Genomic DNA, 144,179 nt, shown 5'->3' with positions numbered 1-144,179 from the left:
TCACTGTGGATGTTTTACCGAAGTAACCTACTGCGATACCGGCTGTATACTTATTATATAGAATGTATCACAATTTATCACCACTACCACGTGGTACAGATAAAATAAAATGGGTATTAATCTATTTGTAACGAATTAATATGTTATGCGTAATACATATTACACCTTGTAGTATATAACTAGACTTTCTATACAAATTTTGTTATTTCATCAATTTTTGTTATCAACTCCAGTCGTCTTTTCAGTCGCTTTTTCGGTTTTAGAATTGCTCCTTTGGCTATTTTATTTTCAGTTTTCTCGGCCCTTTCTTGCGCATTTGGCACTGAACAGACCCTACTCGCTCCGTAGCTCAACAATCCTATGTGTGTTTGCCAAAAAAATTTTTACTAAAGCAAATACAGCCAGCTCTGCAGTGTATCCGCGTTTCAAGAGTTTGTATACTCGAAAGGGAAGGGTATATGAGTACCTTCGCCATTTTTTTTACCACTTTATAGTCCAGACACAGGCCTTGTTTCTTGCCTTGTGCAGATTTCATCGACTGATTGCACTGTGCATACACGCTATCTCGTTCGTTAGTCTAGTTTTCTATTCATCCAGATTACCCCTAGGCGCGCGTATTCCACGTCTGTAGCACGGCCCCTCTGCTTTGTTTTACATTTGGGACTCACCAACTGTACGCTACGTCACTTAGCCAGGACGCAGTGGTGCTCTCAACCAATTAAAATCTCACCATTACAGGTGCCCTTCACCTACCAATTATATTTACCCATAAAATCACGTGACTTAGTCTTCTTTAGCAACAAGACAGCACATTTTTCCCCTTTCCTGTTTCACTTCGCTAATAACCACACGGGATTTGTTATCGATCACTAACCAAATCTGTTAAGCATGGCCAACAAACAAATTGAGAAAGAATTATATAGAGGTAACCCTTTCGTTACAAACAGACCCTTCATAATGACCGACCGCTTACGCCGGGTCGGTTGGTTTTGATTCTATCATGGATCAATTTCACGGCCTGAGCAGAAAGCGGTATAAGAAACAAGACCTGTGCGTCTGATGAAGCTCTTCTTTCTTAGGTCATCCCTTTACCCACACAACATCCTCTCTCTACATATGATACTTCGAATCCTCCACTGGAGAGTAAGGAAACCCAATCAAAAAACCGGTTGCTCTTTCTCTTAAGAGCAAAACTATTTTATGTCTTAAAAGGTTTAATAGAAAAATGTTGATATCCAGAGCGGATTTAGGATTTTTTTCTAGTTAAGCAAAATTTAATAAATTTTTTGACAAAGTAATATCAAGGGTCGTGGTGTTGTACGAGATAAAGCGGGCGTTTTGTGTTTTTATTATAAAAGGCGCTAAAATCTTCCCAAAAGTACGGTTTTTAGGTATTCAAAACCCTTTCTAGATTAAAATGAAAGTGTCTTTATAGCCCTATAAATAAAAGTAACCTCCGTAGTCTAACATTTGTATCCTCGCTAAAACATGCGGATGGAATAAGCGTCCACTTACTAAATTAGACTCGAAACAGGGTTAGCGTTGCCATAATTCCTTTTAATGACGTACAACACTGGTATTAAGTATCGTCATCTAAGCATCTTTTTTACGTTTTGCGCATTTAACAAGTAATCGTCGAGTTACAAATTCGGTAAGTTGAGGAGTTACTTTAAAATATGCAATAAGTCTAATAGCTAATAATACAACAAAAATTACAACGTAGAATTATTGTTTGAAAAATTACAGCCTGTGTTAACAACATGCAAATGTAAAAAGAAAAGCAGCATATAAAAGTATAAAAGCTTTACAGTTAGACTTACAGCGTAAGATAGCAACATATAATAAACGTCTACAAAAAGTATATAGTAATTACCCCTTTATGAAGGTAATACAGTTTAATATTAAGGTTACTGGTGTGGTTTTGCACCAATTTCTATTAACCATTCATTTTAATGTTAGGAAATTCCCACAAAAGTAAGGCAGTTTATTAAGCCAGAAAAGAGTTAGAAATCAGAAAAATAACATCAAAACATTTAACATGTTTGCATATTATTTACTCTCACATGCCCCTGTCAACTATGTTTGAAAAATATTTTAATAATACTTTAAAATCTTTAAGAAAGTTTTAGTAACTAGGCCAATTCTGAAGATTCTCATATAAAAAGCAACATATATACACATTCTACTCATATGCATAAGTTAACATGACATTTTCATTGGTTTGCAGTATGTGACAGAACGTGCAATTCTTGTTGCGATATGTATCGTTTTAGGTGAAAATCACTCTATCAGTACAAGTTATTTTGATATAAATCCATCCATTTAATATAAAGATATATAACCATTGTTTACAATTTTCTAATATTATAAGGATTCATAACGAATCTCCTGTGTACTTTAATTGATGGTGATTTTCATTGTCAGAAGAATATTCATCACAAGTACCAGACTGACACCAATATATCTTATCCTAAAACAAAATTATATAATTGTATAATTGTATTGCTCAACCAAAAAGAAGGAATATCATACAACAAACTTTCATTCAATTTGAAGCAGTATGGTAAAGTTAAGGATCTCCTCGTGTTCTTAAAAGTTTTAAAATGAGCATTAGGAAGTTGTATATAAAGTGAACGGTTTAAAAGTTCCAAGAAAGTCAAAGTTCTTAGGGACACTCTCAATCAAAAAGTATATGCTAAACGTAAATGTGACGTTGGGAAGAGGTAGAATGTTTGCGTTGCTATAAAAATTGTCATTATTTTGTTCGAAATAGCAGATCGCATTTTTACGGGAATATTTTTGGTTTTCGGCTTTTTTTGGCACATTCTTGCTACTACTACCAGCCTCTTTGATTTCATATTCATCAATAACATGAGGAAAATTTCCAATAAACGTGATTGTAAAGTTAAAATCTTGTGATTGAGGTTCCTCTTTGCAAAAATAAGTTATGTAAAATAACAGCTTATAACAAACATCGTTTTTGTGTCCCGTGTATTTGCAGAATTAAAGCAAATATGTCGATAATTATATTCATGCCCAAGCAGGAGCAGACATATTGCGTAAGCATTTTTTATGTGGAATAATCTTAAAGTAACATTTTGATAAGTTGTTTTGTACGAAACAGGAGAGAGGGAAACACGTTAAGTAGAAAGGTTAGTAATAATTTTAAGAGTTTTTTTTTGTGAAGCGAGGTTCCTAATTGATATATGTTTTTTATAAGCAAACGGAAATTCGAAATCAAGCTGCGATATGCTGATGGGAAAACATGGGGAGCTTCTAGTATGCTTACGTTATGCTTTTATATTGGACAAAAAAATTAAAAACTTGAACTTCGCCATAGGACATATATGGGTAAGATGAAATGATCCTATTTTAAGTTTTAAAACAGCAACCACAAAACTTTTGGTAGAATTACACAAGGCTAAGTTCAGATGTTGTCGTCGTGATAGGTAATATGCGATTAACCTAGTTGCTAAGCAAAGAATGACTCAGCTTTTTTCCTTGGCGCAAGTCAGCTACAACGACGCAGTCAAGTTTCGTTTACTAAAACCTTTTATTTCCTCATTAGGAAGCTAGTTTTATATGCTGGTTAACGTTCTGTATCAACAGGTAACTTCGTAAAGTAATTTAAAATGGAAATATGTTTATATAAAGTATGGAGGTAGAAAGAGAAAAGGAGATTAAAACAATTCATAATTCTTCAACACGCCTTTTGTTTATATGTAAAAAAACGTGATTTTTAGACAAAGCACCACTACTTTGAAGATGTTGTCTTGTTTTCCTCCCTCAGGGGAAGAGTGACTTATCACGACAACATTTAATTATCTTCGTTTATTGGAAAAAAGCTTTTTTAACCTTTCGTATAAAGTAAAATATGCTTAAAGGTTTAATGACATTTAGGTGACAAAAAATCAAACATTTGTACCATCATCATTTTCAGCATACTTTATTTGTTAACTGTGCCAGATTTAGCCGAAAATGAAGTGGTTTTAATTTTTGGACCAATTTTGGCCTAAAATAGCATTTAGGTGATAAAAATTAAAATTTTGATGTCACTATTATGTTCAGCATACTTTTTTTGTTAACTTTGCCAATTTTTGTTGAAAATGAAGTAGTTTTAATTTTTGGACCAATTTTGGCGTAAAATGACATTTAAGGTGGCAAAAAACCAAAATGTTGATGTCACCATCATGTTCAGCATACTTTATTTGTTAACTGTGCCAATTTTTGTCGAAAATAAAGCAGTTTTAATTTTTGGATAAATTTTGGCCTGAAATGACATTTAGGTGACAAAAAATCAAACATTTGTACCATCATCATTTTCAGCATACTTTATTTGTTAACTGTGCCAGATTTAGCCGAAAATGAAGTGGTTTTTATTTTTGGACCAATTTTGGCCTAAAATAGCATTTAGGTGATAAAAATTAAAATTTTGATGTCACCATTATGTTCAGAAATACTTTTTTTGTTAACTTTGCCAATTTTTGTTGGAAATGAAGTAGTTTTAATTTTTGGACCAATTTTGGCCTAAAATGACATTTAAGGTGGCAAAAAACCAAAATGTTGATGTCACCATCATGTTCAACATACTTTATTTGTTAACTGTGCCAAATTTTGTTAAAAATAAAGTAGTTCTAATTTTTGGACCAATTTTGGCCTGAAATGACATTTAGGTGACAAAAAATCAAACTTTTGTACCATCATCATTTTCAGCACACTTTATTTGTTAACTGTGCCAGATTTAGCCGAAAATGAAGTGGTTTTAATTTTTGGACCAATTTTGGCCTAAAATAGCATTTAGGTGATAAAAATTAAAATTTTGATGTCACTATTATGTTCAGCATACTTTTTTTGTTAACTTTGCCAATTTTTGTTGAAAATGAAGTAGTTTTAATTTTTGGACCAATTTTGGCGTAAAATGACATTTAAGGTGGCAAAAAACCAAAATGTTGATGTCACCATCATGTTCAGCATACTTTATTTGTTAACTGTGCCAATTTTTGTCGAAAATAAAGCAGTTTTAATTTTTGGATAAATTTTGGCCTGAAATGATATTTAGGTGACAAAAAATCAAACATTTGTACCATCATCATTTTCAGCATACTTTATTTGTTAACTGTGCCAGATTTAGCCGAAAATGAAGTGGTTTTAATTTTTGGACCAATTTTGGCCTAAAATAGCATTTAGGTGATAAAAATTAAAATTTTGATGTCACCATTATGTTCAGAAATACTTTTTTTGTTAACTTTGCCAATTTTTGTTGAAAATGAAGTAGTTTTAATTTTTGGACCAATTTTGGCCTAAAATGACATTTAAGGTGGCAAAAAACCAAAATGTTGATGTCACCATCATGTTCAACATACTTTATTTGTTAACTGTGCCAAATTTTGTTAAAAATAAAGTAGTTCTAATTTTTGGACCAATTTTGGCCTGAAATGACATTTAGGTGACAAAAAATCAAACTTTTGTACCATCATCATTTTCAGCACAATTTATTTGTTAACTGTGCCAGATTTAGCCGAAAATGAAGTGGTTTTAATTTTTGGACCAATTTTGGCCTAAAATAGCATTTAGGTGACAAAAAATCAAACTTTTGTACCATCATCATTTTCAGCATACTTTATTTGTTAACTGTGCCAGATTTAGCCGAAAATGAAGTGGTTTTAATTTTTGGACCAACTTTGGCCTAAAATAGCATTTAGGTGATAAAAATTAAAATTTTGATGTCACCATTATGTTCAGCATACTTTTTTTGTTAACTTTGCCAATTTTTGTTGAAAATGAAGTAGTTTTAATTTTTGGACCAATTTTGGCCTAAAATGACATTTAAGGTGGCAAAAAACCAAAATGTTGATGTCACCATCATGTTCAGCATACTTTATTTGTTAACTGTGCCAATTTTTGTCGAAAATAAAGCAGTTTTAATTATTGGACAAATTTTGGCATGAAATGACATTTAGGTGACAAAAAATCAAACTTTTGTTTCATCATCATTTTCAGCATACTTTATTTGTTAACTGTGTCAGATTTAGCCGAAAATGAAGTGGTTTTAATTTTTGTACCAATTTTGGCCTAAAATAGCATTTAGGTGATAAAAATTAAAATTTTGATGTCACCATTATGTTCAGCATACTTTTTTTGTTAACTTTGCCAATTTTGTTGAAAATGAAGTAGTTTTAATTTTTGGACCAATTTCGGCCTAAAATGACATTTAAGGTTGCAAAAAACCAAAATGTTGATGTCACCATCATGTTCAGCATACTTTATTTGTTAACTGTGCCAAATTTTGTTAAAAATAAAGTAGTTCTAATTTTTGGACCAATTTTGGCCTAAAATGACATTTAGGTGACAAAAATCAAAATTATTCTGTCACCATTATGTTCAGCATACTTTTTTTGTTAACTGTGCCAAATCTTGTCGAAAACAAATACCAATTTTGGCCTGAAACGTCAATACGAGACTTCCCAGTAGTTAAGGAGCTTGGGTACGAAGTTTACATCTGTGACTAAGCAACGTGAAATCTCAGGGTCGATTTTCTCTCAAAAAATGCTCCGAAAGAAAAAAACGACGGTTTTAAAGAATTTCCTACGTCTTCGGGCGCGGAAATTCAATAAAAATTTTCGTTTTGGCTATTTCCATTACTTTGATTTCGCTGATACACAAAACACATATCAGCCATTTTGAAATGATCTATTGTTCGACCTGCTAATCAATTACGTTATATTACTAGTATATAGTTGCTACCACTCGCCGCCCTTGTTTACCGTGATGCGACAGTTGTTCTTTCAAAGTTGATACATATGCCCCCCCATGTTTCCAATGCGATAGCCCCAACACCAACATTGACCCCAGAACTAGTGTTCTCTTCTCTGGGGTCGAGGTTGCACCAAATGTGAAGTGCACAATGAAGGGATGCGCAATGCGTTTAATCTGATCACATGTGCACATCCTACCCCCGCAAGTTTCTATGCCATGTTTAAGTCTGCAAGTTACATGCACATTCGATTTTGTTTATAGTGGTATTTTTTAAGGGAAGCAAACAATCCATAATTATTAGAATCCGGAAAGAATAAAACAAAATATTTTCTGGTTGAAATGCGACTGAATTTTTTGCTAAATTCTACTTGGCTATAAATTGTATTATATTTATTCTGTTGTAATTCACAATTAATATTTTCAAAATGTTTAAAGCAGAGTATGCACCATTTAGAATAAAATTTTATAAATATATAATTCATTTAACAGTGGAATTAGAAAGTCCCAATCCAAAAATAAGACATAGGACAAAAATTATTTTGTTCACACATATGCATTAAAAATGTAAATGGCTTACACAGTATATATCATACAGCATAAGAATATAAAAAAATCAGGTCAACGGTTACTATAATGGTAGACCTGCAGCTATAACATTTTAAAATAAAATTTATAGGTTAGAAAATTTAAAGATATCTATACAATCTGCTAAAAAAAGCTACTAAATCTGCAAACACAAAATGTATAAGTAGATGTATCAGTTCATGTTAACGGTGGCACGTTTTTCTGCAACTTAAGCCAAAACATCTTGTAGTGAACTGGTCGCAATGCATCGTTAGGAATTTTTCTTTAATAATCTCCAAGTACGTCCTTTATTTTTCCAGTTAGGATCTTCACCAAATTTGTTATTTTTTGGCCCTAAGGATTATTATTATTAGAAAATCTTTAAAGAGGACATACAATTCACTTTTTTACTAAATATGACTGCTATCAATATGCGTCCTCTATAAGTGTATGTGCGTGCGTGATAACAAAAAAATTTAGACACAAAAACAAAAAACAAAAATGTGACGAAGTTGTAGAAAAACTCAAAAGAACTAAAGGACGGTACAGAAATATTGAAACTCAAAAAACTCAAATGAAAAACAAATTGTAAAAAATCTGATATCAAGAAAATCGAATTGCAAATAAGTCATTTAAAAGTGAAGTCATAGTTCAAGGATTAATCAGTCACATGGCGGTAAAACAGACAAAAATCATTCAACAACTACTTTAATGGGTTATTCAATCTTATACTCCCTTGTAAGCTTTGCTAATGACTTACCTCTTTCCCCAACGTACAGATCAACCTTTATGGAAAATCGACTTGATGAATAATAATTATACTTGAAAAAATGGACAATTGGTAACTACGGTAGGTGTAAGGTGTTGATTATTAAATATTGTCGTGTACATTTTTTAAAGTTTAGCCGAACTTCAATTAGATGTTTGAAAAAATGCGAGTGCTCTCTCTTTCCCAATTCAAAACTTACACTTTTTTGCACAGCTAAAATTGAGGGTTGATTACTGTACAGAACTTTACAGAATTTTACAGAAAGAAAAACAATTAAAATACTGGACAGTTTGCAGCTACTTATATCACATAGCTAGATATAGCTAGCTAACTTTACCAGGGTGTTAGCTATCAACATTATCAACAAAGTTTTCACAGCTATGTAATGCAAGAATCCATCATTAAAAGATTCTTCCAGATCACTGTCATCATCGCATCAGTGTCAGTCACACAGTGATACTCATGCAAACCTTTCTAGCTTTCTTTTAAACCCAGCTTTTAAATACAGCTTTTCTTCTGAAGTTCTATTCGTTTACTTTAAAGTATTTGCTACTTCGAAGCTGTACTGCTTAAGTAGTATGTTCACACGAAATTAATTTGCACAGCACGAAATGCAAGATTTGGCTTACCAAAAAAATCTTTTTATTCATCCCTGACGGACTAAGAGCCGCCCCTTAGTTTATGTGGCGGCAATGACTTATTAATATATCGACTAGTCGATAAAGCCCGTGGAAAAATCCACTTAGGCAGAAGGACAATGGAAAAATAGGTTGTTTTAGATTTTTTGCTGACGTCAACAGTGCAGGTACAAAATAAATTGGCCAAGTTTAGTTTATTCGTTGCCTATAACGTGTAAAGGTTAAAACGCTGATCACAATAATGTATAGGATCATATGTATCCGACAAAAGCCTAAGGAGATATAAGGTGTTAAAAATTTTGTTGACGTCAGCAATGGCCTGTCAAACCCAAAAAATTATTTTCAAGAAATTTGTGTACCTATTGCCTTCATCGTATAGATCTTGAAACGCTGATCAAGAAAATGTATAGGATCGTGTACTTGAGACAAACGGATGCAGAGATATTAGGGTTTAAAGGTTTTTTTATGACGTCATTTACCCGTCCATTCCGAAACGGATTCGAGGACACAGGTTAGGGAAAGTTACCCAAATTGGTCCTAGGTGGTCCCTAGTTACCCACGCGATGAAAAATTATTGACGTCACCACCTCGTTTCCAAGTTATTTGCCCTCAAAGTTTTAAGTGCTTAATTAACTTTCCTTTGACGTCAATACTATTTTACGGTAATGTTTGGTAAATTACAGAACAATTATATAGGTGATGTTTTAAAGACTTTATTGAAGAAAATTATGAAAAATATAATCGACTTTGCAAAAGTGACAGACAGACAGAACTGGCGTATTATTATATAGACTAGTCGATAAGGCCCGTGGAAAAATCCACTTAGGCAGGATAACAGAGAAAAACAACCGTCATTTAAATTTTATGATGTCAGCAGAGACCTGTCAGAACACAATTTTTTTTTTCTCAGAAATGTGAATGCTTGTTGCCTTCATCATATAGATCTTGAAACGCTGATCAAGAAAATGTATAGGATCGTGTAGTTGTGACAAACGGATGCAGAGATATTAGGGTTTAAAGGTTTTTTTATGACGTCATTAACCTGTCTATTCCGAAACGGATTCGGTGATCCAGGCTTGGAAAACTTACCCAAATTGGTCCCAGGTAGTCCCTAGTTACCCACGCAGGAGATGACGTCAGTTATTTCCACCCGTTTCCAAGTTATTTAGCCTTAAATTTAAAAGTGCAATGCAATGGCTTCACTAATCTTAATATACTTTCCTTTGACGTCAATATTGCTCTAACGTCAAAGTTTGCTAATTTACAGAACAAATTTATAGGCGATGTTTTATAATTTAATCCACTTTGCAAAAGTAACAGACAGAAGCTCCGTATTATTATAGAGACTAGTCGATAAGGCCCGTGGAGTAATCCACTTAGGCAGAGGGACAATGGAAAATAGGTTTTTATAAATATTTTGCTGACGTCAGCAGTGCAGGTGCAAAAAAATTGGCGAAGTTTAGTTTAATCGTTGCCTGTGATGTGTAGAGGTTAAAACGCTGATCAAATTAATGTATAGGATCATATGTTTTCGACAAACGCCTAAGGAGATATAAGGTTTTAAAAATTTTGCTGACGTCAGCAATGAACCGTCAAAACCCAAATTTTTTTTTAAGAAATTCGTATACCTGTTGCTTTCATCGTATAGATCTTGAAGCACTGATTAAGAGAATGTATAGGATCATGTACTTTTGGTAAACGGTTGCAGAGATATTAGGGTTTGAAGATTTTTGATGACGTAATTAATCCGTCCATTCCGAAACGGATTCGGGGACATAGGTTTGGAAAAATTACCCAAATTGGTCCTAGGTGGTCCCTAGTTACCCACGCGGTGAAAAATCATTGACGTCACCACCTCGTTTCCAAGTTATTTGCCCTCAAAGTTTTAGATGCACTGTAATGGCTTCATTATTTTAATATAGGATATTGACTTTAAAATAGTATTATTGACGTCGCGCTGTAACGTCAGAAAATTTGACGTAATAGACATGTATTTTTCGGCAACATCAAAGAAAAATGAACACATCCACTTTGCCTGTCACAGACACACGGAACTGGCGTATTATTATATAGACTAGTCGATAAGGCCCGTGGAGAAATCCACTTAGTCAGAAGGACAATGGAAAATAGGTTGTTTTAGATGTTTTTTGATGACGTCAGCAGTGCAGATACAAAAAAAATTGGTGAAGTTTAGTTTATTCGTTGCTTGTAATGTTTAAAGGTTAAAACGCTGATCAAAATAATGTGTAGGATCATATGTTTTCGACAAACGCCTAAGGAGATATAACGTTTAAAAATTTCGCTGACGTCAGCAATGGCCCGTCAAAACCCAAAAATTTTTATTTAGAAATTTCTATACCTGTTGCCTTCATCGTATAGATCTTGAAACGCTGATCAAGAAAATGTATAGGATCATGTACTTTTGATAAACGGTTGCAGAGATATTGGGGTTTGAAGGTTTTTTGATGACGTCATCAACCCGTCCATTCCAAAACAAATTCGGGGACCCAGGTTTGGGAAAATATCCCAAATTGATCCTAGGTGGTCCCTAGTTACCCACGCGGTGAAAAATCATTGACGTCAGCACCTCGTTTCCAAGTTATTTGGCCTCAAAATTTTAAGTGCACTGTAACGGCTTCATTAATTTAATATAGGATATTGACGTTAAGTAGTGTTATTGACCTCGCGCCGTAACGTCAGAAATTTAACATATTAGACATGCATTTTTCGGTTACTTCAAAGAAAATTTCGGTAAGATCAAAGGAAAAGGAACATAACCACTTTGCCTGTTACAGACACACGGAACTGGCGTATTATTATATAGACTAGTAGATTGGGCCCGTGGAAAAATCCACTTAGGCAGAAAAACAATTGAAAAGTTCTGTCATTTGAATTTTGATGACATCAGCAAATATTTCAGTATATTGAATATGCCTTTTACTAAAAAAAATAATCTGAAAATGCATAAAAAGAAAGTATATAAGTCATAATTTAACAAAAAAGTTCTTAAAATCTAACACAAAATATCAAATGTCAAATCGCATGAAATCCTCCCAACAAAACGTCAGACAAAATTTGAAAAACAACGGCGTGCAAGGTGTAAAATCTAGTTAGTAGAAAGTTACAACATTGACAGTCACAACCCAGACAGTTACGACAACAATAATAATAATGTCAGAAATAACACATCTCAAATATGTATACATCTTATTATGTGATTATGTTGAAAACCTTCAATATTTTAAATCTTTAAAATGTCGAAAAGAAAGGCTTGCAACAGTAAGCACAGATCTATGAAATAAGTTCTTTATGCATTTTAAACATTGTCTTTTTCCTAAATGCTTATACAACAATACAACCTGAACAACATAAAAAAGCCAAACTTAAACAAACCCAAAACACCGAAAAACAAAAAGTTAAACTTTGAAAAATCATTTATTCGGTTGCATACCATCCTCTCCCGCAAAAATATGCACAAAATGTAAAAATTAACCGGTTAACAAAACAATTTTTTTGTCTCGTGATCCGTACTGACTTTACCAAACATTTTAAACTGAAATGTCGAAAAAGCAATGAGCAAGGAGTAAATTTCAAATCAACAAAAATCATTATTTTGAAAACATTGTATATATATATATGGTCCTTCCTCACAAAAGTTTACAATAAATGTAGAACACAAAGGTTTATGAGGAGCAAATCAAAATATGAACAAAAATCAGTTCAATTGGCATGTTTTATATTGTTTTCACCCATAAAATCTTCCACAAATTGATATGAAACCCATCAAATTCAACTCAGAAAAGGCAGTCATTTAAGTGCATACAAAAATACAACTTGGAAAGTGTAAAATATCAAATTATTATTTTTAGTATATATACTTGCATATGGTCCTCCCTCACAAAAGTTAAACAGTTTCAGTCTGAACATTCAGTAATTTTTTATCATCACCAAATATTTATTCCCGTAATTACATTACTTACAGTTAGTTTAAAGCTTAAAAAAAGTTTATAAAACAAAATATAAAAAAAAATCCAACTTCAGCTCACAGTCTAATTGTACAAAAATTTGTTCTTTCAGTATTTTGCATGTGCTCTTTTTCCACAAAAGTTTCCACAACATTTAAAAAACAGCAGTTTGCAACACAAACAATATAATCGGCAACCATACTATTCTCTGCTGAGAAATTTTAACCACAAATGTAAAAAACCCAGGTAAATTTTCCAAAAAATGTCAACAAACTTTGTAAAAATATCAACCACTACCCTTGTAAAAATATATAACCTTGTAATTTACATGCGAGCTTACAGAAGTTTAACAGGATGTCAACAACAAAACAATAAAACTTACTCCAATTAACGCACACACTTTAGTTTTACAAAATCATTCCTCTTAAAGTAAAATTTTTCCTCACACTACCCTAAAAGTTCAATAAGTCTTTGAAAGATTTTGTGGCTTGTTACATCATAATTCGTGCTCAAATAAGATCCCTAAGTTTGACTACTAAGGTGGATATAAATAGCTAAAAGAGGAATAACAACATTAATCATCAGTTAGCTAGCTAGGTTTAGATATGGAGCTTGAAGGTAACATTAGATAAGACAGATACCCAGTTAAATATAGTTAAACTGGGAAGACGCCAGCTAGCTATTTATGCTTAGTAAAACACATATAAAGAGAAACAATGGCAATATAAAAATTATGACATTTGCAGTAAGTTCAAAAGAACCAAAAGTTTCGCTAGCACATTTGTTTGATAACATTATATAATTATGCAAAAAAGTGTAAAAAAAAACGCGGTAAAATATAAAGAATTTGAAGCTCTTAAGTGACTTTTTCCTGGCAAATGCGAGTCTGCCTGACACGTAACTCTAGCGATATAAAAACATAACGTCTAAAAATATCTAAAAAGTTCTTACTATTTGTGAATCCAAATCTACTTTAAACCCAAGCTTTCATTTTCTACTTCTAACTTTTCTTTACTACTTCTAGCTCCACTCTTCACTTTCGAATTAACTTCTTGTGGCTTCTAACTTTACTTGTGTACTTCTATGTTTACATAAAATATATATAAAAAAGAACAGAGTGTAAAACCAACTGGCAAATTTTTAGGCTAATTAGTCAAATTAGAAATGCAAAAACAAAGTTTGAGTCATAATTCATGTTAAAACAACAACAATCAATTTAACAGTTCATTTTACGTCAATTTTTGCACTAAATTTCCAACACAAAATACATATTCTAAATAATTCCTATGATTTTCCTCAAAAGTTTAATCAAAATATAAAAGATGAGAGGTGAACGACAAAATCAAAGTTTGCAGAATTTAATTATTTTGGTATATATATGTCTATTGATATATGCCCTTTATAACAATATTTCAATCCAAAATGTGAAAAAGAAAAACAGTTTGCAACAAAATCAGTTATTCTGATGATATTGCATACACTTTTTCTCCACAAAAGTGTAAAAAAAGAATGGTTCTAGGAAATACTTCTGATTCAACAAAAAATCAGTATTTGTATCTTGTACTCATTAAATATTACTCAAAATTTCAAAAAACTGCGATTTGGAACGCATCAAATTTATAAATAGAGAGGGATCAGTCATTTCGGTATGTTGTCCTGCCCGGTAAGAATTTATACAAAATATAAAAAAAACACAAGTCTTTTCGGTGTTGTACTCCCTCAAAAAAGTTGAAACTTTTTTTAATAAGACAAAATGTCATAAACAAAAACATTTTAGTCAGAAAATCTAGAACAACAAAAATCACTACACTTAAGGTACCAGAATTACTACATGTTAAATAAAAATTCGTCATATTGCATGTAACCGATGTATATAATTTTAGTTACACAAAATGTGAAAAATACATTATTTGCATACACAAATTGTGAAAAATACATTATTTGCTTAAAAACAGTCCTTAAACTCTTCTTAAATATTATGTAATACTTTTTTAAAAGTTGTTGTGGCTTGTTAATTTAAGCTTAAAATGTCAATTAAAATAAGTTACAGTCACATTCTTAGCAAAGACCACTAAGATTAGCTTACATGTAAAAAGCAACATAAAACTGAAGCTAAAATAAGGTAGCTACAGCAGCTAATAGCTGGTCACTTAAATATAAACTGGAGACTTTGCTAGGTATAAAGAACATGGCTACATATTTATAAAGTCCGAGCTAGCCAGCTATTAGGTTGTTGTTGGTGTGGTTGGTTTTATGATGCTAGCTAATAAAACATGTCTCGCATCAATAATATCACCAAAACTGAAAAAAACATAAACAAACCTTACAGAAACCTTTCTATACTTCATTTATATACCATGCCCCTTTTTAAATGCTTTTGTAAAGATTTATTTTGAAGGAAAGAGTAGAAATTGCTTAAAAAGAACAGCCATCTTTTTTGCAAACACAATTTCCGTTACTTTGTGCTAGAACTTCATTTAACAAACCACATAAAACTCGCGGCTTTTCTCGACAAAGAAGACATATTTTTTTCGGCAACATCAAAGATTTTTTTCGGCGACATCAAAGGAAAATGACGATATCAACTTTGCCTGTTACAGACACACGGAACTGGCTTATTAATATAGAGATTGAAACGCTGATCAAGAAAATGTATAGGATCGCGTATTTTTGACAAACGGTTGCAGAGATATTAGGATTTGAAGGTTTTTCGATGACGTCATCAACCCGTCCATTCCGAAACGGATTCGGGGACCCAGGTTTGGGAAAATTACCCAAATTGGTCCCAGTTGGTCCCTAGTTACCCACGCGGTGAAAAATCATTGACGTCACCACCTCGTTTCCAAGTATTTGGCCTCAAAGTTTTAGGTGCACTGTCATGGCTTCATTAATTTAATATAGGATATTGACGTTAAAGTAGTGTTATTTTCATCGCGCCGTAACGTCAGAAAATTTGACATATTAGAGATGCATTTTTCGGCAACATCAAAGGAAAATGAAGAAATCCACTTTGCCTGTCACAGACACACAGACAGACACACTTAGCGTATTGTTATATAGATTGCTTTCTCCACCACTAAAATTACTTAAACTGACATGCACTAGAATTTAAAAAGAAAGACAACATAAATAGGTTAGCGAATGATCGCATCATGGATGATTTTAATAGGTAGAAAAAAGTTCACTTCCCTTCTTTGATTTTACCTCCATAGTTAGCTGGCTACCTAACAAGACAAATATATTCCATTTTCACAGTCTTCTTTTCTTTCGCGAAATTGCGAACTTTGTGTCGGGATTTTATCATCTTTCTTCTAGCTCATCGTTTGTTTGCATCATGCCGCTATTTTAAAATTTTCAACCCCCTATATCAGATCACGTAATTGTGAGCATTGTTTGGTTGGGTGATCTCCGCTGTTGACGTCAACATGACTTTATCCCTATATATCGTCGAATATTATATTTAATGAAAGGTGAACAGAGATTTAGAAATTTTATATTTAATTTTTTGTGTAAAGACAGAGAACAACATTAGTAGTCATTATAAAAGGAATTTTCAAAAAATAATGTATATTTTGTAAAATATAAGTATTTAAAATTTCCTTTTTTTGAGTACAAAGTTCATTTTTTGACGTAACAGAAGCGTGTCCGTAGTGTCGTTTTAATGAAATCACATATCATTTGGAAGCTAAACGTGTTGTGTCTTTTCGTCTTCCTACTGTTTTATAATACAATTTCTTATGTATAAATATGCCTCAGGGTTAACCCTGAGGTCACAAAAGTTTCCCTGTGAACCTTCAGACACCAATGTGTTTTATGAACGCATGGAATAACATATCCTACTGCTATTGCTTTAGATGGCCGAAGGCTACGAAAATAACGAAGAAGAAGCTGACTTTGACACATTATTGCAAACAACGAAACGCTTTGTCAATGTTGTAAGAAGCTGCATTATGAAGAAAGAAGAAGGTGGCTCATACTCAGAAATCTTGCCTTGGTGTACTGGTGAAAGTAAGCAGAATTTCTCTTTGAAACAACCTGTTACATTTGTAAAATGCAAAGAAGGATCAAGCGAAGAAGGAAAAAGCGAATCTGATTTAGATCAATTAGAGGAAATTTTAACCAAAAAGAGGTCGTTGTTTACGAAGCCTGAAATCATGGGAGATGGAGCGAACAACTGTGCGGTGGAAACAGTTTCGTTTGATGATGACAAACATAATGTTGATCTCCTTGCCATGAATATGCTCGTTTTACAGAAAACTGAATTAGGTAAGTGTATTGCACCCAAAGGAAAGCCCTCATACAAAGTCATTGGAGAGCTACAAAATATTTTCTCAAAAAGCAAAACGCTGAAAGAGATGAAATCAAACTACATGAAAAAAGCAAAAAAAGTGCCAACCAAAAAAGATTGGTCAATCGTAGCGAAAGAATTGTTGAAAAAAAAACAATGCTTAGAAAAACTGGACAATGGTAACTTCCGTGTCCACAGCCCTTACATTACAAAGGACATGATAGAAGAAATTAAGTCAAAAAAACTTCCTGTTTGTCCTGTACGCCTAGTTCAATTTTTGCGAATGTACATACCTAAAGATGAGGGAGAGTATAACGAGTTATACCACTTATCAAACTGCAAGTGTCAGAAGTCTTCTTGGAAATATGTTGTGGGAGACAGAATACTTGATAAGAACAATCAATGGATTGAACTCTTTGATGTAATGGCGCTGTCTACAAAAAGAAAAGAAGCGTATTTCTTCCATGTGAAGAATGGATTCGGAGCAGAACAATCTCGAGCAGTTTGTTCTCAAGTAAGAGTATGTGGTAATGAAGTTTGGGAATCTATAACTGCCAATTTAATTAACAATAGTTTCAAGAAATATTTTTCTGTTGCCACAGAAGTAGAAGATGAAAATGATTTGCACAAAAGTCTAACAATAAAAGAAATTAAAAGTATCAGTAAGGACGGAGAGCAATTCTCGTCTTTCATGTGTGATGATGAAATGAAATTCTTCATTTGCTTATCGCCTTTATTTGAGAAGCCTGAATATCTTAAAAGTGCCGTTACTTGCAACTTTGATTTTACGTTCAAAGATTCCCACTTTTCAGAAATTGCAGGTGGCTTGAACAAACTTATCGGCGCAGGAGTGATTCATCCAAAGACAAAAGTAGTTACGTCAACGTTTTTTGCAACCAAAAACAAATTTTATGAGTTATTGCGAAAACAATCTTGCAAAAACAAAGAGGCAGACGATATGCATAAGACAATTAAGAACTTAACAGGTATATCGGGTATTATGGATGGGTCGTCATTTGTTGCGAAAGTATCCCTTATCGATGTTCATCGCATCTTTTCCGATTTCATTGTCGCCAATGGAAAAACAAAAGTCCATCTAAAAATATGGGAAATTAATGACATTCCTGAGTATAACGTTAGCACTGACAACAACATCCAAGATAAAGTGCAGTGTAAACCCAATGACATTGATGAAAATAACAGCAACAACAATGACAATAAGGGCGACAACAGCAGTAATAAAGACAAAAAAAGTAGCAGTAGCAGCAGCGTACATTTACCCAAAGAAAACTCTCCCAAGTGGAAAAGTGGTATGCATGACTCTATGAAAATTCAAGAAAGCAGCAAAAGAAAGAGAAACAAAAGTACCAATGCCTGCGGTGAAAGCAGTAAAAGATTTTCACATATGTGAGCTCTGTGAGTGTGAATTTCTTTTTTAGAAAACGAGTAAAGTTTGATGTTATCCAATCACTTTAACTTCTAAAAATACTTTAACCGCGGGAAATTTAAGATAGGGGTCGAATAAAATAGAAAACTCTTGGTAGATTGTATGTGAAATCCATACATTTTGGATTTCTTGATTTATTGTTACTTGACATATGTGAGATATTTAAAAGAATAAAAAGTAACTAAAAAGTACTGAAAAGTACCCTTAAATTGTACCTTATAAAATTAATAAAAAGATTACTATACTATACGTTACGTTTTGATTTTATTTTTTTTTATCAAGAAGACAATCCCAATAAGTGACACTGTCATTGGCAATAAGGTCAGCAACATCAGCAATAAAGACAAAAAAGACGACAAAAGCACCAATGTCCATGGCAGCAAAAGCAAGGTCTCCATTCCGAGGAAGCAAGGTAGTCCAAATAACCTTATGAACAGTCAAGAAGGCAGCAAAAAAAAAAGAAAGAAAAGTGCTGCAAAGCAGTAAAAAGTTGTGCCAAGAGAAATATGCTGTAAGTGTGAATTTCCGCGTTTGTCAAAGTGTATGTAATAACCTTTTATCGTGAAGGGGAACTAAAATGACTTTTAATGAGTTTAGAACAATTAACGAAATTCCTATACATTTGTGGCAGTTAATTATTCACCACTATAAAGTGGAGCTTTGAAGGAAATCGAAAATTTGAGGTAGATTTTATGAGAAGTCCATACATTTTGGATTTCTTGTGTCATTGTTACTTGACATACGTGAGAAATGTTAAAGAACGAAAGTTAAATAAAAAATAATGAAAAGTACCTTTAAGTTGTACCTTATAAAATTAATAAAAAAATTACAAACTATTCGCGTTATGTTTTTAATTTTTATAAAGAAGAATATGATAAATGTTTCTTAACAACCGGTGAATTTAAGCACAATGCAACAAATCTTATATGAAATTCCTACCGTATGAAAAGTTTTATTGAGATAAGTTCAAGATAAAGAAAGTCAATTGCCTTGAAACTTACTGAAAAGGGTGTGTTAGAGATAGGCAAAAAACTTTAGAGAAGTAATAGAGTTAACGTATATTAAGGAATTTTCTTATTTTAAGGTATATATCTTTATATTTTGCTAGATCAAACCGTCAGCTATCACCTAATGAAAGAAAAAGATTATCTTCAACAATTCCATTTTATTTGTTTATTTTAATATAACTTTTAGATAAATTTAGTCCAATTTCTTTCTTTTTTGTACAGTTTTTTGTTAATAGATATTTCCAACACAATTTTCAAGCTTGGATGTAATGCACGGTGGAATGATATCAAAATGAATTTTGTTGTTGTTGTTATGTAAAGGTATTTTTAACTTTTTTCTTTGCATCAAGTTTACAAAGAAGGTCAACCTACCTAATTTTTTAAATTTCAAAATTTATGAATTTTAAACAAATTGTGGAAGTTTCAAACTACGTGTCTTTCTCTGTCAAATGTATGAAATTTTTTTTTAACTTGAGGCCGAGATTGTTGGTAATTTTAACTGCTAAGTTGCAAAATATATTTATCTCTTGACTGAGTCTCTAAAATTTTTGGCAGGCAATCTTTCGTTTTTGCCATACAATCTTCTATCTCGAAATCTTAAAGTTAAGTGCTCATGAATTTTGACTAATGAAGAGCATGCCCGTATCAGGGTCTGGGTGCGACAATAACTCGATTTCCTTGGATTCTAAGGGTTAAGAGAAATAGAAAAATTAATTCATCGATTGATAGATAACAAGAGGGCTAAGTCTATAAACTTTTAGTGAATCTTCTTTAAAGCTAAGAAACATCCAGTTTGAAATCACAAAATGTGTTTCTTGTATGTGTAAACGTGATAAAAGGTTTGAAAAAGGCATGTTACTGAATATTTTTAATACGGTTTATAACTAATGGCACTATATAAACAAGTTATAATACTTCAAGATTATTTTAAACGTATATTTTTGTAAATAAACTTTTACTTAATTATTTTTAAAAATTCCGTATATATCATCTAAATCACAGGAGATATTTTTTTTCTTTTGAATTGAAAGCAAGGCAACAGGAGATATTGAAATACCTTGCAGAGCAATTTTTGGTCCTATTTTATCAATCTGAAGATCTGTTTTCATGATTTAGCTGTGAATCTTCAATTTGCTGTGTTCTGTTAATTTATTTACTTTATTATTTCTTATCAATTTAATTTTTAAGCTACACATGGAATATACCATAAAACATATAGAGATGGATTTTGCATGTTCCTTGCCATGTTTTTTACATAGTATTTACGAATAAGGCCAAATAACTTGCACGAGTTTTACGTTAAACGTCTTTTTATATTAAAGGAAGATGTTTCTTAACTTGAGGCTAAGTTTGTAGGTACTTTCAACTCCTAACTCACAAAATTATGAACCTTCGTCTCCGTAGTGTTTTGCTTAAAAACACGAAATTTGCGTTGTTTTTCGCAAAAAACATTTGTTTTGCATCCGATTCCCATTTCCACCTGCAGTCCCAGCGTTGATGCGTTGGAGATTAATTTCCTTTTTTATGTGGGCTTGTGTTTCAATACCTCGAAGTTGAGAGATAACCAGTTTCGCATTCTTTGAAGGGGTATTAAAAAAAAAGTGGAAAATAACCTAAAATTCATAATACATGTGCATCCTGTATTGCTGGTTTTAAAATATATTTACAAACAAGAGGTTTTTACGCAAGTTTCCTGTTTATAAAAGACTGAGGTTACAGATATGTTCTGCTGAGACGAAACGAAGTGACTTTAACAGGCTTAGTGAATGATGCAACAAGGGGTTAAGTCTTAAAGTTTCAGTGAAAGTCCTTTAAAGTTAAGAAACATCCAAACTAAACGCAAATGTTTTATGTATGTAGAAATAAGAATTTTAGGCGGATACACAACAACTACTGCCACGACGTGAATTGTATAACACAAAAGTAAATTCATACCTTAAGATAATAGTTTTTTTTTATGAAGGATTTTACTCGTACTATTTTTTGTAAATAAATGTTTTACTAATATTTTTAAAATTTTTATGCGGTACACATCATCTAAATCACAACAGATTAGAATTTTTTTGAATTAAAAGCAAGTCAACAGGATACTTTATCAAAATACCTTGCAGAGTATATTTTGGTCCTATTTTATCAATCTAAAGACCTTTTTTCATGATTTAGCTGTGAATCTTCAATTTGCTGTGTTCTGTTAATTTTTTAAATATTTTTTAGAAATTTAAATATTTTTTAAACTTAATTATCATCATTGTAACGTAGAAAAGTAATGACAAAAGAGATTAAACTACAATGTATGCTATGCTCTTTCCTATCCTTTCAAAATAATAATCTAAATTGTATTCTGGAGTAATCTTTCATAAGTTGTAATTAAATTTTAACTATATTGTCTTTAGAACATATATCTGAATATAATTTGTTTTCAATATTTATTTGTTTTGGTGTCAATCAGACCCTGGCAATGCTAAAAAACCATAATTTTTTACAAGTGGCCTTGCAAGGCCTTGAAAACTTTTTAAAGAACCCTGAAAATTTTTGTGATGACCAGTTTTCAAAAACTATTAAAATCAACTGTTTCTACTTCCAAGGTGCACAAAAAATATCGTAGAAAGAATTTGTAAAAAAAATTGTAATTCTACTGTTTCTATCAGAGGTCGTCATTAAGATATTTGATTGATAAATTAGTTAATTTATGATGGCAATTCATTATAGGATTTTATGACTTTTTAGGAGTAAATATCTTTTTTTAAGAACCTGAAAATAAAACCAAAATCCAGAAAAGTCACCATATTACTCAGTGAAGGATGCTGAATTGATTCAATTAATTCGCAGACAACCAGTAATTTTGTTACTTGTTTCGGATTGTAGATAAGATTACCATTATTTACTTTGAAAAACTTACCTGCTTTTTCTCTTTCATTAATTATAATTTGTGGAAGAATTAGATATTCCAAAATCAGTAATTTTTACAGTCAGGGTAAACTGCTAACTAAGCGTGTTCTGCTAATTAGGCGATTCTTTAAATCAGGGGGTAAGTTGGAAGACTAATTAAACGCCCGGCGTCTATGTAGGAGGAATCACATTTTGAAATTCTGCACAACCTCTTTACATATAAACCGAGCCAAAAAATTGATTATTATAAACTAGTCGATAAAGCCCGTGAAAAATCCATTGAGGCAGGATAAAAAGAAAAAGGAAAATGTGAATTTTGATGACGTCAGCAATCCATCCCCCCCCCAAAAAAAATAGAACCTTGTTTTCACGTCCTCTTTTGTGGAGATCAAGAAAATATATATGATCATGTGCTTTTGATGAGCCGATAATGAGATATAACGGTTTTAAAATTTTGCTGACGCCAGCAATGGTCCGGTAAAATCCAAAAAATATTTTTAGAAAATTGTATACCTGCTGCCTTCATTGTATAGATCTTGAAACACTGATCAAGAAAATGTATAGGATCGTGTACTTTCGACAAACGCTTACGGAAATATTGTGGTTTAGAGGTGTTTTGATGACGTCATCAGCTCGTCCATTCCGAAACGGATTTGGGGACCCAGGTTTGGGAAACTTACTTAAATTGGTCCCGGGTGGTCCTTAGTTACGCATGCGGTGAAAAATCATTGACGTTACCACCTCGTTTCCAAGTATTTGGCCTCAAAGTTTTAGTTGATGTTAAAGTAGTGCTATTGACGTCGCGCCGTAACGTCAGAAAATTTAACATATCAGACATACATTTTTCGGCAACATCAAAGGAAAATGACTGCATCCACTTTGCCTGTTACAGACACACACTCTTTGTAATATTATAGAGACTAGTCGATAAAGCCGGTGGAGAAATCCACTTAGGCAGAAGGAAAATGAAAAAATAGGTTTTTTTAATTTTTTTCCTGACGACAGCAGTGCAGACATAAAAAAAAATTGGCAAAATTTATTTTATTCGTTGCCTGTAATATGTAGAGATTAAACTGCTGATCAGGAAAATGTATATGATCATGTGCTTTTGATGAGCGATTAATGAGATGTAAGGGTTTAAAAATTTTGATGACGTCAGCAAAGAACTGCTAAGATACTAAAAAGTTTTTTTTTAGAAGTTTGTACACCTGTTGCCTTCAATGCATAGATCTTGAAACACTGATCAAGAAAATGTATCGTATCTTTGACAAACGGTTGCAGAGAAATTAGGGTTTGAAGGTTTTTTGATGACGTCATCAACCCGTCCATTCCGAAACGGATTTAGGGACCCAGGTTTAGGAGACTTACCTAAATTGGTCTCAGGTGGTCGCTAGTTACCTATTCAGTGGAAAATCATTGACGTCACCACCTTGTTTCGAAGTTATTTGGACTCTAAGTTTTAGGTGCACCGTAATGGCTTCATTAATTTAATATAGGATATTGATGTTAAAGCAGTGTGGCGACGTAACGTCAGAAAATTTAACATATTAGACATGCATTTTTGGCAACATCAAAGCAAAATGAAGAAATCCACTTTGCCTGTTACAGTCACACAAACACACAGACACAGTCTCTGTATTATTTTAAGAGACTAGTCGATAAAGACCCGTGGAAAAATCCACTTAGGCAATAGGAAATTGAAAAAGTTGGTTATTTAACCCTATTCGGTCCGGGGTTTTTCGAACATACTATGACCGGGGGGGGGGGGGGGGCGGATTCCGCCCCCCCTCAATAACTTTTCATAGGGTTGTTCAAATTGAATCAAACTTGGCACACTTATAGTACGTCATAAAAGGAACAAAATGGCGCCAAAAAAAATTTGCTTGCGTCAGCACATTTTCTGTGTCGTCATCAAAAGCTTGAAAATTGTTAAAAATGCCACTATCTGCTTAAAATATAATTACTTTTGTTCTACAGCGAATTTTTACATTCTGTTTGAAGTTTCTGAAAGCTAAATAAAAGTTATTTAACATATCTTCCGGTTTTTACATGGATCGGATGAAAAATTGCCAAAAATTGCCCGAAAATCCGTTTTTTTCCGATTTTCGGGTGAAATCCGACAAAATCGGGAAATCGGATTAGTCACGTGTTCAAATTATTCAAAATGATTCTTCTTGATGAAACAAAGTTGTGTTGCAAGTTTCAAGTTCTAAGGATAATCCTAACAGGAGTTATTATATTTTCCCCATTATAAGGATTTCATAGAGATTTTTAGGGGTAGTTTCGAGTAATGGCCAATATCAAAGCCTCTGAAAGGTATGGGACCTAAAAAATTAGCATGCAGGTGTCTAATAGATAAATGTTGAAACTCAGTAAGTATCATAGCCATATAACAAAGCAATCAGGAGTTATTAAAAAAAACCGTCAGGGGGGGCGGAATCCGCCCCCCCCGGACCGAATAGGGTTAAGACTTTTTGCTGACGTCAGCATTGCAAATCCAAAAAAATTTGGCGAAATTTAGTTCATTCATTGCCTGTAACGTGTAGAGGTTGAAACGCTGTAGGAACATATCTTTTCTACGGACGACTAAGGATATATAAGGGTTTAGATATTTTGCTGACGTCAGCAATGGCCCGTTATAATCTATGACGTAATGGGTTATCCTTTTCGCTAAATTTAACGTTTTTCTTATCTGTGTTTAAATCAGTATTGTTTTCGTAAGAGTTATTTGCTTGAAGTTGTTTTTAAAATAGTGTAAGTAATAACGATAGCCAACATTAGCACATATTTTTGCACTTTATGGTTGAAAACGAATGATTTGATTAATAAAAACCTGGAAACCAAAAGGGAGGTTACAAGGTCAAAAATCCCATAGTTAATGGGATTCAAACAAGTCATGGAAACAAAAAGTCCAAAGAAATAATTGCCAATATTATTCTAATACTCTAATACGAATGACCACGCCTCTTTAAAGATAAAAATGTCAAAAAGGCTTATGTGAGGAGAACTTAACAGTGATTGGTAACTAGTTAATCTAAAAAATAGAGTCTATAAATATTATGGTCTGTAAAATAGGTTTATTAAGAACGCACTCTAGGTATGTCTAAACTATAAATAAACGGTAATTACAACAAATACAGTAAGAATTGGAGTTTGAAGTATTAATAGAAGTTATAGATAATAATTTTAGATAATCTCCCTGTCAACGAATAGCTACTCCAGGAAAACTATGAAATGTTTTGGAAATTACTTTAACATGAAAAGGCTTCTAAAATTTTGGAAAAAATTAAAAAAAAATTTCTTCGATTGTGTGAAAATAATCAAATAAATATAAACTTCTTTAAAAGTTTTTCACTCTCACACACACACATGCGAACATATATAAGCAGCTAGGGTATTATTACATAAGGAAATATTTTAAAACAATCCAAGTACAACTGGTATAATGGATATTAAGATCAATTTATTGTCTTTCCTTAGTGTCTTAACCAGTTTTATCAAAAACCATACGTTTTTTATAATTAATTATAAAAGCATTGAAGAAATTATTTCAATTTCTATTGCTGTTAAACCAGATGCAAGTAAATATGTCTTACTCTTGCTTTTGTATCCCCTTTTGCAAAAAAAAGTCCTTTATTTTGTGAATTACGAGATGCACAATTAAGAACACTGGAGGATTGCATAAAATCTCCATGACGGTAAACACTGACAATACCATATCGATGTGATATTCCAACGAAAGGCCGTAGAAGTACACAAATGAACGAAACAAATTCACACCAACAAGAAAGCACAAACTCACTAAGGATGCTGTTTCCAGCCAATTTACAAGTTTATTCTTGTACGGTTGAACACGTAAGTGAACAACAAGCAGTACCAACATGACTGGTAGTATCAATGACAAGCGTTGAATCGGATTGATGAAGTAGGTTGTGAACACTGCGATAATGAAACGCTGAAAAAGGCGCCATGAATCCCAGAAAATTGGTTTCTTCTTTGCGTTTAAACGAAATGGTTCCTCAAACATATTCGTAAGGTTGTCAATCTCACTTATGTTGTTAATAACTCTCCGTGACAGACATCTTACTTTAAGGTAGTAAGGCAACGTAGCTAATGGGATAAACACACAAAGGAAAAACTCTTTTATCGACAAACGATGTTTCTTTAGCATTTGAACAGCTAACCATAAGGTAAATGGAAAGGGGATGATCCACAAGACAAGAAAGGAAATACTCAGTTTCTGCCACCACGTGAAACACGTGATATTTCCATTGATATACAAAACAGCTTTGCCATTTATTTTTTGACAGTTAATCATATTCAAAGCAAATCCTGCCCATATGGTGTATCCCAATAAACTAATTTGCAAGGCGCATTTTTGGAATCTGAAATAGACTGAGTTAAAACTCCCTTTACGAAAGGTAATCTTTCCGTGCAGCAGCATTGCTAGTTGACATATCATAACAAACATCAACATAAACAAAACAAACAGAAATTCTTTGATAAAGATTTTTGAAACAGCGTTAAGATATTGTGTGGGACATACTGCAGCAGTAATACTGAATAAAGGGATTTTTAAATTTAGAACTGACGATAACCATTCTTCAATTTCTTTGACACTGCTTTTCTTTGTATCGATAGATATATTTATTAATGCTTTGATTTGATAAAACAAAACCATAATTTTAAATATTCCAGAAAATCGACTGTTCTCTGTTATATACCGGATATTAACCGATTTTATTTGATCCACTTCTTTCTGATCAGGATATCCATCAATTACAATAAATTCATCGTTCATAAGAAGACTGGATTCACCCTGTTCGGTTAAGGGGAAACTTTCGACTTCCTGGGATTTTTTAAACTTTCCCACCAATTTAATAATGTAATATTTCGTAAAAAAACCAACCTCTTTCATAAATAGAAGGAGTAAGGTATACATGATCGCTGTTAGTATAAACATCATCCAGAAAGGGACTTGTGAATGACATGATGACTGGGCAGTACATAAATCTGTAAAATAATTGACGGAATACCCTTTTCTACAAGATCCACATAAAATTCCTTCTCGATGAAAATTACAGGTAGAATAACTTTTACATTTATTCGAAGTTTGAGAACAGCAATAGCCAAATGAGCATGGCAAAAATGATACCTGTTCTTTCCTCTTTGTGTGTGACTGAATGTATGCCCAAACATTATCTCTACTAATTACAGATCCTTCATTACAAATACCACCAGCCGGACATGAGTGACATTTAATAGTATGAGATGGCGCATAGATAGAGCTTTTTGTTGATTTCATCACAACATGCCTGTGTCCACTATCTAAAGAGTATGTGCCTTTTGCACAAGACTTGCAAGACAATGTGTTGAGATAATTTACTCTGTTGTGAACACCCAACTCCTCTTCAACTTCATGAACAGAGTTGTAACCAACTGGACACTTTATCACAAATGAAATATTGGTTGATAAAGGTATACCTGATAATAGAACTGATCTTATTCCACAACCTGCGGACAGCAAGATGATTCTGGTGTTATGTATATGTATGCTGAATCGATAATTAAATGGAGCAGATATCCAAACGCCACCAATAAGAGGAAACCTTGCAAATATCAATGTTGTGTCTTGCATCTCAAATTGCAACTTTCCAGTTACTTCCATAGAGTTAAAATAGATTAGGCTTGGCGATTTAACAGACGTGTTGTTTTTGAGATTAGATTTTACAACAGAAATCGAGCTTTGATAGACATAGAGCCCAGCGGTCAACGTAGCATTGTTGCTACTAATCGTGCTTTTGCAAATCCATACTCGACTTTTCATAGCTATACTTAAAGCACCACCAAATTTTGCTTGATTATGCTTAAAGGAGCAATTCTTGAGGTTTGTTTTACTCATGATTATTACCCCACCACCTCCTTCCATGGTAGCTGTGTTATGACTTACCGTTGAATTGACCACCTGAAGCAACGATTTAATTGCAAATATTCCTGCTCCGGTGTATCCAGTGTTTTTTACTAACTTTGTGTTGCTAAGAAACAAGGTAGAAAGAAAGCAATACATTCCTGATCCCTCAGGCGCGTTATTTTGACTGATAGTTGTCATTAAGTTTTTCAATTCAGGAAAACTTCGGTTGAATTGAGCGTTAATAACATTGGATGCATTTGCAGTTGCGAAATTGAGATCACCTGTTCTGTAGTCAACACTAACAGTGCTATGCACAAGGTATATTCCGCCACCCTTGCCTGCAAAATTATGCTTAATTGAGCAATTCCAAAAATATGCCACGCATTTGTTAAGATATACACCGCCACCTTCCATTCTGCATCTATTTTCTTCAAAGTAACTTGACCATACATGCAACATCCCTCCATTTACGAAGAAAGCTCCACCAGAGTTTGAAGCATTGTTATTTTTTACAAGGACGTATCGCAATGTTACATTACTAAACTCCGAGAATATTCCTCCTCCTTTTTCAGCTACATTGGAAGATATAATTGAGGATACGATATTAACGACACTTTTAGTGATCCTTAAAGCACCACCAATTTTTCCAACATTGTTCACAAGTAGCACTCGTCTTAAAGTAGCCTTGCTTGATTCTATTGAAAAAATATAATAATCTGGCCTTTGATTACCCAGGAAGGTACAGGACGTAATATTTGCAGTTCCATTCTCCATAATTATAACGCTTCCCGCTGTAGCAATGTGTGATGTATTCTTTAACATAACATTTGAGTTGATTAAACGCAAAGCTGGGTAGGCTGCTGTATTGTTTAAAAACTGTGAGTTTTCTATTGAGATGTAGGTCACATTATAAGCGTTTAGTACAGAACCAGTAGTATTTATGAAAACGCAATTTGCAATAGTAACATGTTTAGCTTTTTGAATGGATATTGCATAGTTCGTGCCAATAAATCTGGTATAACTAATATTGACTTGATGCAAGCAGGGATTAATATACAATGCGTAAGGTATTGTAGTAAAGAATGTTACGTTATAAATAAGAAGTGAGGAAAGAAAAGTGCTGCATGCCACATTGTGATGGCGCATGTAGGAGAAAACACTGACACTGGTTGTCACTGTTGTGTCAATGATCGAGATGGACAGGTTATTCCTTAGCATGAAGTCGGTAGAAATGAACATTCCTGGACTGCTAATGAAAAAATTAGTAATATGCACTTCCCCATGTGAATTAGTCTTATAATTTCCATGTGAATAAAAACGTAAGCATGCGTAATTTTTTGGAAATGTTGGATCGGTAACGGTAAAAGTGCAATAACTTAAATTGAAATATCCATTTTGAGGAACGTTAGCAATATTTATATTCATAAAATCTATAAACGAAACGTCAACCACTGTCTTCGGCGACACATCAAACCACGCAGCAGTGTAAATCTTCTGAGAACCAATTATGACTGGTTTATGTTTACTTGTTGGCGATTTGATAAAGGTGAGGGATTTAGTTATGCGTACCATCTCTGATGGAAAATATTCAACACGACGTGTTAAACCTCCGTCAAGATAAATGACGTCACCACTGTAAGCCTTAGTAACGGCATGTTTAATGGTCTTACACATATCGATGTTTGTACCACACGACGCCATGTCGGTACCATTTACGGCTGACACAAAGATATTTCCACATGAAGTAACTAAAGATAAAAGGAATATCAATATAAAACAACATCATTAGGTCATTTTTATAACACGCCCAATGTACTTCAAGTATAAATTGAAAACAATAGTATAATAAACTAATCATAAGCCCGTAGAAAAATCTACGAACGCCCGTTGTACATATTTTCCGCATTGCTACCCTGTGCATCCATGCCGGTCTGTAAGCATGAAATATTGAAATTTACTTTTACAGATATTATTACGATAACATCATACTAGTCGGTAGCCCGTAGATAAATCCATTGGTTCGCCCGTCCGTTATATATCGCATTACGTGTATTCCGTGACACGACTTTCTTTCGCGCACAAATAGACAGATGGAATACGGCTATTATTGAAAAGATTAGCCGGAAAACGCGGCGTCGAAACGCTGGGGTAAGCCACAAGTCAAGGTGTGACCCGGCCTTCAACACTCTGTGGAGCACTTAATAAGAGCCGTAAACTGTGGCAAATGATCACGTGGAACGCTTTAGTACGGGTATACAGTATGTCGTAAACCAAATGAAGTGCATACACCGTTATAGTGTTGCGACTGTAGCATATTTTTAAAAAAATAATTTTCCCGCAACTATTGCTGAACTAAAAACAGATTACAAACCGTTGTTACTCCATTGTAGCAAAAACAAACGGTCAATATTATCTTATTTTGCGGAATAAGTTTTTGTAAAAACTAAAAAATTAATTGTGACACTGAACTGAAGCGTACAGGCGTATATACCCTTTTAAAACACAAGAAGAATTCCATTGCTAACTTATGGCTAAGTCCAGGTACACAGTCCTGCGCATCCGTAAGGTGTGATACACTCTTCCAAGAATAATTGTCACAGCTTCTGTTTAAATAAAAACACAGAAAACGGTCTGTTGGGGGAAGCAGCTTCAAAACGCCAGGTTAAGCCATAACTAACTTTGTTACACGGCATTGAACGCCTAATAAAGCGATAATAAGAGTAATGTTCAGTTAAAAAAAAACTCAGCAATTTTATTTTGCAGCATAAGTTTTTATAACAGTAATAAAAGTGGTAGCTGCATTTATTTAGCATAAGAATTAAAAATAGTGTTCAGTCAAGCAATGCATTTGGCTTCTTTCACTTTTTAGCCAGAGGTAGCTAAAAGGAGCTAGCTAGGTAGACACAACTTCAACATAAAAATAAATAACAATATACTAAACTGAATAAAAACGTTACGATAGAAATAAATGAAGATAGCTATTGCTAGCTGTCTTAAGCAAGATGCTGTCTCAAAATCTACGTTTATAGCTAGCCAAAAACCTAAAATTGGTTTGTTTAAGATCGATACGTGGGTAAAAATGTGATGAAATATTCACCTTAACCCGCAAAAACAAACATAAACTATATAGGATAAAAAGTAGTCAAAAGAAAAAAGGATCCAAAGAAGACCTACAAATTTCACACCATCACTTTGAAACAAAAAGTGGCTTTCGTAAGCGTAGCATGTGTCCTCGGCGTGTTAAGGCCGTGAAGAACTTTGATTGGTTATTAGTAAAAAACGAGCCAAGTGATTGGTCAATTACGCGTGAGCAGTCAAAATGAAGCCGGTAAAAACGGGGTCTGCCGGGATCCGAAAAAAAGCTGCAGGGCCGCATGGATTTTTCGCTGGTCTCACTACTTGCGACGCCATGTTGCGCAGAGACAGACAAATAGACGGATTACAGCTATTACTAATTGTGCGATTATAATGACGCTTTTGGTTCAAAAAAACCACCGGTTTTCAAATTGGCTCGCAGACTTCGAGTATTATAATAGCTATAGACTAATCGTTAGCCCGTGGAAATCCACGGGAATTCGCGTCCTGGAACAAAGTCCATAAAAATATCGCATTTATTATTTGTGGCTTTAATATTTCCTGCGTTGTTTGACGTAACCTGTTTTTGAAAGAGAGACAGAAACCGGTCATTTTATGGAGATAACAATAAAATTATAACTTGTCTAATAGAATAATTGCAGGATTACTAATTACTGTCACTAATATGTAACATTTGAAACAACTCTATTCGGTTTTGAAAGTAAATAAGTTTATTTACTTTCTTTATTTGGAATTTGGTTTAATGTTTGCTACTATGGTTACATTTTAAGTACGGTTTTCCTTATCTGATCTCTTGCACAATTGAAAGTAGCTACACCAGCAGCGTTTATGTTATGTATGAATATAATGTCTTTTGTCTCATAATTCTTCTACCTATAACACTGCTAAATGTTTATAAACAGCATCAAATTTCCAGATAAAATTATGATAATTAAATTTTATTTTGTCATTTATCAAACCTAACTTAATTTTTTCAAAATATTTACACGCTTTTTTAATAAGAATATCAAAATTCAAACAAGACTGATCATTATTCTTACATCTCTATATTTTTAACCTGAAATCTCAGACTATGAGTTTTATAAAGCATATTCCTAAAAATATCTTATACATATATACATGAATGACATTATGAAAGTAGAGATACTGACAATAATTGATTCCATATTAATGCATCTTTTCATATCAGATTAGCTGCATTTTAACAGTCGCTGTCACCATTTTTCGTAGCAAGATTACTAACATCCCGATTTCCCTCCCTGTGTTTTGTTTTATTACTCACCTTTTACTAGATGCATGAATATTGCACAATACCACAGAGAATAAGACATATCTCAACGAACAACAATTTCACATTCCTACAGTATTCTTTTACTCGATTCTGGACTTTAATTTTTGTAAAATATGTCTTTAACAAAGTTTACATTAATCAAAAATATAATAAGTTATGTCCGTTTACAATTTAGTTGCTATGATTGTAATTGAATTAGCCTTTCTCCGTGGCAGACGATAAAACTCGACTATATCAGTAATTACGCATAAAATTTCTTTCTAAGCGTTTCTATAGTAATAACCGTATTAAAAATGGTTTCACTACAGCTTTCGGACCATCCTTCCCCTACGAGGAATTTCACTTCTTCATATTCACAGACGGATAAAAATTCAAGAAATACTAATGCAGTAAATATGAACGGCGGAGGCAAATCTGAAGGACAAGCAAACCCGTGGATTCCTCGTGTGTTCAAAATGGCTGCACGCAGCGTCTGTTATCTCAAAAAATAAATAATTTGCTGACGGGCGAACCAGTAGCTTTTTCCATTGAGCTAACGACTATTCTCTTTATTAACTACCGTCGTCCGTCTGTCTGTTTGTAATGGTATTAGCTGCGCACAAAGTAGCAGCCCGATAGCACAGGGACGAGTTCCCGCCGTTTTATAATAAAGGACCAATCAGTAGCGGATATTTTGCAGAAAAGTAGTCAAAACATGACAAAAGTTTATTGTTGCTACAATGAACAGTCAGGGTGAACTGATGATAGACCGGTAACAGAATATATAGTTAGCCGATTCAGGATAATTAGACGCTACGCATAGTATAATTAGCTTCTTTGTGTTCTTAACAGCTAACTGCGTCTTTTCCATTAGAATAGTGTTTAATAATACTGCTAGATGCACTAAAATTTACAACTTCTTTGCACAATCGTTTCTTGTTAATTTTTTTGGTTTTCATTGAAGCACAACTTTATGTGGGTCTTCATAGATATAGATGGCTATGGAGAGGTCGATAACGAAGAAAGTGTGGAAATTAAGGAGAAAAAAAATCTATCCTATAAGTAGCTGTATGAGCAGCTAATTATACTGTACGCGCCGTACATAATTAATAAATAGATTTAGCCTCACAAATATCGAGGGATATACCCTGTCTATTACTTCCAGGAGGGACCAAGGCCTAGATGGAGAGTCCTAAAGTATTTAATTCTCATTTTGCGCTACGCACACTCAATTAGGGTCCGCGCTGTGCAAGAAAACTCCCTGCAACATCCAACAGCCCACACAGTGGCTAATTATCCGTTCTCCTTGAGTGTCTATTTTGCTTGAAAATCTTTCTTGAACTCACCCAAAGTATCACAAAATATTTTTCTAAGATTTCTTAGAAAAGACTTGATTTTTAAAAATCTTACGAAAAAGACCATCGATTTATCAAATCCGCAAGTTTATTGTGTGTTTATCTTTTTTGTTTCATCTTGTTGAATTCAATTTGTCAATTTTAAATTTTAGAAGTAATTTCAGAAAAATGCAACTAATCAGACTCTCCGAAAATAAATTTAAATTTGAGAATTCGAATTGAAAAAGTTGTTGAATTTAATAAACTGATTTAGACCAAACAAATCCTGTATTGTCCACAGGTTTCAAAATCATGAATCACCTGCTTAATATGTTACTTGTTTAACAAAGATATCAAAAACCAGCTCAATTAAAATTATGCATCACATAGCATTCATGTGTATCTTTTTAATAAATTCCCTTTTCAAATCAAAGAGACAAAGAGAGGTTAAAGAGGCAATAATTAAACAACCTGGTGATAATTCAGTTTATGGTATCATTGTATTCTTTTTTCTTATTTTTAAAACATACTTTCTTTTTCAGATCAGCTGTTATCAAACCATGCAACATCAGCATTTAAACGAATCTTTAACATGAGAGTAAATTCTTAAGTTCTGAATACTGAAATATTTAAATGCTAATATGTATTTATTGCTGAATTAATTAACAATGAACTACTTCCTTCATTCAAATTGAGCTCGTTTAAAAGTTATTTTATTCGAATAGTCAAGTTAATATAAAACAAGATTTCTATTAAAAAGAAATATCCAGTTAAACTTTTAGGTGTTATTGAGTTGTATTTTAACATTGCAGGTTAGTTACAATAATAATTGAGGATTGGGATACTCATTGATTTGTTTACCCCATAATTCTCTGTTTTCAAGGTCCACTTCAATTTTCAATATCTTTTAGGCTAATGACGGCAATCTTCAAGCCGCAGGGCTTCTTGTTCAGTTTGATATAGGTAATCTTTATGTTAGCAACATTATTTTTTTTGTGTTATTTTCACCAATCTGATTTTTACTCACCTACAGCTTGGGTTGTGACAGTATATGAGCGCTCTACCTGGGTGTATGGCACAGTTTACGACAATTATAAACCCTCAACCTGGCGTGCAACGTTTACTTGTGGCTAACTCGGAGTTTTACCGGCTGGTCTCTATATTAGTAGTACCCGTAATACGTCTGTCTGTTTGCAACGCAAAGTAGTGTTAACCGCGCACGAAATCAGAAAAAAGATCCCTGAATCCTTGGATTTTTAACTTTCTCGCAAAGGGCTGACGACTGGAATAGTTTAAGTGGTGTGATGGATGGTGTTGAATTTATTACGATTTGCATGTCCCTTTCTGACCTTTGTATTTCTTATAAGCTTTTTATTTTTGAAATATTTCTTTTCTGCATGTTCAGATAAATATATTGTCACGTTTTCTAGCTATACATATATCTTAAAGAAAAGAATTTAAAGGTAATAAAAAATACAATTGTTAATACGGTATCGAAATAAAATAAAATGAAATAAAATTTGAACTAAACCTTTTTCCCTGCCAAATCAATTGCTTTGAGATATTATTTTCTAAGAGGTAAGGTTGTTAGACTGTTTTTAGACTGATTAAAATAGATTATCACAAAAAATAAAATGAAAAATAGCTCTAGTTTGTATAACTTAAACAAGGTATAACATCTCATAGACGACATTTACGGTGTCGGTTACCTAACTGCCGAATCCTTTTGCAGAAAACGTCATAACACGTCTCACGTCTCACTTTCGCTGGAAGACTATCCCATAACTGAGCAACATTATAAAAAGCAGATTGTAGACCATATTTTGTATACCTAACTCGGTTCCAATGTACCCTCTTTGCAAATTATTTGATAGGGTTTCTTTAAAAGCATTTAGCATGAAATCGTTTAAATAGATATTAAAAAGCAAAGGCCCATTAATTAAGCCCTGAGGCATACCAGTTAACAGTTCTATAAACAAACCAAATTTAACGATTAGCTCAAACGAACTAGTTAGCCTTACTTACTGCTTTTCCTTTAAGGTTTTTGATCAGTTTGGTATAAATCTTTTTATTCTGCATAACAGTACTTATTTTTTGCCTTATCTTTACCACTCTTGTTTTTACCCAGCTGCAACTGAGATTGTGGCTATCTGTTGGCTATCTCTGGCTCAAAGTAGCCAAATACAGTTGGTTGCAGCAAAACTTTTAAATAATCATTCTTAAGCTAAAGCTTTCTAATGCTGCAGTTGGAACTTGCAGTTACATCCTCTAATGTAATACCAACTATGGCAAAAGTCTAAAGTCTATTGATTCGATAAAACAATAGTCTGGATTACTTTTATCCATAATTACTTTCACAACGACACCTTATAGGATGTTTTTTTATTAATAAACTAACAATAAACTTTTTAAATTTCACGAGAACTGTTTCTGCAAAATAAACTTACTAAGTGATTGATTGATTGATTAATTGTTGATTGATGTCGCTCAACGGAGTAATGACGGGCTATTTCCTGTGTTTTTATTTAAACCGATGTTGCGATGAAGTCCCTTTTAAAAATGGTATATAGTATGTCTTCAGCGCGCATTCATGTTAGCACTCCAAACGGATGTGCGACATGGGTTACCTGAGCTAAGCGTTCTTTCCGGTGTCACTTAAGAAGTATTGTTGAGTGGATTCGCTCGTTTTGAAGTATTATTGAGTGGATTCGCCCGTTTTGAAGTATTATTGAGTGGATTCGCCCATTTTTAGTCATTAATGAGCGGATTCGCTCGTTTTGAAGTATTATTGAGTGGATTCGCCCGTTTTCAGTCATTAATAAGCGGATTCGCTCGTTTTGAAGTATTATTGAGTGGATTCGCCCGTTTTTAGTCAATAATGAGCGGATTCGCTCGTTTTGAAGTATTATTGAGTGGATTCGCCCGTTTTTAGTCAGTAATGAGCGAATTGGCTCGTTTTGAAGTATTATTGAGTGGATTCGCCCGTTTTTAGTCATTTATGAGAGGATTCGCTCGTTTTGAAGTATTATTGAGTGGATTCGCCCGTTTTTAGTCAGTAATGAGCGGATTCGCTCGTTTTGAAGTATTATTAAGCAGATTCGCTTGATTACAAAAAAAAAAACGGGCACGACTTTTTTTGGCAGATCATGCCACCGTATGACTGTTTTGGCTATTACTGGGTAACTGGGAAACCTATGACTTAAAGTTGTGGGAAAGTTATTTTTAAATAAATAAATAAATTACACCCGAAACGCTATCCCGCTGTGTGCACTACGCTGGATTTGCAACATACTATATACTTGTACTACATCGGTCCACCTGGTTGTGCGGTACGGTTTACCCTCATTTAAGCGTTTACCCGAACGTTCAACGTGGGGAACGCTCTATAACTGTAAGCGCTACCGGTATACTATATACCGGTACTAAAAGCCAGGCTTGGCTGTATGATACAGTTTACCTGCACTTAAGCGCTGTGTCACACATTTATTGGTAGTTTAATGAGACGCCGAATCTCTCTGCTAGTCTCTATAATATCTGTATTCTGTGTGTTGCAGATTGTTGTGTCGCAGATTTATTTCGGTCAACCGCAAAGTAATTGCATTGCTTCATGCTAAAAGCGGACAATAATGCACAAAAGCGGCACACATCTAGGACGGGCGAAAATCTGGGGATCTGCAAACACGTGAAAGAGTCTGTGGCCTAAGGACTAGCTCCCATACTTTTTTGTTAGGCTTTGATGAAATGTACATCAATAATTTTATAGCAGGAATATGGTAATGCAAGCAAGTTACTATACAATTCCCAAGCTTGCCGCATATGGATGGAGCTTTTGTGTATATACAGTCTCCAATGATATAACCTTCTATACCATATGCTTGATTCCTTGTTGTTTATGCTGGAAGTTTTTACTTTGTATTTCATTCACAATTTTGATTTGTAATAATTAGGTCAGAGGGTAAAATGTTAAATACCCACATCTCAGACAAATTTCATAATTTTTTCCGTATTTTGCCGGTTTATTGCTAACGTTATCAAAATTTCTTATCTGTAAGCATTATTTTTCTTGAATCAAGAGAACTTTACTACGGGTCATTGAACTAGTCATACCCGTATTTTGTTTATTTGTGACAATGTCATACCGCAGGTAAACAAAATGTTTATATATGCACGAAATGGCAAAGAGGGTTTTTTATTTTGTAATATTTTTTTTTTATATGTTTAGAATGTTTTGCAATTTTTAGCAATTTATAAATCTTAAACAAGCCAATTATAAGCTTTTGATTACAAACATACATCGGCTAACGACTAGTATATGCTAATACACTGTGTTTATCTGTACTAGGCAAAAAAAATAATATTTTCTACAAATAACTGTAAAAGCCCATTAAACATCCTCTAAAAACTATATTCTGTACTTTTTTGATTTGATTAACAGGAAATTGAATACGTATTTAAATTTCTCGAATGTAGTGGTTTTAATTCGTTGTAAGTGACTGAAATGCAACATTATTAAATCAGCCAAGGAAAATAAAAGGAGAATAACATTTGAGAAGCCAAGTATGTGCAACCATTTTGAAGTCACAAAATACGGCTAAATTTATGGAGATTAATCGTGACACCCGGCGTTAAGTGATCAAGCCTTAAGGTTCAAGTAGACTATATTGCATATCTGGGTTAGGGGCTTTAAATAAGGTATTTGTGGTGCCACAAATCCAGTGGAGCGCTTACAGCAACAAAACCTTTCCAACACCGAACGTTAGGTTGAGCGTTGAAGTGCAGGTAAACCATACAATTCAGTTTGAGAAATTTAGTACAGGTATGTGGTATGTGACAAATCCAATGTTCTGGGTTTAAAGTATTTCTCAAAAAATGACATTTCTGCATTATTAGCTTAAATGAAAACACAGGTTATAACCTATTGTTACTTTATCATTGCAAAGATATGCAAGCTCAAAAATTGATCGTGATACCGGGATGAGCGTTTACTACAGGTAAACCATATCGCAGATTCGTATGGAGGGCTTAAATCAGTGCGCCCAATAAGCACAATACCCTTTTCAAAAAAAATATAAAAACAACACAGAAAGCAGCCCATCGATACCCAGTCCAGCTAAAACAATCACTCACCAATTTTATTTTGTAAAATAAGTTTTTGTGAAATTTGCAAGATGTACTGTCAGTTTAAATAAAAAGCATCCTAAAGGCTGTTGTTACAAACAGGGGCGGCGCCATTTTATTGCTAAGTAATAATTTTTTATTTTCTGCCAATAAGTCTCTCTATCGCTGCATAAAAATTGATGTTATCCAACCAGAGAATCTGCAGGCTATCTTGCTAAATATAGCCGTTTTACGTATTTTAGTACTCTAAATATGCGTTGGCTTCCAGGCCCTTTGCCCCTGACCCCACCAGGGGGGTTACAGTGCCCCCTGGAACCCAGCTGTTTCGGCAACTCGCTTTGCTTATTGATTGTCATTAAAATCTCAAAATCTACCTTTATGCCTAAGCTCCGCACTTTGGAGATTGTGGCGCCGCCTCTGGCAAAATTAATTGGGGGTAAAAACCTTAGCTAAGTATCACAGGCAAATTTATACCAAACTAATTAAAAACATTAAAAAAATAGCTTAATAAATAAGGCTAGCTAGCTGGCTGGATCTCAAGTGCTAATTTGCTATTTAAAAAACCATTTTGAACAGAATACGGCTATTACCAAAGAGATATACAAAAAAACAAATATTACTAAATGAGCAAGCTTTTGAAGACAAAAAGGTCAACAAATGAAACCTTTGAACCTTCACACCACAGCTCCCAAAATAGCTTTCACTGCCGCTGCTGTGATAGTTCGGGTTCTTTTGTCAGCGTGCAGAGCGCAGCATAAAACTTTTTGATTAGTTATTCAAAATACAGCTATTATTGTGGCAAAGGGACGACTTAATGTTAATTCCGATTCAATTTATTTTGCAAAGAATTAAAGTTTTTATGCATTTCATAAGAGATGTGAACAATTAATTATACTATTCCCAAAGAACGAACATTTTGTGTAAACATAAGAGATGTAACTTTGAGTCTATTGAAAGAGCTGGTTTCCACTTCCCTTGATATTATACTTTACAAGAAGGGGGGGAATTTTTTTTACAGTTTTGCGTTTGTTGAATTGCACGTACGGGTATGTTATATGTTGGCTTGCCCTTCTATTGCGGCGACCGCAACAGCGAAATGCAGGACATTTTTATCAAACTTGATTCGCGTCGTTTTATTTCGCGTCTGTCACTGCACCTAGCATAGCCATATAAATAAACTGGGGGTAAAACACGTTTTCATCTATACTTCACAGGCAGTTTTAATACTATTACCCCCGGTTTGTTTACCAAACTCCGTCAATTTAGCTTTTCCTTTGGAAGTTACAGAAATATTGAAGTTGGAGCAGACGTTTTCTTCACATTCAGCTTGTTCTTGTTGCTTTGTCTTTTGCTTTTTGATTTTTGTCTTTTGTTTTCTATAGCTAGCTTTTGTATAACTAAATATACTTAGTAATTCTATATTTTTTTAACCCTATTTGGTATAGAGGGCAATTTCAAAGTCTCATAACTTTTTAATTATTGGATGAAATTTCCCAATATTTTATGACTTTTCCTATCTTTTATTGGGCTTTCGGAAAATAATAAAAAAAAATTCAAAAATTGTCTTGTCAATGCAACTTTGTCCTTTATTTAAAAGTGGTCATATCAACTTTTGCTGTAGTGCTAAAACTAAATGTTTTCTAAACTAACCATTTGTATGAATATGTGATTATGAATGTGATAGTGACAAAAAGTCAATACAATATTGACATGCATACTGTGTAAATTGCAGACCGGAATATTGGTAAAACGCATCCCGGGATATTTGTATTTTCCGGACCAAGTGATTGATAAATTCCAGACCGTGATTTATTGTGAAGAATTATTTTTCTACAAGTGGGACAAACCTTTTTCTTGTGTGAAGTAAATGAGTGTATAAAAGTATGATAATATCAAGAAAAATGTATTCATTTCGGAAACAGCAATTATATGTAATTACTGTTATAAAAGTTATAGAAGAAATCAGAAACAGAGCAATAAATTTCTAATTATCTTAATCATAAATTATTTTTTTGTACAACACAAGTCCATCTCAATCAGCAACCACTTCATTTGAATTTGGATGAAGCTATCAAAAGCTTTGTGTATTCTGTTCATACAACAGAGAAGCGTGAATGGTTTTTAAGTAAAATTTTACTGAAAATGGAGATGGAAAAAGCGAAGATTGTCGAATGAAACAGAAGAAAACAATGTAAAAAAGTAATGTCGAGAATGTATAAATAGCATATCGGGAGATGATGATGAGAGAAGAAAGGACATTCTTACAAAGATACAAAGTAAATGTAGCTTTTGTAGCGATGTTTATTGCAAAAATCATTTGTTATGAATTTACTCTGGTTGCAAGGAGGATAATGCTACATAAAATATACTCATGTATATATTTACCTTTTTTAGTTATAAAAAAGAATTTATAAATGAAAGCATTTTGGAGAGTAATTTCACATTTTTGTAGATATTTTCGATTTCTATTGTCATATGATGACGTTATAGGTCGTTTTTTCACATGTCAATCCAATTTGTCTGCATTAAGTAATTACTGACATAATGCGCATAGATATAGTAAGTTTTATTTCATTACAGCCAATAACACCAAGGTTCTCAAATATTGATTTTTCAAAAATATTATTTCTTGAGGATTTGAATTTTGATCGATTTCTATTTTCTCCCTAGAGATATCCTTTGTCTTCATAACATTTGTTAATGTTCCTAATAATATCTTACATTCTTATATAAGCGTTCTTACCTAAAAGTACTTCGTAGCGTCGATGTCATAATTGGAACTGAGATTATTTGTGTTCAATTTCTTATCTCTCTTTTAGATCATCTTGTTAACAAATATAGCTGAGACGAGTATTACCATGAAATACACGAATGTGTTATGATAAAGACTTTCCTTTATATACACACTATCCAGAAAAACTATCTGAGTTCGTCACATATTGCCGCACGTAGTGTAGTGAGTTCGTCTGCGGCCTCAAGTTCTGGGCACCGCGGATCGAATCCCGGTCACTGCCGGGTAGTAATTCTTCTTCGATATAAATAGCATGTTTACTTTGAAGCTGTTTCACCAGAAAATGTTTAGGCAGCACTGATATACTTAAGAAAAATAACCTTTTGTACCTAGGTATTGGTATAGATCAGATACCGGCCAATATGTTATCTCTAGCTAAACCTGTTGAAGTACCAATTAAAATACAATCAGAAAATCATGTTCCTGAAATTGTTGAAAATGTAATTGCAGATTATGATAACCCATCAGATAAGTTTAGGTTTGGTTCTTCATCTTTTCTTTTCAAATTTTTCAGAAAGCAGTAATTGTACCAGGACGCCTCTATCAGTTTTAATGGATGAAAAATGTGGGAACTTGTCTCACCCATTTCTCTTTCCTGCTGGACAATTTTGGTTACAGCTGACCGCAGTATTTAGGTAAGTCCAGTAAAGTATTTTAATCAAAGCTTGTTGAACTATAAACAAAAATTTGGTTCAGACTCTGATTATATTTTTTAATTAATTAATATAGCAATACAAAAAGTCAATACCAATATTTTAACAGCTGGTATGATATCCAATAATTTTTCAGACACAGTAGAATCATTTATTGCAAAAGACGAAGGTTTTAATTTCATGAATACTATTAAAAGAACTCCAGTTTAATGGAAAAAGTTTCTTTCTTTCTTCTCTTTCTTCGTATTTTTTTAGCCATAGTTAAGCAACTTAGTTTGCGCTTTTATTTATGACCTTAAGTGCAGCTTTCAGGTGGATTGAACTGATTACAATAATTTCAAAACTAAAAAAGGCAAAAATTTCAGAGTAAAACATCGATAAAGCGACCTATTTTAAGCAATGCAGTTATTCAAATTTTAATCCAGTGCTGCTTGCTATAAACTTTCATTACAGAGTCAAAGTAATTATGGTTGATGGTTCTTTTGGTAAAGTTAACTATTATGTGATTCGTGTTGAAGTTTAAGTTTGTGGTAGTCCTCATATCCATTATTTTTTATGGGTATGTAAATGCCCTAGTATTAAGTGAAACAAATAGTGAATATGTTGCGTTTGTTCATTCTGTCAATAAGGCGTATGTTCCAGGCAGTGATAAAAATCCTTAACCGGTAACTATATATCAAATACATTCCCATTCAAAGTCATGCCGAAAATATAAAAATCAAAGTTTTAGATACGATTTTAGACGTTTTTTCAGTATACTTATTGCTGCTCCACTATCAATAAGTATACCAGTAGATAAAAACATTCTAAAAAAGCGCAAGTTGCTGCTTGCCGTGGTTAAAGAATACATTGATAATAATCCAAACCATCAAAAAAACAAGCATCTTAATAAATGCATCAGATGATAATTTCTAATAAGTCCCAACAATAAAAGAGATTCTTCAAGAATCAGGGGTTTATGAAGATGACTATTATGGGGCACTTTCTACCTCCGATGACAGTGACTTTCAAATTCACTTAAGGCGACCTCCAATATTTTGCTTTGTTAGTAATTACTTTGAGGAAGGTTTAGTATGAATTTGCAACCAGTTTTTAATCATTATAAGGCTGTTATATACAATTAAGTCGTTAGCCCGTGGAAAAATCCACGGGTTCGCCTGTCCTTTATATTTACCTGTCGCAACAAAGTTGATAAAAATATATCGCATTTGACATTCGTGTTTCCGTAACATCGTTTTCTAACTCAGTGGGGGGTCCACGCAGAGACAGACAGACGACGGCTATTATTATAGAGACTAGCCGTTAACCCGTGGAAAAATCCACGGGGTCGCCCGTCCTTTATATACCGCATTTCGTGTTTCCGTAACAGGAAGCGGCTTTCGCGGACAGACAGACAAAATACAGCTATTATTAAAGAGACTAGTCGTTAGCCCGTGGAAAAATCCACGGGGTGCCCGTCGCGTTCGCTCGTCCTTTAAATTTACCCGTCGTAACAAGGTGCATAAAAATATATCGCATTTGATGTTCGTGCGCATTTTAAAAATTTCGTGTTTCCGTTACAAGACGCCGCTTTCGCGGACACACAGACAGACGGAATACGGCTATTATTAAAGAGATTTGCCTATTTTTTAAAAATCTATAGATGAGCCCCCTGAGGATATAAAGCACGCAGCACAAGAAGCTTTCATTTCAACTAATACAGATGTAAAGCAATTCCCAGAGCATATGCTAATAAAAGAGAATGTTTGGTTCAGGAAGCTGTTTGAGTTGTGGCTTGGAAAAACATTTCCATGTGTAATATTTGTTAATAGTCCCCTGCGGAAGCTTCAAAAAAAAATATTTTTTCTTCCTGCACATGTTGCGTCTATCTATTAAACTCGTTTAGAAAGATCGCATGTATGCCAGTATAGTTTACGTTTACATTATATAAAAATGAAGCTTTCATGTGTGATTGTGAACCGACACCGTTTTCTTATTTTTTGTTTTTAAAAAATAGTCATCAACCTGCGGCGTTTTTTTACTGAATCCAACGTGTCGAAAAAAATAGTTTAATTTTAAATTAGGAGATTTGCAAATTACATATAAGTAGTTAAGTGGTTCTTTGTTCTCTGTAATTGCATAAGTCATGAAATTAGCAATGGTCAAAGGTGCATCACGTTACATCCAAATTTGCGGCCCGGCGAAGCTTGAAACTTATATTTATTATTTATTTATTTATTTATTTATTAACCATAATCATTCTTTTAGAAAGTATAGACAGTCTAGCAAGGTATCGATATATCCACGGAGTATTTGTTTTAAAAACTGTGTCACGTGATTGTAAGATCACACAAAGGACCAAGCATGTAAATTACCGGCTTTTATACAGCGCAGTCTGGGCACTAGTAAAGCGCTTGTGGTAACAAATTTTTTCTTGTTTTTTGTTTGACTCGATAGCCAAATTCAGTTTTGGTGACTTTCTTAAAATAAATTGTTTGTGTAATACGAAAAGAGGCAGAAGTGTTTAACCTCGTCTGTTGTGTCTACTAATTTCCTGCTTGTGTGTTTGGAATTGACTATATCTTAATTGTTGTTGTTTTTTTCTATCTGCCGTTGAGAAAAGAAGCCTTGTCAACGGAGCAAGTTTGACTTACTTACTTTCTTCACATAATGGCAGCTCCTTTGCTTTTTTGTTATAACAACTGTATATAAAAATTAATATTGGACTACCGGAAACTTTTGTAAACAGGAAAAGATAAACAATAGTTTTTCAAAATTACTGGCATAGCATTAAAAATTCCTGCAATATTACCGCAAATTGGTGAATGTTTTTCCTGTTTTAACTTAGTTCTTTTACAGTGCTTAAAAATTTAAATCGACAATCACATACCTAATTTCCCAACTATTTTTTTCAAATTTAAATTACTTGAGGAAGCCATAAAAAACAACAAATAAACTTAACATTGCCGTGAATCAAAAACAGTTAATCTTTATACATTCTTGTGAGCCGCAATAGAAACCAGGTCACCCTTTTGTTGCATCGATTACCAAAGCACTCAACAAATTAACGCTCATTAGTACTATGGATGCGAGTGAACAGGAGGAGATCCGTAAGTGTTTCTCAAATGTTTAATTACCAGCAAAAGAACTTAGTTTATAATTTTAGAAACAGTTCTTGTATTTTATTAATTTTAATATTAAGATAACTCATGTATAAGATAATATAACAAATATATATATGTATGATATATGTAAGTATTCAAGTATAATAGTTGCCTGGCAGGACCAGGATATTAGAAGACAATGAGATACCAATGTTTGCCCTTCTCTCCTCTTAGCTCTTCTATGCCGCCAAATTTCTTACTCCCTCATTTGCTCTTTTAAAGATGTAAGTCTTCTCACTTGTTGATCAGGCAGTTTCTGCGTTCGTCTCCAGATCATCATTTTGATCCTCTCTTAACTGCGGAAGACAGTTTCTGAACATGCCAACGTGTCGTCCCGGATGGGACAATTTTCTAAACCATTTCAGGTTTTGTTTTGCTTATGCATGCGCAGTTGGTCAGGTTTATAGGACAGACGTCTTGCGTTGAAGAGATAAAATGAATGGCTGCATGATATTCTAAGTTTGTTTTTTTTACATTCTCCTTGCCATGGTTATTTTGCCTTAACTTTCTCCGTATAATAATTTCTTTTATTATCGTGGTATTTTTAAGTACTTTTAATAAAAAAATATGAATGTAGTTTTCGAAAAAATTAGACATGTTATTATTTTTTAAACGCGTCCTCTTCTAAATTTAAAATTTATATATTGATTCTGTATTAATTCTGCTATTGGAGACAGCTGCATTTTTATCAGTGGGTTTATATTATATTTATTCGGATAAAAGTAATTATTACGGATTTAGACGAATCAGGGAAAAAAAACTTTTAGAAAATTTTCTGTTTTTATTTTTTATCGTTTTCATGCTGAATTCGTATAAAGTTGTTATAATATAGTTGCTATTTTTAGTAAGTTGATTCCGGATTAATTTTGTCAAATGTAAACGCAGTATTAAAACCTCGGGGCACTATAAGTGGTGCAAGTAATTGATTACTATTGTTCGAAAGATGTCCCTTGTTGAAATATGAGCTGTTATAATTAAGCAAAATACAAAAGGGATTTCATATCATAGAGACGCATTTCTTTAACCTAAGTATGATAAGTTTTCTTAACCGATCTCACATTTCTTCTTTTTAAACGATTTTGCTATGTTTCTACAAGTAACTTGATACAGAATTTGCTTCGTTAGAACTGATCTGTTTTTAGATTCAAATAGCCTGGTTCCTATTTGCCTTTTTTTTTTTGAAGTAGCAAATTTTTTTTTTTTGTCTAGTAAATCCATATCTGAATTTAAATCTAAAATTCGCAATGGAATCATTTTGATCAAGACGGGCCAGCAATTAAAAAAAATGGTATCTCTAATATTATTTTAAAATCTAATATAATATTATCTAACTAGTCGTTAGCCGTGGTAAATCCACGGGTTCGCCCGTCCTTTTTATACCGCATTGCGTGCTTCTCGCTATTACGCAGCTAAGCTACCATTTTGCGTGACAGACAGACAGACGTACACGGGTATTATAATATAGACTAGTCGTTGCCCGTGGAAAAATCCACGGGTTCGCCCGTCCTTTATATTTGTCCGTCGCAACAAAGTCGATAAAAATATATCGCATTTGATATTCGTGTTTCCGTAACATCATTTTCTAACTCAGCGGGGGGTCCGCGCAGAGACAGGCAGACGGAATACGGCTATTATTAAAGAGATATAATGTTCGTATCGTTTAATTGATTTTATGGACAAGCAACTGAACGGAACTTTTTAACCAAGGCATTCTATATTCCCCTGTCCTCGTTGATTGAAATCACTGATGCACGTAAAAACTTGGTTTATATTTCCAAGCATTAAAACGATCACGAATTTATAAAAACGGTTTGTGTTGGAAGTATTTAAAGGTCTCTAATGATGACCTCTACCTGCCTACATTGCGATTTAAAAACGAAAGGAGTTATTAATACTAAAATATCGTAAATATTATTCTGCTCTTATTATTCCGAATATTTATACAGGACATAGCCACTTCACTGTTATCAATGTGGGTCCTGTGTTTGCAATGTAAACATTAAGTATACACCGGCACTACCTACCCAATTTCCCTCACATGGCATGGGTTGACCCGTAGCTGTGGTAAAGACACTTGCTAAACATGCCGAACCACAGACCTATTGATTACAAAGCGAACTCCATAACCACAAGGCCACGCGCCATAAACTATTAAAAAAAGTTTTTCATTTTTTATAGAACTGCTGTCACGAGCTTTTGAAGAAAACGAGAGACGTGATGAAACAGAAGAACAGGACAGTCTTATACAGCCAAACAATTCCACGTTGTTATCGGCGAATTGGGCATCGGTATTTATGTGTGGTGAAATGATTGGTGCTAGCTCTTTGTCGTTACCTAAAGCATTACAGAACACAGGTTTCTATACAGGCCTTGTGATATATGTAATCATAACTTGTATATCTGGTACATTTGCGTATATTTTATCTAAAACATACGCCACTTTAAGACGAGATGTAAAAGAGTATCTAAATGGAGCACACATAAGGGATCCCTATCCGCAGATTTCTCATTTCGTGTTGGGACGGAAAGTGCGTTTACTTGTTATCGGATGTATTTTTCTGAGTGATTTTCTAGGCACGGCAGCGTTGATTTTATTACCAGCTGATATGATAGTGAGATCATTTGAAATTAAAATTTTGCCCAATCATTCAGTGAAGCAAAACATGCGTTTATGGGTCACCATAGGAACCATTGTTATCACGCCATTCACTTGGAACGATCGACCAAAGGATAATAAGTTTGTCGGTATGTTAGCTTTGTGTTCAGCGTTGCTAGGTAACATTTTAATCGTTGTCTTGTTCATACTTGTCGGCGACTTGGGAACGGTGTCAGAACCCAGCAATAATCCGGAAAGCGCCACAAAATACATTTTAGCGATTGGATTGTTACTGACGACCGCAGATGGTTTTGATATTTTACCAAACATACAAGAAGACATGCAGAATGCGAACGAATATAAAAAGGTCATCATCCGGTCTTACCTGTTGTTTTCTGCGCTCACAATTCCTGTTATGGTCGGTGGATACCTGCTGTTTCATAAACACCACACAATGTCAGAAAACCTGATCATCGAATTGGTGCATGTCGGCAGCTACATAAAAAATCCTGCCAGATTTCTTGCATTTCGCGTCATAGCATATGCAACGTTAGTTCTGTATGTCGTTCACATCAAGATGTCCACCGTGTTGCAATTAAATCCAACCTTTCAATACATGGAGAGACTCTTTCCATGTAGAGAAGGTATGTGTAAGCTTTGTACTTGGTTATAATTGCTTGGCCAGTTCTTTTTCTTCTTGTTCTTTTTAACCTTAAGCGGGCGAAACAAGTAGATATACGGTCGAACATCAGACAACAAACAGCCCTGCAGTTGGAGTCCCGTAATTTCTAAAGAGTAGGTTGTTACGAAAAATGCCACTTCCATATTTCAAAAAGAGGAGAAACTCGGTCACTCAACGGTAACTTGAGTTTTTTAAAAAACATAGTATTCTTAGGCAAAGATGGTCTTTTCAAAACCAGGCGCTCATTTTAAAGGTTAATAGCTAAAAACAACTGTCGTTTTCATAACCTCTTTATGGTTCCCCCAATTATGAAAAGTATTTAAACCTTTTTGCGCATTCTCCACCATGTTTTCAAAAGAGGACGAACTTAGTTGCACAAAAGTACCAAAAGCGAAGCATCCAGGTATTTTCCTTAGCCGGCATTGGCAACTTAAGTTTTCAAAAACAGGCCACAGCACATTGCAAGGATTTTCTTTAAGTGACAATGTTTGCATAACTAAAAAAAGTTCCAAGTTAAAAATCTTTTGTACATTTTACTAAATTTTTTTACCAATAGTGATTACCAATAGTGATTTTTATTTGTTTCTGTTGTAGTGTAATGTAATATCTTTGCAAATTAATAAATTACAATTTTTGGCGTTAAATCCTCGATTCTCTGTTTGCCCAAAAGGTTCTTTATTATTATTGCAAGAGACTAACAGACGACATAAGGGTTAAGTTTTTATTTAATTTCTGAAAGATATGAATAACATTCGACCAAACTGAGAAATATTCGAGTACCTCACTGGTAAAAAAAAAGTCCGTAAAAACTGATTTTAGCAAGGTAACATATTTTAATACGATTTTTGCTTTATTTATCTGGCCAAACATTATTGCAGATTTTTTTTTTCGACCAAAGATTTTTGACTATTTTTTTATCCGACCGAAAATTTTTGTCCTTTTTTTTATCCAAATAAACATTTTTGCCAATTTTTACTGATTATTTTTCGCCAATTGTTTTATTTTTTAGCCATTTTTATTTTTTGCCTATAATTTAATTCAGTAGCTATCTATGATACCATAATGGTAATAAAGAGAATATAAGAAAACAAACATTAGTCTCTGCTAAACGTTTTAAGTGAGAGCAGTAAAGAAAACAGACATGACCTTTGGTTATTTCTTAAAATGGCCAAACAAATAAATCACCTTGCAACAAGCTAACAAGATGTATAGGCCAGATAAACAGCGTCAAAAAATCAACTACTGGCTATTCACTATCCACAACTGTATCTGCCATTCCATCCACCGAAATTGTAATAATAATCTCGCGCAACTTTTTGTTAATTCAATTCCAAAAGAATGTGCACTTCTAAGAAGCGTGTTTTGTTAAAATCTTGTTATGCGCAAAAAGGCCCAACAAGATTTAATTTTATTTCGCTTTCTTTGCTGTTGCCAGCAGCCTTTTTTTCCTGTTCCGTAATCAGGGTATAAGTTTACTTGTTTATGTTTTTTTTCCTCAAACAAATCCCACAATGCTAGGCTAATCCTCTATTTTTAGACCTGCAAACAAATGCTATTGTCACTATTTAAAAGGCTGTGCAAGTTCTTATTTTATGGCAAAAAGTTAGCCTCGACATGCTTCTAAACATGCTTTTTATAAAAAAATGGCTATTTTTCTAATAGCGTTTGTCACGTTTTTAGGCACAATTAATAATGGAAAAGGGCGGGGCGGTCTGCGGTAGCATTGGTTGGGCTTAATTTTATTCGGAATGTAATATGAAACAAAAATTTTTTGCACGTATTTTTTACGACGCAGGGGCATTGCAATTTTCGGACGGGGTCATTTCTGAAATAACTTTCAGCTGAATCGTTGAAATAAATGTTCATACAAAAATGACATCATTTTCGATTTCAGTGACGTTAAAAGTTAATATTCTTATATGAAATCTTTTTTTACTATTCAGTCGATAAGTCTACTAAGAATCAAGACAGTAGTATCAGTGTTGCTTGATAAAATCCAATTTATTCAAAAGTTGAAAAATGACCTAATATAGACATAAATGTCGTCATTTGTCTTCCCTATATTATTACCATTTACATATCTTTTTTTTCTTTTTCTTTTTTTAGGATTGTGCTGGCAGCGATGTTTACTACGAAGCACAATATTATTTTTGGTTTTAATTTTCGTTATCGCTGCGCCGGAGTTGTTGCCCATTCTTTCATTCAATGGAAGCATATTATATGTTATTCTAGGTGTGGTTATTCCAGGTCTTATGTACATTAGAGTATTTGATTATATAGCTATCGCCCGAAAGTCGATGATTTTAAGTATCATGTTAATTTTTGTCGTGTATTTAAGCATAAACTCGTATTGCAATATAAAAGAAATATTTGGGAAAATAACAATTTAAAACAGTCTCGTTTCTTCGTGTAATCAAATATACTAGTCGGTGGCCCGTGGAAAAATTCATGGGTTTGCATTGTGTGCGTATTGTTAATTGCTGTACCATTTTGCGTGGCAGACAGACTGATAGACGTATACGGGTATCATAATGTAAATTAAACGGTATCCCGTGGATAAATCTACACGTTCACCCGTCCTTTATATATAGCATTTCGTGTTTCCGTAACACGACTTTTTTCTCGCGCACAAACAGACAGACAGAATACGGTTGTTATTATTAACTAGTCGTTAACCCGTGAAAATTCCACGGGGTCGTCCGTTCTTTATATATCGCATAACGTGTTTCCGTAACAAAAAGACAAACAGACACAAGAACAGACAGACGGAATACGGCTATTATTAAAGAGACTAGACGGGAAACCAGGCGTCGAAACGCCGGGGTAAACCACAAGTCGTGAACACCTGTGGAGCGCTCAATAAGAGCCATAAACTGTGCTGCACGATCACGTAAAGCTCTTTAGCCGTTGTAACCCTGTCATAGCAAAAACAATTGGTCAATATTATTTTATTTTGTGTAATAAAATTTTTAAAAGTTTAAAAATTAATCGTAACACCGGGCTGAGCGCTTAGTACAGTTAAACGGTGTTGTACAGACAATAGGGATAATACTCTTTTGAAAGAAACTTTCTGGCAGACTCTGTGTAATAAAAACACAATAAACAATCCATTGCTAGCACAGGGCTGAGCAGTAAGTCCAGGTAAACAGTGTTGCACATCTGCACAGGGGCGACTACCGAGAAAGTTACGGTGGGCACATTGCTCATGCGCATAGGCGTAACAGTCTTTTTCTAAAAAACAATCTGTTGTTAACACTGGGCTAAGTACTTAGCACAGTTAAATATAGTTGAACAGGCGTATAGGCGTATTACCCTTTCCAAAAATCTTCAGTGCAGTTTCTGTTTAAATAAAAACACAGAGAACAGACTGTCGTTACCTGTCCAGCCAAAATCGCTCAGCCATTTCATTTGCAGAAAAATCTGCCGAAAAATAACAAAATATGTAGCTACCTAGCTAACTGCATTTAGCATTAAAAATTATTGCTTAAGAATATTGTTGTAGGCAAACTGCATTTTTATACTTTCACTTTTTAGCCAAAGATATAGCTAAGGAGGTAGCTAAATAGCAGGACACCAAAATAAATTTTGTCTAGGATAAAAAGCTCTTATACTATATGGAATAGTAATAAGTAAGGCTCTAGCTAGCTAGCTAGCCTTCAAAATCTTCGTTCCTAGCCAAGAAACCTAAAAATGGTGCGTTTAAGATTTGTACATGGCTAAAAAACGTGACAATATATTTATCTTAGCATTTGAAAACATATAAAAAACAAATATTACAAAAAAGTATCAGAAAGAAAATATGAAGCAAACAATTAAGAAACTTTTCTTTCTTCAGCAATGAGTTGGTCCAATCTGCTTGCCAAATTTCGGACCGATATTAGGGGAACGTAAAAATCGTTGCTAAGGAATATAAAGAGCTTTAGATTCTGATTGGTTATTTATATAAAACTCCGTTATACACCCCTTGATTCTTTTAAATTTTTCTTTTTTTTAATGTTTGTTTTGATTCAAAATAGTGAAACACATCTCATCAAGCAATGAAGCACCAAAAAAAACATTACCTTAAAAGGCATATTTTTTTATATTTTTCTTAATTGGCGTCAATAAGGATTTAAAAATCAAAAATATAAAAAATATGCCAAAAAAATAGATTTCCGAAACCTGGAACATCACGCGATCAGACCTTCATAAATCAAGGCTGAATTTTTCAAAAAGTCTTTGTTTCAAAACTGACATATTGTGCCATTTTGGATGAGCGTTAGATTTCCATAAATTTTATATTATATATATTTATATACTTGTTGTTCTTGTTTGATTTTTGTTCAATCGAAGCTGATAGAAAGAAACTGCGAGAGTTTGACGATGTATTTTCCCTCAATCAAAGATGGTACACGTAACATTTATTTATTATAAAAATGCTTTTTTAACCGCAAATATTAATTTTGTATTTTCACATGGCATCCCAATCACAAAAATGTTATACAAATTTTTTTTTGCAAATATTCTTTGCATATGACATTGGATCCAACTTTCAACATACAGTTTTTGTGAAATATCAAATGTAGGCTATCAATTCTGTCTATTGTGTATCACAAAAAAAGTTGTGTAAACACATCCAAAATCTTATCTTGTAAAAATTCATATTGTATTGGAAAAGTCAATCCAAGACATGATCTATACTATTCTTGGATTGAAAAAAATGTATCTATTTGTAGAAAAAATGGCATATCAAACGTGCTAGCAAACCAGCAAAATAAACTTATGATTATCCATGAGTATTTGGTTTATCTAGTTTGCTAATTCAAGTCCAACGAATACATGTAATACAGAAAATACTGATAAGACATTTAAAACATCAACATGATTGTTTCTCTTTTGTTTTAGCTCCCAATGTGCATTCTTTTGCTTTTTCAACATGGCACTGGTTTTCCAAATTGATATTAGCTATATCAATCTAGTCAGCTTACCTAATCAACTCATCCCGAGTTGGACAACGAACCAGCCTGCCTTAGAGGGTTGTTTCGCATCATATAACGCCAAAGAACTTTTTGATAGTGGTCTACCGTTATGTCAAGCAAATTAATTTAATCGTTCTGGGCTTGTGGCGAGCCACAAATAGGTAAATCCACTTTATATCAGGATTTAGGCTAGTTCAACAAAACAGTTCTCATAGAGATATCCATGTTTATGATGAGTTTTTCATTTTCGAAACTTTTCAGAAGTTTTTTTCAGAAGTATATTTTTGCAGTAGTAGTAACCACAAGTTCATGATTAAAAATATAAGCTCGTGATTAAAAACATAAAATGGCAATTTACTGGATAAATACTTATCTAGCTAGTGTGCTAAGTTTGGACGTATAATGAACACTTTCACTACTAGCTATAGCTAATACTAGCACTTAAGCTAAAAAAACTGACTATGTAAGCAAGTTTCTGATTTACGTGTGGCTTCAGCATTAAAAAAATTAAATAGGGATTTGCAATCATCATCAAATTTTCCAGGATCTATCACTGTACTGTCAGAACGCTTTCTCACGAATCTTTTAAAATCACGAATCCAATTCGGTCCCCACCAACGCTAAGTCAAACTGAAAACGACTAGTTTACAAACACAGCATCGAAAAATCGAGTCCCAAAATACCCTACATAGAGTGAGGGTATTCCATCACATGACCAGAAAGGTTCAGAGCTACTTTCGAGGTTTTATTGAAAAAGAGGTCTGCGAACAAGTATGCAGCGACGTTGCTTTTTTCGTCTGAAAAAAAAAACTTTTCCAGACCAAAATACGTGTTTTTTATGTAAAGAAATTGTTTTCTTTACCATAGTAGGATTATTGTATAAAAAAAATTTTGTGTGTTTTTTTATATAATAATTATATGAAGAACTTAGTTGATAAAAAATTAGTACTACTCACATTTTCAAATGCACAGAATCAAAAACGTTTTTAAAGACTAAATTTCTTTATATCCTTTAGCTTTATTTAATGCTGTCTGTTGTTTTTTTGTGTTGTCTTGTTCAGACGTGACTGAAATACAAACCATCATTATACCAGAAAGCATGCATGCATTCTTCGTGGGGCAACGATATTAAAAATATTATCTGTAGCGTTGGCGGGAATTAGAAAATAAATGAGGATGACTTATTTATTTATTTATATATATATATTATTTACCGTTTTAAATAGTAATATGATATAATAACATTTATTAGCACAATGCTCAACAATTAGGGGCTTGGTGATAAGGCTTATTGTTTTTACTTGCTACAGTTACTTTATTGTATCCAATTAGTGCATATGTAAGCTTTTTTATTATAGGCGATGTATCTATCTATCTACCTATCTGTCTAAAAAAGGTGTTTGAACAAATGAATGAACCGATACAATTTTTTCATTGAAAACTTATATAATATTTATCTATATTATAATACCCGTATCCGTCCGTCCGTCCGTCCGTCCGTCTGTTACGCAAAATGGTAGCTTAGCTGCGCAGGTAGCGAGACGCACGCAATGCCGCATAAAAAGGACGGGCGAACCCGTGGATTTTTTCACGGGCTAACGACTAGTATCTATCTGTTTAAAAAAGGTGTTTGAACAAATGAATGAACTGATACAACATTTTATTTAACTTCTACAAATGGCAATATTTATTACTTCTGGATTACGGATTAAGGACAAATAAAACACAATTCTTTTCATTTTTATTTCATTGAAAAGCTTTTTCATTGAAAATTTATATAATATTTATTTTAAATAAAAAAGATAAATTTTTAACAGGAAAATGATGAAAAAATATAAAATAAACATTTTTTCTCAGTTCTTTTAAATTTATTAATTTGCTTGCAAGGCTTAAATCTCGATGTCACAAAAACAATTTTTGCCTGATAACCCTATGTTTAGACTTAGAGGTACAAGCATTTATAAATATGGAGAGTACAATAAAATATTAACGTTCTGGGCATGGTTAGCTCTAAAACGGTGTCTGTTTTTTTTCTTAAATAAAATGTTAATATTTTATTATAGTGTGAAGGTGGAAAAGTACAACAGAGAAGCACGGAAAGCAACTTTTCGATATAAATTCAGAACTGGGCCTTAAAAAGCCAAACCGAGACATCGTTAATTAGATAAGGGGAGTAGATTTGAATATTGTGATTTTATGCAATCAGGTGTAAATGCCTGTACCTTTTAGGCTCGAGAGTCTGTAGCTCAAGAAAGGTGTTCGATAATTTTTTGCGTCTTTCCATATTATTATTTTATGACAAAAATAATACTATCCGATAGGAACTTTATCTAGCTTTCAGAAAATATATAGCTACTTTTATCTACTTTTATTTTGCAGTTTAGGGAATATAGACATTACTCTCAACATGGTACCTTATCGGTAAAAAAAAGACAGTAAAAAGTGATCAAATATTTTGCCGACCAACAATTTTTGCTTTTTTTTAATCTTTAAGATACCAAAAATTAAGAAGGCCTAAAATTCCTTAAGGTCCGACAAAAAGAGTGGGCGTAGAGAGAGAGGCATGCCTGCTAATTTTTTTTAAAAAACAACAACTTTATTCTTCATTTTAACACAGCAAAACGTTAGAATTTGAAAAGCGATTTAGCCAACCTGACGACATTACTATATTGAGTCCTTCATTTCTAAAATCCACCTCATCGGTTCTCCCTTCATGTAGCTACACCTTATTTTTTGTAAACCTTAGCAATTTGTTGTTGATAGTTCTTGGAGCAAATCACAGTTTTGTTTGCAAAATTCCAGCCAAAAGCAGCTATACATCTTCTTACTTTCCCAGCAGACGATGAGTATTTTTTGTTCACATGGCAGCTATGGAGTTGAATCTTGAAGAAATTTTCGATTTCTTGATTTAAACAGAAACATCGGTTTGTCTAGAAAACTATTGACTGTAGTTCCACCACCGTCTTTCTGTCACAGCTTGTTTACCATCTTATCTGTTATGTTAATGATTATATTTTTCGTAAGAAATCTTTTCCTCACTTCTTTTGGGTTTTAATCTAATTTTAAAAATAATCTAAAACAAGTAACGAATTACGTAAGTTCGTTAATATTTTTAAATTTTCCTTTTTTTCTGATAAAGCATGAAGCAAGTCGTGAATCAGCAAAAAAATTGGAGCTTTAATTTCAGATTAAAAAGACCTTAGTTTTCACAATTATGGCAAGTAATACGCGATGAGAATATCCAGCACATTGACAAATTGATAATTAATGACATTCCTATTTCCTTCACCAAGTCGTTAGACCAATTAGATAGTATCGCCTGGTTTCTATACACATATAACTTTCATACAGCTTTTCAATTACGAAAGAAGTAGTATTACTGATGTTATAGAAACCAACCCAGCATGGCAAGATTAATTAGGCGACATTACTACAACCATTTTTATACTTTGTGATTAGAAACAACGACGCGGCCATGCTGTTTACGAAACAAAACGCGTTGGTGACTGACCACTAATTATAAAGTTCATCAGATATAAAGTTGACGCAAAGGACTTTATTTCATTAACCAAAGATTCCTCGAGAACTTAAAATCTCAAGAAAGCAATTACGTTTCGCACATCCTACAAAAATGAAGATTGTTATCTTGCTTTTGGCATTTTTGGCTGTCTCTTTAGCAGCACCAATCACAACTGGTAAATAAGTTTGTCTTTTTACGTATACTACACATTTACACATTCATGTAATCTCTGAGTGTGACATAAAAACGGTTTAGGTTAGAAATAATTTCTCTTCCATTGGTAAAGATATCTCTAATTTCATTACTTTTAACTTTCAGAGGACAAGAAAGATGCTCCTGCAGTGGAAGTAGCCGCTGAGGAAAAGGTCGCTGACGTACCAGAACAAACCGCTGAACAAAAAACCGAAGATGCCCCAGAAGAAGAAACCGAAGATGCTACTGAGGAAGAAACCGAAGATGCTCCTGAGGAAGAAACCGAGGATGCTCCCGAGGAAGAAACCGAGGATGCTCCCGAGGAAGAAACCGAAGATGCTCCTGAGGAAGAAACCGAGGATGCTCCCGAGGAAGAAACCGAGGATGCTCCCGAGGAAGAAACCGAAGATGCTACCGACGAAGAAATAGAGGATGCTCCTGAGGAGGAAACCGAGGATGTTCCAGAAGAGATCGAGGATGCTCCCGAAGAGGAAGATGAATCCGAGGATATGGAATTTGCCGTCCCAGAAGATGAAGAATTTCCAGAATTCGAGGATGAAATAGAATCTGAGGAAGATGCTCCAGAAGAGGATGAGACCGAAGACGTCCCAGAAGAAGATGAAGAAGAGACCGAAGACGTCCCAGAAGAAGATGAAACCGAAGAGACCCCAGAAGAAGATGAAGAAGAGACCGAAGACGTCCCAGAGGAAGATGAAACAGAAGAGACCCCAGAAGAAGATGAAGAAGAGACCGAAGACGTCCCAGAGGAAGATGAAACCGAAGAGACCCCAGAAGAAGATGAAGAAGAGACCGAAGACGTCCCAGAGGAGGATGAAACCGAAGAGGTCCCAGAAGAAGATGAAGAAGAGACCGAAGACGTCCCAGAGGAGGATGAAACCGAAGAGGTCCCAGAAGAAGATGAAGAAGAGACCGAAGACGTCCCAGAGGAGGATGAAACCGAAGAGACCCCAGAAGAGGATGAAGAAGAGACTGAAGACGTCCCAGAGGAGGATGAAACCGAAGAGACCCCAGAAGAGGATGAAGAAGAGACTGAAGACGTCCCAGAGGAAGATGATGAAGAGACTGAAGACGTCCCAGAGGAAGATGAAGAAGAGACCGAAGACGTCCCAGAAGAAGAAGATGAGCAAGTTGAAGACGAGGAATAAACCTCTTTTTAAATGTGAACGAACTTCTGCCTAATATTTGTTTTTGAACGATTAAAATGAACTTTAAGGCGGGTTTTCAACCTTCTTCCGCTCAAATTTCTAGTTCTCTTGAAGCAAAGAATGTCCCAAATATCGTTTGCACTAAAAACTAGAGTTCATTTGATCTGTGTAATTTTTAGGTGTTTCTTCTTTTTATTGAATAATACAACGAGCATTAAAAAAAAACTGGCATTGTTTTTGTATGATTCTACCTTTCCTGCGTGACAATTAATGCGACTGCTCAGAACTGTTTTATTAGAAGTAAAGATATGCGAAAATGTAAGAGTTTACGCGAATCTAGTTTATAAAAAAGTTGAAGCTGAGATTTTGTACATCGTAAGAATGTATATACTCAGCCTAGATTTCTAACAACAAAGAAAATGCAGTCTAAAATTGCTAAAAACAATCATTTCCCGACAGTTTTTCTCTTCCTGTTAATATTTATGTGTCATCAAAAATTTGCATTTCAACGCCATCTATTTGAAATAAGTTGCGCAACTTTTTAAGAAGAAGACAAATAAAAACATTTAAAGTTAAACTGTTAAAAATTAAGAACGCCAAGCCTTGGCAAAACTGTAGACGTTTCTTATAAAAAATCTGTATTAATTCTAAGTTTTAGAGTATCCAGCTTAGTAAATACTTCTCATGTGTGCTTTCTAATTCCTTTACACAATAAATTTTATTAAAATTCAAATGACGCTTCTTTTTAAATTTTTCCTGCCTCAGTGGATTTTTCCATGGACTTCATCGACTAGTATCAAAATAAATGTGAAGTTGATAAACTTTAGGAAAGCTGGGAATAAGATTGCTGACGTTTTTGTGATAGGTGAGAGAGCCGTTAGGCTTCCTGTTTATATACTAGGCTTCTTGTCCTAGATGTTTTTTTATTCTCTCGATCGGAGTGTCACCTGGTATAATTTCGGTTCAAGGAAAACACGGAAATTTTACGGACACTCTCGCAGAAAAGTGTAGCTAAACGAGATGTCTTCCCTCAAGTCATAATGGCTAGCCTAGAAAATACGGGCTTGTAATTGGTTTAAAAGTATCATGTAACATTTGCCGATCGACAATTGTTAAATTTTGGTAAAGTCTTTCATAACTGGTCTATAATGGATCATTTTGATCATAAAGCTCAAACTCAGTTAAAAAGTTATCCCCCTTGATCTGTATTACTTCGCATCTAAACCCGCATGTTGGCACGCTCATATTGACACAGCACAGACCTAATTGTCAGGAAATCCATTAAAGCTACGTAATAAAATGCATTATGGGAATATATTTACAAAACATAAATTACAAAAAATAATAGACGTGTATCCCACCCTACCTTTATCACAAAAAGACCTAGGAACAACCAAATTAACAAAATGAGAATGAAAGACTAGAATTATTAAAAACAAAATAAGACGTCGTCGGGTATTTGCCGCCTTTCCACGACGACATCTTATGGCTGCCTTCATACAAATTCCTTCTTTAAAAAAAAAGTGGCCGGTAAAACCTCGCTAAAAACAAAAGAAAACTTATAAGCGAAAAAAGAAGAGAAGGGCTGCATTCTCAGGACAAGCATGTTATCAGGACTCAACTTTAGTTTGGCAAGATAACACAAGTTTCTGTGGCCGCCAATTCACAGATAAAATGTTATCACACCAAGAAATAAAGCGCTTCCGTCTAAGATACTTATTACAAGCATCTAATGCCCTGGTCATTTGTGCCTGACTAAAGCGTAGTTTGTGAAAGTGATTGTCAATAAAACTAACAAAAAAATCGGAAAAGGTTGAGAGAAAAACAAAATCAGGAAAAAAAATCAGGAAGAAAAACAGAAAACAATAAAAAAAAATCCAGGAAGACAAACTCAAAAAAAAATTCGGACAAAAAAACTGGAGAAAAAAAACAGGAAGGAAGACAAGAAAAAGTTTAGACAAAAAAGATAAAGGTAGGATGGGATAAGGGAATTAGAATTGTTGTATTTCTGCAGCATGCAACTGAAGCAGTTCTTCAACTTCCTCAATTGCAGCCACAGCTTTCAGTTTCTTTTTGGAAATCTTTCTTGGGAAAATTTTGCAAATAAAATTGCAACGCAAAATATTTGTAATGCCAGCACACTTGTTGCGAAGCATGGTGGTGAAGCTTTTTGTTTGTTGTTTACATCGGATGTACTTCTCATCCATCTCAGCAACTTTTCTTTTTAGTTCATCGATTGCATCCTTTTGATATGCGTTGATTACTTCTAATTCTTTGATTTTGCACTCCATATTAAATGAACAGCAATTCAAGTCATCATTTTCCTTCATCATAGCATCGCGTTCACCTTCTTTCTTCTTCAGTACGCCTTCAACCTCCATTCTTTTTACCTTTTCTTTTTCACATTTTTCAGCAGCTTCTGCAGCCAGCTTCATCACAGGTTTCATTGCTTCTTCAATAATCTCCGGTATGGCATTAACTTTAGCGCTTAACTGATCTAACTCTTTGTCACATTCCTTTATGTTACCAGTAATTTTCTCTTCCAGATGTTTTATCTTCGCTAGATGCGTTTTACTGGCCTCTTCGCTCTCCTGTCGAAGTTTTTTTTCATTTTCAATAGCTTGAGTTATGGATGTCAACTTATCTTCGTAAGCTTCCTTTTTTTCCTGAAAGTAAGGGTGAATAGATTTTAACGAATTGTAGCCAGACACAAAACATTTTTTGTGGGTCATTTTTCCTCTCTATTAGTTTATATTATAGTACGTATTGCACAAACTGACGAAAAAGTCAGGGACAAACTGGTTAGCACTTTTTTGAACCTCTTTACCTGTTTCACAGAATCCATACCAACAATATCATTAACATATTGGATTTCCATTCTAGCGAGATCTTTTCGTCACTGAGTATTTGCAAAGTATGATACATTATTTGACGTCAAATTTATTTGTATTATCTTGTCGTAAAATTTGAAGACAAAAAAATCTTGACGTAAGAGTTCAAAATGGCTACAAAGAGCATACGGAGAAGTTGCTCAGCTGAATGTTTTTAAGGAAGTCAAGAGCAAAATACATCTTGGCATGCGAAAAAAACTGCGCAGTAATATTTACTACAAGCAGAAGTAACACTGAGTTTTGATCAAACTCTCGTGTTGCTTATGAAAGAAACACAAAGCCATTGACACCCATTAAATTAAAGTTTCTTGTTTACGCCTTTTTTTTCGCTGTAATAATTTGAATAATGAATTTATTTTAACACGAAAACCTCTATAGCACCCACTGGGCGCTGATATACACCACTGACTGGAAAAGTACAGCGCTACAAAATCAGCATATTGTAGAATAAAAAACTTGAGGAATTGCCACTTAAATCCTCTCTTCTCTAAATAGCTTTTACAACATGAAAATTGGTCGTTCAGCATATATTTTTTTATGGTATACCATAAAAATATATATGCTGGAAGTTTACATATTTTTCGTCGTCATCCCTGAAAACAAGGAGGTTTTGATACAGCTGAAGAAATTATAAAACACTAAAAATGTAACAGCACGTGATCGCAGGACAAAATTCTTGGGATTTCTACAAGGATCACAAACCTCTCGGAAGGAGAGGCTTAGGACTCCTACATCATTGGGATTGCCACAAAAATTGCTTAGTTTTTCATTACTGGAGGAAATTTTACCAATACGTTTTACTTGCTGGGCCAAATTTTTTATCAGTCTTAATTTTTACGTTTCTGATATTCCAGTGAAATTACTATACGTTTTCCTTATAAGAACATTTAGATTTTAGCTGAGACTTGATATAGCCTTATTTTTATAATTTTTCGGCCTCAAATGTTAAGAACATTTAAGGCCGTGTTTTTCAGAAAATTGCAGAAATTATCGAGTTTGCCATGGAGGTATTTATACCTCCGTAAGATTACCGATTGCATTGTAAAAGTTAGTATTTTCAGGAACAGAAAAAAACGTTGTAAATCTAGACTTTAATTCCTTTAACATACTAGTCTCTAAAATAATACAGATAATGTGTTTGTGTGTACGTGTGTTTGTTCGCAGCTGAGAAACTTAGGCGTGTTTTGTGGAGAAATAAGGATAAATTATGACGATTTTTTCTTTGCGCGAAACTTGCTTAAAGTTTTTTTTTCTTTTGCGAAAAGGGGGCACATTTCACAAAGGACAAAAACAATCACGCTTTTTGACGCTTGCAGTTAGTATATTGCGAATGTTGCTGAGATATGCATAAAACTTTTTTTTAATAAAAAACAAGTTGCTTTATAAAATTAAAACTAACCGTCCGCATGTGAGAGGGTTTGTAAATCGAAAGAAACAAGAAAACTGGTCTAGTAAGCTGAGAAATTAAACTTGTATATGTTGTTATGTCAACAACACCAAGTGTTTTTCTGATATAATAATACAGTAATTGCGTTTGTCTGTCTATCTGTTCGCAGCAGGCAAAGTAGATGTGTTCATTTTTCTTTGAGGTAGCTCAAAATGTCTCTCTTGTTCATTTTCTAGACGTTACGGCACGACGTCTAAACTCACGCCAATACATTATTGAAGCCATTGCATTGGCTTTTAAGCTTAAAGAAGTCAACCCACCCGTTTCTTGGAACAGGCTGGTTAATAAACTAAAGCACATGCTCTCATACATTTTCTTGATCAGCGTTTCGTGACAACTGGTAAACAAATTCCTAAGCAAGAATTTTTTAGTGTATCAGCGGGTTCAATTTTTTGTAAGTAAATAAGAGGAAGTAACGGGAAGTTTTAATGTCCTTGGATTTCATCCTAATTTCTTGCTTTATCTTCCCTTCTACCTGTAACTATGTTACTCTACCGCCAGAGATGCGTATGGCATTGCCCTAACTAGCTTGCCTGCCAACGCAAGCCAATAAGCGGTCAGTAGATGACACCAAATGGGCTGACAACCTTACATTTAAAGTGCGCCAAAGTGGGGACTCCAAATTCAAACGTTATGATTACAAGTCGAATGCGCTACCAACTACACTATCTCCGCTAAGTATTTTTTCTTTGTTCAATCTACTAGTTATATAATAATTCACAATAATAGGTGATGTTGTTGATGCTATATTATTACGATTGCATCGATCATATTGTGCAGGAAGCAGATCAATCGATCTAACTTCAGAGGCCTTCTTTAAAAAACAACACAACATAATTTTGACTAACGATTACAGTCACATTTTTCGTTGTATGAAATTAACAAAACTCTGAACAAATGAGGTCTAAAAAAATGTTTTTTTATTTATCCATCCCAGGGTTTGAGGTTTTCTTACAAGCTGCTTCGTTTTTGAAGGATCCCGACCTATGTTGCCCATAAAAAACGTGATGTTTTTTTCATCTTAGGTATAAACTTGAAAAGCGCTGTCTATATCCTCATTGTTGCGCTGTGTGATATTGTCCGTGAGCCTTGCTAGGGAAAAAAGGCTTTGCGAAAAAACTTTTCTTGGTCCTACAAAGTTCTATAAAATTAGAAATTTTCGTGGTAAAACATTTGTGGTTGATCAAATCAAAACGAAATTCATTTTTCATCCAGTCTGACTAGTTTTTATAATAAGTTTTTATGATCTTTATAATAGCGAAACTCTCAGTGATCCGATGCGAGTAAAAGCTTTTTCCGTCACGAATGATCCTACTATTTACTGAAATAAACTTTTGCGAATTTTTCCAAACAGCTGCTTAAAAGCTTTTTCTGGACACACTTTCTCCCTTTAAAGTTAAACAATGCAGCTGTCCAATCAGATAAAGAGGAGTAAATGAAAACCTCAAATCCAGGGCCGATAGCGTTATTTTATGTTAGGACCGACAGCAATTACTGTTTTTAATTGACCTTTCTCCCAGGGTTCTTTGTCTTAACACCGTTGCGATTATTAACAATGGTGTTCTAAATGGCACATACAACAGTTACTTTAAGGGCAGCAATTTTCGCCTTTTTCACGTTTTTTGTGTTTGGAAATTAAAAAACAGAAAAACGCGAAAGTTCTTTCACGTGAATTTATGAGTATTTTTGAAGACGCGTTTAGTGTTTTCATTTGGTGTTTTCATTCTCCTATGGTGCTACGAAGATCTCTCGAATACCTTGAGAGAAAAGAAAAAGAAAAACAAGAGAATTTTCTGCCCGCAAATGAGTCTGTGCTTGAAGTTAATAAATAATAGAAATGTCCACTTTGTGCCTGTGTTTTGTGCATGGAGAATTGAGATTAAGCAGGAAGTTGAATTTTTGGTGTTTTGGTGGGCTTTTTAACAGACAAATTCATTCTTGTTCATGAAACTTTTTGAGAAAAATCCTGACTACTTACAAGACAAACCAGCGAATGTTTTAGAAACTGAATATAACAAAGAGATTTTATCAGTCAATAATATTGCTCTTGTGATCTTCGTGTGATCTATGCTTATAAATTAGTCATTTCATTTGATTCAACAGAAAAAGATCTAGAAACAAGGTTGGTTTGAGAACCTCTTTCAGGACACGGATACCATTTTAAATTTTTAGAACAAAAACACGTGTTTACGAAAACCAACTTCCAGCCTAGTTGATGTTGCTGACCTATGCAAGTTTTTATTCAACTGCGGGGGTTGGATTCTAGTGCTATGTAGACCAGGCCTCTTCGAATGTGTAATTCTTTTCTAGTGAGAAGTCTCATGCAAACATGACCGATGAATCAAATCAAAGGTATCTTGCCTTTCCTACGCTCTATAAAGTTTACTAAAATATGAAACTTACCAAAAATGATTTTAAATGTTCCTTCTAATGATTGGTTGAATTTTACTTGAACAATAAGGTAGCTAAAATGTGAAACACTAATAGGGCATTTTCTCTCATGTTGTTCTAAGATTGCTACACGGTTTGACCTTTATGTGTATAAATTCATATCATGTAACTCCAATGTGTTAACATTTTCAACTGTCTTACTGTGTTTTTAGCTAGCTAGCTTTAACTACAATATTTGTTGTTTGACACCCCTCCTATAAAACAGAAAGTATAGGGTCATGATCGATATAACTCAAAACTTGCCAGAAATTTTCCTGAAGTGTAAAACAGTGCTTTAAATTCTGTTAAATTACCTACATAAAAGTGATTTAGTGACTTATATTTCGAGTATCTAGAAGTTTTTGTCCATCTTCGTGTTGCCACTCAAAACGTCAAATACGAGGGTGCAGATAAGCGCCATAAAACGTAATAAGTGCAGGCGTTTTCAAGCGAGTTCAGCGTTTTGAAAATAAATCAAGTATTCACCCAAAAAAACTTGCATAGACCCTAACAAAAACACAGACACAAACCCCTTCAAGATTCACCACAAATGATTTAAAAAACTATAAAAATTAATAAACTTACTATGCGGTAGCGAAGGTCTTAAAAGAACTGTTTTTGATGGCTTTGATAAGATTTACTTGATAATAACTTATAGATAAACTTTATAAACTCCTTTCTCTTCAAGCGTGGTATAAGGAATTCATTTCAGGAATGTTTCGTTTGAGTTCGGGCGAATTCCTGGAAAGTGCGAGCAGTTTCGGAGGACAACCGCCAATGTAATTTGAAAAGACCATCAACTAATAATGACTTTCACAAGCAAAAAAAGGCTTCTGAAAATTCGGCAATGAACAACAACAGTGTAGCTATACGCAAAGTATAGAGCCTATAGCTACCAATTTCTTACCAATTCTAGCACACTGAAATGTTCATAGACCTGGAAATAAATTAACACCATTCAATGGCTATTTTACCTACAAGGCTTCAATGACATCTAGTTTTGCTGATAAAATAGATCCCTCTCAAAAGATGAAATTTTATTACATTGCCCAATACAAAACTTTGTATTCTTTACTATTTTGGTATATTTACTCAGGTTGACAAATCGTTGTATGTACACGGAAACATACGAAAGTCGTCAAATTTACACAAAAAACATTCCAAGTATGTTGATATATTCACAGTGTACACACATACACAGGAAATAAAGAATTTGCCTTCCTGTTTACTAATGAGAATTTAGCCAATCATAAGAAGCAACATAAAATCTAGCTGAAAATATAAGTACTAGTAATCTTTGTGCTCTAAATAAAATATCTATCTATCTATCTATCTGCCTGTGTCTTTTAGGCTTTCTTGGTGGCTGATATTTTCACAATTATTTACAGTGAAACCTGTGTTAGCATTCACCTGAAATAACCGATTTTAGTATTGTTTAAACCTGCCTGCAGCAGGTAACCTGTGTATGTGATTGTGTATTTAGTTGCATTAACATAGACGTTTAATTTGGTGGTCACTAGAGTAGAATTTTTCTGGGTAGAGGGTAACATGTTTTCTGAGGTTGTTAGCGAGACAAAACATCTTAGACCATGATTAATAATGCAATTTAATCTAAAAAACATTAGCTAAAACTGTCTTGAAGCCACCTTTCCCAAACAGCCAATATTTATGGCTCCTTTAAGTGACTGTTATAGACAGATTTTATTGAATTATAGTTCTAGCAGTTCACTTATTTTGTATCAATCTTGTATTCATTTTAGCCCAGACATGACAAGTGATGGGCCACAGGGCATGGAGCCTGTGAGTAGTGAGAATATTCAATCAACATGGACTGAAACTGTTGATAATTTTGATGATATGAACCTTCGGGAGAACTTGTTGAGGGGTATTTTTGCATATGGTTTTGAAAAGCCATCTGCAATCCAGCAGAGGGCGATCATGCCAGCAATAAAAGGTCAGTGTGTATTTGTAAACATTTATTTTATTTCTTACGTTTTTTTTTTGTTATTAAGGGTGTTTCTTATGTTCCTTGGCTAAAATATTTTGGTTTTTGTCACTCTAAATCTAATAGTTCTTTCTTTTTACTAATTCTTTTTGTCTAGGATATGACGTCATTGCCCAAGCGCAATCTGGTACTGGTAAAACTGCTACCTTCTCTATTGCTATTCTGCAACAAATAGATTTTAGCTTAACACAGTGTCAAGCTCTGGTGCTTGCACCAACAAGAGAGTTGGCCCAGCAGGTATAAGATTTTTTTGCCTTGCCTGAAAATGTTTAGTGAAGAAAAATGTTGTGAAATATTATTTTTTATAATTTATTTATTTTTTTATTTTATATCATTTTTGATTTTAGATACAAAAGGTTGTGTTAGCCCTTGGGGATTATCAAAAAGTGAAATGTCATGCATGTATTGGTGGGACTGCTGTTCGATCTGATTTGCAAATATTGAACGAAGGTGTTCACTGTGTTGTTGGAACACCTGGACGTGTATTTGATATGATCAGTCGTGGTGCTTTGTCTACAGAGTATATGAAAATGTTTGTGTTAGATGAGGCTGATGAAATGTTGTCTCGTGGATTTAAGGATCAGATTTATGATGTGTTCAGAAAATTACCAAGTAGTATTCAGGTGAGATTTTATTTTGTCATGTAATGCAAGAACACACGATTTTTATACCCAATGATGAGAAAGGATTCTCTTGTCTGGTATGTCAGAAACATAGAAATTTGTTATTGTAACCATAATGTGACATATCGTTGTGGGTTAATTTTTGAAATTTTCTAACTTGCTGAGCAGTAAAGTGACAAAAAATGTTAATTACCACTAGCAGAAACTCATCCAAATACTAAAATTGCCTTATTTTCCACAGAATAAACAAAAAGCATGACAAACATGAAAATTACAAAAAGAATCAACTGAAAATCAATATTGTAAATGCTTAAATGCCGTCCTATATAGGTGACCATTTTTACAGTACTGTATTTTTTTAATAATTAAAAGTGCAATTCGTAACACAGTCTGGAAGCTGGTTATTTTATTATTTTTTTATTATCCTGTTTTATAATCCTGACTTAGATAGGGAGTGTTTATTGTCTTTTTTTTCCACCACCATAACTCCATGATGCTCACTTCTTATGGATTTTTCAAAACGTCAGGAAACTTATTTGATTTTTAGGAATGTGTGGGGAATGTAGGTTTAATGTTCAATCAAACTATTTTCATTTTTAAAATATTGACAAGGATTTTATATATATATAGTTAAAGTGCTTACAGAATTAGCAATCATTTTTACAGTGTCTTATAATAATGTGCTGGAATTAAATTAATATATATTTTGTGTTAGAATGTCTGCACTAGCCCATAATACTAGAAAGTTGAAGGAAATAAGATTTTTAGCCAAAAAATGTTAGGAAAATTGGGGATTAACTTTGAATGGACACAGTTTACCGTATTTAGGTTATCTTGTTGTCAGCTACGATGCCTGATGATGTGTTGGAAGTAACAAAAAGATTTATGAGAGATCCAATTAATATCTTGGTGAAAAAAGAAGAATTGACCCTAGAGGGTATCAAACAATTCTTCATCAATGTTGAAAAGGAGGTGCGTTAATTTATACTCGGTTATAGCTCTGAATCCAACTTAAAACAAATCCGATAATTAACATATGTTCTGAACATTACAAAAACAACAACAGAAATATATAAAGCAATAGGCTTTTATAATTTTGTGCTCATACTATTTATTGTTTTAACTGTTTTTGATTAGGCTGCCCTTTTGTTTTCTGACAGACTTTCTTAATTTGTAAGGATCAGGTTTTTTCAATATTTTTCTATATTCCCAGTGTTTCGCTTACTGACTCAAAATATTTTTCTATACAAACAAATTCCTAAGCAAAAAAATAATCAATACAACAGATAGCACAATTTAAGCAGCTACTATATTGGTTTATATGTATTGGTACCATTATGTATTTACCCTGACATTTTTCAAGTTATTAAAGATTGCTTGTTTTTATTGATAAAAACAGAGGACAAACTTTACAAGATATATAAAATTCACATATCCAGATTTACTGCATTCTTGTTGGTCTAGGAACATTGGTCATCTTTTTTTTACATCAAATATGCTCAATACAAGGGATCCAAGAACAAACAACAAAACAATAAAACAACAGTTCTGAAGTTTAACGATTTTAATGTGCATGCTCCAGTGGTACAAAATAACATGCAGCAAATGTGCGACACTGCTAAGAACTTCAGTTTTTCTGTATTTTAAGGCTACCACTAAAAATACAATAAAAATGAATTTTTGAGTGTATTAAGAAAGATACAGAATTGTAATATTATATTTTCCTTTACAGGAATGGAAATTGGAAACGTTGACAGATCTATACGAGACAATGACCATCACCCAAGCTGTTATCTTTCTAAATACAAGAAGGAAGGTTGATTGGTTAAAAGAGAAACTTCATGAAAAAGATTTCACAGTATCATCTATGCATGGTGACATGGACCAAAGCGAGCGAGATATAATTATGAAAGAATTCAGATCAGGATCAAGTCGTGTTTTAATCACAACTGATTTACTTGTAAGTAATTTGTTATTGTTTTATTTTTTAGTTCAAACGTCCGTATGGTTGACACAGCCCCCAAAACGTCTCTTAAAAGGTCTAGTTAGGTTGCTTTTTTTTTTTTTTTAACAACATTTGTAAAAATAGTTTTTGGAGTCACTGATTTTTCAATGCTTGGGGAAGTATTCTCGGAAGGCGGAAAATTTAGGGAATAGATTTTCACTCTTTCTAAAAAATCATATGTCAAATTTGATTATGCAGGTTTTTCAGCAAATCCATACTTTGGAGCATCATTGTTAAACCTTAAATTGCAAGCTTTTTTTTAGAATAGAACTTAATATGTATTTTCATTTCATTTCGTTAAAAATGTGATAAATTACGAAGTATATTCTAAAAAATTTTGCAGCTAGCTTGTATTTAGGCTTTTGACCCAGGGAAAATCTGAAAATTTGAGTTTTTCTAGACATTGTGAATTCCTTCTGAAAGCCAACAAATAAATTCATTAATAAAAAATGAGATGATGAGTAAAGGCTATTGATGTTGGCTAACCTATTGTTTTAACCTCATAGGCACGTGGTATTGATGTTCAACAAGTTTCTTTGGTCATAAATTATGATTTACCAAATAACCGAGAAAATTATATTCACAGGTATGTCTGGTTGTTTTCTCAATCTTAATCTCTATTTTTTATTAAAGTAAGTACATCATTTTCACACATTTCTTAAGTTAAAATGTGGAGGCATAAATATCTGAGTTTTTTTCCTATGAGAACATTCAAATAGAACCTTTGTCCTAAAGGGGAGGGAGAGTCATGTAATGAACAAAAGGGGGTGTCCATTTGTTTTATGTACTTTTTGAAAAAGAATTCAATATATTTTAGGTTAAAAAAATAAGTTCTTACAGTAGCATTGATTGTTTAACTTTTATACTGGGTAAGGTGTTGGTAAATATTTAGTTGAGCGTATTTTTCGAATGCTGTGAAAAACGCTGTGATATCTCGTTACTGAAAGAAACTGGACTCTCAAAAGGAGTAAAGACAGCATGACCTGTAGTTTCTCATTCCCTGAAGTTAATACTGTTTTATTTAAATTATAAAGACTGCACAGCTGGCCTTAAAGATACTATCCGGTAGAAAATCAAGTACTCCTTGTATGATCATATTTTAAAAATAACCAAAATTTGCTCTCTTATACCTTCAGTATTCCCCAGTTCATGATACTCTGCATATGTTTATGTTTCCTTCGCTATGCTTACTTTCAATATGGCGTGCTCTTGTAATGCAGTTGAGGCCTGGACAAAAAATTTAGTTGCGCAATTATGCAACTGACGTAGTTACAGCTCCCGTTTTTGCACAGATTGAGCTCACCCCCTGGTTAGTTGTTACTTCGATCGGGCGATGTAAAATAATAAATGAAAAACAACTCTCTTTTTTTCGCGAGTAAGTATGACTTCTAATAGGTTTCCCACAGTAATTGGCTTTTAATATGAGCCGGAAATACAATTGGGTGAACGAAGAGTTCCATCTTACGATGACAATGAAAATGATTTTGTACCACCGCTAGAAACGCCCCTAATTAACTCAGCCGTGAAAAATTGGTGCTCATGTGAGAATTGTTGTGTGATGCCTACGGAAACAGAATGCTCATGTTGCGAAATTGTGGATGCAACTAAATAAAATGTGTTCACTCTGAGTTGCTACGTTTTTTATCGTAACATATTTATAATGTGTGGAACGCTCACAAGTCTGCGTTGTAGCAAGCAAAATCCATACTAAAATCCATTTTCAACAGTATCATGTTCAATGGCTTTTTGACAATCTAAAAGGTTGTAAATATGTCAATTTCACACAGTCGTAAGGATCCTGGTTACAAGGTCAAAGCTTACGCTTTGCAAAATAGGCATAACTCTTTCCTTTGTTTCTCCTCAATTCTGCATTTTAATGTTTCTCTTCCCTTTAATTTTTTTTTATGAGGAAATAGGGTAGGGATTGACTCTGGTATCAAAATTCTCTTTTTTGGCCTGTCTATATTAAAGATTATTTTGCGTTGCCTAAGAACTCTCGAAACAACTTTCCTCAAAATTATCAGAGCAAACATTAAAATATTTTGGCAGTTTATCTTCTCTATTTACAGCCTTAATCCAAGCAGTTGCTAATTTTCGATCTTTGAGCAATGTGAAAAAAAAAATTTCTCCGCTATCTTTTTTCCTTCCCCGGTATTATTTTCCGTTTGATTTTTTTCCTCCTTTTTTTCCCCTTTCTTTTTTTGTACTATTTAAACAACCTACTACACTGCAACAAGGCATTTTGATGGAATGGAGGAAGCTCGAAAAGAAAGAACACAAAGCAAATATCACTTATTATCTCTCGATTTAGGGCCTGTACAAACTAGCTAATTCATATCAGAGAGTGTTTGTGAGCTATGTAGACAGAGAAGAAAAAGTACGCGCTAGCATTGTGCACGATTTGTAAATAATATTTTACAATCAATCCCAGGGGGTGGGGCAATGTAGTTAAATTAAAATATATTTCAAAATGAAGTTTAAAAGTTCATGCATTCAGAACAGACATCCCGCTTCTTGAATTCTGTGAGCTGTAACTACGTCAGAGGAAAAATATTGTTTCAGCCTCGTTTTCGACATACACAACATGCCATAGTGAATGTTAACGCGAAGGGAAGCATATTTTTGTAAACCAGAAACAGATATTGTGAGAACAAGAATATCATTTTCTTTTTAAACAAGGTATTATAAATATCTTTTTCACGTTTATGCTAAGATGGATTTCTACCGGATAGTCCCTTTAGTTTGTAAATTCGTTCTTGCTGCCCATGTTTATTTACAATGACATCTTGCCTATTTCTCTAGAATTGGCCGTGGTGGTCGATTTGGTAGGAAGGGTGTTGCCATCAACTTCACAACGCAAGAGGATGCTCGTGTACTGAAAGATATTGAGCAGTTCTATAATACAACTATCGATGAGATGCCAATGAACGTTGCCGATCTGATTTAATCGAGACAAAACCGAGACAGAGTAATCGTGATTAAAAAAAAGCTGCAATTTATAGAAAGAATTTATCAAGAGGTTATTCTGTTTTGTTTTATTGTCTAGGTTTTGATGGGAGGGTGCGTAATTGGTATTTTCACGAGGTTTTTACTAAAAAATTGTAAACAAAAAAATAGTAAAACTTCGAAAAAATTCATAAAGTGTGAACTGTATACACTTACTATACTGGCTTTAGTCGATATAAATCATAAAAAACAATTGTGTTTTTATTTTGTTTCGTTTCTTTTTTGTATTTATATATATATATTGGCACATTCCCCCACCGTGGGATGGGTGTCTGTAACAAATGATATTAATAAATCCTGTTTCTTCAATTTTTAAACTTAGAATATTTAAAGAATGCTGTTCTTATTTATTGAGTTTTCGGGTCTTGAAGCGTCTTTTCTATGCATATTTGTATCGATTATCCAAAAAATACAGGTGTTGACAGACTCTTATGTAAGCTCTTCTTGATTTTTAAGAATACGATTGGTAACACATTCTGGAAATTTTACAGTATTCTTTATACTTTTTTCGGTTATTACAACAAAGTTATTAAGGTGAATAGCATCCTACGAAGGAAAAGAAATTGTCTAAAATCTATGCACTTGATCCGCATTTAATTTTACTGTCTGACATGATCTAGTCAGAAGTAAACGTAAACTAGTTAAATAGCTGAGACAGAACATAGCGCCTCTGATAATAAAAGAACTTAATTAGGGTTCGTGTCGTCTGAAAGGTCATAGAAAGGATTTTGGTGATGTGTGCTGTTAAATTTTTTCTTTCCATTACTAACAATTTTCATTGAATGACTCTCAGTACAGACACTAACCTGTAGCAGACAAAAGGTGATCATATCGGTAAAATTACACGAGTAGAATTTTTTAACATTTTGTGGATCCAACATCGTCGCGAAATGCCTTTCCCGCATAATTCTTCACGCTGTTTCGAAAACATATCGTAGATATGATGAAACATAAAGACCCAGGTTTAAATTATTAATGGCCGATACAGAGGACGAGCTTGGATACTTAGTTATTATCACATCAGGTAGATACACCTTTTCTTTTTCAGGTCGGTCAAAGAAGAAGTTTCATCCCGCCTACATGTAAACGTAGTCTAGATCTATTCGCCTTTGGATTAGGGTTCCCAACGATTCACAGCACAGTTCTCGCACAAAATTTATAAGCTCTACACCTAAGCACGCTCCTAGGCAGGACCTATGGAGAAGTTTAAAGGAGAGGCGAACAAGAAACTATTTTGTGGCAGCCAGCCATAATATCTTACGTACTTTAGTAGTAACAGCTTTTTATAACCTTCGTTTAAACTTCTCTGAACTAAGAAATATCTGTCATAACCAACAACAATATTTTTTCATGTTTTGAGTCCCTTTTCAACAACATACTACCAACTTCGAACGATAAAGTTTGTTAACATGAGATGGCGCCAAATTTGAATAAAAATACAAACCGGAAACCTTCAAAACAAATCGAACGTGCAATATGGTGGCTTCACCTTTTCCTTTTTTTTTACTTTATTTATTTTTACTCGCTATTTTATTCGCAAGTTAAGTAGAAAAAAATAATAAAAATATTTTCTTTACATGGTATTCAACATTTTTGCCATTTTGATCTTCAACTTTTTCTTATTTAAATCACTTTGTGTAGATTGACCCCATGACCATCACAATAAAGAGAGAAATATATCCCATTGTTTTTTTAATTTAGCCACCCGTTTGACAACTGCGTAAAAATATTCAATTATTAACAATTTAGCACTCACAAAAATGTAAACAAAATGATGTATGGTTTATAGTTACAAGCTCGTGAGCTTGTATTAAAACGCAAATGTGTCCTACAAGAATGGAAATTTTTGCCTCTCTGAGCACCGACACGGGAGTCGTCGTGTGTTCGAATCTCATCTTGGTAACTATTTTTACTTTTTTTTTTTTTTCTTTTTTAAAAAGATAAGACAAGTGTTCAAAACACATGTTTAACTAACTAGTAAATAAAGGTGTTTCCACCAAACTTTTAAGTGAATGTAGGCAGAATTAACTGAATTAATGAATTTCGCAAATTTTGGGGTTTGTGGGTTTGTGGTCTTTCTTCTTCCTGTCAGTCGGTTCACCCAACATACACTTGATACGGCAATTTGATACCACATAAAATAGCTATAATTAGAACAAAATATTACATCATACAATCAAAATGGTAGCATAAAATGTAAACAACAGTGGCCGCAACTGCTAGCTGGCTGGAACAAAACAACAAGAACGAAGAATGGATGTTACACAAAGCTAAGTATTTTAAGCTAGAGGTTGGATTTAGTCCTTCAGGAAACACTGTAGTCCTACGTCCCATAGATACCACAAAATACCACATATTTTTGTTTGCAATATCTGTAAATGCCAAAGAAACTTTCCCACCACCCACCACGTAAACTCTTTCTTCTTGCCTATTATGTCTTTACTGATTAGAAAATTATACAACTATCGAGGGTCTAGGAGTTTTTGGTCTGGCAGTTCACTTATCTTATTTAGCTCGCCCTAGACCCCTAAACCACATGGTAGTTAAAAAGGAAAAGAAGAAACACAAACCTAGCTAATTTTTCTAAATTGTAGCATTGTTTGTTTTAGCTTTTTATATCTAGCCAGATGGATAATCTTCAAACTTCCCCACCCCCATGTGATCTTGGAGCAGAAGTAGTAGTACAATCCACAACATCACTAACAGTATGTCACTTTTCTTATACATGGTCGCCTTTTTTATGCATTTGCTCATTGACCCTTTCTGTCTTTTTCCATCCTTATTGGTCATCGAGTTTATCCTTTGTCATACTTTGTAGTAACTAATGGTACATTTTCCTAATTTCAGGTCAGTGTTAATGCTGAAAATACAAGCAATATGATTTCATTAGAAAATGAACAGGTTTGTGGCTAAAAATTTAATTTTTTTATTTTATGTATAGCTAGTTGCAGTATCACATTGAGTACATCTAATATTCTTACAAAATAGAATACTATATTGAATCATGAAAGTGCTGAGCAATCAAATATTGAGGATGAAACAATGGATATGACTTCAAAGCAAAGTATGATTTATAAATGATGTCTGATTATCTTTTCATATTTTATCTTATACTCATACTCACTATAACTATTGATATTGTATTATAATTGTACTTATTGTTTGAGCTATATTACAGGGGTTAATTCAGATGCTTACGTACTGTCATGTTGGCATTCAGGAATTTCATCAAAATATATAACTGCTTAATATTTCGTTATATTCCTATACTTTAGGCGATGAGTACATAAATAATGCTTTAAATTGTCTCAAAAAATGCCAAGATGGTATTGCTTTGGAAATTGACTTTACACAAAAAATGAGAAATGGATATTTCAAGTCATTTTGCAGTATGTTAGCTGCTGAAGACACACTTCTTTCTTTGGCTACAGATGATGATGTGGATGGCATATTCCTTTGCAGTATTGTCCATGCAGATGCAGAACAAACAATGGCAAGATATTTTGAATTTGGAGCATTTTCAGGATTTTACCTAAATGTCATGGGCAGTATGATTAAGGAAAGATATGCATGGAATGTTTTTCCATACAATATTTATACAGAAAAAGACGTTATTGTGGAAAAACAACGTGCTTGTGGCCTATACGCAAGTCGACGAATAGGTATAAGATTAGTATATAGTTCTAAATATTATGTTTTATTATGTATTTTAGCCTTTGTTTGTTATTCCAACAATAAATCTACACATTTTATTTGTATTCAGAGAAGCCAAAGAAGGAATACAAAAACTTCTCTCGAAAAATTTATAAACGTACTTCTACTGGTATTGCTCAATGTATGTCGAACTTACTCCAAGAAAAAAGTGAAGGAAAAGTGGATTGTGATTTGGTTGTGTGTATGGTGTTACAAAAAAGACAAAATTGGGAAGATAAATTGGATTCTTGTGGGCATAGTAAACAAAGGTAAGTAGCTTGCAATAGTTATATATATAATTTTATTTGCAAAATAATTTTTTCTTTTAAAAGTTCTGGTGTAATACACTGAGATGAATTATAATTGTATGCACAGGTATTTTATTTCAACTGATAGCATCACAGACTGGGAATCGCAGTTGAAACTATATAGATCTAATCCTCAAGAAGCATTTGCTATACCAAACTTTAATTTATTTACTTCAACTGATGATAGAGTTTTATCGTTGGAAGAACAACTAATGTTTTTGTCTTCGATCCCTAATTTTCATAAATGGATTTGGTATGGTAAAAATAACAACGCCATAAAATTTGAACAGCGTTTTTCAATTAGCTCACGTTGGTTTCCTGGCTCACCTAGAAGCCGTATAATTCAAGCAATGTATAATGGCCAAGACAACGTTGTCATTGCATGTCTTAAAACCATTCTTGGTGAAAAAGTATGTTTTGATTACAAAACAAAAACAAGGTGTCAGAGTACTGGTATAAAAAGACCTAACTCTGATAGTGCATTGTGTGAGGCCCTTGGATACTCTGCAGAAGAGGTAAAATGTTGTACAATTATTTATTCTGTAATTTTTTATTTTTAATATTTACCCAGCATAGCTTATTAATACCCTATTGCTGCTGTTGTCAAGTAGGCTCCTGTTAAAGGATCTCTAATGCATTCAAAGAATTTGACCTTAGTCCTATATTTATAGTTAAGTTATTGTTTGTTTTTAATGTTTTTAAGTGCAGGCAACTTTAAATAGTATTTTGCAGGAAATGGGTGGAGAAATTGTTGAATTGCCTTGCAAGGTTAGTGGGACAAAAATTAAAAAAATGACATTATATCATTTGTTTTGTTTTTTGATTTAAAGTTAATAAATGTAGTTATGTCTACGCAGATAAATACTTTCTATTTTTAAATTAGGCTATGGCAAAGGAGACACAAAGCGAAGGCAGAACTGTAACCGTAAATTCAGTTAGTGTTTTATTTAATTTAGTTGACTTAAACTTATGATTATTTGTGTCCAAGAAAGGTTTACAAGCAATGAATTGAAATGCTAGCGATTATTAATAATATTTCTATATGATGTTATTACTCAATTTTTATATTATTTTTTTGAATCATTAGTTTGAAGACGATACTGACACTCAAATCAGTGATTGTGATGATGATAGTCAGGTATGTATTATATCCCTTTCAATCTTTTAGCTGTGCCAAAAATGTTCTTTCAATTATTTCCAAAATTCAGTACTGCTGATTATGCTATATTGTTTATAGCTAGATGTACCTACACATTTACCTTCTCAAGATTTAAATAACAAGATTTTGTCTGAGTCAAGCAGTGAAAAAGAGGTAAGTACAAAAATATTTACTGTTACAGTAAAGTCTCCTAGGGACATGGAAATTTGTTCCAAATACATAAAGTTCGAGAGAGAGAAAATTATTATTGTAGATAGGAAAATGTTAGAAATAGAGAGCTTTTGTAATATAGAGAGTCCTTTGATATATAAGTTGAATAATACTTAAGTATTCTTTTTCTGTAATTTAGATTGCATTTGGTACAGTTGTTCAGACGAAACCGTCACTGTACTCGTATTTTTGTGGGGAATTATTTAGGCAAGGAACAATCGCTTGGCGTGTGCTAACACAAACTGAGTCAACCGTTACCATGAATGCATATCATTGCGAATCTGGCGACTTTTTGGTAAATACATGTCATGTTTTATCATGTAGACATATGCTTGTAAATATGCTTGCACATATGCTTGTACAATTGCGAAAAATTAAATTTAATTTGAAATTTTGTTTAGCCAACTGTGTTTGTTCACACATCTGTCAAAGTAATAGCACAAGAATGCACTTTTAGTTGTACGTGCCTAACATTTTCAACAAATCTCTCGCCAAACGAAAATGCTACAACATCTACCTGCTGTCATTGCCGATTATTGAAGGAATTGCATGTCGACGAAGTTTCAACATCCTTCGTCAATATGTCAAAAGTAAAAGAAGCGAAACAATTGCATCAAGTTAAAGTGTTAAAACTTCCCTCAAAGGACGGCACTGACAAGTTCTCTGTAGCGGTTGATGGTGTTCAAACTGAATTCGTGACATTGTTTCATGTATCTCGAACCGGAAAGACTATCGTAAGGTGTCATTCGTCAAGATGTCAACGGGAGCAAGGTTCTTGTAGAGATATCAAGCGACTCTCGAGCAATGCTGCACTTTGTCCTCATTTGTCTGCGTTTCGGTCGTTTTATACTCAACAAGTACGTCTCTCTTGCGAAGAGCTTGATGTAAATAGTGAAGAGGAGGATAATTTACATGAAGATGTCGAAGAGGACTACACACTCATGGAGGCCGATGTAAGACATCTTGTTGAACATAAGTTTGTAAATTAAATTAACCAAATGAATTGTTTTTTATTCAGTTATTTTGCAACTATACAGTTACATCACTCTGTTTTCCTGTCATAAATCAGTCTAATTTTTCTATTTATTTGCAGTGGGGAAAGGTATTTGATGTTGACACTGGACTGTGGAATTTTGCACCGTCTTCTCCGAGTCAAGAAACAGTCGACGTAAATCGTTATAGCGAAAAATACATATACGACGTAAGAAAACGATGGAGTACAGGTTTGACAGAACTGGTGTTTGTTCCTGACATAGGTTCAAACAAATGTGACTGTGAAGTAAGTATTTTTTCTGATGTGCTAAGTATTCATGTGTTCATTTGTGTGCTGATATGTTACTACTTATGTGTTTATTCCATTTCTCTAGGAAATAATAATCATTTTACTGGTAGCGTTTTAATTTTCTTATATAGGCTGGTTGGACTTCCTCTGAAAATGAAAACGGTGTTGTTGTATTTTCACACTATAGCAATCTATTTACAGACAGAGGTGTGCGAAAATGTAAAATTTACCGTCGGACTTGTTTACTCAACAATTGTTCAAAGCGATGGGATGGTGCGAGTGATTCGATATTTCAATTGTCACATGCTACCTGTGCTGGGTATGAGTTAGGTACAAAGTAGCATTCATATTTTTGTATTTGTTTTGCGAGCATTTGTGTATAAAAGAAATTTCTATTTTATTTTACAAGTTATTTCATAGAGCTTTTTTTTTCTTTGCGTGTAGGTTGGCAGTTTGTTGACAGTGTTGTCAATTCAAAAATGACATTTAGCGGTTTTGTTTCCTGCTGTCAAGAAAAATGTAAAATACTTGACTCATACTTCATGAATGTTAACACATTTATTAATTGGTTTTTTGGCTGGGCATCCAGAATGCGTATCGATTTTCGTCAACTTTGTCCTGGATGTGATGGGCCTTCCCCGTTTCTAGCATGTGATGGCACTAAGATTGGTTTGACATTCAAAAATTTATGTGTCGAACCGATTGAAAAGGCAACAAAGGAAGCACCAACAAATGTAAAAAAAAGTCGTTTGGACAGGTGCTTTTTACGTAGCGAAGAAAAGTCACCATCTTCCAAGAAACAGTTTGCAGCAGCCAGGCTTTTTTTGCGAAATTTGTGCTGTGATGTATTGTCTGGAAAGCTTGATTGTTTACAAAAATATGATCAGCTACAGTCTTTGCTCACTTACATTCCTAATAGCTGTGTTCCATCCTTCGTTACTATGGTCCAAGCGAAAATATCGATTGGATTACGTCAAGCGTATGCGGCAGTATTTAAACTGTTATCCTACGATTCATGCATCGATGCCTTAATCCCGTTAAAAATTTGTGACGAATTTATGGCATTTCTAGAATTATGTGAACTAAATTCTAGTACGGACGAATTAAAAATCAGTTTTATACATAAAATGCGCCATTACAACTGCGAAATCGCTACGTTGCTGTCTGTGACTGAACCGGGAACAGATGTTATCCAACTTTTCTTTTATTGCTGCACCCTAGTAAAAAAAGTACACGAAGACAATATTGACGCGGTTGCTGCTGCTCCATTGGAAAATACTTATAATCCACCTCGGTTTGGACGTGCTTACTATTTCACAGAGCATGGTAAGCAGCTGCGAGAAGTACGAAGTTTCCCAGTGGACACTAAAGATCAGCAAAATTTTGACGACACGCCAGATGAAATCTGTCAAAAACGATTTCCACAAGTTAGCAAAAAGGGTACTTCGTATCTCTTTTTGTGGTTTTGCCCAAAACATGGACATTGCCTTGGTTTTCATATTATTCCTGGATCTGAAGGGCGCAAAGATCCGGCAGCATCATTGTATGCTTATTGCGAACATCCCCCGGAAGTTGTTCTGTACGACTTCACTTGCAGTTTGTCTGAGTATGTGCACAACAGGGAGTCTGGCTACTTCAAAGACACAAGATTCTTTCATGACGTGTTTCATGGCTACACGCATAGTTGCTCATCAGCATTCCGTTACAATGGATTACTTGGATTTGAAGCCGTTAACTCTTCTATCTGTGAACAGTTTAACTCGTTTATGCAGAAGATTAAGACATCTGCGAAACTGATGTCACAAACGCATTTTACTTTTTATTTACAGTTTTTTATATATATTTGGAATAAAAAGAAAGAGTTTCTTTCCTTAAGAAGAAAAATATTGCATTAGCTGGCGATAACTGAGGAAATGCATGTTTTAAAAAAATGTTTTCTCTTTATTGTCTACATTACCCTATTTTAAATGCTGTGCAATAACCTGGAGCGTTTAACTAATAATGCCATAAACAAGTGCCGAATTTGTTGACTTTTGTTCTGAAATTTTATTTTCCGGCCAAAATTTAGCGAAACGAGAGAAAGTTGGAGCGTTTAACTAATAATGCCATAAACAAGTGCCGAATTTGTTGACTTTTGTTCTGAAATTTTATTTTCCAGCCAAAATTTAGCGAAACGTTAGAAACCTGGAGCGTTTAACTAATAATGCCATAAACAAGTGCCGAATTTGTTGACTTTTGTTCTGAAATTTTATTTTCCGGCCAAAATTTAGCGAAACGAGAGAAAGTTGGAGCGCTTAACTGATAATGCTATGGACAAGTGCCGAATTTGGTGATTTTTTTTTAGAAATTCCATTTTTCTCTCAAAATTGAACGAAACGAGAGAAATATGAAGCGCTTAACTGATAATGCTATGGACAAGTGCCGAATTTGGTGATTTTTGTTCTGAAATTTCATTTTTCTGTCAAAATTGAACGAAACGAGAGAAATATGAAGCGTTTAACTGATACTGTCATAGACAAGTGCCGAATTTGTTGACTTTTGTTCTGAAATTTTATTATCCAGCCAAAATTTAGCGAAACGTTAGAAACCTGGAGCGTTTAACTGATAATGCTATAAACAAGTACCGAATTTGTTGACTTTTGTTCTGAAATTTTATTTTCTGGCCAAAATTTAGCGAAACGAGAGAAAGTTGGAGCGTTTAACTGATACTGTCATAGACAAGTGCCGAATTTGTTGACTTTTGTTCTGAAATTTTATTTTCCAGCCAAAATTTAGCGAAACGTTAGAAACCTGGAGCGTTTAACTGATAATGCTATAAACAAGTACCGAATTTGTTGACTTTTGTTCTGAAATTTTATTTTCCGGCCAAAATTTAGCGAAACGAGAGAAAGTTGGAGCGCTTAACTGATAATGCTATGGACAAGTGCCGAATTTGGTGATTTTTGTTCTGAAATTTCATTTTTCTGTCAAAATTGAACGAAACGAGAGAAATATGAAGCGTTTAACTGATACTGTCATAGACAAGTGCCGAATTTGTTGACTTTTGTTCTGAAATTTTATTTTTCTGTCAAAATTGAACGAAACGAGAGAAATATGAAGCGCTTAACTGATAATGCTATGGACAAGTGCCGAATTTGGTGATTTTTGTTCTGAAATTTCATTTTTCTGTCAAAATTGAACGAAACGAGAGAAATATGAGGCGTTTAACTGATACTGTCATAGACAAGTGCCGAGTTTGTTGACTTTTGTTCTGAAATTTTATTTTCCGGCCAAAATTTAGCGAAACGAGAGAAAGTTGGAGCGCTTAACTGATAATGCTATGGACAAGTGCCGAATTTGGTGATTTTTTTTCTGAAATTTCATTTTTCTGTCAAAATTGAACGAAACGAGAGAAATATGAAGCGCTTAACTGATAATGCTATGGACAAGTGCCGAATTTGGTGATTTTTGTTCTGAAATTTTATTTTCCTGTCAATATTGAACGCGACAAAAGCATTATCTAAACTTTTATCAAAGGCCTAATTTACCGAAACAACCGTACGTCTTATGTATGATTGCTTCTAAAAGCAGGACGCTTTTCCCGAATGTTTATCAAAAGTCTAATTAACGAAACACCCGTACGTCTTGTGGATGGATTGCTTCTAGATACAGGACCCTTTTCCCGAATGTTTATCAAAATTCACCGAAACAATCGTATCTTTTACGTATGGAGTACTTTATGAAACAGGTGCTCTTTTTTCTAAATGTTTATCAGAGACCCGCTTTACCGAAATAACCGAATCTCTTATGTATGGATTGCTTCTAAAATCGAGAATTCTCACCTGAATACTTTGGTAAGGTACTTTCGCAAATGTTAGCTAATTTTATGTGTATGGATTGCTCCTGACCTGCCAATTCTTAATGTTTTGTAAAAGCCACAGATATAAATTTCTACTGCCTCTTAATGAAATAAAAATCTGATATTAAAGTACCACATCAAATGCGATTAACAATTTATCTCGAAAATCAAATAAAAGAATAATTTTAACAAAAGATCTTTGGCTTTCCTGAAATAAAGGCAGTCTAGGAGGGGATTAAACACAAGACAACGATAAACATTTGCGTAGATATTTACGTTCCATCTTATAATACATATATAAGTATATCTTATAAGTATACTACACCAAATGTCAATAAGAAAACTAATTAAGCAAGAACATATTTGTTAATCTTGTTCTGCTTGTGCTAACGCATTCGCCTATTGTTTATCTTAATGTCAATAAAGTTTGCTGCAATCTTTGTTCATATAAACAATAACAATAACAGCCAGTGGATTTCATTCTTCACTAAAAAACAAAATAAAGAATACAAAGCAATAAAAGATTAAAGCAATTCTCCGGAACTTGCATACAACACATAAAGGTCTAATAGTAATCTAAAAAGATGTGTGTCCACATATTTCTATTTGAGAAAGCTAAAATAATAAAAAATCAAGGACTTACATTCACGTTGTAGGGATCTCCGTTTGATATTGTTCTTACGATTTCTCATATCAGTAATTGGCTGTTCGTCCTATATAATCAAAAATACAATTTAGCAAAGCAAAACAGAAAATCCATGTCAAGATTTAACCTAAATATAACGTAAATATTTCTTAATAAGCCTGCTTCATGTAAAATGAATGTATAAAGTAAATAAACATTTTCCTTTAGTTCAAAATGAGTCTGTATAACTTTTTAAATAATTGTGTGAAAGTTTAACAAACAGTTAAGAAGTTTCCTCAAATAATTATTTCTAAATGTTGGAAAAAAGAGGAAGTATAAAAACATTTACTACAAATAGTAATAAATGGAAACATTTGGGAAGTTTCCTCAAATAATTATTTTTTAATGCTAGAAATATATAAATAAAAAAAAAACATCTATATATGCATGCAGATAGTAATGAATGGAAATTCGTTTTACTTAATTGAACAAATTTCTTTATACAGAAAAGTCTTTGTTGGTACACATTGCATTTTCATTGCTGTTTTTTAGGCCGAATCAAAGAAAAAGATTTATGTGGAGTATTTGTTTCACTAGTACTAGTGGCTTTATACCATAGATTACAACTATGTGCAGTTTTCATGAATACAAATAGGTCTGATATCAATTTTTAATAGCCAATTGCTTTTCAAGTACACATTTCAGGAAAATGACTGTATTTTTTGAGCTTGGTGATTTGTTGTTAATAATTTTGCCTGCAGACATATGTATTGGTTTTGACACATAATCAAAACACTTGCAAACACTGTGGCAAAAAAGTAGCGATGTATGTCACTCACTAACTGCACATGCTTGTTGATTCTTTGTTCTTTTTTGCTTTATAATGCAACGCATATCTTAAAGATCCAAACAATGCTTTCAATTCTGTTGACATGGTCACAAAAAAGACAACCAGAAATAAACAGACTTGTAGACTACACATCTATTGAGAAAATTGTATTACATCCAGTCTATTGGAGAACTCCATTCCAATTAAATTTAAAAAAAAGTTTTGCGGCATCAGTACCTTGGCCTATATGATTTTCATCAAGTAATATGCAGGAATATTGGAATACCATGCTTGACTCTGTACAGTTAATCAGTTAATACTAAGATATTAATGGAATAACAATACAGAATCACTGAATTGTTTCACATGGATTAAATTCCATGTGGACTAATTTTTGTGGATGTGGAATCGCCTGTAGTTAGTTTGCAGGTGACATTTTAATGGTATATTTTGAGCTGACTAATTAATGTGGATAACAGTTTTATTGCAGACAGACTTACTGCAAATATCTCAAGTGGACTTAATTTGACCTTTTTTTTTTAAACAACAATACCATGAATTTTAAACTGATGCTAAATATAATCAGTAGGAAGGGCATGTTTGGCCAATGCAGTTTTGATACACAAAGAAATATTGACATAAATTCTGTATTTTTTCTTAAAAAAACAAAAAATATGTTTCCTGTTTTTTAAAATGGATGTTGGATTTTATGAGGCAACATTTGTTTTTTTAAAACATCAAACTAACCTAAAAACGTTGGCATTTTGGTATATATATGATATGTTACTTTTTTAAGACAAATTTCAAAGTTCAATCTATGCTTAATCATTCTAAGCTCACTCATCTAGATAATGAAAAAACATGTTACCACCCTAATAACTCCTCCTACAAGGGTGCCAATAAACCGCATCACACCGTTAAAAGTGCAGGCGTTTTTGGGCGAGTTAGGCGTTTTAAATAAAAATCAAGTGTTCGCCCGAAAAACATGCATAGACCCGAACAAAAACACAAAAACAATCAAAGATCAACCACAAATGATTCAAAAAACTATAAAAATTAAAATAAACTTACTATGTGGTTGTGAAGTTCTTAAATGAACTGTTTTTGATGGTTTTGATAAGATTTACTTGATAAATAACTTATATATGAAATTCATTAACTCCTTTCTCTTCAAGCGCCTTCTTCCAACTGTCGTCTGCATGGTATGTTACAAGGAATTGCATTGCATTTCAGGAATGCTTCGGGCTAGTTCAAAAAAGTGCGGCCGGTTTGGAGGACAACTGCCAATTTAATTCGAAAAGTCGCCAGAACTCTCCCTTATTTTGCGGCTTATCGGCACCCTCTTGTACTCCTCCAAGGTTATAAAATGTTTTACCCCTTGTTTGCTATCAAATTTCTAAGGATTTCCAATCCCCTGGCAGGAGTGCTTATTCCTTTCTCCCTATCTATACTACTTCTTTTATATAGCTATTAACAATTTCAAGGACTTAGAAGTTCACCCCCTCCCCCCCTCTTATTTGACTCTTTAAGATAAGGTTGTTTGTTCTTAGCTATACATTTGTCTCATTGACAATCATTAATTTTTGTAACCCTGGACTATAGCTTGTTATTATATAGCTAGCTATATTTTAGCTACGTAGAGGCTAGCTAACTACACAAAAAGTTGACAAGCTGTCAGCATAAAAGCTAACTGTGGCTGAGAAATATTCAAACGTAAACAGTGCCTTTTAGAATGCCGTCTTGACCACTGTACTGTTGTCTGTATGTAAAGTCATCTCCCTATCCATCTCTCCCCTGCCTACACCAACCGGAGCTTGCATCCAGCTCGTCGCAGTCAGGGCTGCAATCTTTTAAATACCCTGCCATGTGACCCACATTGGCCAATTAAATAGTTCCATTACGTCATTTTTGTGTGGTCTCAGATTGACCGATAATCCCCCTCCCAAGACGGACCCATCGAAAATTAAAAGTTCGAGGAATTTTCCGTTCAGGAAGGTCTCACAAATCAATTTTGAAAAATAAGTGTGTAACAAATATTATTGCGTATCTGAATAGTAAAATATGTCGTGTCCAACTTCGTAACAAAAATCCCAATTTGATAGACAGCTTTTTGTAAACTTTATTCGCGAGGTTGTTTGAGTATATCATACGTGGCGCCGTAGATTAGTGGTTACAGCTCTCGTACTCTGTGCGGGAGACCGGGGTTCGATTCCTCTTGACGGCGATTCAACATGGGTGAGTGAATGTTACCATAGCCCCGGGTTAACCCAAGCCATGTGAGGGAAATTGGGAAGATGGCACACTGTGTGGGCCGTTGGATGTTGCCGGGAGTTGTCTAGTAGAGCGCGGGCTCTAATTGGGTCTGCGTAGCTCAAAATGAGCATTAAATACTCTAGGACTCTCCATCTACGCCATGGCCCCTCCTGGAAATAATAGACAGGGTATATCCCTCGATATTTGTGAGGCTAGCCATGCAAAATATGCACATCTATCTACGTCTTGTTGTAGTTTATTGAGCAGGCGAGCAAGCCAATCAGTCTGGTCTTTAAAATCAACACTTATCATAACTTTTATTCAGCAGCCGTGCCGCAGAGCAGTTCGACTCTTCTTTAAATATGATGTTAATCACATTCCTAAAAATATCACATTCCTTACGGAGAGGGTGGTAATTATTGGCAAGCGAGTATGGAGGCAAGGGGTATATAATGACGGCTCAGATGTTTTTTGCACAAAAAAGAAACATTTTCTTATCACTCTTTTCATAAACAATCCTGAAATTTTGCGCTAGACCTGCTTTTGCAATAGGAATAATATAAAGTACCCAACTTTTAAGCTTGGAGGGTCGCGCGCGGCCTCTACCCGACCACACAATAGGTTTGAGTTTGGTTTAATATGTTTGGGGGTCATAACTTTAAATACCAAAACAACGAGTTGAAGTCCTTGCTGAAATTCCTTATGCGAATTAGGGTAAATTTCTATTTTGTGTATATACGTTTATTCGAGTTAATGCGACTAGGTGCGAGAAGAATTCATTTCAATTACTCAGCAAATTCTTACAGAAAACAATTCGAATTCAATGAAAGAGCTCTCCCCAGGATTGATTTGATTTGTCCATTAACAAATAGCATCCCCATCATATCCCCCACCACCACCCTATAAGTGGATTTTTTTCTTACCAACTTCTTTATGTTTGCCTGCGCTGGACACAATTTTGTGTTTATGAGACTCTATGGAAGCTGAAAAGACAAACATTTTTAGGCAGATGTCAGTGGTTTTCGGTGTTAGAGTCATTTGAGCACCAAAAATTCTCGGATCCGGGCTGACGTCACACCGCTGAAGATTGGCCAATCTTCGCGCATGCGCGAGTAACTGCAGTGAAAACAAACGTTTTGCGCTAGCTGTGGAAAGCTTTTTTCACTGCAGTTTACTGTAAGAGAAGGTCTATGACACAATGAGTTACAACATTGAAGAAATAAGTGTCGAAGCGAAAACAAGATATTTTAATAAGCTAAAAATTGTTAATTTGGATACTTGTCCATACCAATTGCCAGCAGATGCTTGGATTAACGATCCTTCGAAGTGGCCAAACTTGGAGTACCCTGAGGTTTATGATTACTTGGTAAACACCCCTGGCGTTTTTACAAGAGAAGCTATGAAGAGTCGAAAAAGTTTGGAAGCCCACAATCAATTTGTTAGTGGATGGGTTAGAACTGTGTTTTTCTTTAAGAAAGACAAAACATGGCCATATATTTTACTGAAGGCAGAAGTTATGCCTTCTCAAAGAGTAAATGAGGATCCTCACATACCCTGGATCATTGTGGACATAAAAAATGTTAATGTTCTTTCTGCCCACTGCACATGTATGGCTGGGCTTGGTGAGTCATGTAGTCACATAGGGGCTTTGTTATTTAAAATCGAGGCTGCTGTTCGTGCTGGATTCACTAAGAAAGCATGTACTGAAGAAGCATGTAAGTGGAATGTCGATTTTGTCAAAAAAGTTGCACCGAAGAAGATTTCTGACATTAAATTTTATTCAGAGAAGGCTGTTAAGAACTTTAAGAAAAACAATCGTAGCAGTAATAAATTTCCTGGTAGTAATGTTCCACCAACTGATGAAGAAAAGGCAAGGTTTTTATCAAAACTGTCTAAATTGGACAAAAAATCCATTGTTTTGCATACATTCTCTGATTTTTATAAACCATTCGTGCCAATATATGAACCACCTAGAAGAGCCAAGTTACCAAAGTCATTGAGAACGCTATTTAACAGTAACAACATTGATAAAGATGGTGACGAGTTACAACAAATGTCAAGAGATATTTATAATAACATGACTTTGTCAGCAGAGGTTGTTGATTACATTTACAACTCAAGTACGAAACAATCGAAAAGTTTTATTTGGCATGAGATACGTGTTGGCAGAATTACTGCATCAAAAGTATATGATGTTCTCCACACTAACTTGGAAACTCCATCAGAGTCCCTAATCAAAAGGATTTGTAAAATTTCATCTGTTGTATCCACCACTGTATCCTCTTTACGTTGGGGCCTTGACCATGAGAAACATGCTGTCGCTGATTTTTTAAAACGTAGTAACCATTTAAATGCAAAGATTGTTGATTGTGGGTTGAAACTTGTACCAGAACGGACGTATATTGGGGCTACACCTGATGGAATATTCACGTGATTGTCAAAAGGAAGAAAAGTTAATTGAAATCAAGTGCCCGTACAGTTATCGCAACATTGTTTCCTTCGCTGCTGCTGTATCTGACAACAAATTTGTTATGAATTCTGAAGGAAAGTTGAAAAAAGAGCACAGGTATTACTATCAAGTACAGTTTCAAATGTTTGTTTTCAATTGCAAAAGCTGTTTTTTATTGTGTGGACTCCACATTGGTTACATGCTGTTGAGGTTTTGTTTGATGTGAACTTCATCAATTTGAATATGGACAAAGTTGAACAGTTTTATCTCCGACACATTATACCAGAGTTATTGACAAGAAGACTAGAGCGTAAAGTTGTTAAAGCTCCACCTCCTCCTCCTCAAGCAAATGCAAGTGAAAAATTGTATTGTCTCTGTCAGTCTGAATACAATCCTAATGACGAAACATTTATTGGTTGTGACTCTACATCTTGCAAGTATGAATGGTTTCATTTGAGCTGTGTTAAATTGAAAAGAGTCCCAAAAGGTTCATGGTATTGTCCCTTGTGTCGAAAGGCCAGAAAACAAAAGGTATCTCAACACAGTCAGTGACATGACTTTAAACGTCAAACCGGCTATTTTTATAGCCACATCTGTCTTGATCGTCCAGTGGTAGGACACCTCACTGTTTTAAACAGTAGACTTTTTCAATTGTATTGCTTATGATAAAAAATTTTTTACAGTTCCCAATATTGCAATTATAAAGGTCTTGACCAGGAATCGAACCTGGGTTTCCTACTGTTTAAAACAACCAAAAGCAGCACAACTATTTGGCATTTTAAAAACTTCTATGTGTTCACTCCAGCTTCGCTAGGTTAAAATGACTGCTCCAGGAGAGTTTGTTTTCACTGCAGTAAATCGCGCATGCGCAGAAAATTACCGTCAGTGATTAACCCGGATCCGAGAATAGAGTTGGGGGCCTTCTTCAAAAATTTTTTGGGCTCCATTAGTGGTATATCGCCGCTAAGGGGGGAGGGGGTCTAAAGTTTAAAAAGAAAATCCGCTAAGGATTGGGAAATTTCAAAAATTTGTTTGTGGCCTGAAAATTCTTTGTCGTTCGTGAGCATAATTCCTCTTGTCATCAATTCCGATAACTTTTATCTACAAAACACGCCCCTGAGCCTTCCATGATTTATCCGAATGTGTATAATTTACGGACGGAAATCCACTAAAAGAGGGGGGAGGGGTCCGAATCTTAGCGGTGATATCCCGCTAACAGGGCCCGAAAAAAATTTTTGGCCCCTTGGTCAGTCAGCCAATTATAACTCAAAAATTCGAAAAATTGTATCCAACCATCAACGCGAGCCATTAAACCGCCAATATTTAATGTTTTAAATGGAGTTCCTGCATTCCGTTTTCGCATTAACTTTTTTGCACACTATTAACCAAAATGGAATGATTGCTTCATGCAGTTTTTAATTAAGGCAAAAAAGTCATCTTTGATTGCACAGCATTCTATGCAAGCCCAAAATGGTGGAAAGGCGATTAAAGCAAAACCATTAGTTGAAACAAGCGAAAACCGTAGAAAGTGCTTTATTCAGAGAAACTTTCGCGAAAAAAACTTAAGCTAGTCCAAAAATCGCGAAATTTTTTGAAATATTGATTGAAATATTTCTAAAGATAAACTTTCACAAAATCCGAAATTGGAAAGTTTGATGAGATAAACTTTCTCGATTCGTGATTATGAACTTGTTTTTTATTTTCTTATAAAAAAGGTGGCCTGCCGTAATGCTTCGAATAAACTTTTCAGTCATTTTTAAAATAAACGCCCCCTCGAATAGAATCCCCTCGAATAGAAGCCCCCTCGAATAGACACCCCTCCCTCATAAGGGGCGTTTATGTGAGGCGATAGTAAAAGTATACTTTCCTAAGTACTTTTTTCCTAAATCTTAGGTTTAAGGTTGAAAATTTAGCTTTTCGCTTTTGAAGTTCATTCTCTAAAACATGTGAATATCTTTTATTTTCTGTTGTGAAGATATTTATTATAGGTATCCTTAAAACTGCAAAAGAGATGAAGTGTAAAAAACAATAAAAGCCCCCCTCTTTTAAACGCCCCTTCGAATAGAAGCCCCTCCGCCAAAATGTCAAAGAATTTAATAAACGCCCTGGGCCTTTATTCGAAGCGTTACGGTATATTTCTTATGATAGGAAAAGGAAGAAGTGTTTTTTAACAATGTAATTTTCTTTCTAATGGTATGTTAAAACATCTTTTTACAAATTGCGTTCATCGTCGAAATCACAAAGCTTATTAAACACATTTCTAAGTTTGTCTTCTTCTGGCTACCACGCATTGTTGTCATTGTCTTCTTCGCCAGTAACTCGATTATAAGCTTTCTGCTCCTTTTTATCAATTCTGAGAAGAGTGTCTAGATTCAAAGCTAAGTAGGGTCTTTGTCGACCAAGGGATCAATATCATGGAAAGGATATATTGTCGGTAGCTTACTTAATCCAAGTACAATAAGCTCCTATATTCAAGCGGCTTTCCATCCATTAATGATGATATCTTTACCATCAGCTGATGGTATGTAGTTGTAAAAGGCAATCACCCGACCATCATGCAAAGGCTTCAACGTTGTCTTTTTTTATACCGGTAGGGCGAGCCAAGTGAGGAAGAATCAAGAAATAACTTTCAAAAACAGCAGATTTTTTTTAAATTTTAGTGGATAAACTTTCGTGAATGAACAATTTAGAAAGTTTGTACTGAATAAGCTTTCGCGAATGGCCATTTTTGAATGTTTTGCTGGATAATGCTGTGCGAAAAAGGCCAAAAAACGTGAAATTCGCAAAAGTTCCTCTCGCAAAAGTTTCTCCGAAAAAAAGTACATTGATTTTTTTGATTTTTTTTAATGAGGCTTAAAATGGAACTTAATATAGCTGTGACTTTGCTCTAAAATTCATGTCAAGTAAAAATTAAACCCAGTAAAAAAAGTTGCAGGCACTTTGTGCTCCCTCTGGTGCTAGTAGATTTAAAGGCTGCAAGAAGATATAATTTTTCAATGCTATATCAATGGGTGCAACTGTTTTATGTTTTCCTGGATTTTGTATTGCCTCATACTTTTCTCAAAAAGAAATAGAAGAAAGGTTCAGAAGAAATTTTAGATTTTAGATAGACTTGAAGGCTCTATATAGTTAAAATTTTAAATATATATTGTTGCAAAAATTGAACTGCATAGAGATACTAGCCAGCCAGTCACAACCCTTTCCGTTATACATAAAAATAAAATGTTATAGATAAAAAGCCACCAAGGAGCCAATGAGTTTGAAACACAAACATCATTTCAGCCCTGGCCCTGTCTCTTATAGTCCCTATCCATAGTTTTGCCATTCTTTTTTTTGGCAATCTAAGTATTTGTTGTTGGCTAAGTTAGGTGTGCTCATTGGTCTGTTGGCTCATTGGCTATGTTGCCTCCTTGGTTATATTGGTGTGTTGGCTTGTTCGCCAAATTTTGTTAAAACTACAACAGTATTTTAAAGTTGCTCTAAATAGGGTTGGTCGGTCAGTGAATGGAAAAAAAATATCCAGTCATTCAGGTGCACAAATAATACCAATATATATTTATTAATAACTTGTGCACCTTGTTTTATGAATCTTCCACGTACCATTTTAAACTAGTTCTCAGGATACTTGACACTCGTGAGCAAGTAAAGCAAAATAATAATAATGAGCAAAGACTGTGGGGAGACAACCAGTACATATATAAATTTTTTGTTCTAGTTCTTCTGACTCTCTAATAGATGTCAAAGTTGCAATCAAAAGGTAGGGTCAGTCAGGTGGCATTAACACCAAATATTTTTTATGTCTGGCCTACCTTAATGAAATAAATTTTAGTGATTTTGCAAATTTTCATGCTTTTTAGAAATGTTTTAAATGCCCTTGTTGCTTTTCCCGAAAATAATGTTCTTGTGAATTCATTTTTTAAAACCATTCTTTTCATTTTTTAAAAGCAAAATTTTGGTATAGTAACTTATCAATTTTTGACACTGCTCGTACTTTGCTCAAATATCTTTCTTAATAACAGAAATATTTTTTCTTTTATTGAAGCATTGTCTACTAAACTATCCACAATATTATAAATACTAAACAGACGAACCGAAATAATACCTTTACCCAAAATATTTAAACTCTGCATCCAGTTTATGCATAAAATCCTCTTCTAGAGTCTCCTAAATATCCTAACTAATAAAAAATAATAGTTGCAAAATAAGTGGAAACCCCTTTTAAAATAATTAGCTTATCATGGTTATTGTTAGTGGTAATATTTTTAAAGTGGTTATTGTTGTTTTGTAAACAAATGATATACCGGTAGGTTTGTTTATTTATACTTCAATATAATTAAATTTTAAATGTTTAAAAATTAACATTTATATTCGTCTCTCTTGATCAGTCTGTTGATCGATTCTAAAGATTTTTGACTTTGATGATTAATGCTAATTAATGCATGACGTCATGTATTTGATATAAACGAGGTACTGTTTTAAGGTTTTAAGGTATGTTGATGTAAATATGTTTTACTTATCAAGTTTGATATTTTGAACATATTTAAATAAATATTAATCTTTAGTTATCCTGATTATCATTCAAACCAGCAATTGTTCCTCAGCATCATCAACTTATGATGTCATAATTCCGATTAGTGGGATAAACTTCGGGAGCCTAAAAAACTAGTTCACTAAACTAACATTGTCACTTAAAAGTTACCATGCAAACAAACCCACAAATTTCATTTTTTCAGATACAGGCACGTACTAGCTACGGTATATTAATTCTAAGGACCGTGTCTGTATTATATTATTTTTCTATGTTTTTTTTAGCAATGGCGTCATCACGAACTCGACATTCCAGTGCATTAAGCAACCCACTTTCTGAAAGCAGTACTACTGGTTCTCTTCATCCTGAAGATGACAATAACTGTTTGCTGCAATCCACAGACACATGTGGCTCACTATGGTTGCAGTATTCGCTGATAGCACAGGAATATAGTGCAAAAAATAAATCTAACTCCTCGTGCTGTCATGATAGTCGCATACGTCCATGGCTGTTAAAGCTAACCTTCTTGATTGTAGTAGGACTTGGCTTGTTTATTTGTTCTCTCGAAATGAAGTTTTCAACATACGGTCCGAAAAGATTAAGCCTCAACGGTGGAGATCAACGATTGCTGCCGGTCTCCACGTATTTTAATGGGGAACTTCGCGTGACAACTGCAAAAGTGGAAGACCTGCAAAGCTTGAAGCTACATGTGTTTTCCGAGATGCCAAATGTCAAGAACGAGACCGTCTCTTATAACAGTGGAGTCAGGTTTCACATGAGTTCGTGGACGTATCAATATTGGGGCTTGTATTTATTGGAAGGAACCATTGTTAAAATCTCCATCTGTGCCGATCTCCACTTGCAGTTCTATATTTTAAGAGGAGACAAAAAGTTGAAGCAATGGACTCAAACAATACTCTACAATAACTATGATTATCACACTAGTATTCATCCGCAGCCGTCGTGTGACCACGTCACTAAATTTAAATCGCATTTGTTGACTGTGACCAAGTCGGATGTTTACTACATGTCGTTTTCGAGTTCAGTCGGTTGGCGTTTTATCACGCAAGTGTCGGTGCTCATGGATTTTAATCGCACCTATTTTGAATCGTCAAAACTTAAGTATTCCTGCATGTTGTCAAATACGTCTTGTTACGCAAAGCTTCAATATGGGTCGAACGAGATAACCATGCTTGAAGCCGTCCAAACCACAAATGCATCGTCAAGTTGTTTTCATGTGATAGCGTTTCGTTACGAAATGTCATCGAGACGGTCTTTTTATTTGCGTCTTTTCGGCAATATCTATCTCATCGCGGTTGTAGCGACTGTTCTTTATACCATATGGAGACTTTGTGTGAGGGGTCGTAGCGGAACAGCCGAAGAAAAAGAAGCTCTTGTAACTCCTGTTAGACGCTATGCACATTCTTTAAAAAGTCCGCTTGGTGAAGAGGGCGCAGATGGAAGGGCATGGGTAGTCGTCACTCCTCTTTCCAGCGCCTCAACAGAGCAATTGTACGAAGTTGCAGAGAGAGACAATGTTTCTATTTTGCGAAGTTTCGAGGAAGAGCAAGAACGTCGCACTAGTTTGTCGAATATATCACGTGACTCATTGTTTATGAGAAACCGTAATGATTCGACTTTGAACGATATGTATCGAGCAGTACAGTACCAGAACGAGCAGCAGTTGCTTGATTCATGCATGACTTCTGCTGGTGTCAGCGCAATATGATGATTGATTAATAAAATTTAGTTAAAAGGCTTACCTCCCCCCCAAACAAACAAGTTAGTTTAATGGCAGTTTAACCATGGAGGTATCCATGGTTTAACTAATTATGTAGAATCATGACATCTTACATTAAGAACTAAAATTTTCGGCGGAGAAACTTTCGGACACAATTTGTTATTTTAACTGAAAAATTTGCGGACAAGATTTATAAAGTAAAAAATGTATGGGTAAGTCTTTTGAACGAATTTTAACCAAATTTCAAAAGTAATGATTAGGTGAAAAGACACAAAATAAAGGCTAGAATCATTTATAGTGTACATATATTCAATCAAGATCTAAAAAAGGGTCTTCAGGATCGAACCCTCGGCTTCTTTTTTTAAGAAAATGAGAAGAACCAAAATTTCCTGACAAAAAAGCTTTTGGCAGTCACAAATTTTAGACGGAAAAATTTTCGGACAAAAAAAATCCGAAAGTTTTTCCGTCCGAAAATTTTCGTTCCTTAAGTTAGATCCTGAATAAAATTGCTGGTAAAATCGATAATCATGATAACTAAGTATTAATATCCATGTAAATATGTTCAAATATACTGGAAAGGTAAAAACATGTTTACTATACCAATACTTTTATAAACTTTAGAATATAGCACTTCATTTACATCAAATACATGAAAACCGATCGAAACAAATAAAAAGATTCATAGACAACTTTTCAATCTCTGTCATATGAAAACAACTTGCCTTTTCACGGGAGGTAAGCTTTAAGTTTTGAAATTTAAAAAAAGTGTTTCGAAAAGCAATGTTTTTGCCAGATTCCACGATAAAGATATCGTTACCAAAGAACTTTTCGAATGTATCATTGGTACAAAAAGTCCGCATTAACGTTTTTTGCAAGTTTATTTCCCAGATTTCACGAGTATTTTTAACGCGCGAATGTTTTTTAAATTTTTTCCATTTAACGCGGAAATTCAGCATTTTTGTAAGTTTGTAAATAGTAAAAATATATTATACAAAATAAAATTCTCTTATACGCTTATTTTTATAAAATATCAAAGTTCTAACCTGCCTGATCATTATTCTTATAATTCTTTTGTTTTAGATATTCGTTTAAAGCATATTTTCAGAAGCATATTTTTATAAAAGAAATTTTATGTAAGAAAATGGCTCCACGTAACAAGAGGTTTAATATTTTACAGGTTTTGCTTAAATGGTGTGGGTTCTTTTAATTAAGAAACTATTAACGAATGCTTTGAAGATTGAGGAATAGCTATATTTAAGATGGTATTTAACATAATAAAGTATTTGCGAGACTATTTATTTTCGAAGGACAAAAAATATTTATGCGCCTCGGGTGTGACAAAAGCACATCATCGTTTGCAAAGATTTTTCGCGGATACATGTTTTTATAAGCAATATTATTAAAATTTAACTTCAAACTCAAAATTGTAGCAGTTTGTAGTAATAAAGCTGAGAACAGGCGACAAAAGGGGAGAAAGCTTTGTATTTTGCGAGTGAGGCGCGTTTAGATAAAAACAGGAAATATACCGTACGTACGAAACAGGAAACCACCACAATTTCTCTTAGGAACCAACAACGACCTACGAGTGTAGCGTTTGAAGAGAATCTTATGCGTTTTGAACATATTTGAGCATAAATTTCGAGCAAAAAAAAATCCCTTGGGCATTTTTTTTTTCTTAAGCTTTAAACAACTAGGGGATGTTAAAATTAAGAAGTCGTTGATATATGAAGTCTACGGTTATGTTTAAACCCACGGTCACTTCGATTCGTTACGGGGCAACAAAAGGAAAAGGAAATTCCTTATACCCAGGTAAATGTCTTTTAAAAAAACACGTCTTCACAGCCTCGTTAGGGAAGCTGGTAGCTGTGGCATTAAGCAACGAGGTCTAAGGACGAGGTTGGTATGAGAAACTGTTGGATTAACCAGGTACATCTAATGGCCTGTGGATATCTCTTCAAACTTCTCTACTTTATGGCTGTCTACTCACCTACTCAATTAGTAAACAAAATAAATAAATAAACTGTATAACCACTGCATTTTGTTTTTGCAGCTTCCTTCTTTTTACAGAGCAAATAATTGCTAACCAGATATAAATATTGTATTTTAGATACAAATGGGGGTTGTTACAACAGCATTCAGTTGTTCCAACAAAAAAAAGAGAACGGGGGTACTTTACTTGACCTTTTGGCTAATTTGTTTTACGATCTTCCCCCTGAGCATAACATATATGGTCAGCTACTAAAGGCGAGCTGCACAATGTGGAATCTTATTCTCTTTTTATCGTTTGGACATTGTGAAAGACTCTCAAAATGAAGACTGTTGTTATCTTAGCTGTGGTGTGTGTTGCATTTTTCATCCAAGCTGCATCGGCTGTAAGTACTTCTTCTTAAAACAACAACAAAGAACACAAGGGCGGCACTAAAGTGGAAGAACGTTAAAGGGCGCTAACTCCCACGCTTTTTCTCGGCCTTTTTTATAAGAAACTTTTCTCATTTTTAAAAATTTCTCGTAAGGTTTTTGTTTTAACTCCTGTGTCAATATTGAATATTTAATTACCTCCAGGGACGTTGTAAGACCAACAGTGACTGTGGAGCCAACGAATGTTGTTATGGAAAACTCGTTAGACACTGCAGAACGTACGCTCTCGAAGGAGAAAAATGCTCTTTCTCGGTAAGTAAACGCAAGTTCTGTAGTTAAAGTTATTTTTCTTAAATTTTTTTTGATAATTTTTAGTGCTTGATACAGCTTCTTGAAGCTACACTGTGGTTAAAAAAAATCAGTCACTTTTAGTTGAAATTGTTATCAGACAAGGAGAATTTGTTAAACTTCCTGGCGTGTGGTTTCGTTTTCCAATACTTTTTAACCAAAAATTAGTCAGCAGAAAGTACCATTGGTAAAATTTAGTTAATAAAAATTACTAAACTTTGCAGGTGACCGGGGAATAGTGGAAGAAGGGAGGTTGAAGTAATTTCTAATTAATGACTTTAAAACAAAACCTAAAGCTTGGTTTTCCATGAAGTCCATGATTGTTCTGCACTTGTTGTTATGCAAATGTAGCAGAGATCGGAAAAATTCTATCTCTACAACATTTGTTGTACAACATCTCTTGTTTTGTTTTCTTTGCTCAACATGTGTTTCCAAAAAAGTTGTAACGTTGACTGTTGTGCAACAAAATTATTGGAAAAGTTATTGGAAATTAAGCTTAAAGCTTTGTTTTATTTATTTATTTATTTATTTATTTATTTATTTATTTATTTATTTATTTATTTATTTATTTATTTATTTATTTATTTATTTATTTATTTATTTATTTATTTATTTATTTATTTATTTATTTATTTATTTATTTATTTATTTATTTATTTATTTATTTATTTATTTATTTATTTATTTATTTTAGAGATGCGGTTGCGCACCTGACTTAGATTGTGAAGGAAGTTTTCTCAGAAAGACATGCAAAGATAACACCCCAGGAAGTGGTTCTTTCTTTTAAATAGAACAAAACGCTATATTTACATTGATGTGTCCTCCTTTGTGTTTACTGACCAATCTCCTTAAAGTACCTTTGTAGACCTTTCATACCAAGCATAGGGAGGAGCGTTTTTGTGTGACAAATTACTGCAACTTAGTTAGTTATTATGTAGGCTTTTTCACGTTTTCCGTTTTCGATGAAGCGATACATTTTACCCTCAAGGCACGAAACCTCGTTCCCAGGACTTTTAATGCATGTAGTTTCAGAGTGTTCAGCGCAATTTGGGGTGCAAAAATAGAAGAGTGAGTTATTTTTTAACGTCTCTTAAGCCTGCGATTTTTTCATTCCCTCAAAACCGGGTGACCAGTTAAAATGAGTCTTCAGGGAGCTTTCCTTGTAATAGAAAATATTACGTATTAAGTGGCTGGCTAGGACTAATTATTTTACGATGCCTTTCTATTAAGTGATAAAAGAACTAAATTTTCCTAGGAAATCTTAAATACGTAGCGAATAACCAACTATTTAGAATAAAAGACGATCACCTACCTTAATTTAACTCCTTATCTATGACACTTGACTGACTGGAAAATAACTCTCCTTTGCGCTTAACGGCGAGGTAAAAAAACATATCATGTGTTCGTATGTTGTTCAGTCAGAGAGATTGTAACAATTATTCACAGCGCTTATATTCTATGCATACATGTGTAAACACAACAATATTTACTAACAGAAATACTTGACGTGCTCTTTGATTTAGTATGTTATAAAATCGATTTAACCAAAGTTGGTTTGTGACCTGAAAATGGTATTGACTCTCATGGCCTTAAGGTAACTCAGTGATTAATTAGTAATGCCTGATTGACTTAGGGCTTGTGCTACCAGTATCAAGATAAAGCTAAAAAATCTTAGTCAATTTGCAAAGATTCGTGGGAAATTTAGGAAAAAGCTTAAACTAAATTTTCGCAATGTTTGCGTTATGCGATTCGAACAAGGAAATTAAAAAATTCGGGAAATTGGTCGTCAGCAAACATTTGTACTGTTTGAGATTTTCCATCCACGAAAAAGAGCCTAAGACCGCCATGTTTAAGAAAAACGAAGTTTGCGACTTCGAAATAGCGCTCATAACTGGTTGGTTACGCAATCCATCAGTAGCCTGTGTGTGTGCTTCTTTACGCAACTCAGTCACATTTGAGAGGGGCTTTTGGTAGAGGGAGAACGCTTTAAAAAGAGACTGGGAATCTGTTGGAGAGGATTTTGTTCCGTTTTCTTATTCCGATCGTCCGTTAAATTAATGTAGCGCGTTCACGAAATTTAAAAACAAGAAATCACAGCAAAACATTCTAAATGAGCAGGAAACGCGAGGCAAGTTGATTAAATATTAAACGAATTCATTTGTGTCTTTTCTTATTTCTAAAACTGTATTCATTATATTTAGCTTGTTTACAGGCTGTATAAATTTAAGAGTTGGTGAGAGCTAATATTCATTAAAATTTGCAGCTGCTTTCGTTTCAAGGCTAGCTATGTAGCAGCTAGCTAAAAGGTGGTTGAAAACAAGAGGGTAAAATTGCTAGCTAGCTATCTTTGCTCTTAAGCTAGCAAAATAGGTAGTTGCTTTCTATATTTTTTCAGTGTTTTTTCAGGTTGTAGCTACTTTTCATAACTCTATGGTTCCAATGTGGTTATATAGCTAACGTAACGTGAATGCTACAATAGTGAATGCCTCCAGGTTAACCCAAGCCATGACGGCGAAATTGGGGAGAAGGCACATGTGTGGGTCATTGGACGCTGGACGCTGCATCATTTTACGTTTTGTCACTCTGATAAAAAACTGACAATTGCAACCCTGCATGTGCTTTATAGGCATTATATAGTTGCAGGCTATGGGACTTGTTTTTATTTCTCTACTTGGCCAAGCAAGACAATGTAAGACTGCAGATGTTATGCAAGGGGGGGGGGGGGTTTAAAAATAACCTCTCAACAGTGTTTTTGCATAGTAACACCAATATGAGAGGCCTATAGGTGCAGTTTAAAATAATGAATAATAAAAATTTCCTGCATGGTGCTTCTCAGTGAACGAGGTACTGGAGGTACTAAGGCAAAAGAAACTTCAACACACTTTGTGGAATTTTCCATTAAGCCTACCCACATACACATCTTTCCATTGCAGAAAAATCTGTAAAGTGTGGCAGAAGTTACTTGTCAAAAATAAAAATAAAAAATAGTTTTGTCATAAACTTTTTACTGTTAGGTTTCAAGTATTTCAACTATTTTGAAGAAAGATTGATCTTAGTCAATTTTTTATGATGTTATCACTAATTTAGTTTTAAAAGTTGCAAGAGTGAAACCTTAAAAAACAAAAGTTGATTTTAAAAAATGTGTAAAATGTAGGCCAAATCAAAATAGAGCCATCCTTAAAAAATGTTATATAGCTCACACTGCAGAATGTCTCACTTTTAAATGCAAGATTTTATCTTTGCAATGAAATATAAATTTTCCATGCATACCTTACACCCATTATTAAACTAAGCAGTTCCGAGCCAAAGTTATTAATACTAGGCATGCCTTGCTTTGGCTCAGCTTGGCACAGTTTTTATAAGAGCGGGGTCAAGTGTAATGAGGACACAAAAATTTCCACACTGGTAGCTGTCTTTCAGAACAATGTTCTGCTACTTAAGCAGTTTTAAAATGTTATGTACATGCTTTGGCATGGCTTGGCTTAGCATTTAGTTTTACACAGTCAAGGTTTGGTACAGATATAGATATTGCTTTTATAAGCTCAGTAAATATTTGTGGGTTTGACTCGTCATGGCGCAGCTTTTATAATGGACTTGAACATTACATGGTTGGATTAGGTTTCGGTATTGTTAATTTTGTTAATTTTGTCATACTAGGAACCTGGATTTTTTTAAGAGAACACCTTGAAATTGGCCCTAAAGGTGGTGATCCAACGATCAACAATTAATCGAAAGGTTTTTAGTCAATCAAAATGCTTAAAATCTGTACATCAAATGCGCGTTTAGAAAAATGTGAGTTTCTATGTGAAAAATAAACATTACTAGATGACGTTTAAAAACAAAAAAAAAGATAAAAAAGAAGTTAACGAGATTTTTATCAAAGAAAATTAAAATAATCTTCTTCCTCTAACTGAAATTCGTTTAGTAACAAATAACACAATCCGTTTCTAAAGTTTTCTTAAATTTTTAGTTGTTTTGATAATAACTGTAACAGCAGCAAGTTCAACCCTGTCTTCGCTCTCTAAAGACAATTTATGGAAAGGAAATTATCAAAAATTTGTTCAATTTTATATTAATGCTCAATATAATTTGATAAATCGAATTCAATTAATTGGATCATGTATCGTCACCTTGTCACCTGTTAAATTTCGATTTTATTTTAATGCTCAATATAATTCTGACAAATCGAATTCGATTAATCAGATTGTGTATTACCGGATTAAAGCTATAAAAAAGCCAGGAATATCAACATATACTAGTTATTAAATGCCTTTGGTATTTCGAAAGAAAATATATTGTATGTCCTCCAATGTTCTCTTATCTATTAGTAAAATCATGCATCACAGTTTTCTGCAGTAATGATAAAGAAGAACAACTGTTTTCCAGACTGTTAACATAGTTGTCTCTACAAAGAATCCAGTTTAACATATACATTGTTAATAAAACTTTTTTAATGTGTTTCCAAAATGTACAAATGTTAAACAAAATAATTGCCGAGATCCTTAACATCGTTAAGGATCTAGGCATTAACAATAACAAACATTAAAAAAAATAAAACAATGTTGACTTTATTTTTATTTTCAGCAAAGCATTGTAAGTCAGATTATGGGTATACTGTGTCAATCATTTTTGCTCTTTGCTGGTTTTATTACTGGTTTATACTGTCAGCTGGACATTGTAACTGATGACACACCATTGGCATTGAGAGGTGCATGCATCAGCAATCCTTGCCTACATAATGGTTTGTGTACCATTACACCAAGTGGATTTATATGCACCTGTATGAATGGTTTCATTGGTGTTCGTTGCGAACGAAGAGCTGATGATTGTCCACGTGACAATGCCATGAACTGTGTGCATGGTGTTTGCAAACTGGATATGAATGGAAATCCACGCTGTTTATGTAATGAAGGTTATGAAGGTCCCGCATGTTCTATTGCCACTGATGACTGTGCTTCCCAACCATGCCTAAATGGTGGTACATGTACCGATAAAAACAATGGCTTTGAGTGTAAATGTATTTCTGGTGTGTCTGGAAGTCATTGTCAGATAAAAGAAACATATATACAGAAATGTATTTCCCATTGCAATGTTTATAGTAATGGTGGCAAATGCTGGCATCATGGAACGGAAAACATCACTGTTGGGTGGGGTTACGGCGAACTCATTTGCAACTCAATGCAAACTTGTTATAACATGTCTAGGCGTGATGACCAGTCTTATGAATACATCAATGTACAATTAAAACCGATCCACATGCAAGACACTGATGACCTGGTGTTTATCACAGATCGCGATGCTGTTCTATACGATTACAATTTTATACCACACATCTTACCCATGGAAGCTGACTCAGCAGATTCTTTTTCTTCCTGTAACACCACAAATGCAATACCTTTAACTAACAACCCAGAGATATCTCGATTAAACGTCAATGATTCTTTATTAAAACTTGGTACACAGTATTTTATTGCTGACACAAACACACTTCACCGTTGTCTGTTCGGCTTACGGTTAAATGTGACTGTAAAAGATATGGATTGTGTAAACCCTGTTGACACTGCAAGTGGTGTGTTTTGTTCCGGGCACGGCAAATGCTTCAGTGATTTTAATAGAATGAGATATGAGTGCTTATGTTGTGATGGATTTACTGGAAATTATTGTCAGTACGAGGATCCCTGCTACGTAAAGCCTTGTTCAAACAGTGCAAAATGCGAAATCATAGGTAAAATGTTCTTTAAAATTTTTATTCTGTTGTTATGGATGCGTTATAGACCATTAGTGTATTATTTTGTGTATCTGTTTTTTTTTACAGTAGAAGAGAAATTGGTAATACAATATTGATGTGTGATTTTTTGTAGATTATGGTAATGGGGTGCTTAAACATAAATGTGTTTGTGCGAATGGTTTCCATGGTAAAACTTGTAACCGAATCATTGACTTCTGTTCAAGTAATCCTTGCCAAAATGGCGCCGCGTGTTACTCGGAACTAAATGGTTACAAGTGTCAATGCAGGGTAGGTTTTTCTGGGAAGAAATGCGAAGTGAATAACGATGAATGTGCAGTGTCGCCGTGTAGGAATAATGGGACATGTGTTGATGGTTTGAACGCATTTCGTTGCAATTGCCCACCTGGATTTAGAGGTATGCTTTTTGCAGTTTGTTGTTTCTAGTTTTAAATATTTTTAAATCTTGCAAACACGAAGTATTTCTCAGAGTATGTGTGTGCACAAAGTTTCTACGTTTGAAAACCAGGGGAGAATCTATAGTAGAAAATTGATGCTTGTCGTAATAAATCGGGGAAAACCTGGAGAATCGGGATGTTCTCTGTAAGTTTTAGGATAACATAGCTGAATAATCAAAAGAAAAAAATAATGTCCAAGGAAATGTCATTTCAATATTCCACCAGTCCTTTTTTTATCTTACATTTTTCATATATTATTCTGCTCCTAGGAACTCTATGTGAAGTCAACACGAACGAGTGTAAGCATCAGCCATGCATCAATGGAACTTGTTTGGATATGGTGAATAACTACACGTGTGCTTGTCCAGCAGGTTTTGAAGGAAGGAATTGCGAAATTCAATTGGATGAATGCAAATCTCAGCCATGCATGCATGGAAAGTGCATCAAAGAAAAGAATGGCTTTTCTTGCAGTTGTGGAATAGGTCAGCTTGTTAAGATTACGTTTTTGTTTCGTCAATAAGGTATGCGCTTACCTTCGGATAAGAATATGTAGTTTCAAGGGAAAGTGTATACGAAATCCCAGTTATTTAACCTTCGAACGAAATCGCAAATTTGTTCAAATAGCCGGGATTTTTTTAAAAAAAACACCAAAAAAAAACAACCAAGTTGCTACAGGCTGTGACTGAGATTTCACTCAAAAATTTATAAAAGCCACCAATAAATAATTGGCCAGGATGAAATTTCGGAGAGTTAAGCAATGGTGGCTAAAATCTTGTGAAATCTAAATCTTACGCATAGCGACTTCTTCAAGGCTAAAATCAAAACTTTGCCCTTTGCAACTAAGGTTGAAATGAAAAATGACGTTGCTCATCAAAGAACGAGTAAAGTTTGTGAAACAGTCATGACACTGTCGTTTCCTTCTATTGATTCTCTTTAGCACTATCGACATCTATCTGATTTCCAAAGGTTAAAGATTTCTTTTAAATATCTCTCATTTCCAAAGGGTTATGGCTGCGAACGTATAGTGTACTAGTCGTTTGCCTGTGAAAATTTTAACTCGGAATTGCCCGTCCTACATATTTCTCGCATCGCTATTTCGCACATCATTTCCCGCCTGTTGGCATTAAGTAATAAAATTTATTTGGACGGAGGTTATAGCTATGAACATACGTGCAATTATGGTAGCGTTTTCAATTGCAAAAGCCCTGGTTTTTAAATTGAATCACAGACAGACACCATGTATTATTTATATAGATTTTTGACATTTTTTTTTTTAACATTCGGTTTTTGACTAACGTATGCGTTACCTTGCGTTCAATTTAAACTCAGGTTACACTGGCATGTTATGTGAGTTAAAGGTTAACCTTTGCGAACATTCTCAATACTGCGTGTTTCAACACCAAAAAACGTGCGTCGACCATGGTAACAATGTGACTTGTGTGTGTCTGGATGGGTGGAGTGGCACCAATTGCGCGGTCAACATCGACGATTGCACCGAACATAAATGTATCAGTGGAGGAAAGTGCGTGGATAAAGTGAACGGGTATGAATGCCAATGCAAGAAGGGTTTCTCCGGGCTGTATTGTGAAGGTAAATTGTTAATGCTTGTCATTGATATTCCTATAGATACCCGTAGTGGTTTCTAGCGCTTGTTCTTGTGTATGTTTAGTATCACCACCGAAGAATGTTCCTGACATAGAGATCGATTTTATGACTGACAATTGTGGAAAATTCCAGGTAATGTTTTGATTTTTATACTGATATAAATGATTGTGCCTACACCTTCACTGACCAGCGGCCATTTTTCCTCTTCAAGGATTTGCGGGAAGTACATCAATTGGAGCAAAATATCGTTGCCCTTCTCCGCAGTGCTTGTAAATGTTCTCTCACTGTGAAGTCTCTCCAGTTTGGTAGCACGAAGGTAGTTTGCAAAGATGACATGGCGGGGAAGTTTATGACTGATCTTTCAACAGATGATGTTGAGTTTCAGCGGAAAGTTGTGTGTGGAATGCAGAATACAATACGAAATGAAAACACTCCTAACATTTGTAAGTTTTTTTTCTTAATTTTAACATCCTTTTTATTACTATAAGGAAATTTATTTTCGCGAGCATTAAATTTTGCGAGTTTTGGTCAATTTCGCTAAAATTAGTTTCCGCGAGAACAATTAGTAAATCCGCAAAAATTAATTACCCCGCAATTTTTTTATTTTTTTTTTTATTATTAAAAAAACGATCTACACTTTTTTCTTTTCAGATTTGCCTAGAACAAGATAATTTATATGCAAATTTTAACTTCAGTAGTCTTTATTAAAGTTTTCTACATAAAAGCACTTAAGAAAAACGATACAAATTGAGAAACAAAAAAATCAGTCTTTTTTCGCCAAAATTTGCAAAATACCAGGACTTGTAAATTTAATCTGGAAGGTACTTTGTGAATGTTACTGCAGAACTACAATTATTACTAAAGAGCGCAATTGTTGTTCATCATGTGTTTCCGAGAAAGTTGATAAATGTTGTACAACTGTTGCTCAACAATTTTTTTGGTTATTACAAACCAAGCTTAACCCCACTAAGTTTTGCACAATTTTTCGTAATAAGTTGTTCTGACTTTTATATATTTATAGATCATAACACTTACCTGGTTTCTATCGTCGATAACAAGGAGATCTGCAAGATAACGGAGAAGCGCACTGTTCCTACGGCACCAACTGACACCTCCTCCACTGCGGGTAAAGAAACCACTCTTTTAATTTACTATTTATATACTAGTCGTTACTACAGAAATTCGCCCGCCGCAGCAAAGTCGATAAAAATATATCGCATTTGTTATTTGTAGCTTGAAGCTTTCGTGCATGATTAGCATGACCCGCTTTTGGCCGAAAGACAAAATACGGCTATTATTATTAGAGAGATATTAGAAGTACGTGTATAATTTATGCTCATGATTTCTTTTCAAGGTGTGGCAGTCGGAGTGATTGTGTCTTTTCTGGTTCTCATCCTCGTCCTGGTTTTTATCACCATCAGAGTTCGAAATTCGCGACGAAAGAAAGTCGGCGTTGTTTATGAATTTCAAAAGTTAGTATCTCGTAATAATTTTGACGGATAAGTTTTTCTAAATGCGTGCGTTGTTCTTATCTTCGCTTTGTTTTTAGAGAACCAATCACATTTGATAATCCAGCGTTTAACAAGAAACTAACACAGGAGGAGCCATCATTGGATGAAACGAGTTTCATGTCAGCCAATGACACTTTAGACGATTCAAAATGGGCGCATAGTTACGACAGAGCGCGACAAATGTACGACCGAGCGGGAAATGTACCGGTTGGTCGACTTTTTGATATTCACAATCCTGCGGGCCCCTCGACAGAACTATAACTTTGATACAGCATCGATGATTACTGACAATTAAGTTGCCTGTATACAGCATTCGATCGATGTGTCAGCGGACTGCCTGTGGGTAGTATTTACCGCGGAGACAAATTTTGTGGGTAAAATGGGGGATATCAGAATTATTAGACTTTATAGCGAAACTTAGAAATTGTTTGCAATCAATTTTTTTTTTCTTTTTTTTTCTTTTTAAGTGTATATTAAGGATTTTTAATTGTAATTTATAAGTTTTTTAACGGTATTTTTAGTGTATATAAAATTTGATGAATTCATGTACATTAAAATTAATTTTTTAATTTGTTTTGATACATAAAATGACAGCAAAATGTGAGCTAGCTCACGTTTCCACAGTATATCTGCAGTTAGAAGAAAAGGAAATGTTTTCAAATTTCCTGGTACGCTTCTACGATGGCCCCTATGGCTCACTTCTCTTCTAAATCAAAAAGACTTCTCTTCTATATAACGAAACACTTCTCTTCTGTATTTTGACACTTCCCTTCAGTATTTTGACACTTCTCTTCTGCACTTAACACTTCTCTGCATGTGGCTCTTTACAACTTGAATTCTAAAATCTGGTCCGCAATTTTACATCATTGGTCCGTAGTTTTAACCTTTTGTGAGGTTTATTACACGGGACCAGTCCCCTCGCCATGTGTCATATTTTTCAACCGTCGTCAAGCAAGCATGAGCATGAAGTCTGTGGTACGTGAAATTTTTAAAGAGGAGCTTGAAAATCTAATGTCCTGCTCGTCCCTGACAGCAACTACAATAACACCATCAGCCACAAGGTCTTCGCTATCTTGTGTAGCTAACACAAGTCATGCTAGCAGTAGTGATAGAACAAGTAACGTATCAAGTAGGTTGACCACCCTACTAACCACCATCAATAAGAAAAAGAGTGGAAAATAATTAAATCATATGGAGTTGCTGTAAATAGAACAACTGTGATGGAAATTCTGAGAGAATTAGACCCTGAAGGTGTTTCTTCAATAAAAAAGAAAAGATTAAGAAGAAGAAATTATTGCGTTCCTGGGCCAGATTTTTTGTGGCATCTTTGACGGGCACGACAAACTTAAGCCGTTTGGTTTTAGTATCCATGGTTGTATAGACGGTTTCTCCTGTCGGCTTATTTGGTTAGAAGTTAGTAGAACGAACAAAAAGCCTGAAGTTATTACAAACTTTTTTATAAAATCTATTAAGCAGTTAAATCGTCTTCCAGCAAGAATAAGGTCTGATGATGGTACTGAAAACTGTAATTTGGAAGCTGTTCAGATTGCATTAAGATCTCAGCATAATGATGAATATGCTGGCACTGGCAGTTTTATTGTTGGTACATCAACAGCTAATCAAAGAATCGAATTTTTTTGGTCACAACTTTCAAAAGACAGACCAAGTTGGTGGAGGTTATTTTTTAGAGAACTTGCAGACTTAGGATTTTTAGATGCCGGTGATGCACTCATTGCTGAATGTGTACGCTACTGCTTTATGGATTTGATCAGAAAGGACCTTAATGAATTTGCGATTCATTGGAATCAACATCTGTTAGCACCAAGCAAAGGTGCTACTGCTCCCCTTTGTTCCAGAATTTTATGGTTGCGAGTCTTTTAAAAAAACTTTAGATCTTAATGAGCTAGAAGGGTTTAGCGAACTATCTGTACCAGATCACGATAATGAGTCTGAATTTATTGAATTTGCGGAAACAGTTCTTCCAATGGAGGGTTTCTCCAAACTTTATAATCCCCAATTTTATTTGAAGTACTTACTTTTTTCTATATCCTTATTCGTTCGTTACATTAGTTACATTATAAGCCATATACTAGTTTCCTGTAAAGATTTCATATACATATATAGGGCGTTCCATTGGGCATTTTTTCCAATTTTATATAAATACAGTAGCTTGTATTCCTTTTAGCTCATATCAGTCCTTTTCTCGTGAATTTTTTCTGCACTTAATGTTAAAAACTATGGCACTACAGTTTTTTCATACGTTGTTAACTGTGCTTTAGTGCCAAATTTGCCCACATTTTCTTCTCTTCCAATTGATGCTATCTCTTGTACCATGTTATTTAGTTTTGCTGTATCCGGCGATGTAACGTTTATTCTGATGTTATCCAGTTTACAAGATAATTGTACTCTTTGGTTCTTTCTACTATACCATTCTTTAGACTATTTTTCTTCTGTTTCCTTCTTCTACGTTCAAGTTTTTATTTTTACATGCTTTGCCTTTTTTATTAGTAAAGTTGAACTTTTTTTTCTTTTTCATTTTCTTATATTTCATGCCTCTTCCACCACTTTTTTTCCACCAACCGCCCGATGTCATCTACATCTACATCTGCAGGGGGGGGGGGGGGGGCTCTATTTCCATTATTGCCACTGGTCTTCCTCCAATTTCATTTACTTGGTTTGCACTTAACATAGTTAAGGGCCATACTGTACCCTGATTTACAATTTCCTCCGGCTGTATAGTTCTTCTTTACCATGTGATATGTTTATCATCATTTTTGCTTTCTTGTTCATATTATATAGGGTCTCTACCTCTCTTTCCCTCGTTTCTGCTGTACGTAGATCTACCAGACAATCCTTTAACCTTAATTCTTTGAAACATTTCTCTGCATCTGCAAATAATGTATGCACCTTTTTTCACCATCTTTAATACTCATCAAGCCAGCTGATTAGTCTTCGTCGATCTTCCTTTCATTTCCCCATTCATTTTGATAAGTCCATTATTACCTTTCCATATAGTTCACTGACTCCACTGGTAAGAAATATTCCTCTTCTGTTTTTGGTGTCCGCTTTGACCTCTTTATTTTTAAATATCGATTTTATTTACATGCTCTCCCATTATTTTAGTACCGTATTTCCTCCAATAAGCGCCGCCCTCTATTAAGCGCCGCCCTCTAATAAGCGCCGCACCTAAAATTCGAATTTCGAAATAAGCGCCGCCCTCTAATAAGCGCCGCACCCTCAAATGTGAAATCTTTTAAAACATGCGGTTTAAGCCTTCCAGTCGATGGTAGTGAAGATGACAAGATCCACTGTTTTAAAAAGGAGGGAGCTTGTCCTGATGGGGCATCACGGCTAAGAGAATCCCTGAATATCTTGCAAGAGGAAGAGAGTCAAATAAATCCTTTTGAGAACATAACAGATTCGGATGTTGAGGATGCATGCGGGCCGTTTCATTTGATTGACTCTGATCAAGAAAGCGACGAAGAAATTGATGTTTGAAATTATCTTTGTTATATTTGATAGAAAGAGAACAGGAAAAGACACGATAATTCACCCGTTATTTCTTTCTCGTACGTTACTTACCCCTCTATAGAACCCCAAATCTATCAAAAAAACTTTTACTAAGGATAGCATTCAACCAACGGATTGAATTTGAAGAATAGGCAAAAACTTCAGAAACTTGAAATCTGAAATTTCGAAATAAGCGCCGCCCTCTATTAAGCGCCGCCCTCTAATAAGCGCCGCACCTAAAATCACAAAAATTAAATAAGCGCCGCGGCGCTTATTAGAGGAAATACGGTATTTTGTTTTCTTTAGACAGAATATTGAGCATAATTGTTTTAGATTTAACTCTTTCCTTTCCACCATCCATCATCAACTTATCCTTCCATCTGATACAATCCTGTATTTTATTTCTCTTCATTGTTTCCTTTACTTTTCTTCTCTGTATATTTCGGTGATTTCTTGCTTTTGTCCTGATTTGATTTTCTTTTCTAACTTTGCCTCCACTTTCTTTTTATTCCTCTTCCGTAGTCAGTACGTCTTTCCTGAAAACATCTTCTTAAGATTGTTCAAAGATCTGTATTATTTCTTTTCGGTCTTCTTGCTTGTTTCTATCCTTATCTTTCATAGCAACTGCTCTTTCTGCTTGTTTTCCTTTCAGTTTACTTCGAAATTTCCAAAAGATATCTTCCATTCGTCCACCATTCCCTCTTAGCTGTTCTATTGTGCCTTTTTATCTTCTTCATGCTGCTTTTTCGCTAATTCGTCATTGATATTTTTTGTCAGTAATGGCAATGCTTCTTGCCTTTATGATCTCATTGTCTTTTCCCTTCCTATTTTCTTTAGCCTTCTTTTTTGTCTTTATAAACATTCTCTGTTTCGTATTCACTTGTCTTTCAAATTCATCAAATACTTGTTGTATCTTGTCTTCTTTCGTCACTATATGCGATATTATTTTCTTAATACGTCAAGTTTGTATGTTTCACATCCCTTTTTTGTCATTATTTCGTTGGGTTTCTTTCTTCTTTCTTTGTTACATACCATTTAGTATCCATTATAATTTCCCTATAATCTGTATATATCTATATATTTTTCTTCACTGTTTTCTTTATCTTCTATTGTAAATTTGCTCAACTTATCTTTAATTCCAGTTCTTTCTCTACAATAATCAATAACTGTCAGATTTTTTCGAGTTTTTGTTAATTATTCAATTATTTTTTTTTTCTGTTATTTACTTCGTCATAATCAGAAACAAATCTTTTTTATCTTGTTTCTACTAATTCTTCTTGTTGCACTCTGTTTTCCTGTTGTAGCCCTAAAATTTCAGTGGCTATTTTTCCTTTTTTATTCTTTTAGATCATTTTTTCTTCTATTTCCCCTCTCTCTAAATGTTTTTCACATTCTGTTCTTTTTTCTTTCACTACACTTTCATTTTTTTGATGATCATCTTGTTCTATTGATTCAATTTCACATCATCTCTCTTGTTTATCTTCTTCTCTCTCCCTCTCTTCATCTACTTCACTTTCCTTGTATCTACATATTGAACATGTGTACTCACTGTCCTTGAATTTTGCATGTAACCATCCTGTTGGTTTTGACATCATAATGCGACTATCTTCCACAATTTATGCAACTCCCATTCTGCTTCTTTCGTATCTTTCTGACCTTTTGTCGTTCAAAACGTCGTCAACACGCTATTTTTACCAATGCCGCTTTGACAGGAAATGTGACACCGTCGCATTGGCAGAAATTAAAATTACAACATGTGTTAGAAAAAATATATTTTTTCAAAATATTTCAACATATTCTCGATTTATATACAAAAGTAAAATCTTTATATTTACACGTACTGTTACAATACCTCCGATATATACAAATAGACCAAAAACTCTACAAAAACCAATTACATTACTGGTACTAATTATCTCTGTGTCAATAAAATCGCGCTCTTTTTTAATATTTCGCGAATTTGAAGAAAAGCGCGAAAATGAACATCAGCAAAAATTAGTACAGCCAAAGTAAGAGTAAACCCTCAAAATGGTTTCCCGAATTTTTTAATGTCAAAAAAATTATACTATGCCACAGTGTTCGATTATCGCATGAACACCGTCGTGACGTCCAGCAAACAGCTAAAATGTTTCATCATCGTCGTTACTGTCTCCGTCGTTTACAGCCGACACGATGGACCATCTTGGTCCGAGGTCATCAAGCGACGTATTAATAGGTTGAAGCACGTCATCTGACAGCAAGTCATCTTCGCCTTCGAAATCGTCCTCATACTCGCTGAAAAAAGGAAAGAGAATTTTAAAACCATGAGTACATCCTCTCGAAAGAAAAAGGACAGACAAGGCAAAACCACTACAGAGCTAAATTAAACTTTTGAGAAACAGTTCCACGACGAAAGGAATTAAAAACGATAGCATGCAAGCAACTTACACATCGAGACCGCCACCTTCTTCAGCAACAAGAAGTTCGTATTCCTCTGCGATGTATCGATCCCATACACTCTGTTCCTGCTCTAAATCATCCTGGCAAAAAAAACAAAAATAATTTCAACTTTTCCGCATAGCAAATAGTGTTACTTCAAAACCAAGCAGGTTACAACACATACTATTGAAAAGCATGCAAAGGGGAACCAAGATACATACCCTAGAAGCTTGAAACGGATCCTTCTGCTCGTGTTCCAACCATTTATCAAGATTGAAGAACGTGTCGAAATAAACCGGAGCTAGTTTGCAACGTTTAATATCTCGCAAAGTAATTATGTTTGCTGTTTGCGGTTTTACAAGGTCGAACATCTACGAAGAAACGTTAAGTAACAAAAATGTTAGAGTTACCAACCATTACTTTTACCATGAATATACGCTTTTACTCAGAAATAAAGAAAAGCTCAGTGAGAACAATCGGTGTCACTCTATTCGAGGTGTGGGGGAGGGAGAGGGTGTGTTTAGAAAATCTTTAGTTTTTTATAATAATTTCTAAAGCACACCGTTTCACGCATTAAGATTTGGTGACATCTCATCATTTATTAGTCAGCTTCAAAACAGTCAAAAAAAATAAATTAATATTACTTGACTTATTGCTTACCAGGTGTAATATAATAAAATCGGTCAAAAACTTATTTTTCTTCAAATATCCTTATTAGCAGTTCAAAGTCAAATTTCAGCATTTTTCAATTTTTCTTTTCTATCAAGTACACATCCAAACGTTTATGTTCCACCGTCTTAGTCAATTTCTAGGCTACAAATATTATGATGACGTCATCTTGGAATGAACGATGTTGTCTAATTTTTTTATCTTAACTTTCCTCATATTGCTAACAAACATTTATGTCAAGCTTTTTGCCAATACAACATCTCCTTTGACACTTTCAGAATAAGAGAATTTTTGTCGCCCACCCCTCCCCCGCCTTTGACCTGAATAGGATAAATATCATAATGCTTCCATCATCAGAGTTTTTAGTATTCTCACCTGGCACAAGCAGTCTTCAAAAGCTAAAGTCTCCATCCCCAGGTCTTCCATCTTTCTTATCTGCTCTTCATAAAAATATTGCATCTCGTACATCGTGATCACACCATTGCCGTCCAAATCCATACAACGAAACCAATACTCGATCCTGAAACGAGAACACAAAACTGTTATCCTCGTGGAGGAGTTAACCACATCAACTTTTTTATGAAGTGCTCACTCTCTGCGATCGTTGTCATTAGAAAGTGCACTTGACAATGACGTCACTGTCCAATTACGTTATTCGATTATCACTGGCATTTGTCTCTTTTGTAACTATTAAAACTTACTTTTTTTATACGCTACACACTTTGTTTTATAAAATTATATTTAGGCCTTTTATGTTCTTATATGTTAATTATCATCTATATGTTCGCCCCATGCAAGTTGTTTAGCAATTGTTGAAAATTTTCAAAATTTGTTTGATATTGGCATTGTATATAAAAAAAAGAGAAGAGGATAAAAAGTTGCAAAAATCTCTTTTCGATAATCAGCTTCAAAGAATACCATATGACTTTACGACATTATCGTTGTTGATGTAATAAGTTAGTCCGCATAAATTTATTTTTAGATATCTTGCAAATTACACAAACTTAAAACTTTTGCGTGGACATCTACTACGAAGGAAACGGAAAATCATAAATTGGGTCAAAAATCATAAAACGGGCCAAAAATTAATAAACCGGACGAGAAATCATAAACCGGTCTAAAAATCAACAAACCGGACAAAAAATTCATTAACCGGACGAAAAATTAACAAACCGGACGCAAAATAAAAAAAAACAACCTACCCTGTAGGCGTAGTCTTGTCTACCTCAGAGAGTATAAACCAGGTGAAATCTACATATGACATTGTGCCTTCACTGATACTATTTCCCCTGAAATAAAAACAAGAAGAATAAACAGATCACGGTAACCTTTGCTTATCTGGTACAAAGCCAACAGATCTCAGACGACATGGTTTACCTGGTAACACAACCGGTGAATAAGCGATCCAACATGATTCCGGATAAAGCTGAAACATAGTGATAACAGGTGATATATAATTTTCTTTTTTGTTCGTCTTGAGAACAAAACTAATATTCTCACGAGGACGATAATTTTCTCCTACTATGACTATGAAACGGTCATGAAAATAAAACCAAAAAAATAAGGTTACCTCCATTCGAATATCTTGATAAATCCTGTTTGTTTATTATCATATCATGATCAGTGTCCAGTTCCCAAAACTTGCAATATATGACGTAGAAATGTTCATAAGAAAAATATTCCACAATCTAAAATTAACAAACAGGAAATACAAAAATGGAAACGACGCACGTGGTAACCTCGATGTTTGAACAAGCGAGACAACCTTACCTGATTGATATCCTCTTCTTCTTCCAAACGACGTAATACCTGCGCAAAAAAAAATGCGAAGATATAGAAAATTAAATTCAGGCATGCGACACTTTAGGTAGACGTTCAATTCTGTTAGCTATACCGTTAAATTCGGCTACACAGGCCGTCAAATTCCGTTAAGCATGTCACTGACTAATATATGTAATATATGTCGTTAAATTTTTACATACGCCGTTAAATATTATTAACAAATTACCGCTAAAAAATTGCTTCTTCGAAATTCAGGCAGCGTTATACGCCCGTTCCACGAACGATTGATGCAGTAAAATATCCGCGCAATCACCTGTGAAAAACAAACAAAAAACTTGTTATAACGGAGTCTGTCTTAATATCCTGTAGGAAGCCTTCTCTCGTTCAGTAGACATTCTTAAACTTCCCGTGTGACATATTAGAGTAATTAATTCGGTTTTAATGAGATGCAAAGTACCCTGTCATACTACGTACCGTTATAATATATCTTGAATGAAATTCCGGGGCTTCCACTAAAAAATGCAACCCTGGGTGTGTGTTTATAATGTCCTAAAAAACAGAAAAGAAGATGTTACATCGCTACACGAATTATAAAGTGGTACTAGACACAACATTTACTTTCAAAATTCCCACACAAAATATCTTTCCTAATCTTTCTGTAATTTTTAACAAAAATTGATAGATGGAATTCCTTAAAAAAGGGATTCGAAAGAAGTGCTGATGGACTAAATTGAAAATTTTAAAAATTTATTACAAAAAAAAAAATTAACGCGATTACAATTCACCTCCAGCACGTGACTCTTCTTAAATACCTCACTTTCGTGAAAATGAATTTCTCAGGGATTTTTCTCGATATTAAACACAAGTTGGCAAATAAGGTAGATTTTATAAAGGGTTATTATGGTGTGGTGTCACTCCTAAACACAGTGTGTTTTCGCGCATACCTGCAGTAAACTTTCGAAATCATCGAACTCTAAATATCCTTTTTTATCTTTGTCGAGTAAATAAAAAAATTTCGACGCTTCGTCGTGGTACGTTGAAAGCATTCTAAAAAAACAAATTTAACGATAAAACCAAGGACTCTTTAGGACATAAACCTCCTCCCATAAAGCTACAGTTACATTGTAAATATTTCATACTTCAACCAAGTCTTCGAAAAAGCTGTAAACGACACTGGCTTGTCTTTGGTTCCTCCACAAGCGTTAAATACAGGTTGTTTCCAGTACATAGGATAATTGCAGGCCTAAAACAGTATTTATTTAAAATAGTATACATTCTATTGATGAACATACAAAAAATTTCATCGAACATGCAAAAAAAAGTTCTTCATACCTTTATGATGTTTATAAAGTCTTGTAAAGAAGCAGAAGAATTTTTTAGTCCATCAAACACCGTCTCCACAGACTTCATATTATCACTTTCATTGACTGGCTCACCAAAAGGGAAATAAAACGGTTTGATATTCTTTGCACAGCCTGCGTATATTTTCTCTTGCTTCTCTTTATAGTTACTTTGACGTAAGTTTTTTCTCGAGCCTCGTTTAGATTTAGTCGAATTGGTGCGTCTTCTTGGACTACGTGGGGTGGCAGTAGGACTACCTGGTGGTATAGGAGGGGAACTTGGTCGTGCGTTGATATTGATACCAATTTGTGATAGGCCTGTAGGTGACGAGGGTCGAGGATGGGTATCAATGGAGAAAGTGTCGCCGCAAATATGAGCAAGGTCCTTGCGTAGCTGTGCTTGTGTCTCCACTTCTGAGAACCAGTGCAGGAAAAGCTCGTCAACTTTTTGTTTTAACAAAGGCGTTAGCTGCGTCATCTTGGTCATTTCATTGAAGTATCTTTTCTAATGTAATATTATATACCTAGGAAAACAAAAAATTAGTTTGGATTTCTTGCTTTAAACATTCCCATCGCAATCAACAACAAGAACGACGACAAAATAACAACAACGACGAAGTATATAACAACAACGACTACGACGACAACAAGGACTACGACGACGACGACGACAACAACAACAACGACGATGAAAATAAACACACGGCAATAACGACGACGAAGTAAATAACAAGAACAACTACGACTACTACAACGACACCAAAAACAACAAGAACGACGACGACAAGAAAGACGACAACAGCAACAGAAACGACGACAAAAAAATAACAACAACAAAAATAACAACGACGACGACAGCCAAAGCAGCAGATTGTTTCATGGAATTTAAAACAGGATTACAACAACAAAAAATTCGACTGACAATACAAGCACAGTAGATCACACAAATACGACAGGAGATTGCTTTAGTAAAATTATGAGAAAGGATTGTTGTAAACAAGATATAACAACCGTAGTATTCAACAATAGAAAGGAAACTTCGTAAGAGAAAGTACTTCTGACAACACAAATTAATTGAGTAAAAAGTGAATGTCATCTTTCGAGGTCTCTACTTTATTACAGAGTTCAAAAGTCTTTCTAATTTCTATCTGACTAATATACTTAATTTAGTCCTGAACTATGTAAGTAAAAAAATGCCAACACAACTGCAAACAATACTAATTAAATTCTTTCTCGAAAGTTTTAAAACATACACCTCATACCCATACCCGATTCTATCCTTACCTAAGATTTCTGACATGCTCTGCAAAAAATAGCTATAGCTTTCTAAAAGTTTTAAAATTCACAATCCGATCTCCCCTTTTCAACATGATCTATAAATGATATCTTTAAAACCATGATAGCTGAAAAAAAATTTCCCAAAGCTTACAACATTGCTACGTTTATTTTGAAGTATAAAATTTATAACAACTATTAGTGAAAATGTTCAAACCTCCACTCTTCTCTCTTTCTGCAACACCTTTCACATGTCTTTATAGAAAGAACTCATCTAAATACTTACAAGCTAATTAAGTTTAACTGACTTAGGAATTAAGTAATCATCTCGATAATCGCACAGTAATAAGCTTAAACTTTAGAAGTTACCTCATCGAAAATAAAAACACACATATCATTGTTGTGTAAGTTTTCAACTTCAGATAAAAATAAACCTGAGGAAATTAACAATTCCTGCCCCCTTAAATTACACAGACAGTGATTAAATAATAATAAACACAGACAAATATATATAAATAAATAAAACAGAGAAAGAAATAAAAATTCGTAAAAAAATAAATTTTTATACGAAGTTAAAAAGAAATAATAATTTTTATATAAAATATTGAACCTGTCTATGAGCATTTCTTCTGAAAGACGAAATCTTTTAAACAGAACTTACCATTTTAAAGTGGTTTCAAAATATGTCAAAAATTTGAAATGCAAATAAAATATTTGAGTGTGAAATCGTAAACATAACAATGCTGTCATCAAATGAACATTTTTTGTAATTTCATGACTAATAAGTCATTTTCAAAACAAAGACAGAAACTAATTCATCTCTCTGATATCGACCATAACCATATATTGATGGAGCAGACTGAAGCACGTTTATTCACACCAAATAATGATACCAATTATATAACCATGATAAATTCACACACAAAAGTTTGTGGTCAACTTATATAGTCAGAGACAAATTTATTTTAACAAAATTAATTTATGTAACATCTGTTATCTATTTATTGACAGTTGTGAGAGAATATTTTTTACGTGGTATAATATACACTCTCAGAAGCAAAAAGAACAATGAACTTTTTTTGTTCGGTTAAAAGTTTTTATCGACATAAAAACCAAACACTAATATAGTTTTCAATCATTATTATAGTTTGACTTGCCAACTAGGATGGTATGAAAGGTGTATAAAAATGGAACCAGTTACAGCACAATGTAAAAAAAACTAAAATAAATTCATGCTTTTTTAGGCCTTTAACTGCAGCATATACTCTTCATTGATGAAGTTATGAAATAAAAAAACGAAAATTTAAAAAATTGTGCTCTCCGACGGTTAAACTTAAAAAAAAAATAGCAAAAACTTCGCTAATTTCAATATCAGGTTGCATGTAGGCACTAAATAAGCTATTTTAGATCCCAGCCCTCAGGGCATGACTTTGTAATAGTGTGCACTAGGGTTCGGACCCGACACTAAAAAATTGACCCCCGCCTACATTACTAACCCCTACATAATAATTTTGATGGTAAACCCCCACCTTTCTCCACAAAACCCTCATTAAAACTGATACTGATCCCAACCCAATCAAAACTTTTTTTGGACTACAAAATTACAACATCTCAACAAAACTATTAGCTATATGTTAAAACTTTTAAAAAAGGTTTTATGATGATAATGAAAGTTTCTCTTGTTAGTCTCTTATTTTCCACCCATTTTGTCTAGTTTTTGTAGGTTTAAAAGGGACTGTCTCAAAAAATTGATAGCAATGGTGCACTTATTTTTTATACATAACAACCATTTTGGGGAATCCCCCCCTCCTCTATGATAATACTCCCACTCTAACTTTCTCCATACATTATATACTTCACAGATTCTCAAGACAATTTGTATAGATTAAAAATAAACAGAAAGAAAACTGTAAGAAGTACATGTATGGAAAAATAATCAATAGTAAATTGTTCTTCCCAATAAACCAACTTTTATTTTTTTTAGAAGTTGTAAGCTCTCAGGTAGTTACATCACATGTAAATACTTACTTTTAAAAAAAAAGTATTCAAAGGATTGTGAAAAATTGATTGCACAAATAAAACAATTACAACTGGTGCAAGTGGGAGGTACGTGTTCTTCTTATGGATAAAAATTTAGAAACAAAAATATCAAAAGAACTACTATAGGATAAAGCAAAAAAAATCAAGTTTGTAATTGGTTTTGATTAGTTATCCAAGGCACAGAATTAAAGTTCATGTGGAAAAAATAAAAATAATTCTCTCTCCACTTTTGTGCACACACTGTTAATTATTACTTTCTTGTATTATGCGAAAGTTTTTTTAAGAGGCTTCTGGACAAGAAATGTTTTATTTGGCAGGAATGGATTCTATTTAAGTAGCAGTTACTCACGTTCACTCAACAAAGACAACACAAGCATGGCACTAAAATTATTTTTTTTTTTACATATTTGGTTGTTATACACACAGTAGCTGCTAATTTTAAAAAAAAAATTGCTTGGCATCAAAAGGATGTTATTAAATGCCTTAATTTATGACCACAGTGTATAAGAAAGTACATGCCCTAAAGAGTGAGACTAAATATTTCTAATTTTCTTGCAATTATATAAGTTGGTCCTGCAGGGTTTTTGTTGCAGTTCCATCTATTTTCATTCGTTTCATATCCCTAAATTTACAATATCGTTTACATGGAATAAAATTTATACAAAAAAGAATTATATAAAAAAAAATGGGCAGGGATGTCTATATATCAACTGTTATTTTTTAATCATGTAGATGCATCCTAAACAACTTAAATTTAAAAAAGTTTGGTAAATGTAAAATAAGCGTTAATAAGTTTGACATATGCGTGGACTACAATCATTGTGCATGGAAATCAGCCAGAGTACAACATCAAGGTGATTGCATTAGTCAACAGTTTTAAGTTGATAATCTCATCAAATGACTAAGTCTATAACACCAATCTTGAACTTAAAGAATCCATGTAAAGCCAAAAGAAGCACAAAAAGAAATCTGTGCTTTTACAAACGCAATCCATCAAAAGAAGTCATTCCGTTAAGATTTTTAAGTAATATACAAGATGGCAGAAATCATTTTGAAATCAGAAGAAAAAAATTCACATAATGAGTTACTACTAGTCGATTAGCCCGTGGAAAAATCCACCTAGGCAGAAGAACAATGAGAAAAAACAGTTATTTTAATTTTATTGACAATAGCAACGGTCTTGTTGATACATATTTTTTTGATTTTTGATTTTTTTACCATATGCCTATGCTGTGCAGAGCTAAAATGCTGATCAAGAAAATGTTTATAATCATGTGCTCATCACAAACAGTCATTTGTCCATTTTGGAATGTCTATAATAAAATCGGTGGGTTTACCCAACTTTGAGAAATTAGTCCTATATTGGGCGTCTCAGGTGGTCAACAGCTATTTCCGTTTCCCAGTAATTTGGCCTGAAAGTGCACTGCAATGGCTTCACTAACTATATTATCAATGTCAATCTTTGTCATTACGTAATGTTTAAAAAGCTGATAAACAAATTAGACTTATTTGTGCATTCTTTAGATGGAAAAAATTATCTTCTTCAGATGTCTAACTTTGGCATGCTTCAATATTTTCAGTCACTGACAAACTTTTGGTATTAAATAACAGAGATGGGTCTAAATTCGTAATATAACAATGAAATAAAATTTGTATACTAAAAACTGAGTTAATAGTGCAGCTGTTTCACCTTAATATAGTAAACAAAAAATTCCTCAAGTAACCAGTTGAAACATCGTAAGTTGAAACATCGTAAGAAAAGTTTAGAGCTATAAATGCAGCATTGTCGCATTCCTTGAAAAAGAATTTTTATCATGTATGTTAACATTTTTTTTAAAACTCTGAAAATAATGATTCGTCTGATATTTATCTGGTAACTTTTACTGGAGATAGCTATGTTTACCAGACCCTTTATTGAAGACACACTTAAACACCCAATAAAGCTAGCAGAAATATCGCACATGTTTTATATTGGTGTTTCACGTTTTTATCATTAGAAAGCAAATAACTCATTCAAATAATATTTTTTTTAAAGAAAACGAGAAAAACCGTTCTGGTTTTAACACTTATCCTAAGTATAATCTGGAAATCTAAAAACATGAATGAAGGCAAATGTTTATGGTTATAAAAACAGAAAGTAAACAAGAGAGTCAGACAAGTAAAAAACTGCAGAGCAAATATATACTAACATTGTCACTCTTAAAAAAAAACTAATGAAAAACAAGGAAATTTAAAAACCCATTATAGGGAATTAACTAGATTTTTTTTAGTAGAAATATGTGTGTTTAAAAATTGTGACTGTTTTCAGTGCTGAAAAGCTTGAAACTAGTGGTCAAAAATATTTTACAATTTCTACTTCTTTGTACTACAGTCCTGATTGCAGTTGAGTTGAATATAACGCAAATCAGTTTAGACTGGTATAGCTCTTCGGAGTGTCAGGTCCCTGTGGCATGGTTCCAAATAGGACTGCTGATTCGATCGTAAATCAACAAAACGCCCTGGGGCTTATTTCTCTCTTCATTTTAGATTTTTAAATAACCAACAGGTCAATGATATATAGTTTAATATATATTCAAATTATTTAAAAATTATTTTTTTGAAAGAGAAGATGAATATTTTTAATAGGATGATGTATTTCAACTTATTATATATAACTGAACCTTGTGCTTTGATAACTCTCAGCAAAATCTTTTCCCACCAGTAGCATATGGTCAAACTGTTTTTATTCAGATCTCCATCACAACACTTTTTTAAAAATATAACTTTTTTTTGTCCAAGTTTGTAAAAAATTATTGGGTGTCTCTTTATATATATATTTGCTGCATAAAATCATAAAATACTTTTCTTAGCATGAGAAAAATCAGTCTTCTATAGGTACAGGTATCAGTGACACAACACACTTTATTGCTTCAAGTGTCAACAAAATGTTATAAAAAAATTTCAAGGTATTATGCTAAAAAATTACCTTACAAGAAAAAGCATTTTTAAAGTGCTAAAAGACTCACATTGGTACGTAAAAGTGTGAAACTTTGATTTACTTGTGTGTAATTTCTTTCAATTGTCTTTCTATAACTTCTGAATAAGAAATGTGAGAAAAAAAATCCAAAATTTGTGAACATGATAAACTAATATTTTAAAAGAAATGATATGTTTTCATTACATTACCCTACTTATTGGTTTATTATTAAAATTTTACTTAAAACAGTTATACAAAACATTTTACAGAAAAGATTTTTGAAAAAATTATTTTTCGAACAAAATGGATAAATTAACCATTTCTGAATCAACATTTTGCTGTCTTGTTCCTCTGTTTTCATGCGTGTTAGTGGCCTATTAATTTTTTTATTTTTTTTTTATTTTTTGTTTTTAATATAATATGAATTTGTTGAATGTTAAGATTAAACATGGTGTCTCCAGTAGTGCTCCCCTCATATTATTCATTTTTGGAAATTTCTTCAGACAGAAAATTCTTATTCCACACCCCACTACTACTACTACTATTTGAAGGTTTGTCAATCATGAAAATTGCAGACTCTTTAAAATTATTTACTTAATTCTGTTTTCTTGCATATAAATATAAAGTAGAAAATTCAGGGTTTGACATTTTACTTTGTTTATTCTAACAAAGTAAAATTATTACTTCTAAACTATTATGATCTCTTTAAATTAAAAGAATTAGCAAATTTATATAACTATGTGTTTTTTAACTATGCGTTTTTTAACTATGCGATGCAAAGATTGAAATTAACAATAATGGTTGCAAAGCCTTCTTAAATCATTCTCTGACTTCATATTTCGCTTTTTTTGTAATTTCGATAATTTGGAAAATCTTTCACAGACATAAGAAAAAAAAGATTTGCACGTGTGAAACATATTCTACTTTCGAAAGGTTCTTAGGTTCGTCCTATGACAGTTAAAAACACTAGCCTCAAGATCACAAAACTCCGGGTTAAGTTGTAGAGCAGCGAAACCTAGTGATGTTGGCATGAAGTTATTAAGTTTAAAGTAAAATAAAAAGGTCTTTCTTGCTTAAAATATACAACAAAACAAAGTTAGGTAAATATATAACTAAAAAAGGCAAAATAAAAAATCCTGAAAAAATCTAAATAGCTAAGTTCCATTTTAAACTTTTAACTTTAACCCAAGTCTTTTGGTCGGATTTCAAGCCCTGAAATTGGTGAATGAATTGCAAAACAATTCCTGCTATACTGTAGGAATTAATAAGACAATATAAATAAATAAACAAATTGTAACAAACAAAAAAGGAGAATTAGCAAAACAAATACATATGTTTTTTGGGGGATAAAAACATCATGAAATAAAAGCACCTGTTGTTTTGTAAGATGTTTTAATACAAAAATAACATAAATACACTATATTCTTATAAATAAAATAATTTCATAATAAATTCAATTCCACATAATTTTAAGTGATAAATCATGTCTGAAACTATTTTTAACAGGGAAACATTTTTTTTCTGGAAAGATATTTATTTCAAAACATTATAATTAGAATCACAAGAGAGTTTATTTGCCAGCATTCCTTTGCCTGGCCCATTGAGAATGTATTTCTTTACACACCTAAATATCTCCAAAACAAAGCTTACAAATATAAAATAATTCACACGGTGCATATTCACACTATTTTAAGCTCAACTTGTCACTACTCATTAGTTCTCCTTTAAATACTTTTATCACATACAGTACAGACGCCTAACTTACATTGTGCAATCACACAACAAACCAATCATAATAGTGTGCAGTTTAGATTCGACTGTAGGAGAATTATGACAAAACTCCTTATGCCAGGTCAAATACTCCTGTTCAAGCATTTGATGCCAGTCTTTGTCATATAAATATTGAAGGCGAGTGACGAGCCATGCGCCTAAGCTTTAATTTATGAAGGCAAGGCGTGTGATTTACAGCATGTCTAAATTATCAAGGCGTGCGATCTCAAAGAAGATAATGCAGCTGAAGATAAATTGTTCATCTTCTTTTATTGGCCGTGTAGATAACTGGGAGGACACAACAAGGCTGTTAAATCCACTTTTGTTTTACTGATGGCTTACCCATGCATTGAATTAAAATGGGAAATTCACTTGCCCTTTTCAAAATTAATGGAAAATACCAAACAAAAAAAATCAAAAAAAGTTTTTTAAAAGTTTTTAAAGTTAAAAGTTATTTTTTTCATAAAAACTGATGATACACTTTCTTCACAGCCCTTTAAATTAAAATTTTTTTACGTTGGCAATAAAACTGATTTACGTTAGCAATATTTTTATGTAGTAAAATTTTTAAGCTGGCAATATTTACAGCTGTCTTCTTTCTTAAACCTTTAAAACGCGATCTAAAACAGCATTTCTATCGCTGCTTTTCGTTTTTAAACTTTTAAAATGCCATCTAAGATAGCATTTCTATCGCCACAGACAAGCAAAAACTACGAATATGTTTTTTTAACTTGATAAAAGCTGAAACAAACAAATTAACTTTAATGAAAGACTTTTTTGAAAGGAATCAAAAAAACTATACTGGCTATAAAAATCGAGGAGCTCGCGAAAATAATCATTTACAAAAAATAATATTTAAAAAAAATAATATTTAACTAAGAACATTTCAAGAGAAAATTAAATGATTAACTCAGGCATGCTTTCTTTCGCTCGTCTACGATAAAAATCAACACTTTAGAAGTGTGATATTTTGCACGTCTAAAGTATATAAACCAGGGGTGTGCGGAGACGTGTGCGTGCGATCGCACGCCTTATATGACAAAGCCTGTGATGCCTGTAAAATGGGATCCTTGGGATCCAATGCCTGGATCACCAAATTTCTGGTTCTAGGTTAAGATTAACTATAGAAGAAGAATCTACTGACTACATTTTTGTCTTTTTGAGATCAATAGATGTGTGGAAATGACCAGGTAAGGTAAAGAGACTCTGATAAGACAAATGAAAGATGAAAAGACACTCTTTGGTTTTTGCCTTTCAAAGAAACTTTTAATGGATGTGAGAGAAAACTGCTAAACAGGATCCCGCAATACATGGAATCACAGTCCTGATATATATATATGATTATGTAATGCCCTATGCGCGTGCAGAAATGGAGGTAAAAATGTAAACAAACCAAGCAGACAAGGGGGAAAACATTCAAAACAAACAAAATCCACAATAAAAATGTGGGGGAAATTTAGATTTCAACTTTTATTTATACAATATGTTTTAACCAGGCTGTACTGGCACAATTTTATTTTAATATTTACACAAATAAAACATGCATTAACAGCTTCGCTTCTTTCGCGTACCACCCTGAGCAAAGCATCTATGCGTAATCTTTGTTGTCACTTTCATGCTTTTTTAGCAAAGTAATTTTTAGAAACAATTACACAAAGTATACATCTAATCTATGCTTTAAGAAAGCGATTTTTTAACTATAATTTTAACCATAACATGTGCCTTAGCGAGCAATGCTATGCACAAGCACAAATGATGACATAAACCCTCGTTAATTGAACATTTAGTCTATTTTCATTTTTCCAAGGAGTATTGGCTGTTCGTGCATCCTATCCAGAGATTCTGTACAGCTTTGTTACCATAGTGATTGACATTTTGCTTAATTGGCAAATCACTTTTGTGCTACATCCACCCTTTTTAAAATTTCTCAGGGTGAAAACAAACCTATTTCGTAGGGGGGGGGACGATAAAAAATGTGGAAATAGAAAAATAATTAGCTAACGAAACGTAACCGCAATAAAAATCTGTCTGGAAATGATGCTTAGCTATCTAGATTTTGCTCCAAAAATTTATCTGTGTTTAAACTTCTTAACATTTTTCTTAAAACTTCAAAATGTGTCTAGCTCTCCACTCTCTTTACCTAAAATACGGAAACTTTTTACCTCCAAAAAAATTGTTGTGACGTCAAACCGAATGGTCTAATAACACAGCAGTTTTGGTTGATCTTTTTCTTTTTTTCACTCTGCTAGCTATGTTTTTTCTGCACTAATGTTTTCGTTACTTCCATTTCTGCACATGCATCTTTTTGGGATAGCATTATGTAATGTTATATGATGCACGTGCAGGAAAAACACAGCACTATGATTGAGTGTGTATTGCAGTTACAACAATTGACGTGGAGGAATCAGAAATAAGGTCTTTAGTTTCGTGTTTCATGTCAAAGGACAGTGTTTAACTTGATTCTGTATAAAACCCCTTGCAGAACAAATTTATCCATACCTAATACTACATTTACCATACTACTACTTCACTAAAAAATATTTTAATTTGAACCAGAAAAAACCAGAAGAGATCTGGATCAAAAAAGATCTGTTGCCTGCAATGTTGCGTCCAACGGACATGGCAACAATAAAACGTTTTCAGTGCAAATATCTAGATACGGATTGATAAAAAAATTCTGTCGCACATTTTTAAAATTCAAGTGTGTGATAATTAGAAGCCAGCCGAATCGACTTACTGTTTGTGTGTTGGCAAACAGCCACCTTGCACACCATTTTTGGAATATAAACATTAAATAGACGGGGCGCCTAAATCCACCACATAGCACGCCGAAACGTCAAAATTATCCGGGCTCGTCCTCGGGGGCACAAAAAAAGATCGTAAAAAGATCGTAAGGGCCTTTTTATATGAGAACCGGGAAGCTCGCCCATCAAGTTTCCCGGTAGAGCGGGCTAATATCAACTCGGGTTTATATGTAAATTTGTCATTTCCCATCCCGGGTTTATATGAAGAAAAATTAGCGGGAAACTAAAAGTGGCGGGGTGAATATGTAAGCAAGTATGGCTTCCAACAACAAAAATTGAGCGTCCCTCTTGCTTTTGCTAGATATCTATGGCGTTTTACGTCAACACTCCAGTTTGTGGAATTAGAGACTGTTTTTTTTTATTCTGCGCTCCGCCGCTGCAAGAAACTGATGTTTCGTATGTTTAAAGTTGTTTCACGAATTGGGGCACAAATGTTTCACAGTTAGTGATTTTTGAAATATAAATAAAATATTTTTCGCCGTCGTCTCTAATATCAAAGGTTCGTAAATCGAGACTGAACTTTTTATGCTGCGATATTTCCATAATGGGGTGCTTGATTCAAATTTTCAGAAGCCATAGTTTGGAAAGTCCTGGTAACCTAAGTGTGGTGGGGGAGGGCTTACAACCTCGTCTCCAGGGTCTTGTGTCCCCTGAGCCGTTATTACGGAGTGCAAATTCATCAACAAGGCAAATACCCTGGGAATGAGGTTGGGTGATCATTGAGGAGTAGTTGGTAATAATTTGGTAGTAATTTTCTTCAATTCGATAGTTTAGGATGTGGCAATAAATTGAAGTGGGTGCATTTTTATTCTTTGGTCGACAATGTGGGGTAGTAATTGTGTCATCAGACCTTCTTTCAACTTTTATTAAAGAAGTATGAATGAGCATTATTTAAATTTTCCCATTCCTACCTATAATACCAAATAGAACAATTAGTAGTAATAGCGGGTCATGGTCCTTTAACACCTTTAGATCATCAAACCCCACTAAAAAACGCTCCTCCAACACCCCTCCAAAACCTCGTGACGTCGCAGGTCCAAATCCCGAAATTCCGAGAAATCCCAAATCGAGAAATCCGACAAAAATCAACGCATGCGCAGTAACACGTGACCCAGCCGACGGAAACCGACAAAAACGAGCGAGATCGCAATCGAGTAGGAGAAATTCCCATACTCAAAGACCGGTATTTTGAAGTTGAACCGTACCTATAATAAAGATGAGTTGGTTCAGGAACGCTATTAGCAAAATATACGACACAGTGTCGGCACTAGTAGCAACAACACGCGACGCTCTCGCTGATCGATTGAAGAGCGTACTGGATACCGTTGGCTTCTACTATAATAAGGCGAAGGAGCAAATTTCGAGGGCAATGTCGCTTCAAGGCGAGGTCGAACGGGAAGCGAACGAATAACAGGGAATCGAAGATATCAAACACCTGTTCCTACAAGAGAAAAACCAACCAGAAGGCGTCAAGGATATCAAGCACATATTTGACGAACATGACACGTAAATCAACCACTGGCAGAGGCTATCATGCGAAAAATCACGCCCCACGTAGACATGCGCGTCAAGGTAGTCTACAGTTTCAGCTGTGATATCTACCGGGGTGGTGGCAACGTGTCTGATTACCACAAAACCAAGAGCTCCAAGTCACTAGCGAGCATGGCTGAAATCGAAGCGTTTATAGAAGAATGCGAGATGAAGCTCCTCGATCTGGAAGATCAAGAGTTCTGGACCAAAGCCTACCTATCACCCGACAGAACCATAGAGACCCACGGAGCGTACGAAGGCAAAATTGTCTTCAAACACGTGCGGGTCAAGATCATCTCTAGGAGGGAGCCTTTACTCGCATGCGGCCCCCTTCCGGACTGGTTACGCAAGAAGAGGTGCATCTACAGCTTTGACAAGGAAGATGAAAGAACCGAAAATTTATGCTTTTGGCAATGCCTGGCCGTTCACTATCGTGGAGAGCGAAAGCACCGTGAAAAGCATATCACGCAAGAGGCTCTCGCCCTAGCACGCGAGTACTACGAAGACTCCGAGCTAAAGCGGCAAGATAAAAGTGCCACGAAGCTTGTAGACTTTGAGAGCATTGCCAAACACTTCAAGATCAACATCAGAGTCCTTGAGCCCAAGACAAACTCTGACAAGGCACCATGGAGACTCGTCTACGGTCAGAATCAGTACAAAGAGGAGTTAGACACAATCAACCTTGGTATGCTGGATGGGCACTGTTTCTATATCAAGGATTTAGACGTACTGGCGAGACAGAAATGGGAATGCGAGGCCTGCAACCAAATGTTCACAAAAAGCAACCACCTCACGCGGAATAAGAAGAACGAACGTGAGGGTGTCAAGACGACAATCATTTGCAAAGGAGAGAAATTGAAAAGTATGCCGAGCAGGTCGGAGATAAGCCTTTTACGATGAAAACTTTAGCTACACCGTGTGCCAATGGATAGAGGCGATGGGTGAGCAGACGGGGAGGCACATACATCATGCACTCTGCGGTCATGGAGGAGAACGAGTGCTGCGAAATGATGTTGTGTAAATTTGACGATCATGAGCCAATCTCAAAGACCGTTTACGAATACAACGGTTGCAAGTGTCTGTCAACCAAATAGAACGATTTCAGACAAGAATCGTTACGTTCCAACTACGTATAAGGAAAGGATGATAAAGGGCTCGAGCTATAACCTTGTCACGGTCTGGGAATGTGAAAATCTACCCAAAATCAAGAGGTCCTTCAAGAAAAACTTTCGACCGTACCCCCACTACATCGTTTTTGATTTTGAAGCGCTTTTGCTACCATTGAATCAGCGGCAAACAATAGACCTGGTGTACAGCTCGGAGCATATCCCGGTACGTGTCGCCATTCATGATAGCTTGAATGATGATCCAACATTCATCGAGCACCATGATCCTAAGATTTTGGTTAAACAGTTTGTGGAGCAGCTGGGAAAAAGACAAGCCCTCATCGTGAAAGAAGTTGAGGGAATGTACCCGAGGCCTGAAGATTTTGATATGCTTCCGAACAGATCTCAAGACGCTTGAAACGACTGGGTAAATCAAGTGGGGGTGATCGGTTTTAACAGTGGCAAGTATGATATCAACATGATCAAGCGGTACTTTGTGGAGCAAATTGCTAAAGACGATAATGAGAAAATCACTGGGGCGAAGAAAGACAATGACTACATGTTCCTCACAACCTCAAGATTCAGATTTCTCGATATCAAGAATTTCCTGGCTCCTGAGATGAGCCATGACAGTTGGTGCAAGTCCTTGGAATGTAAGCTTGAAAAGCTCGTGTTCCCCTACGAATGATTGTCAAACTACGACAAGCTGAGCCATATCGGCCCTGTCGAACACGAGGACTTTTATAGTAGTCTTAGTGGGAAAAACATGCTATCTCCTGAGGGGTACGAAACATTCCGCGCAAAGTTTTATAGGCGAGGCTGTGTCACTATGATGAACTGGTTGCGTGAGTACAATCTAGCTGACGTGGAACCGTTCATTGAAGTCGGGAACAAAACAAGGCTGCATTATTGCGACGATGAGATAGACATTCAGAAGGATGCCGTTAGTATTCCAGGTGTGTCGATGCGATACAATTGAACAAGTCGGCTGAATCCAAAGTTAGAGCTCTACGCGTAAGCGCAAGTGTAAAGATAGATGCTTCTTCTTGCAGACGGGGATGGTTGGTGGTCCAGCGATTGTGTTCTGTAGGTATCACGAGAGGGATGTGACGGGTATCAGATCTCACATCTACAAGGAGCCAAACAAATACAAGACAATTCTAGATTACGACGCGAACATGCTCTACCCGAGTACCCTGCTGGAAGACTTTCCATGTGGGAAGGAAAAGCTGATCAAGGTGGCTGCACCGACAGCGGCACACAATCTCGAGATGTTGAAACGAGGTGTTCAAAATGGCTCACTCTTCGGTTTTGTCGATAGTCGATATAGAAGTACCTCCGGAGCTGTATGACAAATTCAGCGAGATGGCTCCGCTATTTGTGGTCAAGGAGATACTAGACGATCAAATCCCTGAGCACATGCGAGAGTACTTGACAACTACGGGGTGCAAGCGTGTTCCAGGTACTCGTAAGCTACTAGGGTTGATGGAGGCTGAGAGGATCTTGTTGTATACGCCCGTGTTAAAATGGTACATTGAACATGGGTTGAGAGTAACTGCTTTTCACCAGTTCATCAAATACACTCGAGGTAAACCATTCGCGTGGTTTCCGGAAGAGATCGCCGATGCACGACGAAGCAGCGATAAAGATCCTGCCAAGCGCATCGCTGGAAATACTGCCAAATTGAAGGGGAACTCGTTCTACGGTAAGATGATCGAAGATATAGCGAGGCACGCCAATACTACTTTTACTAGAGATGAAAAGAAGGTCAATGCAGCAATAAGATCCCCATACCTCGAGGACTTTGAAGAGATAGGAGATGCGTACGAGGTCAGAGAAGGTAAGCACAAGGTCAGCATTGATAGAGCCTACCAGAGCGGTATCGCCGTCTACCAGCTGGCCAAGTTGCGCATGCTCGAGTTCTACTACGACTTCCTGGACAAGTACGTGGACCATAGAGACTTTGAGTATTGCTACATGGATACGGACTCGGCGTATTTCGCGATATCTGGATCAGCATTGCGAGATGTCGTTCGCCCTGAACTGCTCGACGATTACGACGCGACGTGTTCGAAATGGCTAGTTACTGAAAAGTACTCGAGTCAAACGGGAGGGCTATTCAAAGCGGAATTTATCGGGTCTCGTATGATTGCCTTGACAGCCAAGTGCTATTTTGTCGAAGGCCAAGAAGGCACAAAGTTTTCGTGCAAAAGTATGTCAAAGAGGCAGAATGCGTTGACGTGGCATAGGTACCTGAGCACGTTAAAGGATGTCCTAGACACTGCTAAAAACGTAGGTTTCAAGGTGCACAACCAGGGGATGGTGACGTACGAGCAGAACAAGCTGAGGCTCTCGGCGTTCTACGATAAAAGAGTCGTGCACGATGACGGGGTACATACATCTCCGCTTGCGCTGTAAATAACGAGGTTTTCTAAAAGCTGTCCAGAGTTTTTGTAAAGTAGTACTTCACAAAAAGCAACAATATGGAGGATGGTAAAAAATGCTGTAAGCAAACCCTACCACTAGACAATTTCAAGATCAAGGGCAACGGTCAACGAACAATGCAATGCATCAAATGCGTCGATGCCAAGAAGGCTTCACAAGAGCATACAAAGTGCCCGCAAAAAAAGGAAAAACGGCAATGTCCCACATGTGATCGGCCCGGATATCTCTATCAGCTTATTTTGAACAGGATTTATAGGGCTCTAAGGCATGACACGGAGATAGCCTCCACTGAGTACCTGGGGTGCGGCATTGTTACATTCATGAAGCACATTCTGGCTCAGTTTAGGGGCGGGATAAACTGGGGGAATAGAGGGCAGTGGTAAAAGAGCCGCATACAACAATCTTCACCGGACCTACTTCATGTGGTAAGACCCAGCGAGTCCTTGAGCTCCTCGAGAACGAGTACAAGGGTCACTTTCACAATATAGTGATTCTGTGTCCAACGATCCGCTGGAACAGGACCTACTTGACAAGATCCTGTCTATGGAAATACGACTACGTCTTCCTGATAGATTCCAAGGACCAGCTGTTCGACAGGATCCAAAAATTGTCGTCGCTCCTAGCCGGTGAGGAAACCTTGTTCATCTTTGACGACATGATAAACGACGAATCCCTAGACAAAAAGCGACAACCCTTGCTGGAGGTCGCTGTCTCGGGGAGGCATCGTAGGCACAGTCTCTGGCTGTTAACGCAGTCTTACACCGCTTTGCCGAAGAACTTCCACCGACAGAAAAAGCAGTTGTTCGTGTGGTACCCGCACGAAAGGAGCGATATGAGATTGATCGACGAGGAAAGCAATATAATCAGCGACTGGGAGCTTATCAAGGCTGATCTGAAAAAGTCCAAGCATGCGTGCTTGTACGTGAGCCTGGAGCATCCTCGGTCTGGAGGATTTTGGAGGGATGAGTTCTGTCTCATGCAACCTGGTTGGAATTATTCCAAAACTACAAGATGAATAATATTATCATTGAGACCAAGATAAATCGTCTTTTCAGATCCCTTCCAGCCCGTTTTAAACAAACCCGCAAACAGCTCAGAAATAACAACCGCAATCCCCACGATATCTTCATCTCTCTCGAGGGACTCAAGTGGATGGAAAGCAATACAAGAGACCCCGATATTCGAGGTAGACTGCGAACACTTATAGATGCATATAGCACGATGGCTTCGTCCCATTAGATGGTGCCCCGGGGACGAGGTAAGTATTAATGTGAACCTGTGGCTCACATTAAGTACCCGCAGCACATGCTGTTTCAAAATCACGAGCACCGTCCATGCAACACGATCCCCAGATCCCAAAAATTGCAAGCAAAATGTCTCTTGTATCTGTTGATTTCTTTGAAGGAAAACAAGTCCGATCTTTTTTTGTTCAGGATAAAGGTCAGTGCATCGTACCCTTGAGGGAGAAGCGCAGAGTAAAGTTCCAGACCGAGAATATTGAGATGGAGAAACATCGCGGAACATCGTCTAGCAGCATCACCTCAGCGGAAGCAACAGAACAGACTTATGACATCGACATGGACTCGTTGGAGGAGATCGAGAACGTTGTCGATGACATGGAGAGACTTATGGAGTTTGGTGGCATCACCGAACGCGAGAGAAGGGGTCTTGACTTCGAACTCCAGACATTAAAAGGCAATTTGAAAATCCTGAAAAGCAGGATGATTTCATACGACAGCGAGATTAACACGGCAGGTTAGGTAGAAGAACTTGAGAAGCCGAAAGCTGGGGCAACCGAGGGTCGACAAGCAGAACTGGAGGGGGAAATAGAAGGGCTAGAGAAGAGGATTAAAGATCTGAACGATAAAAAGAACGCCACAAGGGAAGTACATGGCATACTATCCACTGACATATACCCCAGCTCAGGAACATCAAAGACACCTTGATCAAGATCGCTGGGGATGAAAAAACCTTGGCCAAAAAACTTAAGATCCTCTTCAAAGAGCAGGGGATTACTATAGCGAGCATCGTCTCGGATGTAGGTCTACTAATTTCTACCATCATACTTGCAGTTACGGGAGGTGGTGGAGGAGCTGCTGCAGCTGGAGGAAGCGGTGGCGGAAAGGGTTTTGCACAGAAACAACTGGAAAGGCTCGGGAGATTTTTGAAGTACCTAGCAGGGAAGGCAGGTGCTGCGTTACCTGGGATCATCGGCACGATCGTCTCGTTCTTCTTCAGAAAATTGTCGAGCATGCAGCTAAGCATCTCTACATGGTTGTGGGTATTGTTGTGGCCTATGTTGGAAGGAGGGGGAGATCGCGAAGCTAGAATCTAATTTGTTGATCAACAGATTAGACTTACTTCAGCCAAATTTAGGCGAGTATTAGCCCTACTCCTGCTGTAATCAAGGTAGCCTTGGTATCATCATGCTGAGCCGCAAGGCGATCATCATGCTTAGCTCTTCCAAGGATGTAGTCGCCGGCTACACCCTTTTCTTGCCTTGGTGCTTGATGTTTCATCGACTCGCTAGCCTTTTCAAGGGCGGGGTTCAGAACCCCTTCCTCTTGCTTCGCGTTAATCTTTGGGTTAACACCGATGGAGAAGTACTCCTTGCTAATGAAGATTTTGTTCGTGAAATTCACGACACTTCCAATGTGAAGGCTCATGTCACTGGGGATCATGTAGACACCGTGGGCAACGCTGAAATCGACCTTGGACCGCGCGTATTTCAGCACATTTTGGAACTCGGAAATTTCCTTACCCGTGTCGCTAGATCTGATGATCAGCTCTTCGAAGGTCGTCAGGTAGAGGCGCTGTGCATCGACAGCGCTGCCTTGGTTTCCAATGATTCCAGATCTCGCGTTCGCTTGACTCTCCAGGATGAGGTAAGCGTAGAAGCGCACGCTTTGGGATAGGCGCTTGAGACCAATACGAGTGATACCCTGGGATTTTTGCAGGATCCAGCGGCTCCACGACTCCTCGTCAAGATAGCTAGGGCCTGAGCTGGGAAAGTCCGAGCGATGCAGTTGCCAGCTACTGAAGAGGGTTTCGTTCTTCCAGTCCTGCTCGCTGTCGCTTACCTTAAATTCACGAGCCAGTTGTCTGAACTTTTGCTTGTTGAAGGGGTTGTTGAGACGTCAAAACTTATCGGATCCCGGTAGAGAGATGTCGAGCTCCGACAGAATTTTACGAATCTGGAAGTAGACGTGGAAGCGGTAAACAGCACGAACCAGAGGCAAAGAGGATTGTAAATGCTGCATGGAAATACCGCAAGCTGATGTTGCGCAGTAGACAGCGACGTTGAGCTGAGTGAACCAGAGATTGAAAGGGTGGCTCTGCCACTCCTTCACTGCTGTACCTGAGTGGAATTCGTAGTCGACAAAGATGTCCAGAAATTTCACCATGAACGAGGACCCCTTCGCGTCAATGACGATGTTCTGCACTGAAAGGTCATCTCCCTTGAGCCTCTCCAAATATCTCCCGTAGTTAGGCGCGTACTTTGCCTTCGGGTTGCACGAGTAAATGCTCATGTTTCTTTAAAGAAACATGAGACAACTCTATGTCACAGATATAGAGAACCCTACGATATTCGAGGACTACCTAGGGCAGGACACGAGGATAGCTCTGATGTCATTAGTATTCGACCTACGTGGCTTAACCTCGACAGCGACAACGAGTTTACCATCCGTAAGGTAGGGTCTGATGACGTGCTCCAAAGGATCGAGATCATGAATGGTCTCTGCAAGATCGAGGATCTCGCAAGCATAGTGAACAGTCAGGCAGGGAACAAGATCCAGCTGTTCGTGCTGAAGAACGAACTCTGTAGACTCCGTGTCAATGAAGGGTACACACTCGTCATGTTTGAACCACTACACAAGCTCTTGGGCCTACCTTTCGATCCCCTGCAAGAAGTTCCACACAAAGGGCGACTGCGAAAGCTTCTACAAGAGTGACGTGTACCAGCGACTGAGACTCGTTTGCCCACAGTTAGACGAAGATGCTTGCCAACTGGATGGTACCAAATCCAAAATTCTTGCCGTGCTGCACACCAAAGAGCTAAGTGCCTGGGGATACATGCTTACACGGAGTTTCGATAACCCTGTGTACCTCCCCCTGAAGGGCTCGACGGATCGTCTCGAGTTCAAGGTGACAGACGAGTGTCTTCTATGTCGTTGAAGCTTTAGCGCAATCGCAACTACCACCATTATTTGTGATGTACTCCTGGTAGCAGGACCAGCAGAGTAGCCTAGCTCTTATGAAGAACCTCCGTCCGCAGGAGCATCTGTCGTACCCATCGAGCAGTCGTTCACATTCATCGCAGTGTTCCTTCATCGTTTATTTGAGCTCGAGTTGATCGCGCATTTCCTGAGTCCTGAGATGACTCGGAACATACCCGAGTACATTGGGATCCTCTTCAATAGCCCTAGTGCTATTTCTGGCGTCGTGCTCCGCAATAGATCCGTAATAGCGTCGTAGGTTGCTTCTCTTGACGCTGGGAGATCGCTGTTTAGTTTGCTGATAGCGTTCCTGAAGTAGTCCATTTATCGTAATAAATTTCCTCAACTAGGCGGTCATAGCTTTGAGTATGGGAATTTCCCCTACTCGATTGCGATCTCGCTCGGTTTTATCGGTTTCGGTCGGCTGGGTCACGTGTTACTGCGCATGCGTTGATTTTTGTCGGATTTCTCGGAATTTCCGGTTTTGAGGTTTCTCGGAATTTCGGGATTTGGACCTGTGACGTCACGGGATTTTGGAGAGGTGTTGGAGGAGCGTTTTAAGTGGGGTTTGATGATATCTAAAGGTGTTAAAGGAGCGCTAATGTACTCATCATGACCCCATATTACTACTCAATTGTGATGGATGGGATCGGCAAAATGCCCCGAAAAGTTGATATTATGAATTCTCAGAGCAGTATTTTTAGTAATGGCATAGGAGGAAACAAACAGACATTTCTCTCGACTTTTAGAAGACGAGTGTAACCTGTTCCAACTGACACAATAAATTCCAAATTTTAAAAAGATTAACATTCTCATTTTATTTATAATACAAAACAATCTAAAAAATGTTAAAATCATCGCTTAGCGATACTTAAATATTAAGTTATATTGGTAATTTACATCCTTTTTTACATCTTTTAATTAGTTCCATCATCAACAAAAAAATATATTAGTTTCCCGCTCAATTCTTCACTCTCCGTAACTTAACTCTCCGTAAATTTCTGATTTAAAACTGCGTTTTCGTATCACGCAAAATATGGTAATAAAGAAAATTCACGGTTGATGTGGTGACGGTAGCTTTGAGATGATGACGGATACTCATGCGGCTGCTGTAACGGCGTTTCTTTCAAATTTACAACATTAACAATTCGCAAGCAAAGTGGACATGTGTTTTTACAGATCAACCACGGTGCCAAACACTCTTCATGATAGCCATGTTCACACTTCAAAACTAACAACTCATCGTTTGTGGTAAAGTTCGATAAACATATCGAGCAAGAATTATTTTGTGAGCCTGTTATACGGGACCATTTCGCGTGCGATAAATGAAGGAACAGGTTCATCCTTTTCCACTTCGGATCACAGTAATACCATTTTGTATTCAGTATTTTTTTTATGGATTTACAGCCTTTCGGTTCCATTAAATAAACACCATTTTCAAAAGGTCTACTTTGTAGCTTTAATCTACATATGCACTTTAGAAAAAATACAACGACACATATAAGGATAATTCCAAACACAAACAACAAAAACGAACGCCATTTTTCGCTCATCTTTAACTTTCTGGTTTTACAGCGAGCATCTCTCTATTTTTGTCAACGATTAAACTCCAACTCTCCGTCGTACAGCTTATTAATCAAGTATTTCCGCTTCGGCGTAATAAATTGACCCTTTAAAACACTTTAGTCGTGGAGGTCAGTTTGTAAAACAAATAAACAAACAAAATTTTTTAATTACTAATTAATATTGTTGTTTTAGTGCATCAACATTTAATGTCTAATCCTCCGTCATGACATGAAGCAACAATATTCGTCATAAAACTAACAAAACTGATATTGTTTGATTTCAAAGTTGAGATAATCCACTTTAAAGTCTTTAAAAAAATAATTATACATATATATATATATAGTTTCTTATTTCACACTAAATCCTATTTAATTTTTTCCCAGTCTTTTATATCCTGCGATGTTACGATGGTTCCTATGGCTCGCTCATCTTTTTAATAAAAACACTTCTCTTCGTAGTCAAAATACTTTTATCAACGGATTAACTTTTCTTTCTATTCTAAAAACTTCTCTTCCACGTGTGAAACACTTCTTTTTCCACTTTTGGTCCGTAACATTGATTGAGCTGGATTTTGTCAAACCATGTTTTTGAATGAATAAAAGACGTAACATACGTGATCTAGGTCACGAGAAAAGATTTTAGTAATTGATATTAGTAACTCTCAAAAATTGGTGCATATTAGTGTTACTTTGCTAGTAATCCGACACTTTTTTCAATAGTTTGCTTGGTGAACACTACCAGGATTTTCAGGACTCTATCCATAACCTCGTCCCCAAGGCTCTTTTTCACTTTTGAGCGCCACCCCAAATGAAAAAAGAGCACTGGTTGGGACTCTTGTATCCATTTTGCCATTTATTGATAAATGAATAAAATTAACTAGTCTGCTACTGAGCTGAATTTATTCGGGATATTCGGCCTTACTAGAATCTGCTACAATAAAAAAACACTAAAGTTAGCCATGTCAGTTCTCACGAAAAATGAAAAAGTAAACAGATCATGTGTGTAAAATTGCGGACCAGATTTTTTAATTTAATTGTGAAGAGAATGTTTCACGCCACGTGCAGAGAAGTGTTAAGTGCTGAAGAGAAGTGTGAAATTACTAAAGAGAAGTGTTTAAATCATTAAAGAAAAGTGTTTTTGAATTGGAAGAGAAATAATCCTAAGGGGCCATCGTATCTTCGCTGAACAACTGCATTCAGGACATTTTTTAAGAGTGGTCTTTTAATCAGAATTTTAATCAGGAAAAATATTATTTTCCTGTACATTTCTACGTGTTCTGGTTTAAAAATTCGTAGAATGGCACACACATACAAAAAATAAAAATTTGACATCCTTTCTAGGAACCAAAATATTTTTATTACTATCTTCTATTCAAAAGTAAAATAAAAAATACTAATAATAAAATTAAAGTAAGCTGTTCTTTTTTTCTGCAGAAACTTTTCCCGCCAAATCTTTGAGAAGAGAGAATAATTATTTAACGCTGTTGTAGAAAAATGCTGCAACACTTTCCTAATATAGTTTTTACTATTGCATGTTACTGCACAGGACAAGGGAAAAAATGATGTCTTTATCATTGTTTTTTTGGAACCTGTCTTCCACAGACGATTTTCAGACCAATCTTGTTCCCAGAGCTTCTTTCTCGCTTTCGCGCTAGCCACATATCAGAAAGCGAAAATATAGACCTGGGGACAAGATTAATTTCCAGCAAATCTTTTAAATTCTACGATGTACAGCAACTAAATTGCAAAGGTCTCACACATTAAAGATCTTCAAAGTTTTAAATCATCCGAAGCATTTTTCGAAAAATTCAAAATATCAATAGTTATTCGCCAATAATCTTTTGATTCTTAGCACGATTTCGGGCCCCATGCTGACGCGAGATAGAAAAAGTTGGGCACTGCCGGATAGGACATCCAATTCTCGTTCATATTGGCCACAATATCAAAATTGCCTGGCCATGTGTCTTGGCTCATAGATGACATTTGGCCTTGTTGCAACGTTACGAAGAATAACACTAGCAAATTTTTTTATCCAATCTACTACAAAATTTCACGTAAGCGTGACCGTCAATAAAACAGAGGTTTTTATTATAAATAACATCTTTATAACTAACAGAAGATAGAAATTTTTGATGGCTTTTTGCATTACATCACATTAAAAAACATTGCATAAAAAGAACCTTTTCAAAAACTATCGCTATTTTTGTCAACTCAGTGATCGCAAAAAAACGAAGGTTAATTGCATTTTCAACAGCGTATAAATTCTCTCTTACTAGTCGTTAGCCCGTGGTAAATCCACGGGTTCGCCCGTCCTTTTTATACTGCATTGCGTGCTTCTCGCTATTACGCAGCTAAGCTACCATTTTGCGTGACAGACAGACAGACAGACAGACGTATACGGGTATTATAATATAGACTAGTCGTTAGCCCGTGGAAGAATCCACGGGGTCTCCCGTCCTTTATATTTACCCCTCGCAACAAAGGGGATAAAAAGATATCGCATTTGAAATTCGTGTTTCCGTAACATCATTTTCTAACTCAGTGGGGGGTCCGCGCAGAGACAGACAGACGACGGCCATTATTATAGAGACAATACGTTAAAACTCTATTCACACTAGCACCGAACTTACGGAACACCTTAACAACATCTTGATCTGAAATCGACAACCGAACAAGATGATACCTGAATTATACATTCAGAGACAATAGTATTGTAAACTACACACAGTAAGTGCAATAAAATATTTGGACAGGCATCGACTCAATGAATATTTTAAAAACCAATAATATCACCTTTTGAGTACTGTTTCACTAATACCAACAAACGAACGAAAAAAAAAAGATGCACATTTATAGAGATTTTTTTTTGTTTTTTTGTCTCTTAATATTAAAATATATACAAATCAGCCCATAAATTAAATTCCCACCAAAATCTCTTTCCATAAAGCAGAAAGTTTGGAGCTCATTGAAACGCCCGCTTACTAATAAGACACACGCGCTCTTAAGCCGAATCTCCACTGGACGATAGTCACGACGATTTTTGTGACGGAAAGTAGAAACCAATTCAACTTCTCGTCATGACGAAAATCGCGACCAATCAAATTCGAGTATTGATGACGATCGTCGTAAAAAAAAGTCCCGTGGAGATTCGTCTTTACGTGGTATAAATAAATATTCACATTTCTAGCTAATTCTCAAAATTGTACAAGAAAATACAATATACTATCAAATACTAAAATTTTGATGAGGTAAATATTCTTGACATTCATATAAATCAAACAAAAAACTGTACTTGTTTTCACAACATTCCTCTTTCCCTTCGTCCGGTATGTTCACATCGAAATCGGTTTTCCCTTTTTCCGTTACAAAGTCTTCTGGGAAATATAAATCTTTTATATCAGGCTTCAGACTGCAGTCCTTATTTTTTTCTTTATACAAAGTTCTGGTCTTGGGAATTATCACATCATCGGCTTCTACATTTAACGAAGTCAGATTTTTATATTTCCGATCAGTGGGTTTGTAATTTAAAACAGTAGTAACTTCTTCACCAATTGTATTTTGCACCGATTCGGATAATTGGATTTCCTGTAGTGCCTTTGCCACGTCGAAGTTTCGGTTTCGGTTTTCTTCTATTTCGCGCGTTAGTAAATTCGTCGTGTGAAGAGACGGATTTGATAATCTAAAGGCCAAAATACACTATGCGTTTTATTGTGCGTTGTGTACAGAAACGACAGGCAGAACATTTTTTAGCCAATCAGATTATTTTATTTCGTGAGAATTGCTGAAAGTGTATTTACTTTCTGTAATGTGCGCAATATTTTGAAGTGGAAATTACTAGCAGAAAATTTTCTGTTCTGTTCTGTTTCTGTCCGTTCCGTTCCGCGGAAGATTTTCATGAAGTGGAAAACAGCCTTGCATCTTCGCTTCAACTTTCGTTATAGGAAAGCAGATTTAGTGTTAAAATGTTGGGAAGTGCAAAGTTTTATGAAAGAAATATATTACCTACAAAAAAAGGCGAGATTTAAAGAATTAGCTAGTAACATAATTGGTTTAAAATGTTCTTTTTTTGAAATTTTAAAAAAAACCTAGCTAGCTGGATAAAATTTTAGATCTAATTTTGAATTTAACACTATAAATGAGAAAGCCTTACAAACATTGACCTTAAACGATTATTTACATGGCTGCAAATATTAGAAAAAGAGCTTTTGTCTATAACAAGTATATTTTGTATACTAGCTGTATTATAACAGGTAAACTTCTGTGCACTTTCGCACGTCATTGCCTTTCCTGGGATCATTTTCCTAAAAATGTTTTAAGTTAAAAACGTTTAAAGTTAATCTAACAATACTGGGTAATACTGGGTCGTGATTCTATAGTGCAGAATTTATTATGTTTTATGTCTTTATCTCAATAGACATATTTTTCTTTCCATACGCATGCGAAAACACAGAATAACACAGAATAACACGAAAACAAGATTACTTATGCGCAGACTTCCAGAAATTTGTTGTTTATATGCAAGTATGAAGAATTTATAAACAAAATGTTGTTAAATTTGCACAAAATCAAAGTTGAGGATGGCGTGATGAAAAAGTTGATTATAATACTGTATCTTTTGGTACACGTTAGCCATCTAAGCTACTTAAGCTATCTACAACCCCTGGACATGTTA

General features: G+C 34.8%; 10 protein-coding genes and 1 long non-coding RNA gene across 18 annotated transcripts in view; 7 read left to right on the top strand and 4 right to left on the bottom strand.

Moving 5' to 3' along the window:
- Positions 1 to 24,181: 24,181 nt before the first annotated feature.
- On the bottom strand, positions 24,182 to 32,728 carry LOC130636566 (uncharacterized). Its single transcript, XM_057446324.1, has 2 exons — positions 32,613 to 32,728; positions 24,182 to 29,982 (listed from the first exon to the last, which is right to left on the bottom strand). The coding sequence occupies exons 1-2, from the start codon at positions 32,659 to 32,661 to the stop codon at positions 25,916 to 25,918; spliced, it is 4,116 nt and encodes a 1,371-aa protein (XP_057302307.1). The 5' UTR covers positions 32,662 to 32,728; the 3' UTR covers positions 24,182 to 25,915.
- A 12,216-nt stretch (positions 32,729 to 44,944) lies between these two features.
- Positions 44,945 to 51,913, top strand: LOC130636560 (uncharacterized). The gene is made up of 3 exons (XM_057446320.1): positions 44,945 to 45,585; positions 47,818 to 48,879; positions 51,024 to 51,913. Exons 1-3 carry the CDS (start codon positions 45,558 to 45,560, stop codon positions 51,305 to 51,307), a joined length of 1,374 nt encoding a protein of 457 aa, XP_057302303.1. The 5' UTR covers positions 44,945 to 45,557; the 3' UTR covers positions 51,308 to 51,913.
- Positions 51,914 to 57,426: 5,513 nt separating this feature from the next.
- Positions 57,427 to 58,792, top strand: LOC130636562 (aspartic and glutamic acid-rich protein-like). Its single transcript, XM_057446322.1, has 2 exons — positions 57,427 to 57,570; positions 57,714 to 58,792. Exons 1-2 carry the CDS (start codon positions 57,507 to 57,509, stop codon positions 58,751 to 58,753), a joined length of 1,104 nt encoding a protein of 367 aa, XP_057302305.1. The 5' UTR covers positions 57,427 to 57,506; the 3' UTR covers positions 58,754 to 58,792.
- A 6,501-nt stretch (positions 58,793 to 65,293) lies between these two features.
- LOC130636561 (eukaryotic initiation factor 4A-I-like) lies at positions 65,294 to 73,455 on the top strand. The gene is made up of 8 exons (XM_057446321.1): positions 65,294 to 65,443; positions 67,282 to 67,475; positions 67,624 to 67,763; positions 67,874 to 68,149; positions 68,978 to 69,121; positions 69,882 to 70,109; positions 70,661 to 70,740; positions 72,957 to 73,455. Exons 1-8 carry the CDS (start codon positions 65,421 to 65,423, stop codon positions 73,099 to 73,101), a joined length of 1,230 nt encoding a protein of 409 aa, XP_057302304.1. The 5' UTR covers positions 65,294 to 65,420; the 3' UTR covers positions 73,102 to 73,455.
- Positions 73,456 to 75,298: 1,843 nt separating this feature from the next.
- On the top strand, positions 75,299 to 81,755 carry LOC130636556 (uncharacterized). 2 transcript variants are annotated; one of them, XM_057446308.1, is made up of 15 exons: positions 75,299 to 75,865; positions 76,008 to 76,061; positions 76,149 to 76,224; positions 76,436 to 76,822; positions 76,924 to 77,122; positions 77,229 to 77,676; positions 77,894 to 77,929; positions 78,045 to 78,095; positions 78,249 to 78,299; positions 78,399 to 78,473; positions 78,670 to 78,825; positions 78,932 to 79,483; positions 79,624 to 79,809; positions 79,944 to 80,142; positions 80,257 to 81,755. In XM_057446308.1, the coding sequence occupies exons 1-15, from the start codon at positions 75,788 to 75,790 to the stop codon at positions 81,705 to 81,707; spliced, it is 3,999 nt and encodes a 1,332-aa protein (XP_057302291.1). In that variant the 5' UTR covers positions 75,299 to 75,787; the 3' UTR covers positions 81,708 to 81,755. The 2 variants fall into 2 exon arrangements, with proteins under 2 accessions (XP_057302291.1, XP_057302292.1); XM_057446309.1 differs by lacking the exon at positions 77,894 to 77,929.
- Positions 81,756 to 83,905: 2,150 nt separating this feature from the next.
- On the bottom strand, positions 83,906 to 86,169 carry LOC130636565 (uncharacterized). Its single transcript, XR_008982274.1, has 2 exons — positions 84,294 to 86,169; positions 83,906 to 84,137 (listed from the first exon to the last, which is right to left on the bottom strand). It is a non-coding gene; the product is annotated as an uncharacterized LOC130636565 (long non-coding RNA).
- A 1,635-nt stretch (positions 86,170 to 87,804) lies between these two features.
- On the top strand, positions 87,805 to 97,850 carry LOC130636559 (uncharacterized). 5 transcript variants are annotated; one of them, XM_057446314.1, is made up of 3 exons: positions 87,805 to 88,071; positions 93,522 to 93,563; positions 94,619 to 97,850. In XM_057446314.1, the coding sequence occupies exons 2-3, from the start codon at positions 93,542 to 93,544 to the stop codon at positions 96,061 to 96,063; spliced, it is 1,467 nt and encodes a 488-aa protein (XP_057302297.1). In that variant the 5' UTR covers positions 87,805 to 88,071; positions 93,522 to 93,541; the 3' UTR covers positions 96,064 to 97,850. The 5 variants fall into 5 exon arrangements, with proteins under 5 accessions (XP_057302297.1, XP_057302301.1, XP_057302302.1 ...); XM_057446318.1 differs by lacking the exon at positions 93,522 to 93,563 and having other exon boundaries at positions 87,808 to 88,071; positions 94,619 to 97,848; XM_057446319.1 differs by lacking the exons at positions 87,805 to 88,071; positions 93,522 to 93,563 and adding an exon at positions 91,920 to 91,999 and having other exon boundaries at positions 94,619 to 97,849.
- Positions 97,851 to 98,288: 438 nt separating this feature from the next.
- Positions 98,289 to 99,592, top strand: LOC130636563 (U8-theraphotoxin-Hhn1d-like). The gene is made up of 3 exons (XM_057446323.1): positions 98,289 to 98,447; positions 98,638 to 98,745; positions 99,476 to 99,592. Exons 1-3 carry the CDS (start codon positions 98,385 to 98,387, stop codon positions 99,566 to 99,568), a joined length of 264 nt encoding a protein of 87 aa, XP_057302306.1. The 5' UTR covers positions 98,289 to 98,384; the 3' UTR covers positions 99,569 to 99,592.
- A 3,747-nt stretch (positions 99,593 to 103,339) lies between these two features.
- On the top strand, positions 103,340 to 108,649 carry LOC130636557 (fibropellin-1-like). The gene is made up of 9 exons (XM_057446310.1): positions 103,340 to 104,506; positions 104,643 to 104,924; positions 105,234 to 105,446; positions 106,294 to 106,554; positions 106,634 to 106,701; positions 106,781 to 107,012; positions 107,591 to 107,695; positions 107,924 to 108,041; positions 108,119 to 108,649. Exons 1-9 carry the CDS (start codon positions 103,387 to 103,389, stop codon positions 108,339 to 108,341), a joined length of 2,622 nt encoding a protein of 873 aa, XP_057302293.1. The 5' UTR covers positions 103,340 to 103,386; the 3' UTR covers positions 108,342 to 108,649.
- Positions 108,650 to 113,347: 4,698 nt separating this feature from the next.
- Positions 113,348 to 128,678, bottom strand: LOC130636558 (serine/threonine-protein phosphatase 2A regulatory subunit B'' subunit beta-like). Of its 3 annotated transcripts, none has more exons than XM_057446311.1 (14): positions 128,578 to 128,678; positions 117,792 to 118,323; positions 117,599 to 117,702; positions 117,404 to 117,506; positions 116,934 to 117,008; positions 116,686 to 116,772; positions 116,448 to 116,486; positions 116,248 to 116,365; positions 116,055 to 116,103; positions 115,880 to 115,966; positions 115,053 to 115,197; positions 114,230 to 114,379; positions 114,018 to 114,109; positions 113,348 to 113,864 (listed from the first exon to the last, which is right to left on the bottom strand). In XM_057446311.1, exons 2-14 carry the CDS (start codon positions 118,284 to 118,286, stop codon positions 113,711 to 113,713), a joined length of 1,698 nt encoding a protein of 565 aa, XP_057302294.1. In that variant the 5' UTR covers positions 118,287 to 118,323; positions 128,578 to 128,678; the 3' UTR covers positions 113,348 to 113,710. The 3 variants fall into 3 exon arrangements, with proteins under 3 accessions (XP_057302294.1, XP_057302295.1, XP_057302296.1); XM_057446312.1 differs by lacking the exon at positions 128,578 to 128,678 and adding an exon at positions 119,736 to 120,108; XM_057446313.1 differs by lacking the exon at positions 128,578 to 128,678 and adding an exon at positions 119,685 to 119,704.
- Positions 128,679 to 142,356: 13,678 nt separating this feature from the next.
- Positions 142,357 to 144,179, bottom strand: part of LOC130636553 (uncharacterized) — a 4,087-nt gene continuing 2,264 nt past the window's right edge. Inside the window, exon 2 of the mRNA XM_057446304.1 lies at positions 142,357 to 143,186. Coding sequence (XP_057302287.1) covers positions 142,733 to 143,186 — 454 coding nt within the window. The 3' untranslated portion in view covers positions 142,357 to 142,732. The remainder of the gene's footprint in view (positions 143,187 to 144,179) is intronic.

The sequence above is a fragment of the Hydractinia symbiolongicarpus genome, chromosome 3 (assembly GCF_029227915.1).
Source record: "Hydractinia symbiolongicarpus strain clone_291-10 chromosome 3, HSymV2.1, whole genome shotgun sequence".
In the NCBI taxonomy this organism is placed as follows: domain Eukaryota; kingdom Metazoa; phylum Cnidaria; class Hydrozoa; order Anthoathecata; family Hydractiniidae; genus Hydractinia; species Hydractinia symbiolongicarpus.
The sequence above is the reverse complement of the archived record's forward strand: the minus strand, read 5'-3'. Positions and strand labels throughout refer to the sequence as shown.

Excerpts from the sequence above, each read along its gene's own strand:
- LOC130636566 (XM_057446324.1), bottom strand. The coding sequence starts at position 32,661 with ATGTCTTATTCTCTGTGGTATTGTGCAATATTCATGCATCTAGTAAAA. Across the intron at positions 29,983-32,612 it reads ATTCATGCATCTAGTAAAAG|TTACTTCATGTGGAAATATC; the intron begins GTGAGTAATAAA and ends TTTTATCTTTAG.
- LOC130636560 (XM_057446320.1), top strand. The coding sequence starts at position 45,558 with ATGGATGCGAGTGAACAGGAGGAGATCC. Across the intron at positions 45,586-47,817 it reads GAGTGAACAGGAGGAGATCC|AACTGCTGTCACGAGCTTTT; the intron begins GTAAGTGTTTCT and ends CATTTTTTATAG. Across the intron at positions 48,880-51,023 it reads ACTCTTTCCATGTAGAGAAG|GATTGTGCTGGCAGCGATGT; the intron begins GTATGTGTAAGC and ends TTCTTTTTTTAG.
- LOC130636562 (XM_057446322.1), top strand. The coding sequence starts at position 57,507 with ATGAAGATTGTTATCTTGCTTTTGGCATTTTTGGCTGTCTCTTTAGCA. Across the intron at positions 57,571-57,713 it reads AGCAGCACCAATCACAACTG|AGGACAAGAAAGATGCTCCT; the intron begins GTAAATAAGTTT and ends TTTAACTTTCAG.
- LOC130636561 (XM_057446321.1), top strand. The coding sequence starts at position 65,421 with ATGACCGATGAATCAAATCAAAG. Across the intron at positions 67,476-67,623 it reads GATCATGCCAGCAATAAAAG|GATATGACGTCATTGCCCAA; the intron begins GTCAGTGTGTAT and ends CTTTTTGTCTAG. Across the intron at positions 68,150-68,977 it reads AATTACCAAGTAGTATTCAG|GTTATCTTGTTGTCAGCTAC; the intron begins GTGAGATTTTAT and ends TACCGTATTTAG.
- LOC130636556 (XM_057446308.1), top strand. The coding sequence starts at position 75,788 with ATGGATAATCTTCAAACTTCCCCACCCCCATGTGATCTTGGAGCAGAA. Across the intron at positions 79,484-79,623 it reads ACACACTCATGGAGGCCGAT|TGGGGAAAGGTATTTGATGT; the intron begins GTAAGACATCTT and ends ATTTATTTGCAG. Across the intron at positions 79,810-79,943 it reads CAAACAAATGTGACTGTGAA|GCTGGTTGGACTTCCTCTGA; the intron begins GTAAGTATTTTT and ends TTTCTTATATAG.
- LOC130636559 (XM_057446314.1), top strand. The coding sequence starts at position 93,542 with ATGTCAAAGTTGCAATCAAAAG. Across the intron at positions 93,564-94,618 it reads GTCAAAGTTGCAATCAAAAG|CAATGGCGTCATCACGAACT; the intron begins GTAGGGTCAGTC and ends TGTTTTTTTTAG.
- LOC130636563 (XM_057446323.1), top strand. The coding sequence starts at position 98,385 with ATGAAGACTGTTGTTATCTTAGCTGTGGTGTGTGTTGCATTTTTCATC. Across the intron at positions 98,448-98,637 it reads TCATCCAAGCTGCATCGGCT|GGACGTTGTAAGACCAACAG; the intron begins GTAAGTACTTCT and ends AATTACCTCCAG. Across the intron at positions 98,746-99,475 it reads GAGAAAAATGCTCTTTCTCG|AGATGCGGTTGCGCACCTGA; the intron begins GTAAGTAAACGC and ends TATTTATTTTAG.
- LOC130636557 (XM_057446310.1), top strand. The coding sequence starts at position 103,387 with ATGGGTATACTGTGTCAATCATTTTTGCTCTTTGCTGGTTTTATTACT. Across the intron at positions 104,507-104,642 it reads TGCAAAATGCGAAATCATAG|ATTATGGTAATGGGGTGCTT; the intron begins GTAAAATGTTCT and ends GATTTTTTGTAG. Across the intron at positions 107,013-107,590 it reads TGAAAACACTCCTAACATTT|ATCATAACACTTACCTGGTT; the intron begins GTAAGTTTTTTT and ends ATATATTTATAG.
- LOC130636558 (XM_057446311.1), bottom strand. The coding sequence starts at position 118,286 with ATGACCAAGATGACGCAGCTAACGCCTTTGTTAAAACAAAAAGTTGAC. Across the intron at positions 116,773-116,933 it reads ATTCAAGATATATTATAACG|GTGATTGCGCGGATATTTTA; the intron begins GTACGTAGTATG and ends TGTTTTTCACAG. Across the intron at positions 116,487-116,685 it reads GAAGAAGCAATTTTTTAGCG|GTATTACGTCGTTTGGAAGA; the intron begins GTAATTTGTTAA and ends TTTTTTGCGCAG.